Source organism: Elgaria multicarinata, chromosome 1 (genome assembly GCF_023053635.1).
Source record: "Elgaria multicarinata webbii isolate HBS135686 ecotype San Diego chromosome 1, rElgMul1.1.pri, whole genome shotgun sequence".
NCBI lineage: Eukaryota > Metazoa > Chordata > Lepidosauria > Squamata > Anguidae > Elgaria > Elgaria multicarinata.
Genome location: NC_086171.1, coordinates 107,344,507 through 107,447,564, shown reverse-complemented (window position 1 = coordinate 107,447,564; position 103,058 = coordinate 107,344,507). Strand labels below are relative to the sequence as shown.

General features: G+C 42.4%; 2 protein-coding genes across 2 annotated transcripts; one reads left to right on the top strand and one right to left on the bottom strand.

Moving 5' to 3' along the window:
* Positions 1 to 14,678: 14,678 nt before the first annotated feature.
* Positions 14,679 to 33,928, bottom strand: TSEN15 (tRNA splicing endonuclease subunit 15). The gene is made up of 4 exons (XM_063117210.1): positions 33,751 to 33,928; positions 26,653 to 26,734; positions 22,772 to 22,907; positions 14,679 to 16,011 (listed from the first exon to the last, which is right to left on the bottom strand). Exons 1-4 carry the CDS (start codon positions 33,901 to 33,903, stop codon positions 15,807 to 15,809), a joined length of 576 nt encoding a protein of 191 aa, XP_062973280.1. The 5' UTR covers positions 33,904 to 33,928; the 3' UTR covers positions 14,679 to 15,806.
* A 6,199-nt stretch (positions 33,929 to 40,127) lies between these two features.
* On the top strand, positions 40,128 to 101,590 carry COLGALT2 (collagen beta(1-O)galactosyltransferase 2). Its single transcript, XM_063134674.1, has 12 exons — positions 40,128 to 40,249; positions 76,673 to 76,783; positions 81,274 to 81,391; positions 82,288 to 82,422; positions 85,356 to 85,560; positions 90,521 to 90,640; positions 91,868 to 91,944; positions 94,832 to 94,938; positions 96,469 to 96,601; positions 98,534 to 98,661; positions 99,316 to 99,522; positions 100,524 to 101,590. Exons 2-12 carry the CDS (start codon positions 76,770 to 76,772, stop codon positions 100,798 to 100,800), a joined length of 1,521 nt encoding a protein of 506 aa, XP_062990744.1. The 5' UTR covers positions 40,128 to 40,249; positions 76,673 to 76,769; the 3' UTR covers positions 100,801 to 101,590.
* The last annotated feature ends 1,468 nt before the right edge of the window (positions 101,591 to 103,058 follow it).

Here is a 103,058-nt window from a genome sequence, read left to right as displayed (position 1 = left end):
CTGGATGGCCACAGTCTCCCCACCCCTGCTTTATACATGTCTATATCCAGAAGTGAGCCCCACTGAAGTCAGTGGGATTAACTCCCAGGTAAGTGTGTATAGGAGAGCAACCTTAAACTGCCTTCTTCTGCAGGACATTTGTTGATGGCTAACTGAGCCATTCTCTTCGATCTTTATGTTCTGTAATTATTTATTTGCTTTACTTATATGGAATGTATGGCTTTGACTTGTTTTGTCTTTTGAATGTATCTGTAACCAAAAAGCAAAATTGAACTGAGCTTTATTTAGATTAATATCCTGCCCTTCAAATACACTGTTATTTATTTTATTTATTTTATTTATTACATTTCTATACCGCCCAATAGCCGGAGCTCTCTCCGTTAGAGCAGCCTACAACAAAAGACTAAAAACACCTTAAAATAACTAATAAATAAAAAGAAACTAAAACAGCTATTCTATAAAAGCATCAACGTAATATTCGATGGTGCTATTTTAATTGGTGAGAATTACTGGGCAGGGGTTGTGTTCTCATAATATGTTTATTGTTTCCATTTTATATAGATGATGAATTGGGGCTGAATATTTAGGGCTTCTCTACATTAAGAAAAAGTTCTTAATGTCTTCTGGAGTGTTCGCAGCTTTACGATCGGCAAAATACACACACTCCCCCAACCCCTACGCTGTTTTTGCCGGTTCCTTCTCATACGTTTCATTTATACTGCCAGCAGATAGTGCTGCTGTATTGCACAATTTAGATTTATTACTGCATTTTCTGTGGCTTATAAAATGGCAGATTCCCGCTTGAAAACAATGGGACAGGCATCGGAGGTTGATGACACCCATGAACTTCCGTGAGTGAACAATCATGAGTGTATGATAGCTGCCTTGTGTAGAGACAGCTTTAGAAGACTTGTTTAAGGATACCCAGTGATTCTATGCCTAATACGTTGTTATGTATGGTAGACAAAGTGTTGAACCAGGAAGGTCTGATTTCTAAATTCATGTTAGCTAGAAAGTTTCTTGGGTAGTATGTGGTAAATTGTCACCTCTTTGTTAGACTCACCTGATGCTCTGAAGTCCTTCAAAGAAGAAGAGTGACCTGGACTCCTATATGCATTTACCTGGGAGTAGGTTTTATTCAATTTAATGAGACTTACTTCTGAGTAGACACATAGGATTGCACTGAGTTACATTAAGAACCTGGCTCCATATTAATGTTCTGTTTGCTGCCCACTGATTTTATTTATTTAGGAAGGCCTATACTGCCCCTCCAACATCAGTTTTCAGGGCAGTTTACATATTACATTATAAAATACAAAATACAATCAAAAGAGCAGCCAAAAGGGGAATGCAGAAATCTTAAAACTAAAGGGCAGTGGGCATGATCCAGCAAACATTCAGCACCTAATCCGATGTGTGAGTTAAATAACTGTGGCTACACAAAGGGACTCTTCTTTTAAAAATGGCAATGTTGACCATCAGCCATCTGGAGGGAAAGGAAAGTGAGCAAGGGACTAAATTCCATGCCTTCTCTTTTATAGCTGATGGGAGACATTATTGCTTTTTGAAAAAAGCATCCATGCATAAACCCCTGGCAGCGGATTGGGAAAAGGAATCACACCCACAGCATCCATTTGCACATATTGTTCTTCCTCTAGCTACAGCTTATGCCTGCAGTAACCAGCTGCCACGCACGTATGGCTCTTAGCTGGATGGGAGTTCATCCATTTTTAGCCCCACTGACATTCGTGAAAGAGATGTGCGGTTTGAGCATATTAATGTTTACTCAGAAGTAAGTTCCACTGAGTTCAGTGGTACTTCCTTTTAAGTGGGTTCGGGATTAAACATGAGCTTAATTCTCCTGTAGAAAGCCCTAGGGTTTGACAACACTTGCTTGGAATAATGCACATTGTATCTCTGCTCATTTCACACACAATGTGAACTCAAAATCCTCATCTGTACACCTCAGCAATTAGGCCACTTGGGTTAATTACTACTTCTTAAACAGAAGCTCAAAATCTGTATGAGCCTCTTTGAAATTTCATCCCTGCAGTATTATAAAATGTCATTTTCTTTGATGTAGACTGTGATCCTTTGGTACCTCCTACATTAGCAAGTTGCTTCTTTTCTAAATGTCTCCAGATGGTGCTCAAGCCTTTAGGGACTGTGTTTTGAATTATTTTTAGAAGATTTCCCCCTCGTCTGCCCAAACTGGTATGTTGCAACATCTTCTCATTTAAATGTTATTCTCATATTAACTTGCTTTGCTGTTCATCCATTATATGTTCATCCATTTATATATAAACACACACACATTTATAAAATGAATATACACAAGATCCAAATTGACCATAAGCATGTGAAAACTATTTACACTACACTGACATACAGGACAGCAATTAAGGCTACAATCCTATGCCCACTTACCAGGAAGTAATCCCCATTAAACTCAATAAGACTTACTTCTGATTAGAGATGTATAGGATCCCATTGTAACACTGCAATTGCATTGAACACAGGTTTAGACTTTCTCCTGAGTAAATATGCAGGGGATTGTGCTGCACATCATCTCTTAATGTATTTGCACTAGATTGTGGGCATCAATTAATGCCAACCCTCCTCTCTCTGTCGCCTCTTAAAATCTAAAACAAGAGAGACCAGGTGGGTGCGTATGCAACCTCCTGCATATCAGAACATACCCCAATTGTTGATTTAACTCACCACAACAATGGCCTAGTGCACTTTTCATTTGTAAGCAAGTCACATCTATGTAAAAGTAGTCTGACATATTCTAGAACAAATCCAGCAGTTATTAGGGCTTATGCAGACAGTCAAGGAATGCATGGTCCAGCTACATTTCAGCCTTAGCTTGACATCCACTTGCCTCCCCATTCACAGCCATTTAGCGCGTGCACACACACACACACACACACACACACACACAGAGGATTGGGTGGTTGGGGTGGAGGCAGGTTGAGAGAAACTGAGCCAGACACAATGGCCCCATTCAGAAGACACCTTAAACCATGGCTTTAACCATGGTGGTTAAGCCAGAAATCCAGGCTGCATTCAGAAGACATCTTAAACCACGGCTTTAGCCATGGTGAATAAAGCAAAAGGCCTTATTCACCATGGTTAAACCCATGATTTAAGGTGTCTTCAGAACAGGGCCACCATGTGCAGGGTTGGAATTGAACACACTTTCCTGGTTATTGCTGTAGTATGATACTGAGGGGGTTGTCCTTGCCAGAGGACATCACTTGGAGCAGCAGAGGATTGTGTGTGAGCACACCAGGGATGCACAAAGCAGGCTCTGTGCCTGGAAAGAGGCTTGTAGCGTCCAGTGGCCTGGCTGAGTTGAATCATGGATTGTTTTTACATGTGAACCCTGCACTATGGTTTAACTATGGGTTGTTAACCACAAACAACCCAAGACGAGAACCTGTCGTTTGTTATTAGATTATGGACCACCCTTTGCTTATGCACCCACCAACTCTTAAGGGACAACCCCCTCACTCACCATAGTGAAAGACAGGGCATTGGAAAGAGGGGAACGTCACTGCATTGTATGCTTCCTTTCACTTCTGGGTAATACAATACAAGAAAAGCAATTGCTGTTTGGGGTGAAATACAAGATAACCTTAATGCTCTGCCCTGTGGCCATACATCAGTTTTCCATGGGGAATGTTAGTTGAAGGACAACACAGAGCACAGTTTTCCATATATATGTTTCTGGATAGGGAGGAAACCAGAACTATCTCCAGACCCTGGCAAAACAGACTGCGCATGTATGTAGAAAGAGGTCAGGGCGACACATAGCTCCTCTCTGAGGTTTCAGCAAGAGGACACCCAGTTCACAAGGGTCAAAGTAGATGTGGTGCAGAACATTTTGAACAGAATATCTACCATTGTTTTAAAGTGTTAATACCAGGTATGCCCCCACCTCAAATTTGGATCAGGATGGCCATTTACCCTTCCTCCCCATTTCCCCAATTAAAATGCTCTCCTCCAAGCTGTTATTAGCCTGTAAATAGAGTTGATGTTTGAATAGGCATTTGTTAGTATAAATGTAAGGATTTGGAAACCTCCAACCCCATTATATTCCATGCAGAGGCCACATCATGTGCTGTGCAGTGCATTTATTTTGATATGTCCAAGAATAAGGATGGCTTCACAAATAGAAAAATATGGACTGCTACGAAACTTGTGTGTAGACCATCGCATGACCATTACACATAGGAGTTTTAGACTACATGAAAGCCTACCCCGACCAGATGTGTTAGACTACAACTCACAGAATCCCACATCTGGAGGGCACCAGGTTGGGAAAGGCTGCTGTATGGGAATTTTACACCTTATGAACCCATTGAAAATGGATATTGAAAGTAGTAGTAGTTTATTACAGTCACTAGACGCCGCAGTTTTGAACTGGCGGCAGGGATGCAAAATAAAAGAGGTCTTTCTTGAGTGGTGCTAGAGTTTCCGAACCGCCTTCCACGTTTCTCCTTCTGGGGGTGAAGCGAGGCCTCATTCAAAAATGGCTGGTGGCAAAGCTGGGAAGGACTCTGGAAAGACGAAGACCAAGACAGTATCTCGTTCACAGAGAGCTGGCTTACAGTTCCCTGTTAGCCGTATTCACCAGCATCTTAAATCAAGGACTACCAGTCACTAGACCAGCAAAGTAGATATTGAAAGAGATTTCAGGTTACTATTTCAGACAGGTCGAACTGTGCAAACACTTTTCAAGTGATACAGTCTATTAAAAACAACAACACAACCTTTCTTCAACACACTGCTGTCAATTACACGAGACAAATCCTTTTAATATACACAGGCCTTCCACTAGCAAATTCAGTGGATTAGACTGAAAGTGATTTAGGAGTCTCTCTTGATCAAAGCCCAGTGGGATTAGGGTTCCTAAACTGTCATTGATAGCATGGGGAATGCAAGAAGCTTTGCAAGCCTATGGGCTAAGATGATAAAACGTAGTGTCTTCGTTCATGGCACCAGAGAAGCATTTGATTGTGCCTGGTCTAGAATTTGGCTGTGTCTCTCTCTGTGTGTCCATCTTCAATGGAGCACATAAACTGCTCATTCAGAAAGCTTACAGAGGTGAGAATTGAGGAACCGTAAGAACAAGACACCAGTTGGCAGGGCTGGTCCTACCATTAGGCAGGGCAAAGCAGTTGCTGGAAGTAGCGGCAAAGTGTTGAAAGTGTTGGAGGAGAGAGCTGTATGCCATGTGGCCTGCTCTGTTCATTAGCCTGACGCCTTCCACCGCACTACAACGTTATGCTAATAAATCTGTGAAGAACAGTATATATATTTCTAAAAACCTGACCTTTTGATAACTAGATAAACCAGTTCAGTAAGGTCTGCCAATTTAGAAGGCTTCAGGTAAGTTGGGATAGTATGAAATAACATTTAACCGGTGAACTTATCAAAACTTGTTTTTCTGTCTGGGCAACCCAAGACTGTCCAGCATTTTCCTATTATTATTATTATTATTATTTAGCAAGGACACACAATGATTGTTATAAAGGCCTGAGGTCATTTTTAGGAGGAAATCTCTTCATTGAAATCTCTTCATTGGCTTCCAATTCACTTCAGAATCCAATATAAACTTCTCCTGTTAACCTTCAAAGCTTTTCACGGTCTAGCTCCTTCCTATCTCTCCTCTCTCATCTCACACTATTGCCCCGCTCGTGCTCTTCGCTCCTCTGATGCCATGTTTCTCGCCTGCCCAAGGGCCTCTACTTCCCTTGCTCGACTTCGTCCATTTTCGTCTGCTGCCCCTTACGCCTGGAATGCTCTTCCAGAACATTTGAGAACTACAAGTTCAACCACAGCTTTTAAAGCTCAACTAAAAACTTTTCTTTTTCCTAAAGCTTTTAAAACTTGATGTTGTGCAGACTTGTACTGTTACTTTCTACTGTTAGTTTTTCCCTACCCTGTGCCTGCTTACCCTACCCTGTACCTGTTTGCATTCTCTTCCCCTCCTTATTGTTTTACTATGATTTTATTGGATTGTAAGCCTATGCGGCAGGGTCTTGCTATTTACTGTTTTACTCTGTACAGCACCATGTACATTGATGGTGCTATATAAATAAATAAATAATAATAATAATAATAATAATAATAATAATAATAATAATAATAAGGAGTAGAAATCAACATGTTGATTTTATCCAATACGTGACAGGAGACAACACTTGCCCACCTCCCTGATGCTCTCTACCTTCTTAGGGCTCTTTGGTTTTAAACCAGACCTGGAAAGGGCAGCCCATCAAATAGAGGACACCTTTAAAGATAGAACTGTTCTCTGTAAAGTAGGCTACCCTACGATGGTGGAGAAGGAGGAACAGAGAGAGGCAAACAGGCATGGGGGAGAGGGCAATTAAGAGCAAGTTTAGACCACTCTGGCATTCTCCACCTTTGTTCATAATTGCCAGGTACACTCCAAATCGAACCTGGGAGAGTTCACTCATCTCTAATGAATAGGATTGTGGCTGCAAAACAAAACCCATAGAACTTCTGGTCAGCTTTCCTTGATGGACTCTTTAAGAAGCCAGTGAGGTATAGTAGCCTAGCAACAAATCACATTTGTTCTAAGGAGGCCTAGCGATGATGATGATGATGATGATGATGATGATGATGTTTATTTTGCCACAGCTACCACTGTCTCCGCACCTCTTTTGCTTCTGGAACCTGGAGGTCTGGCTGGTATCCTTTAGGAGGTGAAATTTGAGCTGGACAACTGCATTTGTTGAATCTTACCATTGAAATCACTACTAAGGACAGAAAGAGGCTTTTATATATTTTCAAGGAGTTAAAGATATGTGAGAGAGCCATCATTGTCTGGGGTGTACACACTTGTCATCCCATTGTCCTTCCTGGTCAAACACCTCTAGTAATGCTTCAGAAACCTGTAAAAAAATGGTTTGACCAAAAACCATTGTGGGTTAAAAGGAAGGAATGAGGACACCACAGGCAACGATACCTCTTGCCACGCCATCTTCAAATCTCTTAGAAAATAGACTTGGCCTGCAGCCTGTATGTAATACCGCAGAGGTCTCCTCTCAGAAAGAAGGTTGTATTATAGTTCTCGAACAAAATTACAGCAAGAAGAATTGCATCAAACAGTCGGAGAGGGAAGTATTAATTGCTAAATGCAAGAAACCAGGTACCGACACATATTCAGTATTTCTAAGATCAGTGTACTAAAAAATAAGATGCATTGATCCATTCATAACTTTCATGTGCTTTTCTTGTTTATGGAATACAAAGCTCCAATATATTTAAATTGGATTGGGTTTTTATTATTACTTTTTACAGCTATTAGAATATAAGTACCTTGGGTAGTCAGCTCTTATGCAAAAGCGCCCTCTGGTGTGGGTATCAAGGAATGTTCAATTTTTCTAAGGGAAAAAAAAGGGTTGTGAGGCTCAGCTCCATCCAGAAAAAAAATCCTGTTTCTGGGAAGTCCTTCCTCTAATCCTTGCTTTGCACTTATTACTTTGAATGTTCCAATTTAAGCCCCAACGCTGAAAATAAATGCATAACAAATTATGCCGTGATCATCCTTCTTGCACAAGAGCTGCACTTCCAAGGTGTGGGACTGCAGCTGTGGGCCAAGGAAGTATCGGAAGTATATCGGCTTAGCGTAATGTTGATGCATTCACGGCTTGGGACCATGATACCTGACGGAACGCCTTTCCCGACATTAACCTACCCGAACATCTAAGGTCCTCCTCTGGGTGCCCACTCCAAGGGAAGCTCAGAGGGTGGCAATTAGAGAGAGAGCCTTCTCTGTGGTGGCCCCCCAACTGTGGAACAATCTCCCTGATGAGGCCTGCCTGGCGCCAACATTGTCATCTTTTCGGTGCCAAGTCAAGACTTTTCACTTCTCCTAGGCATTTAGCAATATGTAATAAGCCTGGGTCTGTATTTTTTGGCTCATAGTTTCTAAAGTTCATCTAGTGGTTTAAAATGTATGTGAATTTTGCATGTTTTTGTGGTTTTTAATTTTTGTATATTGTTTTAAAATGGTTTATCTTATGTGAACGGCCCAGAGAGCTTTGGCTATGGGGCGGTATATAAATACAATAAATAAATAAATAAATAAATAAATAAATAAATAAATTCAAACACTGATCAAAACCAAGCATCAGTGACCTACATCAATAACCAATAACCTCTTTGTGACTGCTGACATACCTATTCCCAATTTTTCATGGTTCAATTCATAGCATAAGGCAGGCAGCAGGACAACTGGGAGTTCCATAGAGAGTAGAAGCTGAAGGCGGGGAATGCATTGCAGAACAAACAGTCCTGATAAAAACCATTTCTATCCACTTGCATCCGCTCAGACACTGCTCATTTTGTTTTCATAGAACCAGAGAATAGCAGAGTTGGAAGAGGCCTACAAGGCCATCGAGTCCAACCCCCTGCTTAATGCAGGAATCCACCCTAAAGCATCCCTGACAGATGGTTGTCCAGCTGCCTCTTGAATGCCTCTAGTATGGGAGAGCCCACAACTTCCTAGGTAACTGGTTCCATTGTCGTACTGCTCTAACAGTCAGGAAGTTTTTCCTGATGTCCAGCCAGAATCTGGCTTCCTGTAACTTGAGCCCGTTATGAAGTCCTTTTTAAAAATTTGTTCGTGAGCTACTGATGGGAAACCAAGCTATTTAGATGATGTAGTAACTGTTCCATGGTCTATGCTAGTATCCTCACCTTTATTTGGGAATGGGAGTTTCCTCGAGGCCTGAATTTATTTCCCAACTGATTACACTACACTTCTTCTATGGCCAACGGTTAAGCTGGTTGCGAATAATGGGAGTTGCAGTCCAACACATCTGGAGGGCACGAGGTTGGGGAAGGCTGCTGTAAGGAATCACACCCAATATCCCAAGTGATGCTCAGAGCTGAGAACTTTTCAAACCACCCCCTCCCCCACTTTTTCATTGTTGTTTCTCATAGGAAGCTATATGGGAGCAGGCAAAATACAATGAGAAAAATAAAAATGAGTGTTTTGCTAGGGTGCAACAAAATCTGTGCACAGCAGGTTTAGAATAAGATTAAGAAAACCTTCAACTAAAATCTGCAACCAGGATAGCAGTTTCCAGTGAAGTAACTGGCAACAAAACGTCACTACACAAATCCATGAGAAAAATCAGACAGGAGGATCAGGTAAGGACACTTGCCTCAGTGACTGAGATGTCCCTGGCATAATAGTGTCAGGACAAATGGGTCAACAAGAGGCACTCCATCTGAGTCAGAACATCACTTCGACCAGGGGTGCTTCTAGAGAGGGGGATCTTCTTAGCACTGACAGTCAGGAGGCATTGTGCAGCTTTCCCGTCTTTTCTTCTTTAAAGGATTTTCTGTGGTTAAGAAAAGAAAGAAAGATGGAAGGAGTGGTGGAGGAGAAAACGGGAGAGTTCTGAGTACAAGATGATGTTTGGACACCCCCCCCCCCCCCCGCCCACAAATCCATGAATAATACCTCAATGGTGTGAAAAAGGACTTGTCCGGAATCATTCCAGGGATGGGGAACTTTTTGGATTGCAACACCCATCATCACTGACTGGGGCTGATAGGAGTTGTTGTCCAACAACACCCACAGGGCCACTGGTTCTCCGCCCCTAACGTAGCCTAAAGATCCAGGCTTTTAAGAACATAAGAAGTTCCACGCTGGATCAGACCAAGGGTCCGTCTAGTCCAGGACTCTGTTCACACAGTGGCCAACCAGCTGTTGGCCAGGGACCAACAAAGCAGAACATGGTGCAACAGCACCCTCCCACCCATGTTCCCCAGCAACTGGGGCACACAGGCTTACTGCCTCGAAGAGTGGAGACAGTACTCAACCATGATGGCTACTGGCCATTGATAGCCTTTGCCTCCAGGAATTTATCCAACCCCCTTTTAAAGCCATCCAAATTGGTGGCCGTTACTACATCTTGTGGCAGTGAGTTCCATGATTTAACTATGCACTGTGTGAAGAAGTGCTTCCTTTTATTTGTCCTGGATCTCCCACCAATCAGCTTCATGGGATGACCCCGGGTTCTAGTATTATGGGAGAAAAATGGCTCTCTATCCACCTTCTCCACACCATGCATAATTTTGTACACCTCTATCATATCTCCCCTTAGCCTCCTTTTTTCCAAGTTAAAATCAAACCTCGAGGGAATATTCCACTGAATTCCAGCAGTCTGGGAGCAACAGCAGGCTAGGGCAACTGCCTTCAAGCCCAGGCAGAACCCTATTGATCCTTTGAGTCAGCTGACCTCTGCTGAGTTGGTAGATGCAATAAGATGCTCCAGTTGTCCCCATTGGTGGTGCTGAACAATAGCAGAGGACAGGCCTGCAGCAGCTCCCATGGCGGTGCGCAGAGTAATGTTCCTGGGTGCTGGTGGTGAGACACTCCCTGCTTTGAGACTGCAGGTACTTTAGGGTTAGGCTGAGGCCAACTCCACTTCTTGTCATTGTCAATTCCATAAGTTGATGATGCCTTGCATGCACTGCTTCCTTTGGTCTGTGTGGGAGAGATTTGAATGGGTGTGAGGGGGCAGGGGGGAGAGAGAGAGCAAAGAGATGCAGGTGAAGAATTTAGGTAGGACCAAGGTTAGGGAAAATGTATCTGGAAAGAAAGAGTTTAAACAAGGAAATGTGAAGGTAGGGGGAAAATAAAAATGTGGGGTTGGTACAAGTATAGCAGCTAAGGGTGAAGTCTCCGCTACAAACAGAGCAGAATGTGAAATGGACTGTAGCACTTCAGAATGCAGGTGGTGGTTCCATTTTTAAATGCACCCCCATGAAAACACAGACAAACCCTGCAAGTAGAAAATGAACACATCAGGGTGAAAGGTTCCCATCCTGTCCACTCTCTGCTATGATAATTTTCTACTTTTGGGATTTGTTTGTTTTTAAAATGGGATCTTCACCCCAGGGTCTTGAAGCAGTGCAGTCCATTTTACCACCAGTGGGCTCTCAGCACTTCATTCTGTTGCAGGTCCAGATCCGGCCTTAATGGACTAAATATACATCTGGGTAAGACAAAAAGAAGATGGGGCTGAGTGTCGGAACAGAGAGAATGACTGATTAATTAGATGACAGGCAGCAGGACAGTGAATTACAGCAATTAGGTCAACAGAAACCCAAATAAAGCAGCGCACAGATAATTAGGCACTGCACAGCTCATTAATTCAAAAGGAATTAAACAGTAAATAAACAAACAAACAAACTGTCACTCTATTTTGCTGAAGGTATTTGTTTGCATCTTAAGTCAGACACCTGTGAAAGGCTGAGAGAATCTAGAAAAAAATGGGGTGCTCCATGAATCGTATATTCTTCTCAAACTACTCGAGCTTAAAAAGTGGGCTTTTTAAGCTGGCCTGCCACCAAGCCTCAACCAAGATCCCTTTTTGCTTGGTTCCTTGTCTGTTGAACCTATGGTTCAATAGAGGGCACATACCAAAGCTGTTTGACACAGGACATGGACCAAGGCGCCATGGTGCTATTGCCTAAAGCAAAATGCAGAGTGGATCTGTGGGGTTCTTCCTTGAGTGAAAAAGCCTGACGTGTCCAAGGGAAGCCAAAACAGTTCTGTTTAGTAAATAAATTTAGGTGGGGTCCACACATCCCTGCTAGGCACAAACTCTAACCTCTGCACCAGCAAGGTCACAATGAAATGTACTTTCCCTCACTATCTCCCACAAACATGAAGCTGGACCAAAACCTGGGGTCAACGCCAAATAAAATATTATCACCTCAGTTATATAACCTGCCACAACACCCAATAAATCATGCAAAGCGGATGCAAAAGGCTTTTACCATGAAAAACACATTCAGATTTCTAGTGTCATTACTTAAAATGTTACAAAGACAATTTTGCCATACTAGCATTTAATACATGAACCAACTGAAATTCGGGGCAGTAGTTCTGAGACATTTTAAGAAACAGCCATCCTGAATTAAGTAGCCAAAAGAGGAAGAAGAACACAAGGTAAGAGTTTTGTAGCTAACCACAACATTCAGGTATTTTCCTAAAAGCAATATAAATGTACAGTGAAACTATAAATCTAGTGCTGTTAAAACTGAACTGCAGTTTTGATTTAAAAGGAACGTAGGCATCAATTCTATACACATTTACCTGAAAGTGAGTTCCATTTATTTATTTATTTATTTATTTATTTATTTATTTATTTATTTATTTTATTACATTTGTATACCGCCCCATAGTCTGGCTTCGATACAGGTTCACTGGGGAAATTGTGAGATATTTTTTATTAGTTAAATTGACACCATTCTGCAAATCCTCAAATGCATTTGAAAGTGTTCCTGAAATATGGAGCCCAGTGGTCATTTTTATAAAGAACTCTTTATCACTGGGTTATAGGATGACTCATTTGAATGAGGGCAATATCCTGACTTTTGTAAATGGATTTTACCTTGTAATTAGAGCAGGTCAGCACATGGGCAAAATTCAATTTTGGAGTACCTCTCAGGGCCCATATTCCAATGTTGAGTGGGGCCAAAATATCTTCCTGCAATAAAGTTGAAAAAAAAAAACACTTAAAAACTTGGATTCTCAAATTCTTAAATGACCCAGTGAGAAGGACAAAATGATTTGCTGCATATAGCTATTGCAACTTGTCTAGGCCTGAATGAGCTCTTGTTGAAGTCTAGCCAGGCACCAAGCTTGAATTCAGACAGCTGAGAAAACTGTATTCCAGTCCCTTAACTCGAAGTCTTCCTTTGGGTCATCTCCCGCTTCTGAACTCATAAGTGGCCTTTGTACTCGAAAATACGCCTGTGTGGTCCTTGGCTGCACGAGAATTTTTATTAGGTTTAAACACACCACCCACATATTGCATAATCTGCTTCTGAAACAGAACTTGCAAAAGAATGGCAAGAAACTCCGAGGTACGTTTAAAAGGCAAGATGGTAAAATCAGATGGCAAAATGGAGAATTTGCAGAATATATGAGTGCAGCTGACTCTGCCTACATGGTTATCATCCACGATGTTAATTTGGAAATGGACTGACGTGGCTAATGCAAGAATTGGAAAATCTGGTCCTAGACCCCAGGCCTGAGTTAAGCCAGGAATATAACACATTGAGTTGGCAGAGCCCTTAAAAATAATAATCTGACCCAAGAGAAAACACCCAATGAACAGAGAGCACATTATGATAAAAGCTGAGGACACGGATATAGTAAGGACACATCCTCTGATGTTATTATGCATCTTAGCACATCCTCCCAAATAAATGGAGACACAGGCAAAGGGTTCTTTAGCTAAGCCTCTGCTGTGAACCACAATAGAGGCTCTGCCAGTTTGCCCCTTATGTACCTCATGCATATGCTTTTGGGAAGACGAAATCAAAAGGGGAAACTGCTTGCTACTCCCAAGGGGCAAAGGGATATTAGAGTTGTTTGCCTAGCAGAGCCAGGGCTCATAGGGATGCAGTGCCGGCACTGTTTGATTTGCAGAGATGCCAACATCATCTGCAGCCCACCTTCTCAGACTTCCCGGTTCCCTCTGAGCTGAGGTGCATTTTGTACAGCAGCTGGTGGGGGTGTGGGGAATGATTTTTTTCCAGCAACAACAAATTGTTCTCAGTTGTAACGCAAAGTATTTGGGGGCACCTTGGTCTTGAATGGGCATTGAAGACCCATTAGCCTTACCAATAATCTGCTCCTGGTGAAACTGAAAAAGGCTAGGACTGGTTTGTGGGTATGGATTTACACAGCTGCCTGCAATTTTGGCACTGTCCTTGGGAGCGTGGCTAGGGGGACTGTTGTGATAAATGCCTGTGTAGCGATACCCACCTTTCTGTCCCTTAGGTATTTATTAATTACATTTCTCTACCGCCCAATAGCTGGAGCTCTCTGGACGGTATGTCTGTTTTGTATGTCTAGTGAGTGTGGAAAATTTGACTGAGTGGGTGTGGCTAGTGATGTGGTGAGAGAGGGGGAGGGAGGAGTATAAATAGGTTGGCTGAGGGGGTTGTGAGTTTTAGTTTCGGGTTTGGTTTTAGTCTGGGAGTTTTAGTCTGGCTTGTGCTTCATGAGAGTGTTTGGTGTCAAGAGACAGAATTTTAAGGGACTTGGGATTTTTGTTTTGAATATAAAAATATGCAGGTTTGATCTAAATTGAAATACTAAAGATTTGTTAAATTTCAATAAACTTTACTTTGTGTTCTGTTACCACAAACCATGCGTCGGCTCGGATTTATTACCTGCTATAGTACACAGTGTAAAAACATCTAACAATACACCTGCAGTTCAGTACCTCAGTAAGAGAACCTATTTCCCCCAAACCCTTCACCTTGTTCCCTCACATATAGGGGAGACGTTGTGTTGGTTTTACCCTTTCCTCAGGCTTTTCAAGAGGTAGTGCTTGGCTTGAGAAGGGTGTGTTAGGCAAGGCCTTCTGTATGAGGTTGGTGCCATCACAGCCTGCATTTCTAAATTTGCCACTACACTGCTGCATTTGCCTGTGTCTTGAAGTGTGTGGGTGACCTGTATAATAAGGGGAGGCCTCTACCAAAGCCTCTGCTTCTGTTCACACAAAGAAATGGGGTTAAAGAGGATCTGAGAATCTATTATTTATGGATATATTTATATTCTAAATTTCATTTAAAAACACACACACACACACACCATGGCAGGGAACAACAGTATTAGAAAATAACCTACAATACTGCATAAAATAAAATAAAGTAAAATCAACTAACAGCAGCAGAGCTATCCACTCATAAATGCCCAGAAAAATCAGATCACGGTAGCCTGGTGCCAAAATGGTAATGAAGTTGGCACCAGATTTAGCTCTTGCGGCAGGGCATTCTAAAGTCAGGGTGCCACCATTGAGAAGTCCCTTCTTGCATCACCATTCTTCCCTTGGTGGTGGGACAATGAGATGGGCCTTTCCCATCGGTAGATCTAAGGGCACAGGCAGGCTCTTTCAGGAAGAGGTGTTCCTTCAGATTATTAAACTACTTCAGCCACCACTAAGTAAGAGTTCCTAAAAGGAAAAAGCTGCTAAATGGAGGGCCATGAACTCAGGAGATGACTTTAAGCAAACTGCTGCCATCCTCAAGTACAAGGGGATAGCACTATGGGCCTACTTTACAGGGTTGTCATAAGAAATGGCCTGATAATGACTATGAAGTGCTTTGAACACCTAAAATGTGCTATAAAAAAGTCTTTATTATTAATATTGTTAAGTTCCTCCTTCATCTACTGGACTAAGATCAGGCATTTTGGAGCTTTGGCAGTAGCAGCAGTGATTATGAGTGAAGTAATCTTTTCCCAACTGCAGCACATCTGAACCAAAAGGGTGGGCGGAGGTTGTGTCAGCTTGTATGAGCATGAACAATAGCAAACTTTTCTGAACATTGCTTTACCCCGCAAGGGGCATGCAATCAAGCAATTTAATATAGCAGGTGCTATGAATACTTTATTGCAACATGCACAAGGAAATTCACTAGAAAGAGCCAACACTTTATAAAATTAAGAATTCTTAGGTTCGTATGGGACAATTACAGAGTCTAGAACAAAGGGCAGAATTTCCCTTCGCTCCAAAAGTTTGCCTCTTAAAATACAGTCTACAAGCTTGAACTAATTGATGAGGAGAGGACGGATTCTTGAATTGGTCCACAATATCTTTGATGTCTCAGTTTATTACAAGATATGCACTTTCCATATCCTGCCAATTCTCAAAACTTAGTGAAGATTTTCAAAACAGATGTTCCAACTCCCATTTGAACCCTTTAATTCCAGACTGGAGTCCATCTCCCCATTATCTCAAAACCCTTTTTCTTTTCTTCCTCCACTGTTTGTTGTCCATGTCTTCGGTATCATCAGGGGGGTCTGGCATTACAAAACCATCCGTCAGTTTATAGTAGACTATTGTGGAGTCTGATTCAACTATAGCCAGCATGATGGACAGCGAGGAATCAGGCTTCTCCTGCACAGTGCATGCCCTCTTCATGATCTGCCTCAACCTGAAAGAAAGAAAAGAAAAACACAATCAGCAGTCCCGCCTAGTTTATTAAAATTTCACACCGTTTAGTAGTTTCACAGCTTTTGTGTAGTTTCTCTCTCTCTCACTCACTCTCTCTCTCTCTCTCTCTCTCACACACACACACACCATTCTAAAAGACTGAAATGCCTCTCTCCTCAGGCTTAGTTACTGGCAGTAAGAGTTTTCAGCTAAAATATGCTAATATAATTGCAATTTGGAGGGCCCTTGGGCCCTGCCCACCACTGGAAATTGCCCCTGTACAGCTTCTCCAAAATTACATTTGGCCCTAGAATTAAAAGAGTTTCCTCATTCCTGTTATGGTTTGTCTGGAACCTTGTAGGTGTGTTTTTAGTTTCTCAACCACAATCTGGTCTAGACTGTGAGCTGCTGGACCACCTTCTTTCTTCCCCTTATATATGTCAGCATCATACCCATATGATATTTTGGAAATACAACACAGTGGGTGTCAATGTGGTTAAAAGCCCCGTGGTGGCACTGCACCCACTTCGCAGCCACCACAGGGCTTTCCCGCAAAGCTGCACTCTGGAAAAGTCAGGGACTTGCCCTGATTTCTCCTGCCAGAGTGAGCTGACTACCATCTGTCCTTGCTCCGGTGGCATTCCCAGGAAGAAAGCAACACCCCATTGGTTGCTGGAAGCCAAGCGAAGAGCAGAGGGTGGGCCCAGCAAGCTGAGTAGCTGCCGGAAAGCCCACGCTGCCTCCTGTGTCGGGATTACCCAATGCTACCCCACAGCAGCAAAAGTGTGGGTGTCTTCGAAAAGCAGGGGCAACCCATCACCATCAAGCCAGCCCCACAAACAGAATTTTATGCCATAATTTGCAGGTTTGGATGGGATATACTGCCTCGGTTCCACTACTTGTCCCCCTTCTGGCTATTACCACCTTCCCATGTTACCGTCAATACTCCACATAGCTAGAGAGATCATGCGTTGCTGAATGTAGAAGGATTCAAAAGGGTGACAGAAAGCCGCTAAAATGGTCCTTTTGATAAAATCCCAACCATTTTATTCCTGTTCTATTGTGACCATAATTGATGCGTTCAACATGGGATCTACCAGCTAGCACAGGCAGTGTTAAGTCAAAGGGCAGCAGTTGGTGTGATGTTGCCAAGCCAAGGTCAAGGGGGAGAAAAATATAAGCTCAGTCTCTTCTCTAAGCGTTGAAGAATTGCGAGAGTTATTTATATTAAATTCTAGGGAGGAATAAAAGAAAGAAAGAGCTACACAGTTTGAGTAGAATTTAAATGGCAGGCATGATTCTGGATCAGTAAGAAAACAGGAGTTCACTGACTACCAGAGATCTGCATTGTTCTTTCTGGTCATCTCTCATAATGATGACAAACCAAAGGGTGAGAAAGCAATTTGAGCCCTCTATTATCTTACCAGACTCCAAAGACGGCAAGGGAAAATGGCTCCCACGGAGGGGCCAAAGGTCACTTCACATTGTTTCTTTGGAGCTTGTAGCCACAGGACTGTATCCAATGATGGTTCTACTGAGAGTAGAGCCAATGAAATGAATGGGACTTAAGTTAGACTGAAACTGGACACAACCCTTAGCCTGCAGAGCCTTTGGTCAGAGCTCTCCCTCATCCTACTCCTCAGCCAGTTGCACACACAGCTGTTATTTCCAGGACTGCCAAGAAGTCAGGAGGCAGCTCAGATTCCCCTGTTTTAGCTTCGCTGCTTTTCCACCAACGGCTGAGGGGGGGTATGAAATACTAATTGCTAGCCACATAGGTCACCTGTACCTACATAGTCACAACTACTAAATCTGACAACGTAACCTCTTCTGCACTCCATTGTAACAAACGTGCAGAGCAAAGAGCAAGGGAAAGAATCATAGAATAGTAGAGTTGGAAGGGGCCTAAAAGGCCATTGAGTCCAACCCCCCGCTCAATGCAGGAATCCACCCTAAAGCATTCCTGACAGATGCTTGTCCAGCTGCCTCTTGAATGCCTCTAGTGTGGGAGAGCCCACAACCTCCCTAGGTAACTGGTTCCATTGTCGTACTGCTCTAACAGTCAGGAAGTTTTTCCTGATGTCCAGCCGGAATCTGGCTTCCTGTAACTTGAGCCCTTTAGTCAATATCCTGCACTCTGGGATGACCGAGAAGAGATCCTGACCCTCCTCTGTGTGACAACCTTTTAAGTATTTGAAGAGTGCTCTCATGTCTCCCCTCAATCTTCTCTTCTCCAGGCTAAACATTTCAGTCTCTCCTCACACGGCTTTCTTTCCCGATCCCTGATCACCCTGGTTGCCCTCCTCTGAACACGCTCCAGCTTGTCTGCGTCCTTCTTGAAGTGTGGTGTCCAGAACTGGACACAATACTCAAGATGAGGCCTAACCAGGGCTGAACAGAGAGGAACTAGTATCTCACGCAATTTGGAAGCTAAACTTCTATTAATGCAGCCCAAAATAGCATTTGCCTTCCTTGCAGCCACATCGATAGCAAGCAGGGGCCAGGAGGACAGTTGAATTTCTGAACCGAGAACAACTCAAAATGCTAGAAGTCGGCGCCAACGACATACTGCCTATTTCATTTGAAACACAAGTGTGCCAGTTGGTTTCCAACTTATTTATTCTGTGCTGGATATAATTTAGAGAATACCTTATGAGAGAATACATCTCTGGAACTAAGGAAGTCAGCACTTCCAATGTCTCGAGGGATTATTGTTGGGGCCAACACACAGAATCCTGATAAGCTCTATTTCTAAGAAATAGAGTTATTTGTGAAAGGAACAGAGGAAGAAAATCTGACTGTGAGGCTCTTTATCTGCAATTACACTGAAGGCATTGTATAGTACATCTGCCATGAATGAGGATAATGATAGGCTATGCGCCAAGTTGACAGAATAATGCACACTGGCCAAGACGATGTTCTACTTCAAAAGCACCATGGGGGCCAAATACCAGTGGGAGAGCGTCAGATGGAGACAGGGGCTCTGTCCATATGGCCCACACTTTCCAACATTTATTCCCTTGAACTTCTGAAGACCAGTCCCAGCTAGCTCACAAGTATACAGCGGTGCTGTTAGGTAACTTTAGATTAGGAGTAGGCAACCCTCTGGGTCTGTGGGCAAACTTGGAAATTTGAGAAACTCTTGTGGGCGCAACCATAAAATGGCTGCCATGGGTGAGCATGGTTAGTCACAAAGGACAAGTAACTTGCCCACAGGCGTTCATAGAAAATGACGATGGGAGCAGCTAGAGGCTCATGCTTAATTTTGAAGCAATCGCAGCTGAAAGTAAGAGTGTCTTGGTGGGCACCAAGGAAGGGGTCTGGGCCATATTGGTGCCTATGGGCACCATGGTGCCTACACTGTACTGCTTTCGTCGCCAGCTGAAGACCTTTTTATTCACTCAGTATTTTAACACTTAATTTTAACTTAAATTTAAATTTTACTGTTTTAACTCTGTATTTTAATCCTATATCAACTTTGCTGTGTGGTTTTATCCTGGTTGCGCTTTTTATACTGTATTTCATAATTGTGTTTTAAACTGTTGGGTGTTTTACTGTGGTTTTAATTTTTGTGAACCGCCCAGAGAGCTTCGGCTATTGGGCGGTATAAAAATGTAATAAATAAATAAATAAATAAATACTCCTGCTTTAGACTATGGATTTAATAAACTTAAGTGGTGGTGGTGACTTCTTTATATTGTAATGTGTAGTACTTTGCTTATTTTGAAACATAGCAAGTCAGCCTTGCTGTGTTTGGGGGTCTCCTGATCCTTCTGTTGAATGGGACCCTGGACTTCCACCCCAAAATGCTGCCTTGACAGCACCATTGCAAGCATACAGCATCTAGCACAATCCTAACTTAAGAGAAGGCAGAGTATTACTATGATTATCAATCAAGGCTGGCAACTATTACCCAGAGGACCTTTTCTTCTGCCGCTCCCAGTTTGGGGAATGGCTTGCCGGGAGAGATTCATCAACTTACCAGTCTTCCAGAATTTAAGAAAGCCATAAAGACTGATCTCTTCCAGCAGGCCTACCCAGCTGAATTTTAAGATGCCTTTTTTAATGGTGTGCTGCTTTTAATGATGCACTCGTTATAAATGTTTGAATTAGTTTTATGTACTTTATGGTGTTTTTATTTGTGTTGTACCCCGCCTCGATCCAGAGGGAGAGGTGGGTAACAAATAAATATATTATTATTACTATGATTATCAATCAACTACAGTGCAATTCTATGCATCTCCACTCAGAAGTTGCAGTGATTTCAATGGGATTTATTCCCCCTAATATATGTGCATAGTATTTCAACCCTAAGGGTTTAAAGTGGATGCCCATAAAAGAACATTCTTTTCCAGAATATCTTCCTCTTTACAAGAAAAGTGAAAAGCATGCAAGGTAAAATTACTGCTTTTGGCTCAGAACTCTCATGTAAAAAAAGGTTAAAGACTAAATTTGTTAATGGCCAAGACTAAGGTTTGTTTAAAAACACCAGTTTAGTACTATGAGTATTTGAAAGCTTCTTGCTAATGGCTACTGGGCAGCTGGAGAGATGAGCTAATACGATATACCCATGGCCAAAACAAGATGTCAGTGTTATTGCAACTTTTATTTCCACACTGCTCAGAAAAGTATTTGAAACTAGACATGTGTTATTCATTCAAGAAAGCGAATTATGAACCTTTCTTCCACTTTTCAATACAGAAGCTGAAGATTCGGACTGAATTAAGGAACACTAGAGCAAAATTTCCCATTTGCAGATCTGGTCTTCAAACCTCCAGACTTGGGGATGTTTATGGAAAAGACTTCCTGTGGATGCTTTCTGAATGCCAAATCATTTTTGTCTCAGTGTTGTTTTCCCCTCCAATGACTCCCTGCCCTCTGAATCATATCTGTTTTCTTTCATTCAGCCTTAAAACCAGGCACACTCCAGATGTGTTGGACTACACTTCTCATTATCCCCAGCAAGCCATGAAGGCTGCATCTAGCCCATGGCAAGAGCCTGTTTCATTATCAGAGTATTTTTGCGAAGGACTTATTCTGTCCCTGAGAACTCAAAATTTTGCCCCAGCAGAGGAGAGTGGGAAAGAGATCAATACTGCAGGGCATTGCAAAGCATTGAAACTGAACAAGGGAATACATTTTTTTTAAAAAAAATAGTATTGTGCAAATGATTCCTTAGTCCATGTGAGCTATCCAACCCAAATTTGGACACACATGTTGACATGGACAAATATAATATGTGAACTGGTCCACCATAGAGAATAGGTTAGTTTCCATATTCATAAGATGGGGAATGCTAAATGCCTAGTGGCATTTGCCTGTGGAAAATTAGCATATCAAGGATTCTAGCCTAAGGTGTAAGCTGGTGCCTGCAGCTACATTGCATGGCTATCAATCCATTGACATGGCTTAAGCTGTGCTTGTCAACCCAACGTACCTTGTGCTAGAAGCCTAAACACCAAGATACTAGCCTAGAAACAGAATGGAGTACCAAACTTTTGGTTCAACCCTCCATTGACTGTACTACTTCAGAAAACAATATGTGCATGTTGTATATTTGAATATTTTCCCCAGGTTAAGAAAAATTCCTAAACATAGAAAGCAGGTAAATCATGGAGAACATTAGGCTAGAATCCTTGATATGCTAATTTTCCACAGGCAAAGGGTGGGGTGAGTGTTAGGTTGGGGAGGATTCAAACACCCACCTGCATTGGGAAGTGGTAGAGTCACATGAGAATTATACCACTTTTTTTTTTTACTTTGTAGATGGGCCTGCATATTCGCATGAATCCAAATTTTATGCAAGATGCTGAATTTTGCTTTAGCGAATAGTATCGTAAAAATGTTGCAATGTGGAGTGTTCCTGTTCAGGATTCCAGCCAGTCATTCAGCGATGTCCTTTTCCAGAATACTCCATTCCATTGAGATTCCCCCAAGCCTGCCAATAACTTTGGCTATTGGGTGATATAAAAAAGCAATAAATAAATAAATGGATAGTGCCCTTTTGGTTACGCAGAGATCCACAGTCGTAGAATAAATTTACTATCAATATCTATATGATGCCATGCGCATCTTGTTAGGCAAAGACCTACCACAGCCACACAGGAGGACTGGGCACAAGATCTTTTGTGGAGTCGTTTGGCAGTGAGGAAGCAAACACAGAAAGAGAAGGCTTGAGAGAAATCACACTTTGGCTATTTGCCCAATTGGAAAGGCTGGTCAGCAAGTGGACTTTCAATCAATGTAAGTCATTCACCCTTTGCCATCCCAAGAATTGGTCTTTTTTACTCAGATGCCAAAGCCAGAGCAAACAGCGTCGCCACAGCACAGATTTATGGAAAAACTACCTGAATGAAAAGCGTAATGAAGGAGCAGAAGGCGCATGTTTTATAGTACCCCACAAATAATAATAAAAAACGTGTTTCCACAGATACTTCATGAGTCAGGATCTTGTATTCTTTCTTGCGTTACTGCTGAAACCCAACACAAAGTTGGAAACCAACCAAGGAGATCTAGGCTGTACAAAAACAGTGTCCAGCATTGTGTGTGTGTTCCATAACTCTTCAATGGCATTGTACAAACACAGAACTTAGTACTGGCTCCACAAATCAGCATCTGCAGAATTTTCCAGCTGCCGTAGGGTTTTACCAGGCCATTGCCAAGCAAAATTGCTACATACCAACAGCCTGGAGCATTGCCTTCCTCCATTTTGTTTGGCCACATGTTCAAAACCAAAGCCTTTTTGGATACTACTTGCTCACCTCTCGTGGCTAAATGACACGTGGGCAGGGGTTGGCACCACCACTTGTAAATCCTCAGCTTCTCTCTCTCGCCCACAGAGACTCACAAGCTGGAATTCTGCTAGCCCAGTGTAGGATACTTCATGCCAGTTTCGAACTGAAAAGTATATCAGAGACAATAACACACAAACACACACATTCACAAAGAGAATGAACTAAAACAAACTTAACAGTAATCAGTCTTTCCATTTAAAGTTCTCCATGCCTACACAGTGTTCTAGGTCAGTCTTCCCTAAGCTGGGGGAGTATCCAATGCTGCCCTTCCACAAGTAGGTCGATCGCCATTTCTGTTCCAGGAGTGGCCAGTTCCCCTTCACCGTGATTCCATTGAGCAAGAAGACCCCACTGCTTGGGCAATGGAGATTAAGCACTGAAATAAGCGGAAATACTCTTCTCTGGAACAGGGCAGATTGGCAGAGCTCCTTTACGTAATATTAAGTGGAGAAAAGGTATAACCAAAATAAATGAGTTTGAAGGAATCTGGAAACAGTTCCTAATATTTGTGTTTACTAGGGGAAGTGGGAAACCGCCAGCAGAAGAAACGATAAGATTTTGGAATCAGGAATAGATCCCAAGGTGGGGGGTGCACTTTTATGTTAAAAATGATTATGTATGGTATGATATTTTATAGTTAATATCTATTCAACATATATGTATTCAACATTTATTTAGCATGTATGTAGTGGTTGTTTGGATGTAATTTTTTATTGTAATGTTTTATTGTATGTTTAATTAATGTGGAAAAGCAATAAAAAAAAAAAAAGAGAGCTCCTTTACGTAGTGTTATTATTTCTTTCATTTCTATACTACCCCGTAGCCAAACCTCTCTGGGCAATTTAGAACAATGCATAAAAATACTAAATGCAATATTCTAATAATCTTAAATTTTTAGTACAAAAAAATTAAAACAATGTAAACAGCTAAAAACAATTTAAATAAACATTGTTTTTCCTAATGGACCTGTTCTAAATAGCAGACATAGATGCCTTATCACATACCATTAGATGCCTAGGATTAGAGGGTGGTCTTCGCCAGCCACCGAAGAGATGACAGTTCTGATGATGGTTAGGCCTCTAACCCCTTTGCAGCAAATACTTAGTGAGCGTGTTTAAACTGTGTTATGTAGCCACCATGTTTAGGAATGGTTCACATGATTTGCTAAGTCTTGGTTCACATGACACACTAAGCCATAATGTTTGGCTTAAAATAATTAACCACTGTAGCTTAGCGTGTTGTCTGAACAGGGTCAGAGTCAGTGCTAGGTAGCCTCAGTGGGGAGCTCATTCCATAGTTGGGGGGCCACTATGTGAGCTTCACTGACCTGCCCTGTTCTAGAAGTGAGCATTTCCATTTGCCCCCAGAAGTATCGGCGGTAACATGCCTATATACACCAGTTGTTGGGGAACACAGGCAGGACGGTGCTGTTGCACTTGTGTGCTTCTGGGCTCCTGGTTGACAGCTGATTTCCACTCTGTGGACAGAATGCTGGACTAGAAGGACCTTGGCTTGATCTAGCATGGCTCTTATGTTCTTAAGTGCTAAATCTTCATTGCGCAAGTGGGGCTGGATGCTCACAGGTGGTCATCGCTGGATACTGACCCATGTGCTCCCCCATCCGTTGTGGACTTCAGCTCCCACCAGCCCCAGCCAGCATAGCCAATGATCAGAAACCCTGGGAGTTCGAGTCCGAAACATTTGGAGGGCACCAGGTCAGGGAAGGTTGTTCTAGTAATAGCCACATATTTGATTATCATTGTGTTTGTTACATTCTTGAGGGTATTTATGTGTTAACCACATTTGCACCTGTCTTTCTCCAATGGTTATATGAGCCTCGTGTGGTGCAGAGCAGTAAAGCAGCAGTTTCTGCAGCTGAAACTCTCCCCATGGCCTGAGTTCGATCCCAGCAGAAGCTGGTTTCAGGCAGCCGGCTTGGGTCGACTCAGCCTTCCATCCTCCCGAGGTTGGTAAAATGAGTACCCAGTTAGCTGGGGGAAAGGTAATAACGGCCGGGGAAGGCAATGGCAAACCACCCCCCTATAAAGCCTGCCAAGAAAACGTCAGTAAAAGCTGGCGTTCCTCCAAGAGTCAGTAATGACTCAGTGCTTGCACGAGAGGTTCCTTTCCTTTCCTTTCTCCAGTGGTACATGGTGTTATCTACTGTTAGTCTCACCTTCTGAAGCAGGTTCGTTTGAGAGATAGTGACTTACTCAGCTTCTTGTCGAAGTAGGAACATGAAGCAAATTCCCTTGGTCCAACTCTAATACACTGTTCTCTAAACTACACTAGTTGTATATGCATGTGTAAATGATGCAAGAGAGAGAGAGAGAACTTGCATGTGTGCATGGAAAATAGTGTTGGTCATGTTTGATTAAGGGTGAGAGAGCAGAGGCTATCAGGTATCAATGTTTTTATCTGGTTGAGCTTTTATATTGTATTTTATATTATGGTTTTATACTGTTGTTTTATACTTTGAATGTTTTTAATTTTTGTGAACCACCCAGAGAGCTCCGGCTATTGGGTGGTATAGAAATGTAATAAATAAATAAATAAATCAACTAATAAGTTCTCTTTAGCAGCCTGCAAGAGGGATTACCAGTGAGAAGCAACTGCTGTATGTTCTAAGAAACACACTAACAATCCTATGCAGATATGGTCCTAATCACGCTGCCCCCTACCTGATGGATGCTGTATAAGGCAAAATCTACATGTCTGTGGGCCTAGCAACATCTAACACAGTGGTTCTCAACCTTCCTAATGCCATGACCCATTATTATTATTATTATTATTATTATTATTATTATTTATATAGCACCATCAGTGTACATGGTGCTGTACAGAGTAAAACAGTAAATAGCAAGACCCTGCCGCATAGGCTTACAATCTAATAAAATCATAGTAAAACAATAAGGAGGGGAAGAGAATGCAAACAGGTACAGGGTAGGGTAAGCAGGCACAGGGTAGGGTTAAACTAACAGTAGAAAGTAACAGTAGAAGTCTGCACAACATCAAGTTTTAAAAGCTTTAGGAAAAAGAAAAGTTTTCAGTTGAGCTTTAAAAGCTGCGGTTGAACTTGTAGTTCTCAAATGTTCTGGAAGAGCGTTCCAGGCGTAAGGGGCAGCAGAAGAGAATGGACGAAGCCGAGCAAGGGAAGTAGAGGCCCTTGGGCAGGCGAGAAACATGGCATCAGAGGAGCGAAGAGCACGAGCGGGGCAATAGTGTGAGATGAGAGAGGAAAGATAGGAAGGAGCTAGACCGTGAAAAGCTTTGAAGGTTAACAGGAGAAGTTTATATTGGATTCTGTAGTGAATTGGAAGCCAATGAAGAGATTTCAGAAGCGGAGTAACATGGTCGGAGCGGCGAGCCAAGAAGATGACCCTTTAATACAGTTCCTCATGTTGTGGTGACCCCCAACCATAAAATTATTTTCGTTCTTCTCTACACAATCCATTGTCATGAGATGGTTTGCTAATGAAAATAATACATAACAATAGCTTTAATAATACAAAAGATGATACATGACATAGTTCAGTCAATACAGTTTCCTAAGACCATCGGAAATATGTGTTTTCCGATGGTCTTAGGCGACCCCTGTGAAAGGGTCATTCGACCCCCAAAGGGGTCCCGACCCACAGGTTGAGAACCGCTGTGGGCCCAGAGGCAGAGTGAGTGTGCGGAATCCCAATCCATAACTGCACATCAACTCAAGTCATGCCTGCATAAGTCCAATGATTTCTTACAGGACAGGAAAGGTATTCTTGGCACTTGCTTTAAACTAGAACATATGCTTGGTTTCTCCTTTTTTATTTCATTGTCTCTGTTTGAAAGTAACTCTACAAACTTACCTTCTAAGAGGTCTAAGTAAACTAAGAAAGCAGCATACACACCACTGCGGTCAGCCACATCCAATGACATCATCCCCGTGAACTGAAATACACAAAAGTAAGCAATGGGTGTAAGCGTTGTTGGGGTGGGGATAGGGGAGGTTACATTGCATGCAACAAAACCCAAACAGAAATGAATCCATGATTTTTGGAAGTGTTTTCCCATCAATTCTAGGGACTGTTGGCAGAGACCCCAAAAAAGCACGACAAACACAAATTCTTTCAAAGAAAGGGTAGGGGCCGGGGGAGGAGGAGGCCTGTTAAAGGATTTATTGCTAGATAAAGTCTGCTAAAAGACTAGCAGATCGTGTTTTTTAAAATGCCAATAAAACTGTCCTCCAAAAGTTGTACTTCAGAATCCAGGAGGGTAAGAAAATGATTTAGCAATGCGGATTGTTCATAAAAACAGGTCTAGTTCTGTCCTAAGCCTTCTAGGCAGAGAATGCTTCTGTGTTTTTGCCTAGGGCCAGACACAAGAAGGGGCTGTGATCCAGACTTGGAAGGTTTGGCTCAGGGTCCTTAATGCCCATTGCTGGAACTGGGGACTTGAGCTAAGAGCCAAAAGGGCAGCAGGCAGAAGATACTACTCTGCTGACCAGACAAGGGTAGAAGGCCAGGCTCTGAGTATTCCTAACTAGATGTAGTTAATCCAGAGCAGCCTTTCCCAAACTGATGCCCTCCAGATGTGCTGGACTAGAGCAGGGCTCTCCAATGTGAAGCCCATTGGCATCATGATGCTTGTGAGGGCCTCCAGTGGCACCCACAAAGCTCTGTCCCCTCAAAAAAAATTGTTTGAAGAAAGCCCTTGGAAGATGTTAGGACAGTCTTCTTTCTCTCCTTTCTAGCCTTGAGTCGTGCTCTTTCCCTCCTCAGTACCTTTTGCCTTGCTGTATCTCCCTTCTTCCAGCCTCTAGCCTTGCTCCTTCCCTCCCCTCTACCCCTTTGTCTTGCTATTTTCCCTCCCTCCCAGCCTCTAGCCTCACTATTTCTCCCCCTCTTTTTAGCTCATTTTTGAGCTGCCAGGGCCCCACAACAGCAATTAGGTGACTAGCCTCATCCTCCGTAGAGGCCATGTTGTGGTAGTGCCCACAGCAGTTTCTCAAATTCCCAAATGTGCCCATGGGTCCAAAACCTATGAGGACCGGTGGATTAGAGTTCCCATCATCCCTAGGCTGCTGATCTAGAGGCCTCCCGTTGCCTGCTGGTCCTAGAGATCAAGGTTATGCCACCTTTTCCCTTTCGCCCTGAATACACAGTTTAAGGTAGATTGCCACAGTAAGACCCAACCTCTGCCTATCAGGTTCCCAGTTTAGGTCCCAGAGTATCCAACACATACTGCTAATACTGTGCAAATGCCTAGTCACCTTCCTCAGTAATGACCAACCCAGGATTTAAGATTGGCCAGAGAATTTGGCCCACAGGGCTACCACGTGGGGAAGAGCCTCCTCAGTGGTAGCACCCTGACTGTGAAAGTCCCTTCCTGTAAATATTCAGGCCCCAGTTAAAGACTGGGGTCCGAATATTTGGGGGGTACAGGCAAGTGTTTTATCTATTTTCCAATGTCATCGTGATGCTTTTATAGTATTTTATTGTGCATTTTTAATTGCAGAATTGATTTTGATAGTGTTCACATGTTGTTCTTTTTAGATGGGTTGTTAGCTGCCCTGAGCTATATAACTAAATAAACAAACGAAATTTATTCACCAGCACCTAGCAGAGTATAAGGCTTTGACCAATTTATAGAGCTTGATGCCTTCTGTATATTAAGAATTAAAAGCCAAAAAGCTAAAGATCTGAGTTGTAAAGTTAGCATTTTATAGGCTTGAACAAACTAATACTTTCCCAGACTCTGATTATTTGTGTTACACAACCTGGAAAATAAGCTCTTTTTCAAACTCCTAAGAGAATTATTACGGTAAAAAGCACATCAAAATCATGGAGTTTCGCATCCTGACAAAACTATGCGATCATTGACCCAACTAACTCAGACAAAGAGCTATTGTCAAGAGTCCTGTAAAACTTGCACACTCCTATGCCAAGAAGACAATGGTCTATTAAAAGTTATTGCATTACAAATTCGTACACATATCTGAGCTGAACATGGGGCTTTCTGATACTTTACAAGCTTTTTGTGCTCCAATTGCTTTCATACCCAAAGACCCAATGAAGTCAGTTGGGTTTCGTAAGAGGAATTTCAGCCTGAATCTGAGGAGCCATTTACACAATCACTTAATTCATATTAGTTAAAAATATAAGAAGAGCCCTGCTCCAGTCCAACCAGATCTATCCCATTCTAGATACCTTGGGAAGCCCAAAAGCTCTTTCCTACTGTTATTCCACAATAACGAGTATTCAAGAGGCATACGGCCTCTGTTCCTGGAGGTCACATATAGCCATTGATAGCTTTATCCTTCATGAATTTGTCTAATCCCCTTTTAAAGCCATTTAAGTTGGTGCCGTCATCACATTTTGAGGAAGTGAATTCCATAGTTTAACTACACACTGTCCCGAGTCCCCCACTGTTCATCTTCATTGGTTGATCTTGGGTTCTATTATTTTGAGAGAGGGAGGAAAATTGTCTGTTTCCAATTTATACACACCATGCATAAATGTACATATTTCTATCATTTCCCCCTTTACTTGCCTTTTTCCTAAGATAAAAAGCCCCAAATCTTGTAACTTTCCCTCATAGGGGAGTTGCTCCACTCCTTGATCATTTTAGTTGCCCCTGTCTGCACTTTTTCCAGCTCTACAATATATTTTTTGAAATGCGGCAACCAGAAAAAACTGTACACAGTACTCCAAGTGTGGTCGCACGATAGATTTGTGAAATGGTATTATAGTAGCCATTTCATTTTTGATCCTTTTGCTTATGATTCCTAATGATTCCTTTTCCGCAGCTGTCACACACTAGGTCAACTGTACACCACTGCCAGTCTTTCATCTACAGTAGCCATTTTTAAGCACTCTCCGTTTAGGACAGGGAACACATGTCCCGTCCCCCACCAGATGTTTTGGCCTAGAACTCCCATCAGCCCTAGGCAGCACAGCCAATAGTGATGGGTGAAGGGAGTTACTGGCCAAAATATCTGGAGGGCCACAAGTTGCCTACCCCTGGTTGAGGGAACCCTTTCCATATTGACTTAACTGCCAATTAGCCTGTACACTTTGCAAAGGATTCTGGGAATGAAGAAATGCTTGAGTACTGACTAGGCCTCACATGAACTGAGCATGTGCCCAGTCTTCAAGATGCCCAACATTCCCTTGCAGCTGCTCACTGCACAGGAAGATCTATATTTATTTATTTATTAAATTTATATACCGCCCCATAGCCGAAGCTCTCTGGGCGGTTTAGAAAAGTTAAAAAACAGTGGACATTAAAAAGTATACAAAATTTAAAACCATCAAAAAATATAAAAACAACAGTATACAGCATCCATTTTAAACAACAGTTCTGGGGTCCATTAAAAAAACAAAACTTGTTAAATGCTGTTAAAATGCCCGGGAGAAGAGAAAAGTCTTGACCTGACGCCGAAAAGATAACAATGTTGGCACCAGGCGAGCCTCATCAGGGAGATCATTCCATAATTGGGGGGCCACCACTGAAAAGGCCCTCTCCCTTGTTGCCATCCTCCGAGCTTCCCTCGGAGTAGGCACTTGGAGGAGGACCTTAGATGTTGAGCGCAGTGTACGGGTACCTTCATGTCGGGAAAGGCATTCCATCAGGTATTGTGGTCCCAAACCGTGTAAGGCTTTATAGGTTAAAACCAGCACCTTGAATTGGGCTCAGAAACTTATAGGCAGCCAATGCAAGCGAGCCAGAATTGGTGTTATATGTTCGAACCTTCTGTTTCCAGTTATCAATGTAGCCGCTGCATTTTGCACAAGCTGCAGCTTCCAAACCGTCTTCAAAGGCTGCCCCACGTAGAGGGCATTGCAGTAATCTAATTTGGAGGTTACCAGAGCATGGACGACTGAAGCTAGGTTATCCCTGTCCATCTATAACGGAGGGCAAGCTGACTTTCACGTAATCTCATTCACCATTATTGATTTCTTCACAAGGGAACCCAAACTTCCCTGAAATAAGAGTTCAAAAATCACTGACCTATACAATTGTAGGACTTAACATGCCTCAACCACAAGTGCACTAGGAAGCCTTTGGCAAGCCTCCTTACATCTCAGATTGCCATCTGAAATATGAGAATAACCTTGACCTAACGTACGAGGTTGTTGTTAATTTTCAGGCTGCAAGCCTCGGGGAAGGGGTTGTCTTTCTTTCTTTTTAATTGATCTGCAAGCCACTCTGGGAGCCTTTCCAGCCAAAGAGCAGGATATAAATGCTTTAAATAAATAGTGACTGCAAAATACTTGGGACATTCTAAGGTGCCTAAGTTCAGCATTATTGTCCTTAGATATCTGGTCCAGAAACTCAGTTTGTGACAGAGCGTTACAGTCAAGGATAGAAAACTACTTCAATCCAGTAAGCTTATGGAGACTGTGGAACTGGTACACACATGCATGTTACATCCCTTGAGCTATATAACATAAAGTGAGCAGTTGTGCAAATGGGCCAGCAGAGATTTAGACTGGGTTTGGACAACACAATAGTCAACCATTGATTATTGTGTCGTAGGTCAAGCATTTTACACACAACTGTTGGTTATCTTCCTCCACCATGCCCCATATCCACAAATGGCAAACGAGGACGGGGCAGAGGAGAACGCTCCTCCTGCAGCTGTCAGGACAGCGTCCTCCTCCACCCCACCCTTGTTCACCAGAAAGTGGTGGCGAATGGGGAGGGGGGACGCTAGGATCTCCTGGAGCTTAAGAGTGGCAGGAGAACTTAGTGTCCCTGTCCCCATTCACCACCACTTTCCCAGGGAGGAAGATGCAAGAGAGCCATTGGAGAAGGGGCGGGTGGTGTCAAAAGCAGTTTGGCAGCAGTTCTTCTGCGTCTTCCTCCCCCACCAAATAGCGGCGCAGGTTCCCACTTTCTATAGGAGCACTTTGCAGAGAAAGATGCAAGAGAGCCACCTGCCCCTTCAGGACAAAGAATGTTCTTTGTGCTGAAGGGCCGGCCGGCGGCCAAAGCAGCTCAGCGGCAGCTCTCCTGCTTCTTTCTCCATGGAAAGTGGGAACCAGCACCGCCATTTGGTGGGGAGGGCAGAGAGGGGGCGGGGAGAGCAATACTCAACCATGTGCTAATAGTCAACTCCACAGTTGACTATTACCATGTCGCAACACATGGTTGACTATTGTATTGTCCGAGTGCTGCCAAGGGGGTAGGCATACAAGTTCCTTTCATGATCACAATGCTCCTCATTGTTTATTCCTGAACAATATTTCACGGCTCCAGATGCCTGGAATGCTCTTTCCCCATCAATTTGATTGGCTTCTTCAAACACACTTTGACATTTGGTATTTTATTCCTCTTCCCTCCTGATTCCTTTCCTCATATAGACAGACACCTCTCTTTTCATTCTTGTATGGTACCCGGTATGGTGATTGGCACAGCATAAATAACAGATGCTGGTCAACTTGTGGCAAGTGGCTACATCATGGGGTTGTCAACTTTATCATTCCTTTGCTCTCCCCAGAATGAGACATGGACCTCTTACAACATGATCAATTACCAGTGGCATTTTCTTCTTCTTCTCATTATGCATACACGTGGGGTGCACAACCTGCATCTCCTTCCAGTGTGGACCGTAGAGCCCTGAGGTCCCCACTTAGAGTTTCTCTTGTTAGTACTAGCTAGGAACCCCTTGCTAACCTTAGTAAGGGAACTGTTTGCCTGTGCCAGCACTAGCCCAGGAAAGGCTGGGGAGGGTGGTGTGCGTGTCGGGGCCAGGGTTCCTATGTTGGAATGTGACTGAATGTATGTGCCTGTATGTTTCTGAGAACATATAAGCACAAACACATGTGCAGCCCCTGCTAAAAACCCAATGCCGCCCACGGGGCTGAAAAGATTGTGCAACCCTGGTATACACCCTAAGGATGATGAAGAGGGGATGTAATTTCACCAGGTAAAGAATAGTAAAGTTATCACCAATGGTATAGCACCACTTACCACCAAAGGAATGATCAGTACACCTCACCCCTTCCAAACTCTGTCTCTGCAACATTTGAATAAAATTGATGAGAGAAGGGCATTTTTTTCACCTTTTTGCTGGAGTTTGAAAGACTCCTAATGTCAATACTGCAGTTTGTTTGCACATGGTCAGAGGCACCACTGGCAGTGTTGCCTTCATGAATCTGTTTATTTACATTTTAAGCCTGAAGGCAGGATTATGTTATTTACTCATCTATTTACTTATGACATTTATATACCTTCCTTCATATTTATTCCAAAGCAGTTTACAGTGTTTTGTTGTACAGTGCCTCTTTTTAAGTGTTTTTTTTTTTAATTATCACTTCACAAGTTACAAGCCTGACCTGTGACAGCTCCAGGTTAGTCCTCTCTCTAAAGAAGCAAACCATCGCCTTTAATCATTGTTTAAAGAGGGGGGAAAAACACCTCCAAGCAGTCAATCTTGGTAGAACATACATAAAACACGTATTTCAGTCTCTTAACGTGGTGTATGCCAGCACATGGTTGAGGGAAGAAGCTGCACCAAGCTGCCCTCCAAAGCAATAATTGAAATTAGAAATTATTATTATTATTATTATTTATTTATATAGCACCATCAATGTACATGGTGCTGTACAGAGTAAAACAGTAAATAGCAAGACCCTGCCGCATAGGCTTACAATCTAATAAAATCATAGTAAAACAATAAGGAGGGGAAGAGAATGCAAACAGGTACAGGGAAGGGTAAGCAGGCACAGGGTAGGGAAAAACTAACAGTAGAAAGTAACAGTAGAAGTCTGCACAAATTGCACTTATGGACGTTTGTTGCATACCATGTGAGCTGTCAATCAGATGTTTGCAAAAACGTTGTGGGGCGTGGCAAACGAATTGCATGATAACCTTGCAAGACGGGCGAGCAATGTAACATCAGAGGGGGTGCCTTCGCCCAAAGGAGTAAGCAGCCATTTCCCCAGTCCCATATTACTAACCGTAGGATGAGCAGCCAGCCAGCTCCGTCGAAGCGCCCATCTTCCGCGCTCTGGACTTTCCTCCTCCTCCTGACCAGACAAGCCAGCGCCCCGCGCTAATGAAGCGTCGCCGGCCGCTGCCCCTTGCCCGGAGCTGCTCCCGGGCGCTTCCATTCCCGATTTGCGTGTAGTACAGCTTCGTTCCGCTCGGTGTGTCAACACTACAGGTCCCCAATGGAACATGTGAACGAACTCTAGGTTCCCATTTCAAGCAGGCAAGTATAGAGGCAGGGGTGTGGATACACTTTCTTTCTGTGTCATTATGAAACTATAAATATCGACGGGCCAGTCATCGATTGGAAGTTTATTAACTTGTGGGTGTATACAAAAATAGAAACACTTTTATATATATATATATAAAATAATAATCTTAGATTCATTTCATTTATGATATTTCTATACCACTCCATAAGCCGAAGCTCTCTAGGCAGGTAAACAAAAATTGAAAATAATATATTTTTAAAAAAAGACATTATACAAAGTGCAAAACAATTTACATAAAAGCATATAAAGAGATAACATGCAGAGACACAACATATCAAAAACGTTTTGATGTTTAGAATTATACCCCCCACCCCACCCCACCCCCACTTCTGAATGTGTTCTAATTAAAATTGACTGAAAAGTCAATGTGGGCGGGAAGGAAATCCTTTTTTTTTTTTTTTTTTTTTAGGGAGGGAGAAGGCACTATGTTATACACGGAAGGGGAAACAACAACCCACAGCCCATCATTTTTCCTCACTTAAGTACTTGGAGACCTTCTGAATCACGGCTCCACAATTCAAGAAGGACGCAGACAAGGTGGAGCGTGTTCAGAGGAGGGCAACCGGGATGATCAGGGGTCTGGAAACAAAGCCCTTTGAAGAGAGACTGAAAGAACTGGGCATGTTTAGCCTGGAGAAGAGAAGACTGAGGGGAGACATGAGAGCACTCTTCAAATACTTAAAAGGTTGTCACACAGAGGAGGGCCAGGATCTCTTCTCGATCCTCCCAGAGTGCAGGACACGGAATAACGGGCTTAAGTTAAAGGAAGCCAGATTCCGGCTGGACATCAGGAAAAACTTCCTGACTGTTAGAGCAGTACGACAATGGAACCAGTTACCTAGGGAGGTTGTGGGCTCTCCCACACTAGAGGCCTTCAAGAGGCAGCTGGACAACCATCTGTCAGGGATGCTTTAGGGTGGATTCCTGCATTGAGCAGGGGGTTGGACTCAATGGCGTTGTAGGCCCCTTCCAACTCTGCTATTCTATGATATATTTCATTTCTACACAACCCAATAGCTGAAGCTCTCTGGTGGTTCACTAAAATTAAAACCATAGAGTACAACTTGAAACATTAAATACCTTCTCAGAGTAGGGAGAGTTCGAGCTAGTACCTTTGTGAGCAGAAGCTGGTGCCTTGGATTTTTACTAAACGTAAATCAGACAGATTACACTCTTCTAGCACAACCCTATGCATGTAAATCCCACTGCGTTCAATGGGGCTTTCTCTCAGGGAAGTGGGTACAGGTTTGCAATGACAACCACTTTGGTAATTTCACAGTCTGCTTACGGTAATGTGTTGTACATGGAGCTACCCTTGAAGACAGCTTGGAAACTCCAGTTAAACTTCAAAATAAAGCTGCAAGGCTTCTAATCGGGACTGGTTGTTCTGATTATTTGATGCTACTGTTTTGTCAGCTGTACTAGCTTCCAATCTGTTTCTGAGCCCAATTCAAAGTGTTGTGTTGACATTTAAATAGCTTGGGACCAGAACTAAAGAAATATCTTCAGCTGTATGTACCTGCTCTGAGCTTTAGGACTTTTTCAGAAGCCCTCCTCTGGGTGCCCCCATCAAAGGATTAGGTATTTTTTTAGATTTGATGGCTGATATAATTTACCTGGGCTGTTTGTTGTATTTTATTTTATTCTTTCAGTGTTTGTAATCTGTCCACAGAAGGTCTGTTCTGGGTGGATTAAAATATAATGAATGAATGCCTTCTAAAGTGAATATTTCTCATATATTATCTCAATAATGCTTATAGCAACCCTGTAAAATAGGTCAGTGTTCTTCTCCCCATGTTGTAGACAGTAACTCCCTTGAGACCACCTGCTGAATTCCGTGGCACAGACAAGATTTGAATCAGGGACTTCCTAGTTTATAGGTCAGTTGATCTTGCTCCGAGTATGGACTGGGTGAAGTAAGGCTGTGTAGGAACAATTAGTAAGCCTCTCTGAACTCAAGTGGAGGAAGTGTGTATTATTATTATTATTATTTATTTATATAGCACCATCAATGTACATGGTGCTGTACAGAGTAAAACAGTAAATAGCAAGACCCTGCCGCATAGGCTTACATTCTAATAAAATCATAATAAAACAATAAGGAGGGGAAGAGAATGCAAACAGGCACAGGGTAGGGTAAACAGTCACTGGGTAGGGTAAAACTAACAGTATAAAGTCAGAACAAAATCAAGTTTTAAAAGCTTTAGGAAAAAGAAAAGTTTTTAGCTGAGCTTTAAAAGCTGCGGTTGAACTTGTAATAAATAAATAAATAAATAAAATCTGTTTAAGCCCTATCATTGTAGCCTGCTTAACTAGTTCTACAAGAATGGAAGTTGAGAGTTTAAACATTTCAATTTTGCATTACAAGAAAGTTCTAGAAGTCTGATCTTATTAAACCCTCCTAAAAATAATCCCATAAATTGGCAACTTTGAAAAAAGCTCTTTTTTGGCTTTGGGGAAATGTTAATTGAAAGCATAATGTGAGAAGAAAGATGGCATGTTAACATTCTGATAAACCTATGTACTTCTTTTGTGGGAAATTGTCCTACAAGTATTTCAATTTATTCCCCATTGTTGGGGCAATACTATTTGTGGCTGTATAACAATCAGAATCTTAATATTCCAAGAGCAGTTTTCTGAGCTCATTTTTGTATGTAAGTATAGTCCTTTACTGTGGATGAATTGATCAGGAATAGAATAAATGCACTCTGCTCCATCTATAACTGCACTTTTCTATCTGACATTGCAGTGCTAGGCATGTCTACCCCCACAGAATTCAATGGATTTATTCTTATTGCAGTCTAAATTAGAAAAAAAAATCCACACATCTTTTTTTTTTCAGTAGAGAAATGTATTATTGAGCATTGCTTTAATGGAGAAATTAACTAAACTTAGCAGAATCTCTAGACATCCTCAATGAAAAGATGACTTCTCTGAAACATGGCAAAGTATATCAACTATGTATGATACTATACAGAGACTACAACCTCGGCGAAAACATGCACATTATGGAAAAACTTGTTAGGCTATCTATGCAAACTAGTGCCCATTCAAGATAAAAAGGAAAATATATACATAAAAAAACTATAGATAGATGATAGTCAGTCCGTGGATGTTTATCCAATTTGCAAGAATCTCCATCTGGGCTGCCACCCAGAAGAACACTAATAAGTGTATTTTAAAAGTGCTATAGGGTACAATCTATGGATGTTTAGATAGATAACTTTTTGGGAGTTATAGGACTTTTTTCTAGCTAAACATGCATAGGATTGCACCTTTATCTTTTTCATAGAGTGATAGTAATCACAACGCTGGCAATGGGTTAACAATTTCCCCTTATTTTGCTTGTTTCTTTGAATATCTCATACAAGAACTATTTTATAACTTTACAAGACTGCCATATATGTAGATACATCTTGACCTATTCACAATTTTCACCTCATGTTGGCAAGGTGGTTTTATAAATGCAACTCATTTCCTGGTAGTGCAGGGAAATGAAATACCATCTGTACATAATGAGTTGTGTTTTCTCTGAGAAAATGTTGGAGGCCCTTTCAGCTATAGCAAGTCCCATTGTGAGGAGTCTATATGAACAGCTAAATCTTAACCCCATTTTTACTTTATGCCTTCTGTAGATCCAAACTGAGGCCAGCTAGACCTAAGGTTTATCCTGGGATCATCCAGGGTTCGCCCCTGCCTGAGCACTGGATCCCCTGTGTGTCACCTAGATGAACAGGTTTGACCCCTGGACGATCCAGGGATAAAACTTAGTCTAGCTATGGCCTGAATGTCTACCTTTAATTCAATGTGCACTTACTTGGGTGTTAAGTACTTTTGCATTCAGTGGGGATTTTGTTTGAGTAAACAGGCATAGGATTGGGCTGTTAGAGCTTTATCACACCAGCGTTATACTGTGCAATCACTGCGAACTGCATGCAAAGGACTCAGAAGTTTTCCACCTTATAATCTGCTTTAATTGTGAAGTACTCACATGCATCCTGCCTTAATTGTGAAATAAAGCAAAAAGATTCACTGTACTTAGCCCCTACATTTTGAGCGTATTTTCTGAGCCACCACTGGGGCACAGGAGCAGGATTTTAAAGAAATGCTTCCATCTGCATAAGCTTTAAAGATTTAAAGACGCCAAAATTGGCACAGTAATAGATATTAGGGAGAGCTTTAAGCATACTGAATTTGAATTGAATTGGGTCATCCGTTGATTTTTTATGATTTTTTTTACATTTCCCCCCTTAAACTCACTTCCTGGTATGCAAAGGATCACTGTCACCTGGTAGCAAAAACAGCAACCGCGATAGTTTAGCGCTACGGGGATAATCCGAGGGAAGCAGGTACGTGGGACGACGCTTTCTGTTTTATGTGGGGGGATCAGTGGGGTGGTCAGTAGATGGGTTTTGCCTCCCAGAAGGGAGTAGGGTGGATGTGCTGGCTAGCTGTGTTGGCTAGCCCAATCCTGTGCATGCTTGCCAGAAGTAAGTATCATTGAGCTGAATGGTTTTACTCCCAGGTAACCATGCATAGGCATTGCAACATCCTGACATTTGTTCAAATAGGTTTTGATGAGGGATTTGAAGGGAGAGGGGTGGTTCCATGTAGGGGTGTGTGTGTGTGAAGTCAGCATCCACGATCGCCTTTGTAGGCATTCTATAGAATGACGTTGTAGATGGAGAGGCAGAATTCTGGACTACAAATCCAGTGGGGCAGTGTGTATCTGCATCATTTTTTAAAATATTCTTCCCATGTAAGTAGCTCTGTGCATGTAGCACATCAGAGAGAAGACCAGTGGTGTAGTGGAGGAGGAGCACAGCAGGAGAAATAAGGCCATCTCCCAAATGGCCAAGGTCATTGATGGAGTCTTCTTGCTCTGGCAAGTGAATTGAGTGATAACAAGGCTTTCAAGCTTTGCTGTTGATTGTAACAGAACAGTATAGAGGAAGTCAGAAATTGTGGGAAATAATCAAGCAGAGGCTGGATCTCCCGGTTTCTTTGGTGGAGCGCCTACTTCTTCCTTGCAATTTAAACAGAAATACTTCCTTCCAAGATTATTTGCATTTCTAATTAAAAGCTAATTGTTGTATTTCGGGTGGCTAAATATATTTTGTTAAAGGTCAATGTGGCTTTACATATTGAACCTTATGCAGTCTGATAAGCAAGCAGCACCAAGTTCAAGGGAACGGGCTCACAGATAACTGATCCGAAAGCATATACATGCACACTGTCATAAGGAACTCCTGCACTTCAGAATCTGCTCCTACACCACTGGAGAAGACTATGCCAAACCTTTCTCCCTCCCTCCCTCCCTATATGCTAGGTTACGATATACAGGGCAAGGGAAAATACAAAAAAGATTATACCCACCTGCAGTCTGGAGTGGTACAGTCCTGTGTACAGTCACCTAAATTCTGCTTATATGACCTACTATCCATTCATCACGTGAACGCTGCGATCTGACCTGGGTTTTTTTTTTTTTTGGTGTGTGTGTGTGTTACCCCCCCCCCTTCCTTTTTTATTTTTAAATTTTTATTCCCGGGAGGTTTAGGAGATTGGAGGAGGCGGAGAACGCATGGATAGTTTCCTTTTTATTGCTCCTAGAGTTGAAAGAAGAGGATTGGCGGCAGGTTTGCCGCCGCCAACCCGCCTTTTGCTAAGAAGGAACAGCCTGCTCCTCCTCCTGTTTGAGCAAATATATTAAAACACACACACAAGCGTCTCTGTGAGCGCTGCAGTAGCAACAGCTCCGAGCCCGGTCTCCTTCCAGCCTGTTCTGCAGGTACGCCTGGAGTTTGTTCGCTCAGCCTCTCTCTCTCGTAGCCGCCGCCGCCGCCGCCGGGGCAGCGTGTCCACCAGAAAATTCTGCTCTGTGCTTCCCTAAAATTGCGACCCACCGAAAGATGGCTGCGACCCTGGACCCCTCGTCCCCCAGCTCCCTAACCCGGCTGCTTCTGCTCCTTCTCCTCCACCTCCTCTTATGGCTGCAGAGGAGCAGCTGCACGCCCAGTTCCCCGCCGGCGCCGGAGGAAGCGCCGGAGTCGCTCAGCCCGGCTCCTCTGCCAGAATCCGCCTTGCAGAAGCCCACCGTCTTCTTAGCTATCCTCGCCAGGAACGCCGCCCGCTCCCTGCCCCATTTCCTCGGGTGCGTGGAGAGGCTGCGCTACCCCAAGAACAGGATCGCCGTGTGGTAAGCGAGCAGTCGGGGGGGCGGGGAGGGCAGGGTTCCAAGGGAGATAATGGGGGGCAGTGGGGAGCCCCCCCAACATGCAAAGTTTGTTTTCAGACAGCTGGTCAAGATGAGCACCACGATGAGGGATGAAGGGGACGCTGAGCAATGGCCCAACACTGAAAAAGAAGGGAGGGCGCGTTCCGGATTAAGGTTGCCAACTGATCAGGAAAAAAAAACACCTGACCCAAGCGTCTCCTGGGCTAATCACTGAGGCTCGGCCTGCAGAAATCCGCAGATAAAGCTTCCCACGCCATGTTTAGAGACCATGCTTATTACCGGCTAATAATGTCTGCAGGTCAGGCTGCTGTTAGAAAAAGTTAGGGTCTTAGTTCCCTGTGGGGGTGGGCTGCAAGGATTGGGGAGCATCTGATGGGTTGAATGGAAAGGTGTATGGTGAGGGAGGGCTAACCAAGGAGGCGGGGTGAAGCAGATGGGAAATCTAAGGCTGCAGGCTGACGTATTCGGCAGCAAACTCCGTTGAACTCGATGGGGCTTACTTCAATCCGCATCACTTCGGGTTGATTGACTCACAAGGAGAGTAGCGTAATATAATAATGTCTAATTTAAACATTGGGGGGCTTGCACTGTCCAGCAGTGTCTGTAGAGAGGAGGCGACCACTTCTCTTTTTCTCTCTCCCGCCCTGTTTTGTAAGACAGGAGAGGGGAAGCCTTGTGGTTCGGAAGCATGCTGAGTTATGACATGGCTCCATATATATTCAAGATCTTCCAGAAAAAGCATATGGGAAGGGAAGGCAAGTGTTGGCTTTTCAAATCTGAAATCAGATTTGGCAAGCTGTGGGTCAGAGGAATTGCTGGACTGAACCACCAATGACAATACAGGGCGGGGAGAGAAACAGTGGCACTCTTCTGCTCTCTCTCGAATACCTGGCCCCAGCTTTTTATTAACTGCTTTAGGCTTTCCCAGCTGCTGCTATGTAAGATTTCTTGGAAGGAGTGCTGTGTGTATCTTCCATCCCTGCTGGGAAAGGACTGTATGTCCTTGTGTCTACTGCTTCACCATACAGATATGTTAAGCCAAGGTGATGTTCCGTTGAGTTTCTGTGGCAGACTGTAGTGATGGCATTTTCCTTCCTCCCCCTGTGAATATAACTGTATTCAGATTCTCCCAAAGTGCTGACACAGGAGGTAACTAGATATGTACGCCATGTAGTTAGGAGGGCAGGGTCCACGTGGTAAAGGTAAGTGGGGGAGGGGAAGAGGAATAGTTCCAGTGAAGGAGGAACTGTATGGTTTCCAGACAAAAACTGTTGTCCTTCTTGAAAGAATTTGGTGGGATTTATAGCACAGTGTTCTGAGTTTAACTTTTACACCTGGGAATTACACATTATTTCCCAGATATCTCAGCCTGTATAGGGGCTATGGTGACTTGCCAAAGGCCCAACATGATGCTCAGTGACCACAGGTGTTGTGGCCCTCGATACAACTCTCGAGAATGATCTTTGAGGTGTGCATCCCAAAAAACCCTTTCTTTTTCTTTGTGTTGCTGCCTCTCTCCCTGCTAGTTGGTATATTAATGATAGATCTGTTGACAAATTTGTTACATTGTGCTAAATAACCATCGGCTTAGTTGGTGATAGGAGTCTACTGTCTTGATATACAGCAGTGCAAGTTCCTTTCTTTCCGAAGCCCTGTTTAATTATTCCAGTGTCCTCCTTTAGGCATGGGTTGCATCCAGGCTGGTCTTCCCCTCCCATTATGCTCTTCCTATGATCTCCCAGTGGCCCTTGCTCCTGTGCCTGGTAGATGGGGCCAGACCCCACTTCCCTTTTGGTCCACAATCCCTTTGCAACTTGGCATTTGTGTTTGGTACAGAGCATAATTATGTAAACTCAGGCATCTCTATGAATATGTCAGTATGCTACGTGGAGGACTTTAGTTTTGATGATTAAAATAAACATTAGAGTTCCTATGGATGAGTGTTCTTTAATTCAGCAGGTGTGTAACTTCAGGAGCGAGAAAGTGGTGCCGAGCAATAAAAAGTGTGGATTAGGTAAATCACAATGTCGTTTTTGCGAAGGATGAAGATGGCATTGATATGTGTTTGCCTCTGTTGGACAAGAGCACTTCTGGGATGTGTTTGGGCATTCATGCAATCAATCTAGTTTTTAAGTGCATGCCTGCAAGGTGTTATAACTCATATTTAGAAGAATGTTTTGCAACCGTGGATAGATATTTTAGGCCTTATAAAATGTATTATTCTTAACATTTGGTTGCCAACAGAACCAGAATTAGGCTGGAACTGTGATGGCCTAAGCAGATTTTTATCCTCTTGGCTAGTTGTCAGAATTGGAGGATGCAAAAGCAAAAAGAAAAAAGAGTGCACTTTGAAAGCTCACAGGTGCACATATGTGCCCTAAGGTGTCATAAGAGAAGAATGGCTGCACTGGTGATGTGGCATGTGCACATGGGGGTGCTGAAGGCTGAGTCTTGTGAATGCAAATACCTGTATAGTTTGCTACTCCACAGAGTAGCCTTTTCCCACCTGGGTCCCTCCAGATGTGCAGCTGAGTGGAGATAATGGGAATTGTAGTCTAACACATCTATTTGAATGTGTTCACAAGTCCTCGTATGAAGGGTCAGCAACTGTTGGCCCTTATACCGATTCCAGGCCCTTAAGTGGTGCCACATTTCCTCTACCTGCTCCTAGTTGCTAAAAGAAGGGTGTGGATCTGTACTATTGATACTTGGCAGTTGACTGCTTTAAGGTAAAGGACCTTTGCCTGCTACTCCCTTGCAAATGTTGTCTCTGATGACTTCAGACATAATCTAATCAAGTGCATGATATTATTGGGTAAGAGTTTGGTTTACGGGTGAATACAAAGCAAAAAAACTTATTTTCAGTTGAATATGAATTATACATGGTTACAGCAATTGAAGCCGGTTGATAGAATATAAACAAAAAGAACATTTATGTGCCTAGGAGTTTGTTTGTTTTAAAGTATAGCTGTCTTAAGATGGAAAGACTCTCATTACTAGGGTGACCATATGAAAAAGAGGACAAGGCTCCTGTATCCTTTACAGTTGTATATAAAAGGGAGTTTCAGCAGGTGTCATTTGTATGTATGCAGCACCTGGTGAAATTCCTTCATCGCAACAGTTAAAGCTGCAGGAGCCCTGCCTTCTTTTGTATCTAGTCATTCTAGTATAGGAGGATTAACTTTCTTATGAGGAAAGGCTAAAGCAGCCTTCCCCAACCTGGTGCCCTCCAGATACTTTGGACTACAATTGCCTAGCATTCCTGACCACTAGCTATGATATCTGGGGCTGATGGGAGTTAAAGTGGTGCGACCGCACTTAGAACACTGTGTACAGTTCTGGTCACCACACCTAAAAAAAAGAGATATTATAGAGCTGTTAAAAGTGCAGAAAAGAGCAACTAAAACGATTAAGGGGCTGGAGCATCTCCCCTATGAGGGAAAGTTACAACAGCTGGGATTGTTTAACTTGTGGGGCAAGTTAAACAATTGTCTGGGCACAATCGCGTTAAACTGATTGGAGAGAGATTCAGGACAAATAAAAGGAAGTACTTCTTCACATAGCACATAGTTAAATTATGGAATTCACTACCACAAGATGTAGTGATGGCCACCAATTTGGATGGATTTAAAAGGGATAAATGGATTTAAAAGGGATAAATTTCTGGAGGAGAAGGCTATCAATGGCTACTAGCCCTGATGGTAATGTCCTACCTCTAGTATCAGAGGCAGTAAGCCTGTGTGCACCAGTTACTGGGGAACATGGGTGGGAGGGTGCTGTTGCACCGTGTCCTGCCTTGTTGGTACCTGGTCAACAGCTGGTTGGCTGCTGTGTGAACAGAGTGCTGGACTAGATGGACCCTCAGTCTGATCCAGCATGGCTCTTCTTATGTTCTTACATCTAAAATCTGGAGGGCACCAGATTGGGGAAGGCTAAGCTAAAACATTTGGAATGTTTTAGTTTAGAGGAAAATGGTGATGTGCAGTAGAACCCTGTGCATTTGGGCTTACTCCATAGTAAGTGTGGTTAGGATTGCAAGCTAAAGTTGACAGGGTGGGACATGATAAAGGATTATACCGGTATGAACAGTATGAAGAAGCTAATGCACGGCAGGTTCAGTATTGACAGAAAAAAGTTGTGTCAATGGTCACTAAAGTTGGTCACCTTTTAAGAAATATCCTCCATAAAACTGAGGAATCTGTCCTCTACTGTGACTAGCAGCCATTTACAAAGTGACAGTTCTGTGTTTGTTGAATTGGTTGCCAGCGCCTGCCAACTCTTTTCTTAGGAGGCCTCATGATCACACACACACACACCCCCTCTGCCATGCATCCTGACTACACTTTTATCACAATAGCAGTAATTGGCAGGAGAGGAAGAGGTCATGAGTGCCCCAGGATCTGACTTCCCCCTTGCTGTTGGTCCATAGGCAAGGCTGTGGGCAAAATGCAGACTATCCTCTGTCATAATTAGTTGTTATGGAGAATCCACTACCCCTCCCATCAATTGTGGGGGTGAGTTACAAGGGGAAATCTACCTGCTAACCATCAAGAAAACATACATGGCTAAGGCATCCACAGATCTTACAGAATAATAACATCACGGGTGGGTGGAGTGAGTTCAAAGAGCATCACAGAAAAAACGGGTTTGTTACCTTTCTGCTTTTGCTGCTTTTGCCTCTGTGCCTGAGAAAGCAGCATGACAGCATGCACAGTCCTATGCATTTTTACTCAGAAGTAAGCCCCATTGATTCCAGGTATGTGTGTATAGGATTGCGGCCTAACTGGTGTGGCTGTCTCCACAATGGCATCTCAATGCTGGGTCCTGCTATTATGTGCATATTTGTCCACCACTCTAAGGAGGCAGAGGAGCCCTGGGAGGAAAAAGGTGGCAACTCCAAGAGGAACAACTGGCTTCCCCCTGGGCACAAGCTTTGTAAGCTTCATCCCATGTATCTGCTTGGATTATCCCCGTAGCGCTAAGCTTTCGCCGTTGTTGTTTTTGCTACTGGGCGACAGCGATCCTTTGCATACCAGGAAGTGAGTTTAAGGGGGGAATGTAAAAAATCATTAAAAAATCAACGGATGACCCAATTCAATTCAAATTTGGTATGCTTAAAGCTCTCCCTAATATCTATTTCTGTGCTAATTTTGGTGTCTTTATCTTTAAAGCTTACACAGATGTAAACATTTCTTTAAAATGCTGCTCCTGTGCCCCAGCGGCGGCTCAGAAGATACGCTCAAAATGTGGGGGCTAAATATGGCGAATCTTTTGGCTTTGTTGCACAATTAAGGCAGGATGCATGGGAGTACTTCACAATCAAAACAGATTATAAGGTGGAAAACTTCTGAGTTTTTTGCATGCAATTCGCAGTGATTGCACAGTATAACAACACTGGTGTGATAAAGCTCTGTGTGCCACATGGGTTTGGGGCTTATCAACTTTTGTGCATGTTGAATGTTTGCCTGTAAAAAGACAAAAACAGCCTACGGATAGCAGCTACAATGAACAGTTCATGTGACTAGAGCTGCTTTCAAACAGGAGCTTAGAGAGGAATAGCAGTGAAGTTTTAATGCATTTTTTAAATGGAGTCCACATGGTGACATATTCCTTTCATTTCTGCCCACGCTTTACCTGCGTATCCTCCATTCTTCCCCACTACCACAAAAACAAATCATTCAGAGAGCACTACCACGAAGTCTGTAGCACCGTAATGTCTGCTGGTGCAGGCATTCTTTTGTGTTACTTTCCGGTAATTTGTGGTGGGTGCGTTTTTGATGCAGGGCCGTTCTTGCTCAGTGGCTGGGTACTCTAAAACCACATCAACTCGCTTTGACTGCTCGTCTCCTGTGCACACCTGATCCATTTTGTCTTTGTCCAGACCCATTAACAGAGGGTTTTTGGGTTTAGATGAGTATCTGAGAAAGGGAATAAAAAGAACGTATTAAAGCTGGCCTTTTCTTATAAAAAGCAATGACAGCTATTGTTTTCCTAGCCTTGTTTATCAAGTAGCTATCTAACTACATAAGTACTCCTGTTTTTAATTATGTAATAGTTTGGTATTACTTGTTTGACGATCTTGCTATACTGTTGGTGTAAAAGTACCCTTCTTCCTTGCTCGTTTGCAGGAGCTAATTGGATTCCACTCTATAGTGAAATAGTGTGTGGTTTATATGTATATTTCTCTATGCATGCATAGTTCATGACCAAAAGAAATGGAGTGTGAAATCTAAGCAACAACTGATCTAGAAGGTAGGAGGGAAGGGAAAGCACAGGTAGAAGGCTGAATGATGCTGTGAGAGAGCTCAACTCTCTATCCTGGAAAGGAAATCTGTTTTAAAACTTTAGTTTTAAAGCTAAGTTATTCCCGAAATAAAGGAGATCAAAGGGGATTTAGGATACTGAACTTTCTAGCCATTGGTGCATAGAGATTCTGTGTGCAAAAAAGTATACCTGTTCTAGATTGCAATAGGTGCCAAATAAATATTTATTTATTTATTAAAATGTTTGTATCCCACCCTATATCATTAAGATCTATATATCCATGTATTGAAAATGGCATGATTTGAATGATTGCTGCAGCCCACCATGGCTTATTGAAACCATGGTGGGTTATGGTGTGTGCTGGTAACTGTTGTGATTATTCAAGCTGTGGAAGTCGGTTGCTGAACCTTATTGCAATGTCTGAACCTGGCGCCTGGTGGGTTGTTGCCGTGGTTAACAAGCCACCTAACCCTGAAGCCACCTAATCCCAAAACATGTGCTGTGGGTGATTGGTTAACCACAGCAACAACCTACCCTGGCCAGGTTTGGACGTCAGGATAAGCCTTGGTTTGAATATTTACAATGGCTGCCGTGGTGCGCCACTTAAATAATCCACGGTGGGTTGTGGCGATTGTGCAAACCAGCCCATTGGGTGGAGGTTCCTATCTTTACCTTAAGAGAGCTTTGGCTATTGGGCGGTATAAAAATGCAATAAATAAATAAAGGCTGTTAATTACTACTGATGTGTTTACCGGTGGTAGTCCTTCGTGAATGGAGTGTTTTCCCCATTGGGGCTTGGGATTGGCGAATTCAGAATCGACCTTAGGTAACTTGGTTAGAATAATGATTCGGCAATCAGGAGAAACATTGGTGGGTTGCTCCTAATGATTTGATTAGGTTAGGAGCCAGCAACTGTAAATGATAGTTCTCTGGCCCTGGTTGATCCAACACTCTGGGCTTAGCCTGCCTGCTGGGACAGGATGGAAATTCTAGAGTCAAAGTGCATGAGGCAAACCTCCAAAAATAGCAGAGAGCTTACTTAGGAGAATGAAGAAGTGGACCTTTCATACCACAGCCCCTGGCTGTGGTCTCTTCCAGGCTGAGAACCAAGCTGTATGTTACAGTACTTGCTGGATGGTTCCATTTCACATAGCACAATGGCATATTTCAATGCTCCCTTGTTTGAGGGATTTGTTTGGGATGGGCAGGAAACAAAAACTTCCCACATACATACAACTAGCATGTCAGAGGAAAGGTTCTAGGCTAGCTTTCTACCTGACATGCTAGTTCTGAAATATGTAGGGACGTTTTCCCCGCCCCCATCCTCCACTTGGGAATTGTTCAGACATTTGCTTATCCCGCCTGCAGTCCATCATGGTACAACAACAGATATATCACATGAGGCTGCTGATGTTGAGCTCCATCACACCGGGGGGAAACACGCTCCCTACCGTTGCTTCTCCGCCCGTGTTTTCGTTCCTCAGTTACTTCCTCTTTCAAAAGAGGAAGTACACAATGAGCACGAGACCCATTCAGTCCGCCGTTCTAATGGCGCTGCTTCTCCTGCACACAGCAGGAGAGAGCAGCAATTCATTGTTTAAAAATACATTGGACTTAACCAGGTGTTTTTTTTGTCGCGCATGGAAGGCCAGAAAGGGTGGAAGGGGCACGGGAGGCAGATGACCTCTTGTGAAGGACCTGAGCAAACTCTGTGAGCGCCCAGGATCGAGCGTGCAATAAAACGCTCGTGCGACGGAGCTATATGTGATTTATATGTCTCCTCACTACACCACTATTCATCTGACATAATTCTGGATGGTTTAATGTACCCTTGTGGGTAGATAAATAGGTTGCAGTGGTTCATTGTGCATGGAGTATGTGGTGCTCTAACCAGACCAAAGCTGGGAGATTCCACAGAAAACTATGGCTGTTTAGTATTTTGAGAGAGCGGACATGGAATTTCCGTCCTTTGCAACGATGTCTCAGATGCGATTAAAAGAAAAGAAAAGATCATCTTATTTGTTTGTATTTAATTTCCTCTTTAGTAGGTGCATGCTGAAGTTGTTCCCTACTCAAGGGTCAGATAAAGGCTAAATGTAGTCTGTTTGCATCACTAAATATGTATGGCTCTTTGGAGCCCATATGTGAGAAGGGTGACTTCTTGCCCTGTTGCTTTTGCCAAGTTATATCAGGTGGCAGACAAACTATCCAGTGGCCTGTATTGCAGTTTTCTTTCCATTGGCCCTACTGTCTAGGCATGATGAGACTTGTAGTCCAACAGATTTGGAGAGCACCGGTTTGGGGAAGGCAGCTGTATTGAGAATACGAGGGTCAGGAGGCAGGAAGGAAGAAAGAAAGAAAGGAAAGGTACCGTATTTCTTCGATTCTAAGTTGCCATGGATTGTAAGACGCACACTAATTTCACCAACAGAAAAAAGCTTTGATTCTAAGAAATAATAAATGCACCTGCGATTCCAAGACGCACCCCGTTTTTAGAGATGTTTATATGGGGGGAAAAGTGTGTCTTAGAATCGAAGAAATACAGTAGTTTCTCTCCTGAAAATTGGGCTGAATTCTATCAAGTCCTAATTAAGATTTGGTTTTCTCTCTCAAGTATGGGAAGGATTTCTTCCCCCTGGCCACACAAAAAAAAGACAAAAGTAAAGAAAAGGGGAATCTCTTTTTTCTTTTCTTTTCTTTTCTTTCTTTTTTAAAAAATTGCAATGCTAAACCAAATGCTGTTGTTTTCCTGTCCGCCTAAAGCAATCTTTTTGGCTCTCTGCTCCCACTGCCCCGACCCTTTGATATTTCAGCGAGCAAAGTTTGCACATGGCTGCAATCTGTTCTTAATGCACAGTGGCCAAATAACAGCTTGCAATACCAAAACCTTAAAAGTCTGTGCTGGGCTGCGGCTGGGAGATGATCACCATTTGTGCAGAGGATCAAAGGTCCTGCTGCTGAGTCGGCTTGCACAGTAGCTGCTTACAAAACAGAAAGCCTTGCCTGGAAGTCAGGTTGAGAAACGTCTTTCACGAGCTTTATCACACCAGCGTTATACTGTGCAATCACTGCGAATTGCATGCAAAGGACTCTGAAGTATTCCACTTTATAATCTGCTTTGATTGTGAACTACTCCCATGCATCCTGCCTTTATTGTGCAATAAAGCAAAAAGATTTGCCGTATTTAGCCCCTACATTTTGAGCATATCTTCCGAGCCGCCGCTGGGGCGCAGGAGCAGGATTTTAAAGAAATGCTTACATCTGCGTAAGCTTTAAAGATAAAGACACCAAAATTGGCACAGCAATAGATATTAGGGAGAGCTTTAAGCATACCAAATTTGAATTGAACTGGGTCATCTGTTGATTTTTTAATGATTTTTTTTACATTTCCCCCCTTAAACTCACTTCCTGGTATGCAAAGGATCGCTGTCACCCAGTAGCAAAACCAGCAACAACCGCAAAAGCTTAGCGCTGCGGGGATAATCCGAGGGAAGCAGGTACGTGGGATGAAGCTAGAGTGATCGGCTTAGGGCACAGTGGCTGTCAGGCAGAGAGACTGGTCTGAGAACCTTCATTGGACAGCTGCAAAGCAATGTGTGTGTGCCCCCCACAATTTTTTGAAGTGCTGACTGGGTGCTCTTAACCCTTGCTTTCTCTGCTCCAACTCCCCTTCTTCTCTTTACCCCTAGCTGAAGTTCTGGATTGGAGTCTCCAAAGTGATGTCTACAACTCCCTACAACTCCCAACACGACCCAGCCAGCATAGTTTTAATCATGAACTGCCCAGGGAGCCTCAGCTATTGGGCAGTATAACAATATAATTAAATAATTATTTTTTTATGAAAGCCTCCCTCCATGGCAGCCATTTTGTGAGAGTGTCCATGGTACTCTCAACATTCCAAATGTGTGCCCACTGACTCAAAAAGGTTTGGGACCCCTGGTGTGGGCACAAATTTGCCATGTTGCAAGGGGAAAGTGTCTATTGGAGGAGGTTGTAGAAAGCTTTATCATTATACTGTGCAATCACTGCGAATTGCGTGCAAAGGACTCCGAAGTTTTCCATCTTATAATCTGCTTTTGTTGTGAAGTACTTCCATGCATCGTGCTTTAATTGCGCTTCTTAACCAAAAGGAATGCAACATTTTGCTACTAGTTTTCGAGCGTCTCATTTGTTGTTTCTGAGCGGCCACTGGGGCGCAGGGGCAGGATTTGAAGAAAAAATAAACAAATGCTTACATCTGCGTAAGCTTTAAAGGTAAAGACTTCAAAATTGGCACCATAATAGATATTAAGGAGAGCTTTAAGCATACCACATTTGAATCGGATTGGGTCATCCGTTGATTTTTTAATGATTTTTTTACATTTCTCCCCTTAAACCCATTTAAACCCATTTTTTAACATTTCCCCCTTAAACCCATTTCCTGGTATGCGAAGGATCTAGCCACCCGGTAGCAACAACAACAACGGTGACAGCTTAGCACTGTAGGGGATAATTTGAGGGAAACAGGTACGTGGGGTGAAGCTCAGAGGCAAAACAGCGGGTGGGGGAACGGTTAATCAGGTTCTTTGCCAAACACGTAGTTCCAGCTTGCGTCACTGAAAAAGAAGCGTTCATAAATGGAAATATTTGAATGGTTAATTGTTAAGATTTGAAACTGGGTATTAATTTTCTTCCAAATGTCAGTGTTGGATGACTTCTTTCTGCATTCCCCTTCCTCCTCTCTCATTGATTTGACTCCATGAATTATTCACTGCTGAGCTCCTGGAAAAAGTAAACTTCTGCAGCCTCCCAGAGGTGATGGTCGCAATGGACGTGTGGATAGGTTCCATGAACTGTGAAGGCATAAATTGGGGCTTGAGGGAAGGAGCTGGATATGAGTCCAGCAAGAGCTGAAAAGAGGCCTCTGTTGTTCCCCAGGAGTTGATGCAAGCTGAGCGCACACAAGCATGGAAAGTAGCACTTTGGCCTTTTGTGCCAGATGCTAGCAGCCCCACGAGTAGAATCGTGCATCGCTGCTTGGTACATCAGTCATCTTGCAGTGACTAGGAAATAACAGGGGACTTTACGAAGTATTTAATATGTCGGATTGAAATCTTGATATTACTGTTTTTCTTCTAAAAGCTCTCATTGTGTGGTGTGTGTGTGTAGTTTATTAGGTAATAACTCACCTGTTGTTCCCCCCACCTAATATTTGACATTTGGTGCTCAAATATACTACCTGTGAAGGCGGAGCTCCATTTATCAGTCATGGCTAATATCTTAGACCACCCTCCTCCATTAATTTGTATTTGTTAAATTCCTCTTTAAAGCCATCTGAGCCAACGGCCATCACACTGGCTCATCTGAGCCGGTGTGGTATAGTGGCTAGAGTGTTGGACTGGGAGTTGGGAGATGTTCTAGTCCCCATTTCACCATAGAAGCTCACTGGGTAACTTTGGGCCAGTCACATGATTCTCAGCCCAATCTACCGCACAGGGTTGTTGTTTATTTATTTTATTTATTTATTTAAGGATTTTTATGCCGCCATTCAGCCAAAAAAGGCTCTCACGGCGGCTTACAAAAGTATTTCTTGACAGTCCCTGCCCACAGGCTTACAATCTAAAAGACATGACACAAAAGGAAAGGGGATTGGGAGGGAGGAGGCAGAGGGGGAAATGGATAAAATGTTGTGAGGATAAAATGGAGGGGATGAGCATTATGCATACACCTCTTTGCTTAAGGAGGGGGAAAAAGGCAGGATATCAATACAATAAATAAATAAATAAATAAATAAATCACATTGCAATGAATTCATGATGAAGGACTTGCTTTTTGCCTTTCCTCAGTCTGCTGTCTGCTCATCAAATTCACTGGTTTTCCACAAGTTTGAGACAGACCTCTTTTCGAAAGAAGACATGAGTAAAGAGTAATCAGGCTCTATTAGCAAAATAAAATGATAACAATGGAAAATCTGTAAAATGTCCAAGGATGACATTCGGCTATGGGGCGGTATATAAATGTAATAATAAAATGTATAAATAAGTAAATGTATGGAGTGCAGAAAACTCTCTAGCTCTATCACCTATAGCTTGCTGGAAATTAAGACTGCAATTCTGTACCCACTTACCCAAATCACCTGAATTCAATGGCACTTACTGCTGAATAGGCACGTGTAGAGTTGTGCTGTAAAACAAAATGTCTCAAAGCACAGACATACACATATGCGCCTGCTTGCACTCTTTGTTTTTCTTCGTTCCAACCCCACCCATTTCTGTCTGTCATTGTCTTTCTTTAAGAATCATGCTCCTCCCCCTCCCCAGTCTCTCACAGGCTCCAATCCTATGCACACTTACTTGTGACTTAAGTTCTATTGCATACTATGGGACTTGGGAGAGTGTAGAAAGTACTTGCAAAGTGAACACTTATTTGATGAGGTAATGGTTGATGCATGCAGAAAATTTAATGTGTGTTGCTGATTTGCTACCAACTGCCAGTTCTATCACAGGATAGATCCAAAGGGCATTCTTCATTATCTGAGAGTCACTCACCCTCTTGAGTTATGACTATGCAATATTGAATGCACTAGATGCAGCTTGGAAGAGGTAGATGGTGTTTTGCGACAATCTAAGTGCCATATGCCTTTGCCAAAAGAATTATGACCATGTGCTGGTGCAAAACATGCTGCATAAGAATGGGCAAATGTAAGATTTCATCTGTGGTTTGCTGGACGCCATGCAAAATGTAAAAAGCTGTGGCACAATGCATCTAAAACAGTGGTTCCCAAACTTTTTCAGGTCACCGCCCCCTTGGTTCCACAAACTCATGCCCAGTGCCCCCTACCCTATCCTATAAAAACCATTATTCAGAATAGCGGTTTTCAACGACCCAGTAAGGAAGATAATAACAATAAAATTCAAAACAGTAACAATTAATTGAATATTTATTCAAAATCCGAAGCACCTGCCGCAGGCTTGCCGAGGGAGGGAAAAGAGAGTGAACGCCTCTGTTTTGCAGCCGGCGTGGCGGGGTACACCAAGCAGGGTCTTTATTAGCGTTTTGGTGCTTTTGAAACACTTCAATTCACCGTTAAAAGGACTCTTCTTAAACGGTATTAATAAATGTGTGGATTCTTCCCCTATATGGCTTAGGACCAAACTACCTTTGCCCATAAAAATGTCCCTGGGTTTTAAGACCTTCTCGAGAGGCGCTTCTCGGAAAAGACCACCTTGAGCGCCCCCCTGCCGCCCCTTTGCCTCTTAGCGCCCCCCTGCTGCCCCTTTGCCTCTTAGCACCCCCCTATGCAATCCCACCGCCCCCAAGGGGGCACTACCGCCCACTTTGGGAACCACTGATCTAAAACAATAAATCCAAGTTCAAAAATTTACTTGTATTTATCAATCAACAATATATGTTGTGGTTTGTTTCTGATTAAATCATTATTTAATGAACATCTATTTATTTTATCCCATGCTTCCTCAAAGGAACTTGGGGTTCACCCCTTCTCTTATCCTGACAATAATCCTGTTGAGGTAGCTTAGGGTAAGAGAAGGTGACTGGCTGAAGGGCACCCAGAGACCTTCATAGCTGAGCATGGATCAGAGCCCACATTGTCTTGCTCTTATTCTTGAATTCTATCCACTATACCATATTGATGGTAATAGTTCTGCTGCCCATCTTGACTTAAAAACAACAACATGTATTTCTCCACCAAAAAGTGCTTTCTACCTGCATGCATTCATGAGTTATCACACATTCCTATTCATGTGTCTGCCATCTTGCAAAATAGCAACTAAAGACTATTATCCAAATTAAATGTGTTTTACATGGGCCTGGAACACATACAGATTTTAAGATTCTCTGCACACACACATTTTTACAGGGGTCTATGGCAGATCCTGGACTAGTATGAAGGTCTCGGTTACGCAGACCTTCTGGTTACAGTATCCCTTTGCCCATAACTATCTACCTGTAGATTCTACCAATAGGTTTTGGAGCAGCCTCTTATTAAGATGCTACTCCCATTGGTGTTTTCCTCGCCCTTTAAAATTTGTACATTTCTTACCCTTCTCCATTGAACACAGTGCACTACCTCAGTGACCCACCCAAGGAAGTTCATGGGTGAGCGGGGTTTGAAAGCTGGGTTTTCCACATCTAAACACTTGAGCCAAGCGCCATGATGTCCACTTGACTACCAAAGTTTGTCTTTCCTGCACATCTTCTGATTTTCATAATTTTTATTTTTTCCAACAACATCTAAACAAACATCACACATCATACAAACATAATACATAATACATACCAACAAAAATGCAAATAACAACTACAATTCCACTAAAAAAAACATTTAAGGGTGAGGTTATTATATATATTCTTCTTTCGCCCTCTTCATGCCTGAAATGCCCCTTAATTTCTCAATTACCCTTCCACCTAATTTACATACATTAGATTCATAAAATTGTTCCCTTTTCCCCTGATTTAAAATCCACAAACAAATACATCATTTTCTCTGTCTCTTTCATATATTCTATCAAAGGTTTCCATTCCAACATAAATGTGACTGTTGACCTTTCTCTCATTATCGCTGTAAGTTTTGATATCTCTGCCAGTCCCAACATCTTCAATATCCATTCCTCCACTGTTGGTATTGCTGGGTCTTTTCAGTTCTGTGCAAAAAATAATCTTGCTGCCATCACCATATACAAAAACAAATTCCCCCCCCCCTTCTCTTTTGTTTGTTTGTCCATTAGTCCAAGTAAGAATGCTTCCAGTTTCATTTCTATATTTGTCTTCAATATTTTTTGAATTAAAGAATGTATCTGAATCCAAAATGTCTTGGCTTTTTTACAAGTCCACCAAAGGTGATAGAAGGTTCCTTCCTCTTTTTTACATTTCCAACACTTACTTGACGCCCCTTTAAACATTTTTGCTAATTTTACATATAACATCTATACATCATCTTATAAAAAATCTCTTTAAGCTTTGAACACAATGTAAATTTTAAACCCTTTCCCCACATATTTCCCCATTCTTCCATTAAAATATTATGTACAACATTCTGTGCCCATTTTATCATACTGTATCACGCTCAACATGTGTTTGCCTGCAGGGATCCATGCATTCTTTGGGTAGTCAAAATGTGTGATTATTGCTGATCTCTCGCCTCCTCCTTCCTTGACAAGGCAATGTGGCAAGGGCTTCTTTCTGAATTCCTGCTGGGCTTTGGAAGCACTTGGAAGGCAGCCAGGAGTTTTGCCACTTTCTGAATGACTACAGAGTCCAGGGTGCGCGCCAATGGAGATACCGTCCTCCTCTCAAGCCCAGAGAAGGGTGGAGGGATTAACTGCATCAGAAGTTGTGCAGGATGGCTGTACAATCCTACAACTATGGATGGATTTCAAAGTTTCTGAGCTGCCCAGGAAACTGGATGGAGAATTTCACTATATACTAATGTTGAAGGGTCTCTGACCTTGCCTATGGAATGCTATAAGAAGAGAATTGGGGTCAAGTTTGCGCTTCTGTGTGTTGCCATCTCTTTCACAATGCTAAACAAGCAAGTAAAGGCCAGCTAAGAGGCTTTTGAATGTCAGTGTGATGCTCCCTTCTTTTTTCTTTTGCAGAGAAATACCTAGAATTGCAACTGATGTTTACTATTTAATGTGGCATTGGTAGAGGCTCAGGAGATATTTCCCAATCTTCTGATGCTGTGGCACACTTAAAAATAAATAAATCTGGAAAAAACAATTTACTTACAGCCTCAGAAGATTTACTTTCAGAATGTACAAGAATAAAGTCCATCTGTCTACAGAGAAGCCCACATGTCTGTGCAAGTCAGTATTCTGGGTGGGTGTGTTTGTGTGTGTGTGTCCTGATTGGAAGGAGGTAAGCCTAGAACAGTGATGCATGCAGAGATGCTACATGTAGCCTCCTCTAAGAACAGGTAACTCCATCAAAATAAGAATGACTCATCCTATCACACTTAATTTAGAGATCCAATGTGTTATACGTGAGGCTGCTTTGAAAACGATCCAGAAACTTCAATTGGTCCAAGATTGTTATTGGGAACTGATTAATATATTCAGGTTACTCCAGTGCTCTGTGATTTGCACTGGCTTCCAGTCCATTTCCAGATTCAGTTCATAGCACTGGTATTAACCTTTACGTCCCTAAACAGCTTGGGGGCAGGTTACCTGAATATTGTGTCCTCCCGCACCTGTTTTGACTGTAAGATCATCTTCAAGGGCTCTACTTTTGGGGGCCCTACCAAAAGAAGTGAGGTGGCCTAAGGAGAGGGCCTTTTCAGTGGTGGCACCCCTGTTATGAAATGCCCTCCCCAAAGATGCTTGCCTGGAGTCTACATTGTTGCCGTTTTAGCCCAAGGACAGGTGGAAACCTTTTTACTTTCCCAGGTCCTCAGTTTTGTTTTTAAATGTGTTATTATGTTTCTAGACTTTTGCCCTGATGGTGGTTTTTGCCCTGGTTTTAGTCTGTTTTAAATTGCCCACCCTCAGTGGCAGCTGATTGGATGCTCCCAGATAAGGCTGTTATCGCTCTATCACCCTGCCTCATTCACAGAATTTTATAGGGGATCCAGACAAGGACATCTTCCACTCATAGTCCTCCCATGTTTTCCCACCACTTCCTCCATCTTTTTTCCTACCACGGAAAATCTGTTTAGGAAAAAAAGACAGAATTGCTGCACAGTGCCTTCTGATTGCAAGCTCTAGGAGCCCTCCATCGGGAAGCAACCCCAACCACAGCAGTTAATCCTGCAGAGACTTGATGGATATCCTCCTTGCAGTGGCTGTGATCCATGCTTGCAGAAGCCTTTAATTGCACAATTTGGGGATTACTAGTGCAGAGTATAACAGCAGGAATTCTTTGGAGTTGTTTAGTCCCCCAATCAAACCTGTCCCTGCTGTTTCATTTATGGACGTTCTAATAATGAGACTTGAGCAGTAAATTCTTTTGGGCAGCTTAAAAAAATTATTATGAAGTCCTTTATAAATAGTATAAGGTTACTGGAACAACCTGGCTGAGGTTGTTTTCTGTAGCTCCCCCAAGGTTAATAATCCCAGTGCTCTTTGTTGAACTATTTTTCCCCTCTCGGAACTGAGGGCCATTGAATTATTCATCTCGAAATATAAAATCTGAAGAGAGTTCAAAGGATATTCTGAGCATTTGAAAGTCTGAAGTACTTTACCTCCACATGCAATACATTTTCATTAATTAACTCAGGGATAAACTGGGCATCATGTTGATTAGAAAGTAAGACAGAAAAGGAGGTGTGGTTCCCCCTCTCCACTTTTCGGCATAAATATAACTATTTGCTATGCCCATGAAATAGAGTAACTCTTCCATCGGGTTGTTGTTTCAGGCCAGTGAGGTCATTGGTGTCTACTTGGCAGTCTCCCATGTAGAGTTGTTCATGCAAACTTAGTTTATTGCCAGAATTCATCTTCACATACCCTAATCTTGAAGGAGAGCTCCTTGGACAGATCAAGAGATGTTTTGTTTGGTCAGTGCTGTTTTCTTTTAACGGGAATTTTCCTATTATGGATCTCCGCTTAACTGTGGGCAAGCAATCACACGTACGCACTAGGATATTCAGTGATCTACGTAGTGCCATGGCCAGAATGTTAAATGTGTCTCAGTTCTAGAAACACGGTTAACCAAGCCAAAGCAGCTTTGGGACCGAAAAGGGAGAACCCATGGCAGAACAAAGATTTGCAAGTAGGTTGTCTTAGGAACAGATAGGAACATAGGAAGCTGCCATATATATTGAGTCAGACCATTGGTCCATCCAGCCCAATTTTGTTAACACTGACAGTGCCTCCAGGGTTTCAAGCAAGATGCTTTCCTAGCCCTGCCTGGAGATGTTGAGGTTTGAACTTGGGACCTTCTGCCTGCAAAGTGCAGAAGCTGTGGCCCTTTGGTGATAGTCTGCCATCTGGGGGAAAGGCTGGGAACATCAACACCACAAAGCAAGAGTTTGGGGGGAAGTTTGAGATGCCAGATTATAAGAAAGTGGTATTTTACCACGCAGTTCATTTGAAACGGTTTGAGCAGCAGACCTGGGGGGGATCTACACTACTGCTTTAAAGTGCTTTATAACAGTTTTGACAACGGTTGGGGCCCAGGACACACTGCATATACAGGTTTCAAAACGTTTTCAAAGCGCTTTAAAAGCAGTAGTGTAGCTCCCCACCCCCCAGCTAGAAATCGAAGGGAATCACCTGTGAAGACTTTGACACACCCTGGCTGCAGTTAATAATAGGACTTACTTCTGAGTAGACAAGTCTATACTGTTAGTCATGATGTGGGATCAGTGTACTCCCAGCTTTGTGATTTTGAATGACAGGTGAACCTACTAGAGAATCCAGTGCTGGTTCAGCTAATCATCTTGCTACCTGCTTGCTTCAGGAAGGATTTTCACTTCTTAAAAGTTTTTTTTTTAAGTGCTATATGCAAAAATGCTGAAGTGCTTTTAGAATTGGGGTTTGGGGGAGATTTCTTGGTGACTTTCCAGGTATTAGCCAGTCAGAACTGTCCTTATCTGGCTTCTGCTGCAAACCTAGGTAATAGTTGCCCTAACCATGGAGTGAAAGGTAGGTTTGAATTAAATACACTGTGGGTGCTTCCATATTGACCTCTAAAAATGTTATATATACCAAATGTTAGGGGTGGGCAGACTTCAGGCTTGTGGGATATACTTTTCCGCCCCTACCAAGTTCCACCAACCAGATCCTGTTGCAAAAGACTTATTCTTAGACTCAAAGAGTTGTGAGCCCAGAATTTCTTTTGCAGTACCAAAACTGAATGGAGCTCACAGTCCTTCTAAACAAAAATCCACTCCTGGTTACCGCAAAGTTTCTTGATTTCAGCAGTATAATTTAGGGCAGAGAAGAGTCACTTGTTGCTGCAGAGATCCTTGCCAATCTACTGCAAATTGCTTGGAGGTCTACCAGGAGATCCAAATCTACCTTTTGACCATTCATGCCACTTTGAGGAAGTAAAATTGCGGAAGACCAACCCTCTTAGATAAAGGAGTGAAAATGTTAAAAAGAATCTTAGAAGAAAGGGAAAAAGGAATGGAATGCCCATGTGAATGGGGTAAAGGGAGGAGAGATGTATGCGTGCACATAAAGTTTCCCCGATCACCAGACCATGGTTTGGGGATCAGGCAGCATTATGTCTGCATTTGCTGAGTAATTAGACCAAGTTCACTCACTGAGCTTCATGGCTGAAGGGGGATTTAAGCCAAAGTGTCTCAATTCCAAAGCTAACACTGTGTCCGCTGTGTACTTGGCTCTCATTACTAATGCCAAAATGCTAGTCACTCATATTTACGTTTACTCTGCAATATGTGTAGTGAGTGGATCTTGTGGTGCCTGATATTCTGAGGTTGATGATGTTTGGAAGCTGAACATAGTAACCAATGTATAGCTAGGATCATGAGAGAGGATAAGTTCAATGTTGTGCTCTCAGCTCTCTAAGCATTTGTTGGGACTGAATCCATAAAATCTCTTTCTTTTTTTTGCATGTGAATATACCTTCAGACCATGTTCATTATAAATATTCCCTATGATTTATAAATTTCATCACATACTGCTGGATCGGCAAAACAATGTCAGAAGCAACCTCCAGCCCTGTGTCCAAAAAACCGAAGTGACTAAAATGAATCTCTTCATTTTAGAGATGAACCTCTTCTATTTGTGAGATCAAAATATGCAAGTAGGATGCTTTCCAGTTAAGATTTACCAAAGCAGGCAGACTGATACCCTGCTCTCTCTCTCTCTCGCTCTCTCCCCCCCCCCCCGTCTGTGTGTGTGTGTGTGTGAGAGAGAGAGAGAGAGAGAGAGCGCGCGCAAAGGCATGACCAACTATGATTTCTCTATAATGAACTAATTTGTCCCTGCACTGCTCTCACCCCCACCTTCAATTTCTGTTTCAGGTTTTTGGCTCCTATTCCTTCAAACTAAAGTTTCCTGCTAGAGTTGTAAACTTTGATAGTTGATTAAAACTGCTTCTCACCACTTTAAAATAACCCCTTAGATTAGGTTCTAGATTAATGTATGGTCTAACAGTTAATGGTCATGCTTACTTGCTTTTTAGGCTATTTTGATTCTGGTATATCACTGAAATAAGGTGATAGAAAAAGGAAATATTAAAAATGACCTTTTTGTCCACCAACTTCCAGTTTAACCTCTAGCATCTTAGTAACACTTCAAAAGGCTGCTGTGTGGAGCCTTTAAAAAAATATATTTTGGCTTGCCTTTAGCAACGTGACTTGTTGGCCATCCACTTTGGGCTTCTCTGCACAAGACATTTGTTGTGCATTCATCATTTCCTACTTATGGTTGTTTACGGGGTTTTTAGATGATATCATGACCCTCTAGTTTCGCTTCTGTTTGTAACTGTCACTTTCTGAGAGTTTTTTTTTAGAGCAGGGACAACAAGGTATTTCTGATGTCGAAAGAAAGCTGTGTATTTGTGCTATTCCACTACAGCATAGTGCCACCTAGAGGTCATGTAGCAGAAAAGCTGAAAAGGAAATGCTCCTCGGGTAATGCTTGGATCTCAATTCTGCGACAAAACAGAAAGTTGATGTGGTCTAGCCTCGTCTAGAAAAGCCCTTTGCGGGATGGCATGATGGGTTTTTCACCCTGCCTCCCATCCTTAAGATTGGTCTTCCATAAAACTAGCTGGTGATGAGGTTTCTTGCTCCAGGGTTTTCTGTACTTTATGCTAATTGTATAACAGTGGACTGCTGCCTCCTCACTATCCCTCTGCTGTGTGTTGGCTCCTAGCTTTTTACTAGGGTTGTGATCTTTAATTGTTGCTTAATCTAGAGCCTCGGCAGATTAATCTAGAGCCTTGGCAAGGGGATTCAGCCAGAGCACTACCTGGCACATCTTATCTGTACACTGCCCTGAGATCCTAGTAATATAGGGTGGGATACAAATGATTTAATAAATAAATATAAGCAGTTTTAAAAGTCCAATTTAGTGCAAAAACATCAGTAGGAGACCCATGCTGGATCAGACCAAGGGTCCATCTAGTTCAGCATTCTGTTCACACAGCTATCTACAGGAAACCCACATGACTACAATAGCACCCTATGGAATTTTATTAAAAGATTATCATTTATTGCACAGCGTACAAACACACAGAGGTGATATCTGGGATCCGTAATAAGCCCAGTGTTAAATCCTATGTGTGGATACCTTACCCATGTGCTTTCCCCATCAATTCAAAAACTTCCTGGAGGCATAAACATATATGAGATGGTTAACACACATCCTTGCTTGATGTATTAGCGCAAAGTAGCTATTGCAGTGTTATAATGAGAGTTTAAGGCTCAGCTATCAGAAAATAAATACACCTTCATAAAAGTAGAAATAACAAAGCCTGAAACATTCCATTGTGCAGCCTTTTTATAAATAAAGCTGTTAACAATTGATATGAATCGCTTGTGTAATCTTGCTTTGTGTTTGGCCTAGTATCTTTGAGCTGTGTGAACAGTACACTTAATCCTTTACACGTTTTTCTTCCCCTGCTTTTGAAAAATAAATGTAAACTCTCAACTGATGTCAGAAAGAAATCCTGAGCTTAAGAAAATGCTGGCAGGGTGGAAAAGAATAAGAAAACAGTCTCCAGTCTAAAACATTTAAAGAGTAACTTTATCTCATTTTGTTTGAAGTAGTATTCAAGCTTCCTTACCATTTTAGGGGCCAATTTGTTGTGAACATATTCAATTAGCCTGGTTGACGCTAACGACAACCCGAAGTACAGGGTTGAGTATGGGTTGTCATTGAATCATGGCTTGCTGTTGAATTGTGGGTTGTCATTACGTACAAGCCTGCACTGTGGTTTAAATATGGCTTGTTAACCACAAACAACCCATGAAGAGAACCCATGGTTTGTTTGGGGTTGTAAGTTCTGGGTTGTTCATGGTTAACAACCCATAGTTAAACCATAGTGCATGGTTCGCACATAGCGACAACTCACAATTCAACTATAACCCAAACTCTGAGTTGCTGTTACATGCGAAGAAGGTCCTTGTTTCAATGCACTTGTTCTTGATGCCATTTTCTTCTTTTGCCTATTTTCTCCACACAGTCTTTTAATCTGAATGGCTGTGGTGATCAATGTGACTTCTACAAGTGAAGTCACAATACCACATATGAAAAGTGCATTACTTTCAAAGTGGGGCATCAAAACTGAAGACTATTCAGTAGAGCTTCTAAAATAGGAGGTAGCTTTGCAAAAAATCTTTCTTTAGGATGATTTCCAATCCTTCTATGTAAGTGAAAACACAGGCTGGACATTTACCTACACACATAAGCACTGTGAAGGGTAGAATATGGTACTCCAGAATTCACCTTTTATGAGAAACAAAGCTAGACTCTGGCTCAATTCAGACAATACATTAGTCAACACAGTGTGAAAACTCCACTCAACAGTTGAGTTTTTAGGAGGTACTCCCTACACAACATGTTTTAACTCCACTGTTGTGTGACTGTGGGCTACCATGGAGTTGAGTAAAATCTACTGCGACGTTTGATTGCCAGTTCCTCCTCCCTCTCTCCTCCCTCAGTCTTCCTGATGGTATCCCATCAGCCATTGCTGCAAAAAACCAATCCCGGTGGTTCTCCTAGAGCGGCACTCGCTCCTTTTGCTGCTCTTGCCAGGGAACTCTGTAGCCAGTGGGAAAAGTCAACTCAACACAAAACTCCATGGAGCCCGCCACATAACATGCAACATAACAGTTGTGCAGGAACTCTCCTCTGCGCAGAGTGGATATTCTGCGTGGAGTGTTTTCTGAAAAAAACCTCTACTGTTGCGTGGAGTTTTCCTGCCAGACAACACATTTCTCAACGGTGGTGCAAAAATTCCACCGTGGAGTTATAAAACCACCATTGTGAAATGTATTGTCTGAACTGAGCCGTCGTGAAAATATGCTTGAAAGCATATGGGCAGTGTCTATTGAAATTTTGGGTGCTAAAGGGAGTTAAAGGTGTGGACTTTCAGTGCCTTGCATAGCTCTTGACCCTCCCTATGAATAAAAAGAGACTATGCAAATTAGCACAATTTATATAGATTATAGAATTCACCCTATTTTAGGTGCAAATTTTGGGTTACATTGGCACAGAATTTGCTGTGTGTGTGTCTATGAGAGAGAAAGAGAGAGAGAGATTGATATACAACATTGATATATTGATTGATATATATTTGCAGACCAGCATGTAACTTTCTGCTGGGGTCAGGAGTAATCATATGCCTTTTCTCTTTCCACATTACAGTTCCTTATAAAAGAAGTCTGTTACTGGCTTACATAAATACATACTATTGGTCAATCACAGACAGAAGGCTAAACAAACATTTCTATTCCCCCCAACTTGTTCTCTTTATCTCTTGGAGCAAGTTACTGTGGTCTAAAAGGTGCTCTAAATATTATGTTGACATATTCCTTCTGCCTATGTTGTACTAATTATAGCAAGTTGGGAGAAGACCTGTTGAAGACCATGACCCATGATCAAACAGTGCACCCTTGCCAAGTTCATATAGACATGCTGGTTTATCAGGTCGTATTCCCTGCACTCAAAACACAGATATCTCCTTCCATTTCCCCAAGTTGTGGAAGGAGATATCTGATTTTGGACCAATTAATACAGGTTTGACTAATGTTTGTGCTTATTATATGGGAAACACTGCTTTATTAACAAGTCAAAAATATCAGGCATTGCAATGGCAAATTTATTTTACTGCTACGTTATGGTTAGCAATTTTATCTAAAGTAATGCTTCTTTCTACAATGAGTAGTTTGCCAGATCCACTGCTCAAGCTGCCCTATAATATGTAAGGAGTAGATAGGCTGCTAATACATGGACTGACTTGCAGAGTTGTCTTTTCCCCCTTTTCTATAGTGGACCCTAGGGTGGTCCACTAGTGTGTGTAAATTTATTACGGCAGAAGTGCATACCAGGGATCTTGTAACAGTTAGGATCATTTAAACAGAGATCCATTATGTGTTGCATATGCAAAATGCTTAAGAACATAAAAGGTTCCTTTCTGGATCAAGCCAAAGTCTGTTTTGTCCAGCACTATTTGCAAGAACTGAAGTGACTGTCAGGCCCTAGGCGATCCACTGGGAATTGGCAAGTGGTCCACCAGAGCAGAAAAGCATTTAAAATTAAAAAAGTAAATAATCATTTTTCATGGCGAGCTAGTCCTGCGGCTTTTGCCCTGGCACACACTTTGGGAATTTCTGCTATATATGCTAACCATCTCTTCCTTCCCTCTCCCACAATGTAATTTTAGAAGATTCTTACAGTCCAGTAATACAAATCCGTCATATGCTCATATTCTAGCTGCCTTCACTTACTAAATGTCTGCAATTCGCTAGAAAGCAGAATGAAGGAAATGGCAAAAGGTTAACAGTAGGAATGTAGCCAACCATCTCCTGCATCACTCTTTAGTTCCCCATATTGAAAAATGTCTGGTGTGGAAGTGAACCTGAAAGGTGTTTTTTTTTTAATCCTATACACTCTTCTTTTTGTTGCAGCTCACAACTCAAGTGTGAGATTTCCATGGGGTGGGACAGCGATTTCAGGATGGCCATTGCTGTATTTAAATGGATTGCCATCCGCTATGTCATATTGGTCAAATTCTTTTCAAAGCTCAATAGGTAATAGAGAGGAATCCACCTTGAGGTTAAAATCTGTTATGCCTTTGTATTGTTTTCATCTGTATTTTCTCACAACTTTTGACAATTTCTATAGATGCAATCTTTTTTAGACCAGTCTTTTCCCCCAACCTGATACTCTCCAGATGTGTTGGACTACAACTCCCATGCTGGCTGGGAATGATGGGACCTGCACTCCAGCACATCTGGAGGGCATCAAGTTGCAGGATGCTATTTTAGATGTGCAAATCTACATGTCAGTAAATTTCAATCAAAAGTGATGAAGGGATTCATTCAGCATATAACTGGTGTTCTAAATAAAGAGGCGAGGGAGGAACATTAGAGAATCTCAAATTTCCTGAAAACAAGTGCAGCTTAATTCACTAATGCGGAGTGGCACCTGCTTTACATATGAACCAGGAAGAGATGAACTTGGATCCCTTACCGCAAACAATGCTGCTCTTTTGTATGACACTTGAGAGCTGTTTTTCTCTTTTCTCTAATCTGGAGAGGCACATAGGAACCTGTGCAACCTGATCTCTGGACTCTGTAGCAAAAAAGACACTAAACCCTAAATGAAATAACTCTCAAAGGACTGGCCTGTTCCTTTTCGCAACTGCTCTTCAGCATTTCTTCCTTGAGTTTCCTTGCCACTGATTCATGAGTCTGCATGCCATTTAAAAAACAAACAAACTTTATTCCTACCCATTGTGGTTAATTATCTTGGAAATGTACAAGCTTCTCTCTCAAACTACTCCGCCAGTAGGATGAGAATTATATAGCTTCCTCCCCATTCTCCTTTTGAGTAGAAAGCAATAGGCCAGACCAGGCCTAGCAATGTACAGCATGAGGTTGGAGCTGGTCTAAGATAATCTCTGTGCTTGAGTGACTTACATGGGCAGTTAATAATTCTCATTTTGTGCTATGCAGTTCTGCTGTATACCCTTTTGAAGTGGAATATGCAGTGAATGGAGATTGTGGGGACTATGTGCATGCCATCTTAGTCCAGCCAACTCCCAGGAAATTTCTAAACTAGGGATGTGTGAATCAACAAAATGTGAGCTTGCCAAAGTTCCCCAAACTCCATCTCGAATCCATATCAGATTACAAATTTTGTTTCTTTAATGTGCAAATCAGTGCATATTTTCATATCTATTTTTCCAAATGTATGCATCAATTGTGCACATCTTTAAATTTTGTTTTAAATTCTCCCATTGATCAAAGCATATTTCTGCACATTTTTCAAAAGTAATTTTTTTTCCAAGCACATTGTTCAAATATATGTGTGGTATTGAATGATATTTTTGGAGGTCTGTGAATCACATTGCAAGCTTGGAAATGTACGGACTTTGATCGCACATTGCATCTGAGACCATGTTCAGTCCAGAAGGTGCAAACTGGGTAAATACTGAAAAAAAATAACTGAAACAAATTTCTCTTACATCCCTAACCTGAGCTTTAAGCGTTTTTAGTACTCCATTTCCTCAGTCTTCAGGAGTTTGCCAGTGGTATTTTCCTCAGTGCATTCCAGTTGGTGGGCAGACTGAGGCTGGGAGAATAGCATACAATAACCCTGCAATATAGTACGATGTTAATACTACAAGTTTAAGATGGCCTTAAGCCTCAAATCCTCCATACAAGCTCCACTCAGGTTCTCCATTGACTTCTGTTAATAGCTTTCACTTCCTCCCTGGAGAAGGAACAAAGTTGGATTGAAACCAGAAACTGCTTCTCTGTATTAGTCTAGTCATTACAGGTCTATGGATGTGAGGACTGAGACGTCTGTTTGAGGCCTTAATCTCTCCTCAAAGAAATAAAGTTCCTGGGGGCAGGAAGTGACAATGTTAAACCAGCTGAAGTCGATGTAGTATAAATGCACTCTACAAATCTTTGTTGCCTTTTCCCACGTTCGCAACTTAGCAGGTCACGTTTAAATTAAGAGGGCTCTAATTTCTTCCAGACCTCTTTTTACAGATTCCTGTTTGCAACTTTAGGTATATCTTCTTTCTCCCTTGTGAGACACTACTATTCCCTTTGCTTCTTGCAGAGGCAAGCTGTTGCTACAAAAGCATCAAGGTCCTGAGGTAAAAAAAGCCCTCTTTTAAGTCCTTTGTTTCATGTTCTCTGCTTCTTAGCAGCAGTAATATTCAAGTTCCTGCTCCTTGGCCACTTCCTAACTGTACTTTCAGCCAGTGCAAAATACTACAGATCTCTCTCAGCCATCTTATTCACCAAACAAGGGGTATCTTTCATGAGGGGAAAATGCAGAGTCATGTTTAGGAATGCAGATGGGTAAGAGAGCTTACTGTGTCTTATCCCCGCTCCCTAGGTAATTTTCCAATAAACCTGCACCACAGAAATAGAACTGACATCAGAAAAGGGAACACTAAATTTACTAACGATATCCCCCCCCCCCGCCTTCCCCCGAAAACCCTGATGCAATGCCGCTGAGGTCTGACCACCTGCAGTCTTAGGAATGTGTATACCCAATACATTTAAATTGTATACAAAGTAATCCCAGATTCAGTGAGCTGAATAAACTATGCAAGTTTTGAAGATCTATACAATTGTGTAATTTAGCTGTCTGTATGATCTATTCCAGTGGTTCCCAACTAGTGAAGTACTGCGGACCCCTTGTTTTTCAAATGCCAAGCCATGGACCCCCTACTTTTGAAAATTTTGTTATCTCTATGGTAGTTACCAGTGTGAAGCAGTTTTTTGGAGAAATAAGGGGTAGCCTCTAATAAGCAAAGGATTTTAGGTATACTAAAAAACAGACCATAAAATTTGTGATATTACCACACAAAAATGACAATGATTTAGGTAGGAATATAAAGCCAAATTTAATTTTACTAATGTCTAGTTTACAATTGAACAAATTATCGAGTAATCTCTGAAGCTAGTTGCTAAATCACGCAGGTGCTCAGTGATGTTATATTTTACTTCTCATAGGAATTCATCATCAGTGGACTCCAGAAATGAATGGTGAATATGTGAATGGTTTCAGGGACCCCCTGGGTGGGTTATGTGGACCCCCTGGGGTCCGCAGACCACCAGTTGGGTACCACTGATCTATTCCACTTTTGCTAATCATGGGGTGAGGTAAGGAGCTACTGGAAATCCTGATACACAACTCTTGTTCCTCTGGATTCATGTATATCTTTCATCCATCTATGCTAGAAACTTGCTTTTAAAAAACGAAGAAGCTGAATTCTATGACTGTTGTATTCTGCTGCTAGTTAACTGGAGCAAAGAAAAGCCACATATACAGTTTTGCTGGTCCTGAAAGAATCGACTGTTCCCTGCAAAAAATGTGTATGTGGTTTATGCCTTGGTGTTCTCATGGACTTGAGTAAATTTTGCAGGACAGGCATGAGACAGATTAAATGATGCTCAGAATCTTTGTCAGGAAGGAGCTTCCATTTTCTGCCAGCCACCCTCATAAGCTTTTTGAAAGCTCTGGTAATTCTTGTTCCCCACTCCAGTTTGCAAAGTGATTAGATCAATATTCTAGCACAGGAGTTAACCAGGGTTTTGTTTCTTAGTTTTTCGCTGAGCTGCCCTGCCTAAACAATGGATAATCAGCTCTTTTCAGGTGCTGGCAGCTATGCAACTGAGATTGAATTTTAAATTAGCTAAAACCAGTCTATAAACACTGAAGTGGATTTAAGGTGGATTCCTGCATTGAGCAGGGGGTTGGATTGGATGGCCTTATAGTCCCCTTCCAACTCTACCTTTCTATGATTCTATGAGCATTCCTCAACTGTGAATATCTGGGTTACAAGCTGGTCCTTTTTAGCTACCTGGTCCTTTTGTCCAACTCCTTTAGTGTCTACTTTACCGTGCTTGTTCTTCCTGTCTGTATTAACATTTAACATGTATTTAAAGTGTTTAAAGGACTTAACACACATTATCTCAGTAACACTTGCAACAGCCTTGTTAAGGGTAGTATTCCCATAAAGCAGTTTTGATTGCCTGTGGTGAGTAAAAATTGCCTCCAGGCAAGCAGGCAGGGCAGCTTTACAAAAGCATGTTCTCTCTTCTTTGTAGGCTGCAAATTATTACAAAATGTGGCAAATAAGTCAAATTTAGCCCTTTTGGCACTCTGTGGTGCCATTTTTTCCATTAAAGTTTTAATCATTTGGCGTGGGGGTGGCAGGGGCTGCTTGCTATGTGTTGTTCAACTCTGATCTATTCAATAGGCAAGTGGGATCAGACAAGCTAGCAAAATCTTTGGCAAGCAAGTAACTGTTCCTGGACTGTTTTCCAAGGCAGCCATGAAGAATAATGCACTGCAGTTCCCAGTCTCTCCTATAACAGCAGCAAAATGAAATTATTTGAAGCTGAAACCTTGGGGGTTGCTGTGTTCATTTATTGAAGCTTTAAAAGGTATGGCCCAAAAGAGCCTCCTTATGTCAATGAAGAGATACATGTGGATTTCAGTACACTTTCAGTTTAGTCCATAATGAATTATGGATAATGCAACATTAATTATATTTGATAGTTGTCAGGGGGCAAAATCCAATGGGGCACTTATGCCTCCACCAATTCTTTTCTTCCCCATCAATTAGCTTCTGCAAAGTAGTGGGCCCTGCCAATTGTGGTGTGCAAGCAGGACTCCTCACTTACACAACGGAAGTTTAGTGCTTCCTAGGAGAAGACCCAAAACTAGCAGAAACACTATTATAGATAGAGGCAGGTCAACTGAGCTCCCTTATGCAAGTTCTGCTGACTTGCCGCCTTCCAGAAACAAGCATTCCTGCTCGTTTTGGGTTGCTCTGGAAGTGCTAAATTGCCATTGTGCAAGCGATGGGGGCACTTGCACAATGGAATTGGCAGGACATAAGAGAATCAGCAGGGGTGTAAGTGCCCCATTGGATTCTACCCATGGAGTTTGAAATGCCTTATTTCAAAAGATGGTAAGACACCTACTGCAGTGTATTTGGTAGAAAGAAGGAGGCCAGCCTAAGACCCGAGAGAGCTCTTTGTGAAACTGGCATACTTTCAAAAACTGAGGGAGATAGTGATTTATTTATTTATTTATTTATTTATTGCATTTATATCTTGCCCTTTTTTGCTCCAAGGAACCTAAAGCGGCATACATAATCTTCCTCCTCTCCATTTTATTCTCACAACAACAGCCCTGTGAGGTAGGTTGGGCTGAGAGTCTGTGACTGGCCCAAAGTCACCCAGTGGGTTTCCATGGCCATGTGGGGACTAGAACCTGGATCTCCCGACTCCCAGTCCATCACTTTAGCCGCAGGGAAGTCCAGCCTGGTACCATCCATTGGCTAGTGAAGGAGCAGCTGCTTCAAGGCTTGTATGCCTCTTTCCTCCTCATTCTTTCCCCGTTTTCTATCAGGTCTGTTGGATTGTGAGCCTGCAATCAGGGATTATCTTTATCTTGTAATACCTGTACAGTGCTTAGAACATTTTAGGTGCTTTATAGCTGTTAAATAATATCACAATAGTAATGTGTGATGTTAGGAACAGAGGATACAACAGGTGAAAAAGAGCTTTCTTTGCATTCCTATTTGAAACGTGGCTGGTGATAGCTGCTCATTTGTATCATCTCTTGTATTGTTGTGTTGATCCAAAATGTATGACTGCCATCAGTGAACCCTTTAACAAATCAGTGCTTGTTAATTGTTGAGCTGCCCTGGGGACTGCAGTTGAAAGCGGGCGTATGAATATTTTAATATATTTTAATATTTTAAAATAAATTTTGTCATCAGAATTTTACTGAAAGACTACTGGATGGTATCCTGGAAATGGTTCACTGACAATGTGCATATCTGAAGCCTAATTTTCTGGGCTGGAAAATGCCTGATGAAGAGTCTTCCTCTTCCCCCAGTGATTTTTGCAAGCTACAGTTTCAAAAGCACCCAGAACACCTGTGAACTGAAGGCAAAAAGCGACATGCCCAACTTCAGAACTGCTGTTGTGAAACAGATTTTGTTTTTTAATTGCAAGCAGTTTTCCTCATTCTCCTTGTCAAATATTCTCTTTTGTCATAATATTTCTTCCTCCAGACTAGTGCACGAGTAGAGTTCCTAAGTAAATTTATCACATTAACAACCATGCAAAAAGGGGCATTTGAAAAGAGAGAGAGAGAGAGAGAGAGAGAGAGAATAATGCTTCAGTATTTATAAGTGATGTAATGAATCTGTTACTCCCTGTTAGATGTGCTTTCTGTTTCTGGAGGAGGCTGCCTGCTTTCTTCTGCCTCATCCAAAATTAGCTCATAAATGTGTTTAATTTTCCAGAGCACTTCCTTGAAGGAGGACTAAGGGTGCAATCCTATGCATGTTTATACAGAAAAAGATCTACAACTCTCTGCATTCCCCAGTCAGCTATGGTGGGAGTTGGAGGCCTTTTTTTCTGTCTAAACATGCATAGGATTGCTGTCTAAGTACATTTTGTGTGTGTGTGGGAGCCCTAACCTTCTTAACATTGGAAAGTACAGAGATCATTAAGGTCAGCCTTCCCCGAGCTAGTGCCCTTCAAATGTGTTGGAATCCAATCAACCTCACTCAGCATGGCTAGTGATCAGGAATGCTGGAAATTGTATTCCAGCACATCTGGAGAACACCATGTTGGGGGAGGCTGATGTAGGACCTTCTACTCTAATGCAGGATCCTTCATAGCAATGTTTTGAACATGCAAACTGTTGCTGGGTCGCATCACAGCTTGTCTCATTGTGTAAACTCAGGCAACATGGGCTGTTTGAGGGTTAAACAACCTTGGATAATCTTAGAGTATGCTTGCATATTCAAAATGGCGGCCAGCACACATCTTGGAGTTCTGCGGGTGAACCCATGGTGGCTTAGTGTGACATGAGAACAGGCCTATAGTCAAAACTGACTGATAGCTGGATTCACTACCTAGAAAGAGAGGCAAAATCATAATAGACATTGGCAATCTATCCTCCACACCCAGTGGCTTGGTGTGCTCCATATATTTCTAAAGCAAAAGTGCATAGTAAACTGTTGATAGTAATTAAAAAGAAGTTCATTAGCAACTAAATAGATCCTTTGTTCTTAACTATATATTCTCAGATACTGAGCAGTATGTTTACTAATACAATTACCTTAACTTGCTACTTTATAATCTATTACTATAGTTAGCTTCTAGGAGGGCTATTGTGTACATGTGTGTTTAGAAAGCACAGTATGGGCTCCTCTCACTTTCCCTTGGCAGCATAAGAGTTAATGCATTGCAGCAGCTCCGTGGCTACCAGCATAATAGCTTAATTGGAGTCCACCAGGAGAAGAGCCTTTAGTGTGGTAGCCCCTTCTCTTTGGAGCTGTGCCGCTCTCAGGGCCTCCTGAAGACAACTCTTTTCCTCAAATGTTTTTATTGGTACTTCGTTTTAAATTGAATGATTTTAATTTGCTGTTTTAGTCTTTTTATTGTTTTATTCCTATGTTCACCACTCCGGAATCTATTTTCGATACGAAGAGGTATATAAATATTGGAAATAAATAAATAATAAATAATGCAAAAACTTAAGGCTTAGACTAGAAAGGAGCATAAAACCAGAACTTCTTCCAGCAACACTGTCCCTTTAAAATGTTTTACTCTTTTCTAGATTTCTCATCGCCCTCTTGAAAAAGGTGTCCGAATATGTCATAGTGTGTCACTCTGAGGGTGTGTGTGTGTGTTTAATAGTGAAATAGAGATGTTTATTTCTCGTCTAGATGTTTGGCTTTCAATGACATGCTCCAGTTGTTTTCTTTTAAAAATAGTTTAAAATTTTAGCAGAAATTGCACGCCCTGGTGAATAAGATGGAAGAAATGACTTGCCTTGTTTTTAAGCAATAATTATGGGGAAACTAAGAACGTATTGTGTTTTGTTCTCAGTGCTGGTATTTTGGACTTGGGAAGGGGGTTGCCTCTTTCCCCCCCCACCCAATGTCTCCAAAAGCAATATATAATATGAAGTGGAAAGCTGGGAATTGTAGGGCTTTTATTCTTTGTAAATATGCAGAGGATTGCATCCCTTCGTTACCTGGGAAGGTCAGATTAATCAGTTATTTTGCTGTGTTCAGGAAGTTAACAAAGAAGAGATTCCCCTTTTTTAATAGGCTGTTCTTCTTTGGTTGAGCAGATGTGTTTGACCATTCTAAACTGTCCACTATGGAGTTTTAACTGTGGCATTTTTAGTCTTGTGTGTTAAGGGATCTTTGTTAAAAATCTACCTCCCTCCCACCCCACAGAATTACTGTTCCCTAGGGAAAGGGAATGACTGTTAAATCAGTTTAGGTGTGTTGTGAAGATATGCCCTCTGTTTCAATCGTATGTGCTTCTTTGTTGACATTTCTTCTCTATCCAAAATAATTGGGGGAAAGCATTTTTTAACAACAACAACATTATTCCTCCCATCATCCTTCACAAATTACCTGAATGATGGATTGACTATTAAGATGGGGGAGAAATGAGACATTTATGTTTGTGTTCCGGTGTGTTTTCTCTCCCTCTACTGTATGAGCCACAATGTGGGCCTTAAACTGGAAATCTAGCGGGCACATAGTGTTCTTTTTGGTAGGAATTTGGGTAGTTTTCCTACAAGGATGAAAACTAGCAAACTAGACTGTTCTTCATTTCCCTGACACCAGGCTCAAAGTAAATAAACAGCAAATAAGCAGAAGCTCAAAATAGGTATGTAAAAGGGGAAGAAAGTAGATGGAATTTTTTTAGTTAATCTCTTCTGGTTAGTTTATGAAGAATTATCTAGAGGTCTAAACACCATGTTTTTTGAGTATGCAGCTGTTAGTCAGCTGTTTTGTAGCAATGTTTGCCAACCTAGAATGCCCTGGTTCTAGTGGCACTTTTCTGTAGCATAAAATTCTGACCAAATGTCTAAATTTCAATTGTCAGCCATGACAGGTAGGAGAGTCTCTTTTGAAAATACGCTTTCCAGCTCCCTGTAGCTTGGAGATATTTCATCAAGGAGAGTGATGGTGGTTCGATGTATAAGTGAGAAACAGCACATTTACTTCTGTGGGTAGAAAAACGACTGGGTGATGAAGGGAGGAAAAGAAATATGCATATGCATACACATACTGCCTTTAAACAAATAATAATAATCTCTAAGTAGTTTGAGAATGTAACAGAAGGCCTAGTCCCTAGACACTTCCTCCATATTTTTCATGTGTATTTTTGCAACCACGAAGGCTAGAAATATGTTTGCTTTCTAAAAAATTTTTTTTAAGCTTAACTTTTTCTCAAAATGTTTTAATATTTCGGGGCTGAGTATCGCACCTAATTAGCTTGCATGCTTGTGTAGCTTACTTCAGTATTATAGTTGACACCCTAAATAGGTCCTAGTGGAAGGGCCCATCTTTGTGGGGTGCAGATAGCGGATAAAGGTAGAGAAACCAATTAGCAGCTTTGATTCAAAATGTGCTTATTTCTCCTTAATAATGAATAAGATTCAAAACCCTAAAGATGCAGTTGGTTGTGTGAGCTAGAAAAAGCCTGCGAAGTGCAGCATTCTTTGCATCCCTCCCCCAGGGGGGTTATCGGCCCAGCCTTGCTTGTCTGCATACCACCTGCAGTGAAAATATACAACTGGGACATTCTTGTCACCCTGGGCATGTCATCCGTTCTAGCATTTTCATTTAACATCAGAAATGACACCCCCCCCCACACACACACACGTTCTGTCTGCGAAGAGACTATTTGTGTAGGCCTTGTGTTCATTCTGGGGAACCCGCTGAATAGAAATGGCTCTTGTGAGCTGTTAGCTTTCATTATGTCTCATCCAGTCAAGTAAGAGAGACTTTCCCCTCTGTTTGGCAGTTTAACTGGACATTGGTGGGGTTGGGGCTAACTCCATTGTGTCAGCCGTGGCTCCTGCATTTCTGTGTGTGGTTTCCCATAGGATGAAGCGAGGCCACATAGAAAACTCTTTGTTTGTAAATTCAACTTGTAAAGAAAAGAGTTGGGTGACAGTGTAACAAACTTGAATTGGCTCATTTATACTTTCAAATTATTTTGCTGCTGATTAAATTGTTTTGTCATTCTCCCCCAGTGTAAGAATTTCACTTCTCAGAAGAGAAACTAGTCTGAAGTCCACAGAATTGGTTTCAAGGTCTTTTTAAAAGGCATAATACTAGTAAAATGGAGCCGTCTCCAATCAATCTACATTGAGTGTTGGAAGGGGGGGGGATGTTCACAGTGCAAAATTGCTGTCCTTTTTGTGCTCAGAGTTGGCTGCATTTATGAGGGACAACTCACGTCTCAAATTTTGAAGAGGGGGAGTAAACATTACCCATGTTTAGGCTTTCCAGTAATAACCATGCATTAGACTACCATATTTCAACTTTCTATCTGTTGTGGAAGTACTTTAACAATATTCATACTTCCCCTGCTCCCTTCCTTAGTGAATAAGTAAATGTTGGACTTTTTTCTGTCTAAATATACATAGGATTGCACCCTTTATGTACAATGTCCCCATTTTTCTCTCACTAAAAGAGCTGCTTCTTACATTCACTGCCATGCAGTGAAAGAAATCCCAATTTGTGACAGTGACAAATTACCCAAAATCACTGCCAGAACTGCTATTGGCTGTAATAATTTGGTTTATAGAGTTGCTACATGTTTCGTGTAATGTACCGTAGTATTATTTTAATTTAAGGAATGTCTATAGCACTTTTCAGATAGTATTACCGCTCTGAAGGGCTAACAAGATTTAAAACATTAAACAGTCATGCACACGTAAAAGCAGCATAAAACAGTAGCAGAAGCCAGATACAATTGGTATGAACCTCAGTATCTAAAAAGCCTGGACAAATAAAAAGTTTTCAAAGTATGCACACACACACACAGCAAAGCTGATGACAGAGAAACCCTAGTGGAGTAATAGTGAGTAGTGGCTTATTCACAAATCCTGTTCCCCTTCTAATACATAAAATACTGCCCAGCAGCTATTACAGGCCTAGATATGTTTGTCAGCCCTCTGTCTAATAAAGCAGATGCTAAAAGGTTGCTCTATGAGGTTTAGAAAATGCCTCATAGCATTGTAGTCTTTGAATATCCCCTCCCCCATGACACACTTGTGGGTTATTAGCGCAGACCACACAGTCTTTATAATCTAAAGCAAGATACAAATTCATGTATGGCACTATTAAAAACAATAACCTTTGCACTCCGTTTAGTTAAAACCCTACCTGTCTTTTGTTCTGACTGATGTAGAATTCTAATTTGTAACTTCTAGTAGTGTGAAAGCTTTCAAAACTGAACTTGGTACAGTAAAGAATGTTGCTAATGGTTACTCAGAATCCTTTTAAGATGCTGCTAGTCAGTACTGGCTCCAGGTTAGGAGAGGCCTTTGGCAAATTGCCTTTTGGTGGGCCAATCCTTTTAAGCACATGCCCTTTTTGAAGAAGATCTTTGTCTAGAAGATGGTGAATATAAGTAATCATTTTGCTTATTCTCTTTTACTACTTTAGGGTAGCCACTGACCACAATCTTGACAACACAGCAGGCATCCTGAGAGAGTGGCTAAAGAATGTACAAAAACTGTATCACTATGTGGAGTGGAGACCAATGGATGACCCTCAGTAAGTACTGGTGTGCTAGGCCTTCCCAGGAAAATAAAATAATCCAGTGAAACAAATCCTGGTGAATTCAAATGTTGAACACACCCCACCCCACCAACAAACAGTTTTCGGGTGGATTCCCTGTGCTGCTTAATGGTTAGGGATGAAGCAAAGTGATTCCCTCCAACTGCTTTTTCACTTGGGATTTACAGTAGAAGATATTGAGGAGGAAGGTAGAGATATGGAGAGCTCTTTTTCCTTCTCTCTGCCCTCCCCTCTCCCTCACTATGTTGTTTTGTAGATTCTCCGCTCAGGTAGAAGTAGGCATGATGTTACACAACATGGGGCTGCCTCCAAAAATGGTAATCCTATGTCAAGTTGCCCCCATAATGTTCAGTCAGATTTACCCATGTCATTTTTCTAGCCGTGCTCCCCATCATTGGCTGGCAGTATTGGAGAAGCCACAAAGGCAAATCTTAAAATGAAATGACATGGGTCTGCCGTTCTTCGCAGCAGCACTGCCATATCAAACATCGCCTCTTGTTCTGCTCTCTAAGGCAAAAATGTTCTTGTCCCAGTTCCAAGATGTGTCACTTGTAGCCTCAGTAGCTCACTCCACAGAGCGACAGGTTTTAGATATGTGGGCTCCCTATTCTAGCGCTGAGAGCGCCTGACAATGTGGCTAGTTCCTTGGTTTTAGCAGACACTTTAGATTAGTGCAAAGAAACAGTGAGAGAGAGCACCTGTGCCTTGCGAGGTATTGTGCCTATTGATGAACAGCCAACTTCTGTATAAAATGCTGTGTCCGTATGTGCTGTGCTGAAATGGGTCTTCCAAATGCCTTTGACTGATATAGCAACAATCAATTGTTTCATCATGTTCTACACTAGTAATTAGATAATTAGTCGTGTGCATATAACCTCTGGGCCTTAATTATAACAACAATGTAAATCAGGGATACAGAACCTGCAGCCCTCTGGGGTTTTTCCAGAGGTCCCCATCCTCTTTCCCCCTGATCATTTGGACATTTCCTGGCTTTTGTACAGTTTCCACACCACTCTAAAACGAATTGCTTCTCCTAAAGCTTAGTTACTGGCAGTAAGCTGCAATATGCTGGTATTTTTGGTCCCATTCCTTTTTCCTTTGGCCCTACTCACCACTTGAATGCAGACCCCAAGTGCTTCTCCAAAATGAAAGTCAGCCCTTCTGTTGAAAGGTGTTCAAAACCCCTGCTTTAAATTAAGGATAGGGCTAACAATGGCTACTGGGCATGATAGTTGCACATTACCTGCAGTGTGTGAGGCAGAGGCATTGCAGGTAATGTACAACCACTGGCTGAGGAATCTGGGCGGAAAGGGTGCTATTGCACTCATGTCCTGCTTGTGGGCTTCCCTTTGTAGCACCTGTTTGGCCATTGTGGTAACAGAATGCTGGACTAGATAGGCCTTTGGTCTGCTCCAGCATGGCTCTTGTTATGGTATTTAAGTCCGCAGAAGAAACTACTTGAACTAGCTGTGAAACTTGGCAGGTCAGACTTCCATGCCAAATTCTTGAGTTACCACAGAACACAACGTTCTTTCGAAATGCTGAGCCAGGTTGCTGAAATTGGGCAGGATCTTTGCTTGTGGAAAGGGGCGTGTGTGTTTTGCCACACTAGTCTTTTCTGCTTTCTGAAAACTGGTAGCAAAAAAACAAAAACAAAACGACCACCTAGGCCAGGTAAACTCTTACTTGGCAGGAATCTGTGTAGTGTTGTTTTTAAACAAATTTGCTGATTTACAAGTTGTGGCTCTGGTGGAATTGACCTAAAATGACTTACTGTCCAATCTTTACGTCTACTTGGATGTAAGTCCCACTGGGTTCCATGGGACTTAATCCAAGATAAGTATCTATAGAATTACTGCCTGAATGTCTTTTAAGTCTTGCTGCTTTAACAACAAAAGGGGCTGAAAATTAGGGTAGCAAACCCTTTCATAGGCAGCAGGAAGAATTTTATTTGAAGATGCAAAGGTTCTTAATAAAAAATGTTTAGACATATGATTATTTTCCATTATGTACCAATGGCAACCATTCTTGTGGACTTGCATAATTGTCTGGGATCACTTGTGCATTGAGTTAATGCCCAATTCTGGGGTGTATGATCTGTGCTAAAAATGTAGTTTCTTCTCAGCCGTTTCTGCAGTTTTACTCTGTAAGCTCCATTGAACTAATTTCTGACTAAATATGAACAGGATTGATCTTCTATGGTCTGAACCTACGTTCCTTCATGAAGGAAGGCACAAATAAATAAAATTATTATTATGGAAGTCAACCCCTCCCTTTTCAAAATTCTGCTTTCAAGAGCAAATGGATCATATCATTCCAGCCAGAGGCTTATTTTCCTCCAACATAATACTCTTCCCCCAAAAAGCTCCTTTTATTTTATCTAAAGTAATACTTAAAGGGTAACACTATGAAACGCCCCTCTCCAGCATCCAGTATTTCATTGGACTAAGAGATCATGGATTCTCCAAACGCAATTGATTTTATTATATTTTTATTTTACCCATCTTCCCAGGAATTCAGGCTGGTGTATATCAGCCTTCCCAAAGCTGGTGCCTTCCACATGTTTTAAACTACAACTCCCACAATCTCTGACCTTTGGCAATGCTGGCTGAGACGGATGGGAGTTGAAGTCCAAAACATCTGAAGGGCAATAGATTGAGGAAGCCTGGTGTGTATATCTCCCACCCACCCCTATTTTTATCTTTTCAGCAACCCTGCAAGATATGTTAAACTGAGATATAATGACTGGTCCAATATTACCCAGTGAACTTCATGGTTGAGTCGGCATTTGAACTCCAGTCTCCTTGGTTTAACCAGACTGGCTCTGATGTAAGATACCACTGATTTGCTGTAGTGTAGGAGTGTGGAAGCCCCGGCCCATGAGCCTAATCTGAGCTCCCCAATTTGGTGTGCAGAGCTTCTTGGTGTTTCTCCAGAAGCAGGGCTTGGCCTCTTCCCCCTGGAGCAATCCCCTGCAGAGGAACCCCTGTTATCTTCAAACTCAGATCAGAGGTAAGAGCGGGGATGCAGTGCTCCTCCCAGCACCAGCAGAGTCACTTTCTCCATACCTCTCCAAGCATACAGAAAAAGGCTAAAATGGGTGATATCGAATGGCCCGTGGAGAGCCCGGTGGGAAGCAATTGCTCTCCCCACCCTTATATAGTTCTTCATGCCTACTGTAGTGCTATGAACTACATATGTGGGCCAGCTGCCTGCATATCCGAAATAGCTGAGCCGGCTATATTGCATCATATCCTGCGGGAGGGAAGATGCTAATAATTTCAAGTAGACAATGCTAAGGATATGATAGCAGTTGCTTTACTGGAGGCATCTAGCCCAGCATTCTGTTTCCAACAACAGCCACACAGATGCCTCTCATGAGCTGGGCCATGAAAGTGACAGTTATCCCCCGTTATTTGTCCAAGCATCTGGTGTTCAGAGATACGTTGCCTCTGTACATGAAGGTCCCTCAGCTTTTTTTAATGCTGTCATTGCTCACAGAGCTGTTTTCACCACAACCTCATGAAACTATAAAGCCCTACATGGCTTGAGACCACAATACCTGATGGAACGCCTCTCCCAACATGAACCTACCCGTACACTGCGCTCAACTTCTAAGGTCCTCCTCCGAGTGCCTACTCTGAGGGAAGCTCGGAGGATGGCAACAAGGGTGAGGGCCTTCTCGGTGGTGGCCCCCCAACTGTGAAATGATCTCCCTGATGAGGCTCACCTGGCGCCGACACTGTTATCTTTCAGGCACCAGGACAAGACTTTTAACAGCATTTAGCAACGCTAAGTTTGTTTTCTAACGGACCCCAGAACTGTTGTTTTTTAAATGGATACTGATGTTTTTATACTGTTGTTTTTATGTTTCTGATGGTTTTTAAATTTTGTATACTTTTTAATGTTTACTGTTTTAACTTTTGTGAACCGCCCAGAGAACTTCGGCTGTGGGGCAGGATATAAATGTAATAAATAAATAAATAAAACTCCCTACTCCTTTTTAAAGCCATTTAAAGTCCATTTCTGTATCCTTGTGCTAGTGAATTCAATAAACATTCTTTGTGTGAATGCTGAGTTATACAAGTCAAGAGCTCCTGGTGTGTGTGTGTGTGTGTGTATACACACACACACTCTACATATATACACAGACCCCTTTAATGCACAGTACACACATTGGACAGGAAGTGTGGTGACGCTGCATGTTCCACTAAATCTTAGATACACACTCCAGGAATAAATTTGAACGTGTTTTCTTTGCTCAGAAGCTTTGCTCACATTTTCTACTATTAGTTTTCTTCTGGGGGCATTTGAGGTGACTATGTGTATTTGCTTCCCTCCCTGCTTTTTTAAAAATTTAAACATTAAAATATTGACATCAGAATGGAAATGACACTGGGAAATTCTTCAGAAGCTACAGCATGTAACAAAGCAAGAAGATGGTAATTCCCCCCTTCATTTTTTAGGTCTTACCCCGAGGAAATTGGGCCCAAACATTGGCCAAACTCCAGGTTCACCCACGTGATGAAGCTGAGGCAGGCTGCTTTGAGAACTGCGAGGGAAAAGTGGTCTGACTATATCATGGTAAAAAGAGAGAGAGTTCTGTGTGATTAAGGTTTCTTTGTTTTTCGTGCTTTACTTACTGGACATTTCAGAGAATCTGTCTGTGCTTGTAAAGAAGGACATTGAAAAAGTAAAAACATTTGTTTTGTTCTACATAAATGTCTCCCTCCCTCAAATGTCTATGTAGACCTTGACCTTTGGGATATGAAAGGTTCTTCTTGACATTTGCTGACTATACAACATGTCTCCTATATTTATAGTTACTCCTCCTTAGTACTAGGGAAGGGAGAGTTTCCTACTTAGCTCTATTTCTACAAGTACCTGTGTGAGCAGGTACATGTGGCTGGTGAGTAGATTATAGAACTTGCTTAGCTGCCCACACACCCAACACTAGAGCATTGTACTGCTTCATTCACACGTAACTATATCCACACATAACTCATTTCCCTTTTATTGATATTCCTGAGTATTCTCAACACTTCAGTGACCTGGGCCAATAATGCTTGTCACATGGAAGGGTCCAAGAAGGAGCTCTAGGGCAAGAGTGGAGGCCCTGTGGCCCCATCAGCCCCAGACAACATGCCTAATTGTCAGGGAAGTCCAACAGCAACTGGAGGGAAGCAGGTTCCGTGCTCCTACTCTGAAGTATGGAATTAACAAGTCCAGAAACTTCTTTCCAATTCTGTGGTGACATTTACCAGTGTTTGTTGTTGGCTTTGGTACAGTGTACATTTTGGTTATGCTTAATGTTGATGGATTTGTGTTGGAAGTCTCTCACTTATTTTGTTCATTCTATCTCACAAGAGCTCAAGATGGGTAGCACTCATGGTTCAGTCTTGCTTATGGGCCATTTAGACGCCACCATCCTCTAGAACCAGTTGGATAAAGCCCTTGTTGTTTTAATTCCCTCTTTCTAGTTCATAGATGCTGACAATTTTTTGACAAACCCAGAAGTGCTGAATCTGATGATGGCAGAGAATAAAACCATTGTGGCACCAATGCTTGAATCTCGAGCTCTGTACTCTAACTTCTGGTGTGGAATGACACCTCAGGCAAGTGTTGCTGCTATATTACTTATTTATACAGCAGTATCTATGTAGATGGCTCTTTATGCAAGGGCAAATAAAAGTGGGCAGGTCCCTTCCCCAGGAAACCTACAGTGTAACATTTGAAAGTGAGGAGAAGGGAAAGACAAGGGTACCATGGATGAATAAGCTATGTGTCATAAGAATAAAAGAAGAGTCCTTCTGAATCATACGAAGGACCAATTTGGCCCAGCATTGTGTTCCCCCAGTGACCAACCAGATGCCCCAATTGGAAGCATGCAAGCAGGACATGAGCTCAAATGCACCCTCCTATTCATGTTCCCCATCAACTGGTGCTGGGAGGCATATTGCCTATAATACTGAAGGGTAATGGGGCTGTTTTTTACAACATAACATCCCGCTGTGGATCTGTGACACGTGCAGGGCATGTGCGACCACTATTTTGAATATGTAACCTCTGCTCAGGGTTTGTTGTGTCATGCGAACCCGGCAAGCGTGGGTTATGAAAGCGTTAAATAAACTTCACATAACCTAGGGCCTGTTGTTTAACCCTCGTATAACCCACATTCATCAGGTTTGCATAAGCAACCTGGTGCCTTTGAACACTGCAGCTCCTGTAGTTCCCTTTTAAAGCCATCCACGTTGGTGTCTATCACTACATCTTGTGGTAGTGAATTCCACTGCTTAATTATGCACTGAATCATCCAACATTCTGCTTCAATGGATGACCGCAGGTTCTAGTATTATGAGAGATGGAGAAAAACTCCCTGCCTGGTGTGGAAGAAGTAGATATGAAAAACTTCTCCCTCTCTACTTTCTCCACACCATGTATAATTTATACACCTCTATCATGTCTCCTTTTACTCACCTTTTTTTCTAAATTAAAAAACCCCAAGCAATGGCTTTGTATGCCACAATAACTCTAAATTCTAAAGAACTCAGAGTTCTTGAGAATGAGAAAGTGCTGGTGCATGCTGCTGTGAATGAGAGTGGCTTTCTGTCCCTAAACCACCTGTCTGTTGTTTATTTATCCCCAGACAAGCCAGAGTCAAAAGCCAAGAGCAAATCATGGTTTATGACTGTGTTTCATCTAAAAAGAGACAAGCCAAGATTCACGAGTCACATGTCACAATAAAAAAATCTTGGACAGAAGTTCCACAGTTTGTTTAGCTTCTCCCAACTGCAGGAGTAGCCAAGTGGGACTGATTGAGCGGCATGCACCAGTAGGCTGTCTTGTTTACAATAAGAATTCTGGCTTATTGTAACATTTGCCTTTCCTTATAGGGGAGGTGCTCCAGCCCCTTGATGTGCTCTGTTACTGGTCTCAACAAGACAGGGAGGTGTTAAGAGCCAGAAATGCCTTGCAGTGATTTGTTAAAAAACCCTTCCAGCCTGCAAACCTTAGATGGATACTGCCTATATGTTCTTATCTCTCATGAGGACTAGAAATGTTCATTTTTGTGAAAGGGAAATTTGGATGCTCAGCCAGTTGAGGGAAGCCTACCATACCGTGCCGAGAGTCATTTGGTGCAACTCCTAGTCAAGCCATCCAGAAGGATACATGCAGTCCCTTTATGGCAAGAGGTTATACCACAATTAACCTGGTTAACAATATTTTGGTGGAGAAGTGTAGCCCATGAAGTAAAGGATCTCTAAAGGGAGCTACAGACTTCCTTGTTAAGATGAACTAAACAATCACTTTTCCCCTCCCCCTGCTACTCTTCCAGTTTTTGTATTGCACTTCCAGACCAGTGACCTCACTCTGCTCTTTTCCCTTCAGGGGAATTAACTGCTGGCGCACAGGCTAAGATTAGTGTGCAGCTGGAGCAGCGGTGTTGCAGTAGTTCTCTGGAACAGAAGCTCCCCCAAACTCCTTGCTGTTTGGCATGGGATTCATCAGTTAGCTTTGCTTGCAGACATTTCTGGGTTTATTTCTCTGAGAAACAGGAACAGGTCCCAGCAAATCTCCAGTGTCACGTTGGTAGCCAAGAAAATGAGGGCAACAAAGAGTGTGCACACCTTTCCTCTCTGTCAGAAAACTCCAGTTTGACTATTTTAGTGACTCAGTGTCTGGAATGATCTTCCAATCAGCCTCTGTCTGTGTCATGCTGTTTTCACATCTTGGCAGTGAGCTGGAAAGCTGTGTTTTTCAGGGTGGATTCCTAGGTAATTGTTTCCATCACTTAAAAGTGCTGCTAACATTTTTCGTACAAAATATTTGCCAGTGCAAAGTAGAGTTGCTCAGGGTGGCAGTATATTTACTGGGCATGTAGCTAAGCAGTGATTTAAGCCCCCTTGCCCTAGCCAAATAACCCAAGGCGAGTTCCTAGGGAGCTGTAAAAGACATTTAAAGGTGCTCCATCTATGGTATTCTTTTCTGAGAAATAGAAAAATAATAATTCAGATTCCTTTTACCTTGTGGAATGTACACCACCCTTAACAAGGTGGGCCCGTGTCTCAGAAGCCAGTGGCAAAAAGGAATTTTGGTTGCCCAATTTGTTTTAAATATGCTCCTTGATTGTGCAGAATTCCCACCCCTCAAAGTTCAGCCAGACAGTGGACAACAGAGAAAGTACTTACTGTACTAGAATTTTGTGTCATTTTGCTCTTTCTGGATGTGATCAAGATAGTGCTTTTAACAAATGAACAAGCTTTTGCTCTCTTGAATGGAAGCAGAAGATGGAAACAAAACTTGCAAACAGGTTTCTGGCTAGCAGGAGCAGCTGATAGGTGTGTAAAATAAACCAGAGGTGCAAGGTTTTTGGTAGAGGATCTGATTTCCAGATCCAGAGTCAAAGAGCCCTACAGAACAGGTATCTCAAATGAGTGTTGTTACAATTCTTATTAAATTTATTTATTTTAGAAATACATAAACTGTACCTTCACCCAATCACTTACTCTTGTTGTAATAAACTGTGTATTCTCCGTATTCTCCATAGGGCTACTATAAGAGAACACCAGATTATGCCCTGATCCGGGAATGGAAGCGGACTGGTTGCTTTGCAGTCCCGATGGTTCACTCCACATTCCTGATTGACCTGAGAAAAGAGGCATCGGATAAACTGATGTTTTATCCCCCACATCAGGACTATACCTGGACCTTTGATGATATCATTGTCTTTGCCTTCTCAAGTCGCCAAGCAGGTAGGAAATTATGGGATAACAACTTTTTAAATAATGTCATGGGTCCAATTTTTGGATGCCTGACAAGATTGTTATTTGTGAGTGGAGGGACGGGACTTTTAAAAAATGCAAACTTTTTAGGACCAAACCAATCTTTGAAGGATGATGGCAGTGGATGCATGCTGCACATACTTGCAAATGTGCATGCACAAATACTAAGGCACCGTTCAGTGTCCAGCCTGTCCTTTCACATGCTGCAGCTGGCTGGTTTCATTTTTTTTTAAAAATGAAAATATTGTAAACATTTTCAATACAGATAACAACAGAAACATCAGTACAAACCGATTAACCATACAAACAAAAGGTACATTATTGTAGAAGAAAGGACAGATTACAGAACGGAGTAGGGGACCACAGCAGTTTACCCCAATAGATCTTTCTTCAAGCTGCCTTGAGTGGATGGAGGAATTAGGTCCAGTTTATTTTGTGCTGCATATTCAGTGAATGGAAACCAGACAGTATGAAAGTTATCTGTTTATACCTACATTGGGCCGAAATTTGCCTTGTAAGTTTTTCCATTAAAGCAGTGTCCCAAAGTTTCAACATTCAGCTGCATAAGGGTGTCCTTGCTCTGCTTTCCATTTCACTGCCAATTCTATGAGCACAGATTCCAATATGAAAGCTAGCAATTCCCTCTCTTCCTTCTTTCATAAATTGTGAGCAAATCAAATTCTAGGGAAACCTCTATTCTCTGCTTTGTGATTTCCCCTGCCTTCTTAAAGACTTGATTCCAGAAAGGCTGCGAAGTCCTACAATCCCACCACATATGGAAAAGGGTGCGCCTTTGTGACCCTAGAACAATGAGCTACCATCCTTCTAAACAAAACTAATCCTTTGGGGGGGGGTGTCAAATGCAGTAGATATAATTTTTTGAATTGTTAAGCATGATTATAACTAGTCAATGCAAGTTATGCTACCTGCAACCAAAGGAGTGAACACCACATTGGCTTTTAAATCAGTAGAAAAGTGTCTATGCTTAACTAGCAAATTTGGAAGAGATCTGTGCTAAACCTTTATCCCTAATGTGTTAATTTATTATATGCAGGCGAGCATTTAAAAAAGTGATTTTAAATGAATACTTGGCGAGGGGGCCTCTGACAATATATACTAAGTAATAGAGATTCTTGCACTAAGTTACACATGTGTAAGAGGAACTCCGCTAGTAATCCTAATTGCCTTTGTAAAATGTTGGAAGGTTATTTGAATAAAACTGTGCAATGAATAGGGTTGTCGAAGTAGGCCTTAGTGAACGTATATGTTGTTATAACTAATAAAGCACCTAAAATTTACTGAATGCTAAACCCAAAAAACCAAGGCAGTCCCTACACACAAGCTTACAATGTAAAAGATACAATACAAATGGAAAAGGGGATGAGGAAGGAAACGGAAAACAATATGTAAAGAGGAAATGATGATGATATTAAGGATGATGAAAACTTTAACCAAAGCCTTTGGCGTTATTGCTTTGATCATGAAAATGTTTTTACAAAGGAAAGCAGGTTTGAGACTGGGGAATGAAGGAGCCGGATGTATGAGTAGTTGATTAAACCATTGCCAGATCCATTAATTTCAAGACATCTTTTCCTCTGTTTCCCATAATGACACCTGACAGTTCAACTGTGAACTGGCAAGAATTTCAGTCAGCTGGTTGGTTTAGAGAGTGGAGTTCATAAAGGGGCAGACACACAGCAGTCCTTTCAGTAGACAGTCCTGCACTGCTAAAAATACTGGGGTGGGGGTGTTCAGCTATTAATAATTGGGGTCACTGTCTCAGCAGATTATATCTGCTTGGAGCTTAAATTTCAGTTTTTGATTTTAGATTCCCCTTTCCACTGAAAAAGAGGGGGGGGTGGAGAAAGAAGGGCTGGAAATATTTATTTTGAACTTCATATAGGGAGGCCTGAATTTCATGTTTGGGTAGCCTGAATTTCCTGAAATTCTTAGGGCTGCGGCAGTTTTACTGATCTAGAGCCCTAGATCAGTTAAATCACCAAGGGCCTTGCTAGACGAGGCTCTAGCCTGGTGCAAGGCCCGGGCTCGTCCCTGTGCGTCCAGATGACGCACAGGGTATCCCGGGCTAAGGCAGGGGTCAACCCTCCCTGGGCCAGGGGTAACCGGCACCTCTTTTAGCTGTTTTTTCCTGCAGTCTCGGGCTGAGCCCGAGACCGCAGATCTGTAGCCAGGTCCACCACTTTTCCCAGCTACCGCATTTACTCCCGAGTAGCCGGGAAAAGCGGCGGACCGGCCGCAGTGCTCCTCAGGAGCGCTGTGGCCATCAGGGCAGGGTGGGGAGATGGGAGGAAAACGGAGCCAGGGGGAGGTGGGGATCAGAGATCGCGGGTGGGGGGATGGGGATTGGAGATCGTGGGAGGGGAATCGGGGACAGGAGGAGCGGGGAACCCTTTAAAAAAAACTACCTTTAGCAGTGGTGCGCTCCTGCGCACGCAGCCACTTTAAATGTAAGTAAAAATGGCGGACGTGATGGGGCTTTCCTAGACCCCTGTCGCGTCTGACATGTAGATGGGGCCGATAGGCCCCTCCTCACGCCAGATTTTCAGGTAGGTCTAGCAAGGCCCCAAGTCACACACCCCTTTCCCCCACTTTTCTGGAGCTTCTGGCTCAAGTGCCAAATCCCCAAACTAAAGGAGGGACATGCGTGTTCAGGACAGAATCATACGCACTCATGTTCTTTTCACCGAGGTGGCAAAAATAGCAAGCCACGCTCCAGTTGTCTCTTCTTTGAATCTCTCTGTCAAGAGGCCTGTGTTCCTAGGGGCTGGGTTGCATCCAGAGTCTGCTGCGTAATGGGTTGCCAATGACTTTGGGTTGAGCCCTACACCTGTTTAGTTTCTGATGACAAAACTTCATTGAGCCGGTGTGTTGATATCAGATTTGCAACTTGTTATGTTTAAGTGCCAATGTAAAGTCTGAACAACCAGAAAATGCATACTTTTGTTTGCAAACATGTAGAGTGACCATTAGGGAGTCAGGATCTGCTGTTGCTTCCTGCTTGAGTGTACTTTCAGTTGTAAATCTGTGTTTTCCTTTGTACAAGGTGTGGTCAGACTGGAACAGAGGGAACTGCCTAATACCAAGGGGTGGTCTATATGTCTTCTAAGTCCCACGGTGGCTGTGAATCAGCGTTGTGTTGGTTAGATGACACAGCCACCAATTTGCAGCCACTGCAGGGCTTTTCCCTGAAGCAACGCATTGGAAGAGTTGGGGACTTACCCTGACTTTTCCCGAAGAAGCGAGGTCACCATGGCCCTTCCTCCGTGTGACTTAGGTCTGGGGTTGATCCGGGGCCGATGACAACTGGTGATTGGTTGCTGGAAGCTTGGAACAGGGTGGGGGCCAGCTCCAGTACCCACATGACTGCCAGGAAACCCCACACTTCCTCCTGGAGTAGGGATTTCTCATCTTCACCCTGCAACAGTGATACCGCCGGGTTTCAGGGGGAAGGAGCAGCAAAGCAGTGTCCTGAAGATAGGTCCCTAGTCAGACTATTTATCTATTCAGCCCAGTTTTCCTTCTTCTGGCTGCCAGGGCCTCTCCAAGGTCTCAGGCAGACACAGGTCTTTTCCCATCACCTGCTACCTGGTCCTTTTTTTAACTGGAGATGCAGGGCTTAGACCTTTTGCATTCAAAGCACATACTCTTCCACTGAGTTATGGCCCCTCCCTGTGAAAGGCCTTAAGACACATCATTTGCCATTTAAATAATTTTTCTGAGCATTTGAGACACCAATATGAGCTTAGGAGAGGGTTTGTTTTCTTTGTAACTGCCTTGGCAGTTACTCATTTGGTGCCTCATAGTGTTAGAGCGTCATCAAACGGGGGGAAATTTTGTTTCCTTACTGTAGCTTCCGCCCTGCTTCCGTCCCATGATACTTCCCCTTCACATGGGGGAAGAAATCGGAAATAAACAATGACCGTGTGGCCCATCCAGTGGTTGTTTTGTCGCGCTGCTTTTCCTGCACGCAGCAGGAAATGGTGGCACATTTCACTTCCCCTCCAAAATTGGGTTTACTGGGGTCTTATTTGTTGTGGAAAGAAGACCAGAAGGAGCAGGAGATGCATGGGAGACAGAAGCGTCGTCAAAAGGACCCATGAAAACACCGTGAATGGGCAGTAACGAACATGGGATAAAACACTTGTCTGATGACACTCTTAGTGGTAGTAGGGGGACATGTTGTAAAAGGGTTTCTTCAGAGAGAGATACTTGTTAGGAGACTGAAACTCCTTAGCAGAATTCCCTTTAGTTTGAGGGGTTCTGAATTTTTATCAGTTCTGGTTTCGGGAGGCTTGTTTACTTTTCAGAATTGTCCCATTGGCAGCACAGTTAGCTGTGCTTGCTTCTCTTCTTAATCTGACTGCTCAGGAACCAGATTAAAGTCAGCTTGGCTGCACAGGCACACTGAGAGGAGTGTCCTGTCCTCCTTTTAAGAAATTATTAAAAATTCATCCCCTCCTCTCAGGAGCCTGCTTCATGATTATCTATTTTAATTGCTTTTATTCCTAGGGCAGTTACTGCATATGTGTTACAAATGTTTGTGTTTTTCTCCCATATACACCTGCATATCAATTTCAAAGCGCCTCTTTCTTCCTTTCTTCCTCTCCTGCTTTTTAAGCTACATTGTGAGCCGATTAGTAGAGGCCTATCTATTTTACTCATGTGTAGTGCTTAGTATATATTATATATTTCTGTAAACAATAGATGTCAATTAACTAAATGTGATGGGACATGCAGCATCCTGTATTGCACTTATTAGGAAGGATTAGCTTGAAGTAGGTTGGAGATCTGCTTCCAGGACCAATCCAAAACACAGCCTGAAAGAGGTCAGGGAAGATTTCCATGGCAACCTCCTTTGTGCATCAGGAGGGCCCACCCTACATGTCAACCCTTCTCTCTTTATCCCCAGACATTCAGATGTACATCTGCAACAGAGAACATTATGGCTACCTCCCTGTGCCCTTAAAACCTCACCAGACATTGGAAGATGACACTGACACTATAGTTCATGTGCTGATTGAGGCAATGAGTAAGTAATGTGTTCGACATCACACATCAAAACACTTGCAAGGAAGATTCCTGTAAGTGGCAGCCATTTTGAATTATGACCCACATGTGTAACTCCTTAGCTAATTTGTGAGCCTAACTGTTTCAAAGAAGGGACTAGGAGTTGATTTTAGAGCTGAATTGATTCAAATTTTGTAATAGCTCCTTTTTAATGACATAAGTTTTTCATGTTTGTGTTAATTGTTAATTTTAGATGGATTTTTTTTTAAAAAAATCTTTGTGTGCTACTTTGAGCTTGACCAGCTTGAGTAATTATTTCTAAATTAACATATGCAAATTTTATGTGGATTTGTGTCCTATGGGCCTGGGGCTTAAATGTTTTGAATGCCTAGCAGCGCCCCTGGCTGGGGAGGCCATCAAGGCCCCATTGTGCTTCTCTGAGCTTTCTTATGATATTGGCACTGACCCCTTTCAAAAGTAGTTCTGATGTTCCTGCTACAATCCAGGAACGTTTCAGGTTTGCAACCAGAGATTCCAGTGGAGGCCGGGGAGAAGCCAGGTTTTTGTAACAAAACTATCTTTTATTGGTAAGCTTTTATTATCTTAAATGTACATAACAGACAACCAGTACCATACTGCGGGCAGAAACCAGTGGAGTACTTACACCCCTGCCAATTCCTTTCCTCCCCACCAGTGCCCTTCCGCAAGCAGTGGGTCCCACCAATTCCATTACTCAAGTGGTACCCATTACTTATGCAAGTGAGATTGAGCACTTCCTTGGGGAAGCCCCAAAATGAATGGAAAGGCTCTTTTCTGGAAGGATGCAGGTCGGCGGAGCTCCTTCATGCAAGCTCCACTGACCTGTCTCCTCCCAGATATGAACATGTCCACTCGTTTGGGGGCTTCCTACAGGAAGTGCTAAATCACCCTTACATAGGTGGTGTGGTTGCCTGCAAAGCACGGAATCGCTATTGTACAAGTGGCTCCCACTGTTTGCACAATGGAATTGGTGGGGCATAAGAGAATCGGTGGGGGTGTAAGCTCCCCATCGGATTCTGCCCTATGGCTGCTACCTTATACACACTTATGTGGGAGCATTCCTAAGCACAATAGGAATTGCTGCTTACTTAACATGAATATGGCTGGCCTGCAAGTAAGTCACCCAGCGCAATGCACAGCTGAGATTTCACAGAACTTCAAGGATTTCTTTTATTAACATGTTACAATGGCTGTTTCTCCTCTCTTCCAGTTAACCGTCCTCCAATTGAGCCTTCGGAGTATGTCACAGTTCCTCCAAAGCACCCAGACAAGATGGGCTTTGATGAGGTAATGGGAGGCTTTCTGCCTTACCATGCCAACTTTTGTGAGAGTGAAAAGGGGCAGGGAAAAACCAATAGGAAACTGAGGTAGACATTCTTATAAATGAATTGGTTTTAGAAAAGGGGGGGGGCATTTTCAAGCAAGAATTGGTGGATGCAGGAGAGGTTAAAAGTCATTTGCTCCTGCCTGCCAATACTCACCTGCAACTAGCTTCTATTGGTACTATCTGTAGTTATATTCACCCAGTTTTAACCTTGGTTAAAACTGTAGAAAGTAGGTAGATCTGTAGAAAGCAAAGACTGTGGTTATTAGGTCCAGAATTTAGTATTAATGTGTATATATTAAAAGACTATCAAGCCCTTGTTACTCAGAAGATAGGTTTGAAAAAGTAGCTATAACTAGATGAATTTCCTTGCTGAGTAAATGGGAAAACTTGCAGGTGAAGAGACATAGGGCAGTAGCAGTAGCAGTCACATATTTGCCATCATGTCTAAATCCAGCCTATTTGGGCAAAGCCTGATGTTATCTTAGAATCCAGTATGGGTGGCTGGATAAAATTTCTAGAATCATAGAACAGTAGAGTTGGAAGGGGTCTATAAGCAGGACTTCAGGAGCGTGTGTGTATTTTTAAAATGGCCATACTGCTCTTTGAATACCAAGGGAGATCCCGAGGTGGTATACATGAAATTATAAAAAACAATATAATAACAGTGACATTTAAAAGATGAATTGAAAGCTATAAAACCAGCAAACAAAGAATCAATCAGTCAATCTAAAATCAATTTACATTGAATTAAATGTAAATGGCCACCAATTTGGATGGCTTTAAAAAATGGTTAGATAAATTTCTGTAGGAGAAAGCTACCAATGGCTACTAATCCTGACGGCTATGTGCTAACTTCAGTATTAGAGGCAGTAAGCCTGTTTCCCAGTTGCTGGGGAACATTTTAACTTTTGTAAACCGCCCAGAGAGCTTCGGCGATGGGGTGGTATATAAATAATAATAATAATGATGATGATGATGATGATGATGATGATGGTGGGGGTGGGTGGGAAGGTGCTGTTTCACTTGGTCTCCTGCTTGTGGGTTCCTGGTTGACAGCTGGTTCGTCATTGTCTGAACAGAATGTTGGATTAGATGGACCCTTGGTCTGATCCAGCTTGGCTCTTCTTATGTTGTAATATAATTAACGATGTGCATTTTCTTAACTTGCATAATGTAGATAAAGAAGCACAGCTCTGGATTTATAGTAGCGATTATCAAATTCCTCAATCTTGGAACCAGACCCCCCCCCCCAATCCAATCTAAATTTACACTATGTTCTGGGGGTCTCAGCCCAGCACCGGAGATGTTTGTGTGCACAGTTGTATGTTTGCTGCGGTGTGCATGGATCTGTGGCTTGTAATAGTAATCCTACACTGGCATGAGGATATTTGTTTATTATTTATGCATTTTTTTACATTTATTTTCCTCCAAGGAGCCCAAGGTCGCACACATAATCCTCCTCCTCTCCAATTTACCCTCACAACAATCCTGTGAGGTAGGTTTGGCTGAGAGTTCATGAATGGCTCAAAATCACCAAGTGAGCTTCATGGCTGAGTGGGGACTAGAACCTGCGTCTCCAGAGTCCCAGTCTAACACTCTAACCACTATACCACACTGGCTCCCTCCTAAAATCATGCAAGAAACACATCATAAGAGCAAAGCAGTGGCTCTCTCTGAGCTCCTTTCTTCCCATTGTAAAGACAAAGCATTCAGGAGCAATGGCCTCCATAAATCTAATATAGATCAATGATATTCCACTGTTCAGTCTAGCCAGGTGATGGCTGATGAAGACGAAAACACCACCTGCCTCAAATTGTTATTCCTCCTGTGGGCCTTTGTGCTGCTTTCTCCAGGTATTCTATATACTCCTAAATTGGGGACTATTTCACAGTTTGAGATCCACTGTCAAAGGAAAATTGCACATAGAAAGAGATGGATACAGAGATGTCTAGAGAGGCCTTAGGTGCATTGGATTACCAATTCCCCATATAGTACTATGCTATGCCTTCCCAGGAGGTAGCACTATCACAACCAGGCTATTGCCACTTGTTCTTAACTTGTAGCCTTTGGGCTCCTAGCTTGGACAGCCCTGTGGTATCTCCGTTTACATGCCTTGTATAACTAAACGTAGGGACACTACCTAGTTGTGTCACTATATTTGGAGCCTGCCCTGTCTGACTGACTTGTATTTTTAAGCTCTGCTGCTGCTGCTTTGTGGCTGCATTCTATTTACCAGCCTTATTTATTTGTGTCACATTTGGTGGAAGCTCTGGAGCACACGTTGGGTTTGTATTTGCCTGTTTCTGCTTCCCGTACATCAAAGCTGCACTTGTTCTTGCTTGCCTTTGGCCAGGCGTACGTCCCGAGGAACCTGCACACATGGGCTCGGTGGTGCTCTCAGCGCAACAGACTACGGTTGTACGTAGTTGACTTGGGCAAAGTGGCAAATCTTTTTACACACACTGGTTACTAGACTGTGTTTTTTAAATCTTGGAATACATCTAGAGTTTGGGGCAAGATAGCTGCCAATGAGTTTGTAGTGCAAACACAAGATCAGGATAATTCTCTCACACACACACACTCTCACACGCACAGTAGCATTAACTACTATCCCCCCATTGGGTTACAAGCAGCATTTTCCCCCCTTCAAATTTTCTATTACACTTAATGGTTGAATGGTCAAAGTTCTCTTGCCCTCCATCCCTCAGATGGTGATTATATTTTATTGTCAGGGATTAATCAGCCTTTGTTTTTTTCTTAACTACCATAATCCTTTTATCCCAACCCCCTACAACCCTCACTTGTCCTATTTAGATCTGCACTGGAAATTCTGGTTTCTTTCTCTAGGTTTTCATGATAAACCTGAAGCGTCGGAAAGACAGGCGGGATCGGATGCTGCAGACTTTGTACGAGCAGGAAATTGCAGTTAAGCTAGTGGAAGCTGTGGATGGAAAGTGAGTTCTTTGTTGTTATTGTTGTTTTTAGATGTGTTGCCTCTTGGGAGGTTTCATTCATTTCATTTCATTCATTTATTGCATTTTTATACTGCCCAATAGCCAAAGCTCTCTGGGCGGTTTACAAAAATTAGAACTACAACAATATACTAATCAACAACATCACAATAATACTAAAAATATATACTAAATACAAGTTCACAGCAAAACAAACCAGATAAAAAGATAAAAAGAAAAGAAAGCTTGGTTGGAGCAGCGTTTCTCCCCCTGAAGCAGCACCTCTCTTCAGCTCCAGCCTTGCTTTTAAAGCCTCCAGGTGGGGGGGGGGGGAGGGGAGCAGGTGGAATAGCTCACCCTTGGTGGAACAGCGTTTCTCCCCCTGAAGCAGCGCCTCCCTTCAGCTCCAGCCTTGTTTTTAAAGCCTCCAGGTGGGTGGGGGGGAGGGGAGCAGGTAGAATAGCTCACCCTTGGTGGAACAGCGTTTCTCCTCCTGAAGCAGCCTGAAACAATACTGCCTGAAACAGAGATTGAACATATTATCTTGGTGAATTATTTTCAATGTCATGAATTCAATGGCTAACACAAATGGAGTCAGGAATTAAGATTGCATGTTATTATTATTATTATTGTCTCAAACTACTTGCCTAGGAGCACCTGTATACGGGAGAAATAAAGGTTTCTCTGAGCCAAATTCTACAAGGATTTCTGTCTTCACCTGCTAATACTATGGCTGAGTCCTATGCATGTTGCAAAATGCAGAAGGAATGAGTTGTTAAAATGGATTGTGCCACTTCGGACTGCACACGAGGGTTACACCTTTTAAAAGTTTGTTCACGTTTTACAGAAAAGTTGCAAGGAAAAAGAGTATCAGTCCAGCTGTGCTGGATTTCTTTCTTCAGGGAGTTTTTAACATAGGAAAGGAAAGGAACCTCTCGTGCAAGCACTGAGTCATTACTGACTCTTGGAGGGACGCCAGCTTTCGCTGATGTTTTCTTGGCAGGCCTTATAGCGGGGTGGTTTGCCGTTGCCTTCCCTGGCCATGATTACCTTTCCCCCAGCTAACTGGGTACTCATTTTACCGACCTCGGGAGGATGGAAGGCTGAGTCGACCCAAGCTGGCTGCCTGAAACCAGCTTCCGCTGGGATCGAACTCAGGCCGTGGGGAGAGTTTCAGCTGCAGAAACTGCTGCTTTACTGCTCTGTGCCACACGAGGCTCTTTTTTAACGTAGGGGTACATCTAAATTCCCACCTCTCTCTTCAGTTTGAATTGATGCAGTCCATTCTACCACCTCATTCTGCTGCCTGTAGAACGGGTGGGTAACTTTTGGTCCTCCCAAAGTTGGGCTGCATCATTCCATCATCTCTTACCTTTGGCCATGCTTGCTAAGGCTAATGGAAGTTGCAGTCCAACAACATCTGGAGGGCCACAAGTTGGCCACCCCGATGGATAGACTGGGTCTAAGTACTGAGCCCTTTCTTTGCATCCTGACAATCTGTGGGGAGGTGATTTGAACTCTTACTTCTTGCAGGGCACTGAACACGAGCCAGCTGAAAGCACTCAACATAGAGATGCTCCCTGGATACCGGGATCCTTACTCCTCCAGGGTGCTGACCAGAGGGGAGATTGGATGTTTTCTTAGCCATTACTATATCTGGAAGGAGGTGATGTACATCTCTGCTTTTCTTGATTTTTATTATACTGGGAGGTTTGGGGGAAGTCCTATGTTTTGCTTTTCCACACACAGCCTGGCTGGAAGAGAGTAGTGGGTTGTGCCCTCTTTTCCGCGACTGGCAGAAAGCTCTCAGTAATGGAAGGCCAGACTGTGGTCCCTTGAAACATGAGTATACCTATCATTCCAGATAGGTTCTTCCTGAGATTAAAACAACAACCGCAAATTGACACAGGGTTTGGGGAGTCTAGTCTAGATAGATTTGGTGATAGCCAGTAGTTTAGATTACTTAAACAGGTTTAGGCAAACTCACAGAGCACAAGAGCTACCAGCCACACTAGCAAACCGGGCCCTCCATGTTCAAGGTGAGTACACCCCTGAATATCAGGAGCTATGGATAAACAAGGGAAGGGTGGAACTGTTGCCTCCATGCCCTGCTTGTGGACTTCCCATAAGCATGTGGCTGGCTACTATTGGTAACAGGATAGTGTACAAGATTGACCCCTTAATCAGATCCAACGAGGCTATTCGTATGGCACAGTGCCTATATATATTTTCCTTCCTGTCTTTTCTAAGAGCACTTTCATTTTAAGAGTCTTTTTTTAAAAAAAGGTATGACTATTGGCTAATTAGAATATTTTGTTCATCTGTCTTTTAATTATTTATTTATAACCCCAGTGAGTTGTTATTCCAATTGAAAATGTGCACAAAATGATGCCCGTACTTGTAACCCAGTTGTTGTGAGATGTGCAGCAGCAAATGGGTCAGGTTCAAAATGGGGATTGAAAGCCTCTGTCTAAATGTGTGCGTGAATTAGACAAAAATGGTAAGATTCAGTCTGGAATAATCTTACAAAGTTTGGCTATTTTCTTACATTTCGCTCATATTATGATTTAGTTCCAGTAACAGCAACATATATATTAATACCATTTACTGAAAGTCCCTAAATTCAGGAGGAATGGTGATCTGTAGGACTGCAACCCAATTAAAGAAATGTTGATTAAATCTGCATATGGGTAAAAGCAATATTTCTGAATATTTACTTCTTTTGTTTTTAGATGAACATCTTGTGTGTGAGAAACAGACTAATGCCTCTTTTAAGATGGTGCAGTTTTTATAAACACTTGTATTAAAAGTATCTGTACATAAATTTTAATACAATTTGACTGATTAATCAGGGATATCTTTTAGTCAGTTAAGTTTTAAAATTTTAATTGAATGGGCTAATCAATTACAAGGGCTCCAAAGTTTAATAAATTAAACTTTGATGAGTAACATATCCAATAAATCCATGACATAAATCTAAAATAGGCTACCATCTCTAGCACAAAGACTGCATAATCCACACTGGAAGAAATCCAGGATCAGTCAATCTATATAAAAATAAATTCCAAATGTTATAATTCCAAATTTTGGCCTGATAGCAATGTTTAGCCAATTGTTGTGGAATTCAGGCAACTTTAGGTTACAGTCAAGCAGCTAAGAGAACCTTTCCCAGTCTGTCTTAAGCTTTCCCCAGATAATGATTTGTAATGGGACCAACTTGCTTGCTGTGTCATGAGAAATCTTGGATAAGTTGAGGTTATCCCTCAGTCTTCAGGGACAGACCAGTAAAATTCACACCATACAGAGGCCCCAGGAAAACAGTTTTAATTGTTTCTCAACTTGAAAATTCCACCTTCTTGGCCCTTGGGCAGAGCCTTATGCCAAATGAGATGGCTAGTAACTTTTAGAGCCTTAAATATTCATTAAAATATCATGCTTTGATGATTAGATGGATTTGTATCTATTTATATCTAAAAGTGTTTGGCCTTAGTCCTGCTTCTGGTGCAACTCCTGGCTGTCCCACAGCAGGTGACACAACATTAGGTATCATGAGTAAAACCAATTCCATTGGTGTTTTAAAAAACCCTATTTCTTTAAGGTGGTGAACAGGGACATGGAGAAGACTCTGGTCATTGAAGACGATGTGCGCTTTGAGCATCAGTTCAAGAAGAAACTCACTAAGTTAATGGATGATATTGAGAGAGCCCAGCTTGACTGGGAGCTCATGTAAGTAACGTTCCACTTCATCTTGCCTGCTGAAGATCTCCTTTCTGGGGAACTTAGGAGTGTTCCTCAGGTCCAGAAAGTGTGAATTAGGTCTGTTCGTTTAAAATTGTGCACCAAACAAGCATCCCGAAAGGGTTCCCAATTACCTGCCACCAGTGAAGGTTGATTGGAAAGAGGCAGAGCGATTACGTGATGCAGAGATGAATCAGGCAGCCTCTTCTGGGTAGGACCTTTGGGCTTATAAGAGGTTTTGTTTACTGTGGCACACAATTGGGGAATTACTGACTTATTCCCACACTGGCCTTTGCTAGCTAGAGATACCAAGCTCCTGGGTTTTTTTTTTCCCAAGGGAGCCTTTTTTTTTGTCTTTGGAATTTTTATAGCAGAATCTCATACACATATCCTCTCTGTGTGCACTTCAATTAATTGTGCATCCCTGGTTATGTGTTTCTTATAGCACATTCTTCATTTTAGAAAACTCCGAGTAGCTTTCATGGAACTTCTAGTGGTCTCCCATCCAGGCACTGATGAGGTTCAAGTGTTCTTAGATCCAGCAGCTGTTGCAACTTAAGGTGCTTTTGGACCATTCACTATGACACACACATGAACAGAATGTCATTGGCCTGGCACAACTGTCTTATCTTTTCTTTCTAGATACATTGGCCGGAAACGGATGCAGGTAGAGCGACCTGAAAAAGCCGTTCCCAATATTATGAACCTTGTGGAAGCGGATTACTCTTATTGGACACTTGGCTATGCAATCTCTTTGCAAGGGGCTCAGAAGCTGATTGGAGCTCAGCCTTTTGGCAAGATGTTGCCTGTAGATGAATTCCTGCCGGTCATGTACAACAAGCACCCAGTGTAAGTTATTTGCCCTGGTTACTTTATTGTCTTGCATTGGTCTGTAAGTGAAGTTTGTACCACACTGCCTACAACATAGCGAGATGGCTGAATTTATGTTCTTATCATAAGTAATTATCAGCTTCTTACTGCCAAACTGGAGCTTGGGTTTTCAACCCACTTTTTGAATATCACTCCATCTCTAGCCAGTATTTCTTAGATTATCTGCTCAAGAGCCCTCTCAGAGGCTGCTGCTGTGACTGTTTTGGAAGTGACCGAATAGGTGGGCAGTGGGGACTGTTTGAGGGAAAGGGAGAGACAAGGAAACCAGTGTGGGGGAAAGTGGGGAAAGCACCAATATCAGGGGGGTGGATGAGGGAACACATCATAAAAGACTTGATTTTCGTCAAGGTACATTGGAGAGTTTTAAAGGCAGCGCCTAGAAATGTGATGTGGAGAGCAACTGGGTTTCTAGACAGATAAAAGTGGGGTGCATTTGATATAATCCTCTTGGTTCCTTTTAGTTTTACAACATCCTTTACACTAATTATGTTTGCTTATTTTCTAAAACTGAAGAGCTAAAGGGAGGTGAGTGATGACGGGAAAAGGGCCTGTTGCTCAGCTTTTCTTAATGATTCTGTGTGTATTTTTTCTTTATCTTGTAAGCTACGCTGAGACATTTTATGTTGAAAGGTAGCATATAAATTGTAGAAAGTAAATAAAATACATCCTCACAACAGTTTTGTACAGTAAGTCAGTATAATTATCCCCACATAATTGGGGTAGAGGGAGGCTGAGAGATAGTGGCTTCCCTCAGGATGCCTGTGGGTTCACGGCAGAGGTGGGATACGGACCAGGAATGTTTGGTGGCACAATTCCATCCCTCACCCCCCTATGCTTGTCCTAGCTGTTATAAAATATGAAAGATATTTTTAAAAATCCACATGGATTTAAATGGTAGTGCTAAAGAATCTTCTTTCCTTTCTATGGCCATGTTGATGTTGGTTTCCTCTTCTTTTTAGTGCCACATACATGGAATACTACGAGCCTAGAGACTTGAAAGCTTTCTCTGCAGAGCCCCTGCTGATTTATCCAACCCACTACACTGGGCAGCCAGGTTACCTCAGCGACACTGAGACATCCACAATCTGGGACAATGAGACTGTGGCCACTGACTGGGACAGAGCACTGTCTCGAAAATCACGGCAGCAGGGTCAGATCCACACAGATGCCCAGAACAAGGATGCTCTGCCACCTCAATCCTCCCTTGATGCATCGTCGCCCAGGGACGAGCTATGACTGTTCACATGGCCAAGGCACCCTGAAAAATCGACAGAAGCAGGACTTGCCTCATGCTCCATCTTCTTTGGCCTAGGATCTTCCAGAGATATTTATACGCTGCCTTAATTGGCAAACAGAGTCAATTTCATCTGACTGACTTTAACTGAACAGGTGTGTCTTGTTTTGTAGGGGGAGTCGTTGAACCTGACTGAGTCAGGCTGGCAGTCTTCTAAGAAATATTGTATTGGCAGTAGGCCGTTTATGGGTTTGGACCATAGAAACCTCTGTTGAGCTGCTGGAGGACTCTACAAGGCAGTGAGTTTACATTCAAAAAGGACAAAAGTTCCTTGAATGATGTCTTTCTACAGTTCCTTGTGTAGAATTACTGTATTTATAAAGATTAATATATACAGGGGTTAGGCGAGGTGCACAGGCCCTTCCATACTAATTACTGCTCTGCTGCTGAATAACAGGAATTGTTGCTGGTTTGGGTTTTGTTAACCGTGTTCTCTGAGAAAAATTATAAGGGGAAGGAGAGATTTCTTCTTCTAAAGGGTTACGGTCAAAAACTGTCTCATGCCTCTAACTATCGGAGGCCTAAGTAGATTTCTGTTTTCTCCATCATGGGAGTCATTAATCACGCCAATAGCGTGGCTCACCTCTTAGTTATAAATACAGGGACTGGTTGTTACTACTAAGAAGTTCTATAACAACTCCCAATTTGCAAACAAATTGCAGTCCTAAATCTTGTTCACCCTCACCAGACAGCCTCATGAAGCCTAGTCACTAGTATTTCCATTTTACCGATGGAGAAGTTTAGGGCTAGGTCACACATCTTCAGCTGTCAGCATCATGGTGGTTTGTATGTGTGTATGAGCCATTACAGATTAAATCCCAGAGGTAGAACTTGTTTGTTGATGGATTTGAGTCACACATTCGGCAGGAATGACATGATGGCGTGTGTAAATATGTCCCTGACTTCTGCTGCACTTGTGACTCAGCAGGAATTTTAACCCAAGTCCAGGATAAATGTATATAAATGAAGCAACCCTGGCCCTGGTTAAGGTCATGTGGTATGCCTTCCCTTCACACCTCACAGTAGCATTTGTCTCTGGCCTCCCAAACATTGCAGCCTCTAGGCTTGGACACAGATGCCTTATTTAAAACAACAACACAGGAATATTTGTCCACTTATCTGTCAGTCAGTTCATCCCATGATGCAACTATTAGATAATGGGATTTTATCTCTTAGTTTCTCCCAGTTGATTTAGACAAAACAGTGAATGTAAACTGATCTGCTCATACTACTTCTTCAATGAATGCTGTATGTGTGTGTTGTTGGGGAGGTTGCACAGACATCTTTTGACACTTTTTAACAATTTCATTTGCAATCCAAAGTGGGTGAGTCTAAACATATTCATTCTCTGTTTAAAGAATATGGATGAGGATGTTGATACGAACCGATAGTCTCCCTTTTAAAGTTATATCCTAGAGAAATCTTGTGGCATTAACTTTGCTGTTCTCTTGTTTTGTCAATTTGATTTAAACTAGTCTGAAGGGCCCTTAGTTTTTTCACCCCAATATGACGACCAAGCTTATCCATTTTGGGATGAGCTGTGATATCCTCCCTGTTGGGTAATGTCTCAGTACATTAAGTCCACATATTTATAAATGCACCATGAAGTCAAGTGGTCATTTACTTCTAGGATTAGGTTTTGCAGATGTCAACTTCAGGATTGGATGGGAAAATAATTTCTGAAGCAAAACTTTAAAAGAAAAAAAGGAACAAAGCAAGAATTTATGTGTTTAACCTGTTGTAGATACTGTACGCAGGAATTATTTTTTAGCTGAAATAACTGTAGGATCATATTATGCTCTTTCCTAAAGGGGATGTGTTGCTGCTTATCAGCTGGTCTGATAATATATAGCAATGGGTGCAAATCATCTCAGCTGTTGTCATGGTCTTTTATTTGTGATTTTGTTCTGGTGTGGTCTGAAGTAATCTCTCTAGGAGGGTCAAACTTGGTTCCTGTTCTCCTCTCTACTTCTAAGGATTAAAGAAACCTGGTAAAACTCTTTCGTTCTTGAGAGGGCTCCTGGAAAGAGCCAGGATCTTGCCATGGAAGCCAGTTGGAAATTTCTAGATGTGGGGAGCAGATGAGAAGTCATGTCAATGTGCTCTGCTTCTTTTGAGGTTTCGTTTGCATCTGTAGTTTTCAAGCTTTCGAATTTTACAGGACCATTTCTGTACTGACTAATCTGCAAAGGGAGCCTTG

Excerpts from the sequence above, each read along its gene's own strand:
- TSEN15 (XM_063117210.1), bottom strand. The coding sequence starts at position 33,903 with ATGGAAGCGCCCGGGAGCAGCTCCGGGCAAGGGGCAGCGGCCGGCGAC. Across the intron at positions 22,908-26,652 it reads TTACTTAGACCTCTTAGAAG|TTCGAAACTGGCATGAAGTA; the intron begins GTAAGTTTGTAG and ends TATACTTTTCAG. Across the intron at positions 16,012-22,771 it reads GTGTCATTTAGCCACGAGAG|GTTGAGGCAGATCATGAAGA; the intron begins GTGAGCAAGTAG and ends TCTTTCTTTCAG.
- COLGALT2 (XM_063134674.1), top strand. Across the intron at positions 81,392-82,287 it reads AGTGGTCTGACTATATCATG|TTCATAGATGCTGACAATTT; the intron begins GTAAAAAGAGAG and ends CCCTCTTTCTAG. Across the intron at positions 91,945-94,831 it reads ACAAGATGGGCTTTGATGAG|GTTTTCATGATAAACCTGAA; the intron begins GTAATGGGAGGC and ends TTCTTTCTCTAG.